The following is a 137456-nucleotide window of genomic DNA, read 5'->3' as shown; positions in this document are numbered from 1 at the left end:
GAAGCGGATCACTTAAAGTGTCTTCAGTCTGGATCCGTCCCCAGTTTCTACATGTAGCGTTTGTGCATTTATCCGCAACAACTCAACGTAACACACACACACACATATATATATATATATATTTATTTATATATATTTAACCTGAGGTTATGATCCAATAGGTTAAAACAAGGGACAGAGATCCCAGCCAGATCTTACCCCACCAAATCCCAAGGATCCGGAGATCCGGACCATTGAAATTTGATCCAATGGCTATTAACAAGGGACCTTCTAAAAGTAATAATAATTGTAGCCGTTAGATCAAATTTCAAGGGATCTCCGGATCCTTAGGACTTGGTGGAGGAGATCCGGCTGGGATCCCTGTCCTAAAACAAGGGCAACGAGACCTATTAATCAGTTGATCAAAACAAAAATGATTTACAAGGCAAAGAATCACCAAGCTTTGCAAATAATGAAATTTCATAATTCCTTAATCTCAATTAACAATACAATGACCTGGTTGGAACCCCTCCTGTCATATATCGAAACCTATGCCGAGAGGCATCATTGAAGAAACGAGCTAGAATCAAACCAAATGATGGCACTTGAAGGTGTTGATGACGTTACCCTTCAATTTGCTAAGTTTGTTTCACTGTTTGTGGTTTCTGCTGCATCCTTGGGAATAGCAGATCATTGAGTTGTCTCTCAGCGCTGTACTCAGAAGTTGCCTGAAACCACACGGTAGACGAGGTAACCAAACCAAAGGCAACGCTACTTTTCAGCACAAGCATATTGTATTTCATGGTTCCGAAAGAGTAACAGAGGAATGTGCAACTACATTTTATTGTGCTTCAGAGTTCAGAGATGGTTCAATAATATTTGGAAGATAGATGGAAAGTTAAACGCCATGGATTAAAGATACTTGGCTCACCCGTGTGTTAAGTGCGAATCTCAATGTCTGGACTTGTGTTCCTGAGCAAACCCTTAAGTCAAATCCAAGGGAATCTACACCAATAAGTACTGCCTCCTGCAATATAATTAACAAAGATTAATCATCTATAAGACTACATTGAATTGCAACAACATCATCAAAGACGGATTTCACAAGATTGGGATAGAATATGTAAAATAGACTTTCTCATTCTAAGAAATCACATTCTAGCCTTTATGGATGTTGAAGACGACCTCATATATCACAGAAGTTGGGTATACAATCTAAAAAATCAACCTTTCCGGAGAACATAAGTTTTGAAGTTCAAAATTGTAAAAAAAAAAAAAAAAAAAAAGGAGTGCAAAACCTACAGCCACGTCTTGGAAACAGATTTGGAAACTTGTTTAACAAGTTTGAATATGTCGGCAAAAAAAAAAGAAGTGGTACCTCCACTTGAAGACCCTTTAGTCTCCAACATAAGGACTTCAGAGCTTGCGTGGTCTTTTCTCCATCAGCTTTCAGACGAGATATAATTTTAGCTGCTGAGTGTGCAATGGCATCAGGTTGAGCTTTTACAAAGTCTTCTACTTCAACAACAGTCTGTGGAGAATTAGAACAAAAGATTAACCGTTAAAAAAGAGCTAGCATCAACTTGGATGACAAAATAAGAGTAAATCCTTCCTTACACGAACCTGACTTCCATGGGATGAAAACAGCTGAATCTTAACCATCCCCAGTTTGTAAAATGTAGTCCTGTTTCCCGGTGTTTCATCTTTCTTATTCTCCAATTCCTCTTCCGAGGCTGGACTATCCTTTGAAATTCCTGATTTATGGCCATTAATCCTAACAGGATCTTCTAAATCATCTTCTACAGTCCTCCCAACTTCATCTACGCCATCATTACAAGACTGGTGATCAGACATATGCTTTTGGATAACAGAATGTTCTTCTATAAGTGCAGGCCTTATAAGGCCCTGAATAGCCAAACTAGCTGGAGCCTGCTCTGCCCAATCTATAGGATCATCAGAAGCAACCTGAAAAGTAAAAACAAAAGCGGAAATATGAGAAACGGAAATGACAGCTTCATGAAAAACCATGAAATCGGATACAATTGCAGCTAGACGCTTCAAATGAAAAAGAGGTACTACAAGTAAGCAAATAAAACTCAAGAATTCCCCACTGTTACAAACAAAACACATGAGTTAATTTTTTCAATTACCTCTACATCACTCCATGGTAGGGTAAGAAAATTACAATGGGCAATTACCTCACTTAGCTTCTTGGCAAAATTCATTGGGTGAGAGTAACGCATAGTCTGCAATTTTGCCCAGTTGTCAGAATCATCCAGATCATCTTCATCTTCATCTTCAAGAACAGCAGCCCAATCCTAAACATGAACCTATTAGATAATTAGAAACGTCTAACAACATCCATTCATCGACATCTAAACAAATGAAAACACAAAACAGACCGAATCATAGTCACCGTCTTCTTCATCATCGTCCTCCTCGTCATCGTCATCGTCATCATCATCGTCGTCGTCATCATCGTCTTCAATCTCACTACCTTCATCTTCAATCCCATCCATTTCAAAATCAATTTCTGGTAACTCCATCTCATTGATCATTTCCATAGTATCTAACCCAATAATAACTTGCTGCATCATTATAATAACCCACAAATGCGTAAGGAAAGTCCAGAACATAGAATTGCTGATAGAATGCAATCATCTCTACCAATGGCCATCGATTTATTTGTCCATGAAAATTGCATACCACAAAGTTATTCTCTGAAGTTAGGGAACGAAAAGTGTCTTCACTATCCTTCACTTGAAAGTAGATATCTGCAACATACTAGAGCGGGTTAAAATCTTTACTTTGAAAGGAAAAGAAAAATTGCCAAGTCCAATGTACGATGTGAAAGTCACACACTTTGACTTACTTCCATGTTCATCAGTTACATAAGGCAAATCCGGACATAAAATATTTTCGTGAACCTCGTCATTGATCAAACTCGAAAACAAGAGTGTTGCTTTGCTGTTAACCTGAAATGGCATACTATGGGCAACATTAGCATCGCAGAACCTCGATATGAAAATGGGGAGCATCAACAAGTGAGCAAGTCCAATTTAGTACTCAAAGATTCGAACTTTCGCCTACTTATCAACAATCGAATACAATGTACTACCTCAATGAGGGTTCTAGCAGATTCTGCAGCTGTAAGTCTATCAGTTCCACTAGCCTCTAATGTGGACTCGGCAATATCCTCAAATGGGTGGTATTCCGGCCTCTCATTCGGCTTCACAGGCTCCGAACCGGGCCCTAACTGCCGGGCAGATGCCTGAATCCCATTCTTTACCAAATTTCTCCTTTTTGCAACCGAACCATTCTTTGACAGTGGAATTCGAGTCCTGTATCACATTCTTATCCGATTTACGCATTTTCGAAACCTAGAAATTCAAATTGGTTTATTCAGCTAGAAAAAGCTCAGCTGCTGGATAATAAAAAATAAACTAATTTGCGTACCACGGCGCGGCGAACCCGCCGGGGCAAGAAAGGCGGCGGCGTACGGCTCCGGTCAGCTCGTCTGAGCTCCACGTCGGACGATAGGCTGCAATAAACAAAAGAAATTAAATTAGAAGTGTCGTGCTTGGGAACAGAGAACGCAGGGAAGAGATGTGAAGAGAAAGTTGAGCTGTTAAGTAGGCGGCAGAGAGAGGAGGGAGTTACAGGGCATGGAGGTGCAGGAGCAGAGGTTTGTGGCGGCGGAGTTGAATTGTACGGCCATGGCTGACTCGATCATCATCATCGTTTTCGAGTTGGTTGTAGTTAATGCAACTGCAAGTGTGAGATCCACAAAATATATCTCTCTCTGAAGAATCTGAAAAGGATGAGGTTTGCTTTTTCCTTAGAGTTTGGGCTAAGATTCTCTGTACGCACGATTGGTACAACCGTAATTCTAAATTTTTAAGAGTTTAAAATGATTGAAAGTGTTTTTGGTAGAAATATTTTTAGAATTAATTTTTAGTAAAAATGCAAGTAAATTTAAGAAAAGTACTTATCGGTTGTTTTGCCAAATGTATTTTTAAAAGTTTTAGAGCCTGTAAATACAAGATATGATTATACAACTCAAGAAATACAAAAAATTCATTTATTATTTGATGTCAAATTCCCTACAATTGTTCACTAATGCTTGTTGAATTGAGGTTTCCTTCATTGGAAATAGCTTTTGATACCACTGCAAAATCCAACGTAGTTTTAAGTCAAGTTATTACAGGCGAGGAACAGAAACCAAATGAGAAAGAGTTGTTGATTGGTTTGTTGACCCAAAAAATTAGACGGATTAAACCGAGGAAATCTATGAGTTACCTACGTTTTTTTGTTGATGATGGTGTGTCAATTTGCAACCGAGCTCGGTTGGGTGAATGAGGTTGGGTGGTGACGATACATGCTGCTGACTTCTACACCAAGTTTCAAAAAACCCCTATAAAAAACAAATTATGTTGAAACGATATGTAATATTTCTCTACATTTTGGTTGTTTGATTCACCAAGTTGTTTTTTATGAATATTGTTGGTTTCACCGGTTTGATATTAAACATATGAACTGACATTAAGTGTGGACAGTGTGAGGTCAAATAAGACCAAAATACACAGAATTTCATGTTTTTAGGTGCAATATCAATGATTGTGTCACCCCTTCACAATTTAGGGGTTTTTGAACATTAATCCTTGCAAAAGATTAAAGTTTAAAAAAAACTGGTGCTAGATTAAATATTCAATTTAATCCCTTGAGTGTACTTTTATGAAAATTTACATTCAATTTTTGTGTGTATTTTTATTTAATCTCTCCATATTAAAATTTAATTTTATTAATATGCACATATTTAGTTTTTTTAATTAGAAATGAACGTAAATGAGAAAATATTAAAAGAAATTTGTGATGCAAAAATATATAAATACATAAGTGTACAGGAATGATTGTGCCAAAATATATAAAATTGACTTTTTTGTACCGAAATATTTGTACCTACATGATTGTACCGAAATATATTATAATGAACCTAAATGTATGTACCAAAATGTACGTACCTAAAAGTCAATACCAAAATGTACGTACCGAAATGTATGTACCTAAATGTCAATACCTAAAATGTATGTAGCTAAATATCAATAACAAAATGTATGTAACTAAATGTATTTACTGAAATATAATATATTGAATTAATGTACCTAAAAGTCAATACTCAAATGTGTGTACCAAAGTGTAAGTAATGAAATGCATTATATTGAATCAATGTAACTACATGTTTGTACCGATGGATATACCAAAATTGTGTCATCCCACATCGCCCAGGGGAGTGATCCTTAAATGTATATTCTCATCCTTACCTAGCACGAGGTCTTTTGGGAGCTCACTGGCTTCAGGTTCCGTAGGAACTCAGAAGTTAAGCGAGAAGGGGGCTAGAGCAATCCCATGATGGGTGACCCACTGGGAAGTTGCTCGTGAGTTCCCAAAAACAAAACCGTGAGGGAATGGTAAGCCCAAAGCGGACAATATCGTGCTACGGTAGTGGAGCGAGCTCGGGAAGTGATTCGTCCCGGGCCGGGATGTGACAATATGGTATCAGAGCCTAACTCTGACCGTGGTGTACCGATGAGGACGTCGGGCTCCTAAGGGGGGTGGATTGTGTCATCCCACATTGCCCAGGGGAGTGATCCTTAAATGTATATTCCTATCCTTACCTAGCACGAGGCATTTTGGGAGCTCACTGGCTTCGGGTTTCGTAGGAACTCCGAAGTTAAGCGAGAAGAGGGCTAGAGCAATCTCATGATGGGTGACCCACTGGGAAGTTGCTCTTGAGTTCCCAAAAACAAAAACGTGAGGGAATGGTAAGCCCAAAGTGGACAATATCGTGCTACGGTGGTGGAGCGGGCCCGGAAAGTGATCCGTCTCGGGCCGGGATGTGACAAAAATATTTAAATGTATTAATGTACCTAAATGAAGAACATACAAAATTGTTATCAGAATATATATTATAAAAAAATTAGTTGCCTAAATGTAGACATTAAAATATATTATGATGAATGAAATAAAAACTAAATTTAAATGTAATTAATACATTAAAATAAAAATAAAAAGATAAATAAAACAACAAAATATAACTAATAAATGATATGATTAAATGTGCTAGGGACTAAAATTAGATTTTAATCATACACATGGTTATAATCTAAAACTTATCTTTTTTAAGAATTAAAATGAAGTTTTCTATTTTTTTTTTCCATCAAGTAGTCGAATTTTTGCCTTTGGTGCTCAACAAATAGAACCAAAAGGAGTTTCTTTTGGCGATTGGATGTATATGTATTGAAGTTGGTACAAGATAAGAGCTTCCTCAGTTAATTTACGTATGTTCATTCCATATATGCATGCTTTAGTTGGCTTTCCACATTGTCACAATCCAATGAGGCTCTGTTTGTTGGGTTGGATGGACATGATGTGATCAATCAAAACGGATTTGAGTTCAGTATGTTGTTTGTTGTGTCAAAATGTGAGATAAACATGACCGGACACGATGGGTTACAAATCCACAATATTGTGGTTAACTAACTTATTCTTATACATGAGTTACAAGTCTTGTCTTACAAGTCCCAATCAATCCAATTCTATCTTTAAAACCCAATCTCATCCAACCCACCAAACATGCAAGTTTTGATGACTTAGGTTCCGTTTTTTACTCTTTGTATTTTGGTTTTGTTTTCAATTAAAATTCGGTATTGATCTCCGTCTTTTTTGTTTTGTTTTTACTTACCAGATTAATTATCCTATTTTTGTTGAATCTATAGATTTAGAGGTGTTCGGCAGTAGGGACTTGGATTTGGACAGAAGACTGTACCTGTATATATTTCACATCTCCTACGTGTTCTGATTATCTTTGTCCAAAATTCACAAAACTTGACACTATTTGTTTCGTGGTTTTGTTCTTCATGCTGCAGTAACTCGTACAATCGATAAAAAGGATAGTCCTTCGCGTGTTCGTTCAATCAAAAGTGTATAAAGCCAACCCTTCTGTTTGATAAATACATTGTAGTTCACTGTTGGAGTATTAGTACTTGCTATACTACCATGAGAGACGATGACGTATTATGTTGTCAGACCGATTTCTGGGTGTTTATGGTCATATCTTTGGTCCTTGTGGCATTTGCCGGTATTGCATCAGGCCTTGCCTTAGGACTTCTCTCCTTCAGCCAAGTCGATCTTGAAGTCCTCATTAAGTCCGGTCAGCCTCAAGAACAGAAGAATGCAGGTTGCTAGCTACGGTGAGTTTCGTTACATTATTGTGAAAATTAATTACTAGCTTAATCAGCTCGCTAAATTTGCAGCGAAGATTCTGCCGCTTGTTAAGAACGAACATCTACTTTTATGTACTCTCCTCATAGGCAAATCACTGGCAATGGAGGTACGCCGCTATGACATGCATCATTTGTGCTGTTTTTATATTCTGAAGTACTAAATTACTTGACCTGTTAACTAATGTATTGTTCTACAAGGCGCTTCCCATTTTCCTGGACTCGATTCTTCCCGTTTGGGCTGCGATTCTTGTGTCAGGCACCCTTGTTCTCGTGTTTACGGAGGTAAAAATTTTGTTTTAAGCCATTCACTTGGTTTTTGTCTTGGCCTAATGCACTTTAAATGTTGACAATACGTTATCGTTGTCTTAAGATCGTTTATCGTTCACCTTTTCTCTTAGATCTTTCCTCAAGCTGTATGTTCTCGATATGGATTAAGTCTCGGCGCGAAAATGTCTCACTTGGTCCGATTGCTTCTTGTGGTTTTCCTCCCCCTATCGTACCCTTTCAGTAAGGTAAAATACACGTTCATGACATAACTCAGATCAACGTTCAGTTCCGCTGGCTTCACGTAACTCAACTCTTTCGTGGTAAGCATAATCTGCGCAAATTAAGACTTTTTCGTGTTTGGAAATTTGACCGTGGCAGCTGCTGGATTGCCTCCTTGGCAAAGGGCATTCGGCGCTCTTAAAACGAGCGGAGCTAAAAACATTGGTGGATCTGCATGCCAATGAGGTAAATTTGCTAGAGATTCTTGTTAAATATTAACGGTCTATGCAGACAGTGACAAAAGTCTAAATAATGTGATCATGTTCATCACTAGGCTGGGAAAGGTGGAGAGTTATCGCATCATGAAACAACGATTATTGCTGGTGCTCTGGATTTGACTTCCAAGACTGCTAAAGATGCAATGACTCCCATATCTCAAACTTTCTCCCTTGACATCAATTCAAAACTCGACATGTAAGTTACGATGGTCAGTTGAATCTGTTCATACCAAAATTAAATCATGTTTAATTACGTTCGAGTACTATGTCATTTTGATGTGTTTTGTCCATGGATCTTTAGCCATACCCTTGGTTTAATAACTAGCAAAGGTCACAGTCGTATACCTATCTACTCTGGAACCCCGACAAACATTATCGGCATCATTCTGGTAAGCACTTAGCACTTAGCAGGCCTCACCGTTTACTATTTCCTTAAAGCTACCTTTCATCCACGTGTAACTAATGTCACATTTTTCGGAATGTACTAGTTGAAGAATTTGATCTTCAGCCGCCCTGAGGACGAAACGCCAATTAAATACTTGACAATCAGAAGGATTCCAAGGTAGGCTATGACTGTTCCCTTATGGAATCTAGCAATTGACTTCATGCTAACACAAGTTTTGGGCAAAAACAACTACTGTTTCCACGAAACTAATTTGCCGAAAAGCGCATATGTTTAATGTAAATTGTAATGCTGTACATAATCTGTAACAGGGTCTATGATAATTCGCCTTTGTACGATGTACTGCAGCAGTTCCATAAAGGTCATAGTCATATGGTTGCTGTGGTGATGAGTAACAAGGATACTAATTCAAGATCACATTCAACACTAGCTGAGGGTAGAGGTAATTTAAACTATACTGAAAATAAGGTTTTTGGACAAAAAAAATGTTTTTAGACTAGTAGAATTCATGATTGTTAAGTGCGATTCTACAGGATTAAATTTATTGCATGAAGAAAAAGAGCGTCTGAGCATTTCTGCGGACATACCATCACCTCTATATTCAACTGAAACCGTAAATACGAAACATAGGCAAGGATTGCGCACGCAAAATGTATCATCTGAGAGTTTAGAATCTCTTCAAAGGGACGAGGAGGTAATCGGCATCATAACAATGGAAGATGTCATGGAGGAACTGTTGCAGGTAACCAAGTTAGTAAATAAATTGATGAACTGTTTTTTTTATTTTTTATGGCAATATACATTTGAAATTAAACTAACCAGTCTATTTATTCTGTCTTCCAGGCAGATATACAGGATGAAACAGATGAATACGTCGATGTTCACAACAAGTGAGTGATGACATTTTTCTTGTTTTCTACGCAAACTCCACGTCTGTTCCAAAAATTAGAGCGAAACACTTAACCCGAATGACTCTTAATACTTTAATTAGTATTAATTATATTTGATCTTGACTACTTGCTTTGGTTTTTCTTTTTTGTACCACAGAATCAAAATCGACCTCCAACCATATTCAAGACGATCATCAGCCTCAAAAACTCTAAGCAAATCTGCGTCTCAGATTTATTGGAGAAATCCAGAGCCGTCTCTACTGTCTTCATACAGCACTTCTGCACCCGGGTCTCCCATTCATCCATACACTCAACAACCTATCATAAGACCTTCCCTGCATGCATCTGCAGGCCTGATTCGCAGCTGACCATCCTCGCATATAGTGAGTTAATATATCCAATCTAATTTTAGGCACTAAATGTGACGTAATATGACTATAATTTTGTAACATAAATAGGTTCGTTTTGTTTATATGAAATTTTTTTATCTTGGCAGGCTTCAAGAAAATCGAATGATGAGAAGCTGCAAAATCCTAGTGACCACAAAGTTTAAAAGGTAATAATTAATTAAAATAAATTAGTTATGGAACCGAACGTAACTAAACTTTCTTTTAAGTAATTTTGCTTAACCTGTAATAACATGCAACAGTACGAAAAAGTACCTCATACATTTACATTTTCACAATTAATCAAGCTTTATTGTTTGCAATTTTTTTTTTGTTAAACGATAAACTTTGTTAAATTATTGTTTGCATTTGTTTATGCTTCCTTTTGCATGCTTTTGAAGACCATCTTAATTTTAATTGATTAAACCAAATTAATTAAGTTATTACGTACATGATAAAATATAAGAAACAACGTGCACTTACTAACACAACAGTTGCTTAATACCTAAAATTAAAATTAATTCAACGCAATTAACGACAGATCTTACCAAACAAATTTGATCCTGTCCTCGGCTGCGTGCAAAATTGTAAATCACTCTCAGTTTGAACTTTGAAACATAAATGCGAAGAAGAAATTATCTTTTTAATTTGTTGACGGCCCAAAAATGAACTTCGAACTATTCCAGAAGATATGCACGAAGGCAAAACATTCGTAAATTACCTGTCTGATTTCGATCACATATTAGGCCTGATTTAGACTTTGTTCAGGTTGTCTTTGTTTTGGTTACGTTAGTGAGAAAGCAATGTCTTGCATGTAATTCAATATCCTAGTGGATAGAATATTAGGATTATATCCATGCTGCGTCCCGATATGAAATTCACCTCTATCTAAATTATGGTGATAGTTTTGAACTCTCCTCCTCCTCTTAATATTATTAAAAATTTATAAAAAAAATTGCTTTGCAAGTTATTGCTTGACCAATTTCTCTACAGAATGAGAAGAGGTGCAACAACTTCAAAATTGGATATGATCAACGAGAAATTGATCTTAATGAATAACGTTGTTCATACCATTTTATTTAATACACATTTTATAGGAGTAACAGCCACTTCTATATATTGTTGAAGTTCAAATACACACCTTATGATTAAAAGAAAATACTTTCATATTCTGGTTTCACGTGAGGAGAGAAATAAGAACAAGGTAATGACACTTGGGTATGGAAGCTTCTCTCCCTTTGGTTGAATGATAAAGCTAGTGATGACGTGGATCAGGACCTCCAGGAGAAAACCGCTTTGACTCGATTTGAGTTTTGCTTATACGTTCGCGCTTTGGCTTGCGTACATGGATTCTGTTTGCCTCTTCATTTCTGAATCCGATATCATATATTTCTTCCTTGGTTGTTTTGACCAATAATTTTCGAATCGAGTTGGCCTCAGGATTGAGAGAATGAGAATCAAACCTAAAATAAAAAAGCAGAAACAACATTAATACTGCATATATCACAAAACATCTCAAGGTAGACATTTCCTTCCTGTAGTACTACAAGATATGAAGACAAACTAGGAAGCTTGCTATATATAAGCATCAAAAAGTACTTTTTTCATTGTTTTATTCAAAGTGGGAATAGTAGACACTGAATGGGGCAGCATAAACTCGCCTTTCTCTTAATAGTGCATGTATTCTATTTCAATGTAAGTAAAACCTCTTTTAAGTTAGGGTAATGCTAGGAAAATTAAATTTTGTAAACTAAATAAATTAGAAGTTGATAATTCGATTATTACTTGAGCATTGATAAACGTGTTCATTCCTATTGATGAAACAAAATTTAGCTTATAAATTTTGTTTACAAATTAATCTTCCTAACATTATTCTTAAAGTTATAATCTCTCCGAAGTTATGTAGTTGGAATCAAATTAATTTTATAACTTTAGGAGGTTATTACTAATAGAGGCGTAGTTAAAAAAATATTATTTATTGACTTATTTATCCTTAATGAATAGTGTATTTCCTAATTAAAATTCCTTAGCCCTGATTGTTTTATTTCTTGAATATTTTTGTACTCATGTGAAGGTGTTTTCTTAAGATTGGACCAAGAAAAATTATAACTGATTATATTGTAGAGTTTATTCCATTACATATAACTGGTCCCAAGTTGGAACTGAAATTTTTTTGACTTATTCTAATATAAAGTATTGCTTTAGAGAGATAATTCACGTATATATCAAAACACGTACACTACTATTAGGAACAAATCACTCAGCGTGCGTACTTCCATAAAACTTTCGAATATTGAGCTCCATAGACATGCTGTACATTTTTTAGGGATCCCCAATCAGAGATTAATTAACCGCTAAAATATGTAATTACCTACTAATTTGATACTTGGCGCGCTAAACCTAATATTTGAGTAGGTCAACCTGAATATTTTTTTTCCTTTGATGTTCACCATTTAGAGGCTAGCTACGTGCCCTACAGCGTATTAAGATTGTCGCATCTTCAAAGGTTCATCCATCCTTAGCTCCATCTTCCCTTCGAGTTTTGACAATGCTTAATTTGGATTTATCTAATCAAGCATTGTTATGGATTGACATCGTAATTTAAGTAGGTTGATCAGTTTCTTTTTGTAATGTTGAAAGAAAAGTACAACGGGACAAACAGGTATGATACATATAGAATAATAATTTGGACATACATGAGGATACTTACAAGACCAACTAGAAACGTCTGGAAAAGATGATGAAGAACGGTGGAGGAATGGCGGGGGAATGCAGAAGAAATGTATATAAAATGATATACAAAATGAAACTATAAACTAATAAAGGTTTTGTAGCCAAAATAATTAATCATTGAGATTAGTATAACTTATACTTTGGCTTAAAATTGAAAACGATAGAAGTGATCTTTGAGTTTGTCTAACGTGATGACCTTTTAAAGGGTATTTTTGTCAAACCAACCCCTTTTTAGCTAAAAATGGTATCTGAGATTGTCATAATTTCTTACTCTGGTCCTTGACAATGAAAAATTGATAAAAGTGGTCCCTGAGTTTGTCTATCGTAAATCATTTTGGTCATTCCATGAAAATTTTGTCAATATCCTTGTTAAATTGTCACTTGAGCGACAACAGTCGACTTTTTTAAGGGTGTGTTTGAGAAACCAACCCCTCCACTTAACGAGGATAGTGACAAATTTTGTTAATAAAACTATTTAATTCATTTTGTGAAATTTTTTTTAATATTCTCATTAAGTGGAGAGGGTGGTTAGACAAAAATATCCTTAAAAAGGTGGTCACGCGATCGCTCACGTGACAATTTAACGAGGATATTGATAGATTTTTCACAAAATGACCAAAATTATTTACGATGTTATTTACGATGGACAAACTCAAGAATCACTTCTATCTATTTTTCATTGTCAATGACAAAGTGAGGAGTTATGTCAATCTCAGGAACCATTTTGGCTAAAAACAGTTGGTTTGACAAAAATATACTTAAAAATGTGCTCGTACATGGTCTCTCACGTGACAATTTAATGATGGTGTTGACAAATTTTTCAAGAATGACCAAAATAATTTACAGCGGACAAACTCAAGGACCACCTCTATTGATTTTCAATTTTAGGGATAAAAGTGTGAAGTTATGCCAATGTCAGAGATCATGTTGGCTAAAAAGAAAACAAAAATCATTTTAAGTGGTTTCATTTTTGAGAAATTTTCACATTCTTCCCCTCCCTCACATCATTTGTCTTCATCCATCATTTCCCTTTACATTTTTGTCATATATCTCAAGTATAAAAAATAAACTGAACCCTAAAAACGAAATAGTTATAAAATGATACTTAGTGTGCGTCGTTAATTTGCAAAGAGCACAATAAGTAGGTCAAGTTCTAATTTACCAAGTTGGTTCCTTTCTCACTTTATTATTGGATTTAGAGAGTTTTGCTTGTTCAGTGCAGAACAAATTACCCTAGCTAGGTTAATTTGGTGATAGGAAAGATAAATCACAATGAGATAAAGGTACAAAATATCTCTAGAGATCATGTCACCACCATCCATTTGGGATAAGGTTTTTAGCAATAAGACCATACAACTTGACTTGGCGTTATAATGAAGTAACCTAGCATAAGCCATGAAAACTCTGATTTTTTCCTCCCAACCATCTCTCTATCTTCCAAACTCTTTGCCATGGAAGCCCAAAACCCTAACCTTCCACCCCACAACCTTGCAGAACCTAGGCCACCTTAAAAGAAGTACGTACAAAACACATGCAAATGCAAAAGGCTTTGGCAGTGCGCCACCAGCCACGACAAAGGAAACGCCTACAAGCAAAAACTCAGGCAAAAATGATAACAACGACAGCGATGAGGAAGTTCCACAGGTCGTTTTCGAGAGGATGCTAGTGAGAATTATCGCCGCTGTGGGTCTCCCTTTAGCCACTGGCTTTGCGTTTTTGAAAGTTTTTGATGCGGTTAAGGATAAGCACTTGTGGGATGTGCCACTTTGGCTACCATTCTTGACGACCTTGTTGACTTTTGGGGCTTCGGCTCTTGGGATTGCGTATGGGGCATTGTCTACAAGTTGGGATGCAGAGAAAAAGGGTTCAGTTCTTGGATTGGAAGAAGCCCAAAGCAATTGGGTTGAGATGTGGAGGGAGGAAGATAAGAGTAATAATAGTAATAAATGATGGGTTAATTTTGGCCTATGTAAATTGATAGTTTCACGGTAACTTAAAGCACCATTAGTTAGTTTTTGTTCTCCCCTTAATCCGGTTGTGTAAAATTTTAAGTGAATAAATGATATGATTAATATCATAAATAAATGTACATTATTATTAAATAAACTTATGCGTACGATAATATAAATGAATTAATAATACATGTAGATACGATCACTACTTTAAAATCTACCCGTGTATGTTACCTTGAGTATGTGATGAATTACGCAGTTATTTATTGTTATTTCTATACATTTATTTAACTTCAAATCAACCGAGGACTATCGTTAACTTGCACATTAATCATGAAAAATATTAAACCATTGGATTAAGGAAAATGTTAGTAAATCATGTTTTTAGATTATATTTTGTAGATCACATGAAGTAGCGGTTGATTGTTGAATACATTCTTTAATGATTTAAACGATTAATTCAACCACTGCCGCATCATGTGGTCTACAAAATAGATTCAAGTAGATAGTCTCTAGCATCACCCTTGGATAAGTTTAAAACCTAATTAAGTTGAAAAATACCAGGAATACTATCTTTTTAAATCATATTTTGGTTCTTTATTTAAAAATTTAATAATGTGGTGGTTGATGGTTATATTTATTTTTTAAATCTAAATATGATTTAAGTAAATGATCTATCTAGCATTAAGTTCGTAGATGTATTAACTTACGCTACTATGCTATTAAAATATGAGTTGATGACACTGCAAGTTGTAATACAAGTAGGTGTTTAAGATATGAGGTCTAACAGTACATATGGATAATTGTCGTCTCTTGAGCATATATTATAAAGTTATAAAATGCTTCTAAATTCTCTAACTAATCAGCAATCATATTATATGCTCTAATTAAGTATTATGTTTTCTATTTTCTTATTCCGTGGTTCAATCTGCTAGCTAGAAGAAGTAAAACAAAATACACAACTTAATTAGACAAAACAAACTCAGAAAACAGTAACCAAGCTGTATTAGAAAACTTGGTAACAATACATACCACACAAATAATGCTTAATTAGTGCCGACTATCACATGATGGAAGCATTTTACCAACCGACGACGACGTTTTATGTTCTATGTTGATGTGGTAGAGATCATTAGATTAATCAACGAATATGGTATTAGCAGTTTAATTAATCAACAGGAAGCCTAATGTGATACGTCTACATATTATACCAATCCATCGTAGAATCCTAATTTCTCTGCTGATTGAGACATTTTTTTTATTGTATGTGTTTGCACATATGGAATTCTTCATCGCATTTTATATAATTAATCAATAAGAGTAATGTTATCTCATTTAAAAATATGTGGCTATTGGTACATTAACTCATCAAAACATGCAACTACGGTCATTTTCGTTAATTCCAAAATTTCAGCCGAACTGAATCACGAGCCACACACGTGAGGCTAAATCAAGAGGCAAATACTGTAAACCAAATGAAAAAATTGTAGCAATGGTCCCTCAACTTTCATCCAATTAGAGCAAAGATCCGTCAACTCTAACTCAAGTGCAATAATGGTCCTTCCACCATAACTTTCTTGACGAAAATATGATGGAGTTAATGAAAATGACCATAGCTAAACGTTTTGATGAATTAAGCGACCAATGCTCAAGAATTTTAGTTGAAAGACCGTTGCTATAATTGAATTGAGTTAAAGCTGTGATCTATAGCTACAATTTTCTCTTAATTGTAGCTATAGATCCCAACTTGAGTAGCAGATCGGCCTTGTTAGTTAAAGGCTAAAAGCCACTCCTTCCTTGTCGTTTTATTTGAATTAATTCAGAGCAAGCTCAATTTATATTTCAAGTGAGTCATGGAAATTATATATTAATTGTAAACTATTAAGTTTAATATATAGTTGAGATAGACATCGGGTTGCACTTCTCTTCCCAATCCTTTCTACAATTAATTATCTTACTCACTCGTTGTCAAATCATTCATGTCAAAAAATCATTCAATTTAAAATTTTTGTTTCTCAATCATAATACTCGACTTTTATTTTGATACGTTCATTGAGATCTATTAAAAATGACATGAAAGTTTTCAAGTTCACAATCAAATATAACGAGTGATTAAAACAAAAATAGTGCACTAAAAAAGAGTGCATCGAAATCACTTTATGCTCAAATATTAATGAAGCTGCTAATATAGTTGATTTTTATTCACTGATTATCCGAGTAAATACTATATGAAAATAAAAAGACAAAATAGCACATCAAAAATAGCACAAAGACTTCTAGATCATATAAAATTCAAGACCAACCACATTTTTCTTTTTTTTTTTTTTCTTTTTTTGGAAGACCAACCACATTTTTTTAACCAAAGTTTATCCCAATTTTACGCACTGTACATTTGATTTCTCTTCTTGATAAACACATCAACTAAATTTTGCCAACCATTTAGCAAATGACACATGCATTGGGATCCTCTTCTGAACTTTTTACGTAATAATATGCAGGCATTGGTGGATAATGAGCTTGGTAGGCCTTGATAAGCTCAGCCATTTCGTCCTTTGGATCTTTCTTCTTCGTTTCCTCCTTCTTTGGCTCCTCTTTCTTCTTCTCCTCCTTTGCCGGTCCGACCGAGACTATCTCCGTCCGGCAAAGCTTCTTCAATCTTCCCACCAAATCCACTGGATCTATGTCCCCTGTGACCGTCAGTTTCTTGTCCTTCATATCTATAGAAATTGAATCAAGCCCTGCAAACAGAAAATTCCGGTCACAAAATTAAATTAGTTCGTCACTCAAACAGACATGGATTCGAACTTGAGTGCAGACCAGCAAATTGCTTTAACTAACTTGGCTACGCCTAAGTCTTCTAATTCGAAACTATTGAAATGGGAGTGAAAAAGAGAGTAATATGGCCATGGAATTTATACCTTCAAGCCCCGAGACGGCCCTCATGGCTTTCTTCTTACCCTTCTCGTCGTATAATTCCAATTTCAACACTACTTTCTGTAATGAAACAAGATATTAGAATTTAGACTCACAAAAAATTATAGTCACAAAAAAAATAAGCAAGGTCAAAATTCAGAACCAAGTGACAAATTAGTGTAAAAAAAAGTATGGGTATCCAAGATTTTCGAAAAATTAAGTTTTGGGTTTACCCAAAAGTAGCATCATCAGTCATGAAAGCATATCTTTTATGTAAAAAAATCACATAAAAAGTTGTCTGCAGAAAGTGAACCCTAATTACCTTCATTTTTCTGTGGAGCTCGACGGATCTGACAGCAAGAAGTTGAATCCAAAACTTTAAATATTTCAGCAGAATCCAAAAGATTAAGAAAATAAAAGGAGATTATATTATGGTAGAAGTAATTAAGAGGGAGAAAGACGTTGAAAGTGTCTTGGTGAAGTGAGGAGTCCTTGGGGGATTGCAATTTATACTGAATAATTGAAGGTAGGAAAGAGAGGAGGAACTTACGAAGGAAGGAGCTGAGTCAACGCAACTAGTCAATAGTCTAAACGCTAGAAGTTCAGTCTACGGTCAACAAAATCATGTGCTAATTTCGGCTGCAAGAGAAAAGTAAATCAATTTTAATATTATCGGCATCATCGTCATCATGTAATCAAATACTATAAGCTTTAAGAGCTCATTTGTGAGTGATTTTAAAATAAGGGGCACTTTGATTCAGGTCCAAAAAATTCAGCTGTTTTTGAATTGGGTCCAATTTTATTTCATTTTCTATTACACCTGTTTTGCCCCTGGAATTTTTTTTTTTAATTCTTTAAATTTGAATTTTTAAAATTTTAATCTTCAAATACCTTTATCTACCTGTTTTTTTTAATTAAAAAGACATTATTACAAATCTTATAAGTTTATCAAAAATTAAAAGAAACATTGCTAGAGGTAGATAAAAAAATTTGTGATGTAGGTAGAATCTATGATAGAGGTAGCCTATGAACAAAAACCTATTGTATAGATAGGTAATACAAAATAATCTATGATACAGATAGACTATGAACAAAAACTTATTGTATAGGTAGATAACACAGTTAATTTGTGATATATAGGTAGATAAACACAATTAATCTTATATAGATTATCAACAAAATATGTAATATATAGGTAGATAAATACAATTATTCATGATACAGGCACAGTATAATATAAAAAGATAAATAAATAAATAAATGACAAGTGATATAGGTAGATAAAAACCAAAAAAAAATCGTGAAGAAAAATGATATTGAGGGAGGAAACACTAGAGAAAATGCTAATTCGATAGAACTTAAAAGTTAAAAAAAAAAACATATATATATAAAAAGGAGAATGAAGCCCAAAATATATATAGATATATATGAGACGAAGAACCCAAAACACAAGATTGACTAATACAAAAAAAAAAAATTTAAAAAAAAAAAAAAAAAAACCAATCAAATGTATATTGATCATCCTTATGAAAGGAGGAGCAAAAGAATAATATTATCATAGAAGACTACTGGGAAAAATAACAGAGGAAGAGAAAGATATTGTGAGGGAGAAACAAGAAAAGAGAAATGAACGATTTGGGGAAGGAGAAGAAAAAAAAAGGAGATTTAAATCCCTAATCCTATAATTAAGGATAAGATTAACATTAATCACAAACTTAAAAAAAACAGTAATTACTTAATTGGTCAATTTAAGGGTAAATTTGGCAAGAGAATACAAATAAGCTTATGTGGACAATGAATCACTAGACCTAACCTAAAAATTAAATATAATTGGACTATAACAAATAATGGCTCATAAAATTGGACTCATATTAAGTTTCCCCTTAAAATAATTAAAGTTGTTTATTGTGAAATTAATTTTAGAAGTATTTTAAGTGTTTTTTTGGAAGAAACATCAGATATGTGATTCTTATTGAAAGCATTTAAAATGTTTTTATAGGATTCTGTTGATCCTAAAAACTATCAAACCTACGTGGCACGTAGACTAAGTAATTAATAAGCTAACTACGTCATTCTGTTATGTGCGGAGCGTGCCAACTCGTCGGCCGGGGAGTAAAATATGTTGATGTGGCATTGAGCGCGCTGCTGACTTCTTGATCTCATGACTGCGACCCAGGAAGTAACACATATCGGCATTCGGGTTCCAGAGCCTGAAGACAAGGCTGCTAGTTTTGCGAAGTTCAAATATCAAATTCAGCTTTCAATGTGCCGAATGTAGTACCCTATAACACCTCACTTCGCCGAGAAGGCTGATGAGATGATGTCACGCCCCAATCCCGACATACGTCCAGAATTGACACGTGACGACACCAAAAATCCGTATCTATCATATTTCACCTCCGAGATATGGGCAAGCACAACTCAATAATCGAATCACATAGTTATTTTTAGTATGCTTTATGGCTACATCTAACCTCCCCGTTAGACTGCCTACGTACCCTAAACAGGGATCAAGCCATTCGTAGTTCGTCATACACAATAATTGACATATAACACAGTCCGATTAAGTCGAAAGGTATAACATTTCTCATTCAATCAATAGAACTTGACAAGCATGAAAATGCTAGACACAAGGTTACATAACAACCCATCTGAAAATCATGATTTCCCCTCCATCACTATATAGGCCATTATGTCACAACATGACACCGCAATTCACAACCTATATCATTTCAAGAACCAACGATGTACAATACCATTCTCTTGCCACATTTATCAACAAGTCTAGTCATAACCATAACCATGGCATCCAACATATCAATCCCACATGACGATTTACTTTTCCACTCCAACCATCACATAATTCATCACGTTTTCCACATAAAATTGCATTTCATAGTGTGTAACATAGTTAAGAATTAACAAAGTACACATTAATCTCTAGAAGTATTAATCAACTAAAATACTCATGATAACCCCACTCATATTCAACGTCATTCCATAATCACATCAATCAATAATGTCAACCATCACATCATCAACAACACATACAACAAGTCGAAGCGCAAATCTAGAGCAACACAATTCAGTTGAAGACTACATCTTTGGAAAAAGGGAAATTTTGGACCACCCAACGGAACCAAGGCATCAAAGGGGATTCCGGACCATCACTCAACGGAATCCAAACAGAACTCAGCTCCAGACCACCCAACCGAATTGAACGGAAGTCCAAGAAACATAACAACGGCTCGAAGGAACAAGACATGATTCAAGCTACTCAATTCCCAAAAACTCAACGAAACGAAACAATATCGAGCGACAAATCCACATCACAATGGGTTATCGGCCAATTACTTGACCTCACATCTCCCAAGCAATTCAATATGCATTTCAATCACATGTCACAACTATTTCCAATACACTAGTCACATCACATTTCACTTCATCTTACCAATCACTATACTTCCAACATTATATCTCAATACAAAGCTTGTAACATATCAAGGAATCACAAAGCATAATATTAATATTTAATTACGTTAATCAATCAGTGAGATAACATATCATTTCACGAATTTAGTTAATGAACTCTACATAATTCCCAATTTGGGTTAAGAATAATAACATGATAATTCTAATTTATTTTCACAATATCGATTGTGGGTAATTCCCATCTACTCGAATTTAGGATTCTAAATCACCTTACGGAATGAACTAGAGCAAGGATTCTGGACCACTCAACGGAATCCAACGACATTGGGTTCCGGACCACTCAACGGAACCAAAATATCAAGCGGTTTCCCATAATCTACCCAAACCTGTCATATGTAAAGTCAATGCCAATATTATGGAATTGGTGCACTGGAAATTCAGGCACTCAGATAAGCTGAGAGGCTCGGGTGAGGGACAATAAAATAAGCATGTGATACGATAATAAAACTAGCCGTCAATCATAATTTATAAACCTTGAATATAAATCTTTCATAAGAAATCAATACCAAACTTTTGAAAACTCCGAGGGAGTCACCCAAACATCCAAAAGTTCATTTCAAACAACCATAACATCTCACATCCATATTCACATACACACAATGAAAGTAGAAGTAGGGCGACACAGTTCATCCAAAGCCTATACCTTTGCAACCATCTCAAACTAAACTCAATGAACTAAGGTGGATACAATCCCGGACCATCACTCAACGGGATCGCGGAGTAAGAGGGATTCCGGACCATCACTCAACAGAACCCAAACCAAGATACGATTCCGGACCATCACTCAACGGAATCCAAACCATGATACGATTCCGGACCACTACTCAACGGAATCGCGGAGTATATTGCATAACCACCAATCAATGAAACAACACATGAATCAAGTTACTCAAGTTATAAAGGCTCAACGAAACAAGAGATGAAATAATGAAACGAGCATTGACACATGTTTCAAAACAACAAACCCATGACAATGGGTTAATGGTCCACCACTAGCCCTCACCTCATCAAATCAAGCCAATCATACAAACAAACCATATTTCTAATATGCACGTCAAATCCCACTTCATATAACTATAACATTGGCTAAATATGAAAATTAACAATTTATAGGAAAAATGATTATAAAACCATTTCATATTCACATATATTAAAGTCACTCACATTTCATCATAACATACCACCTATGTACATCAAACACCTTTCGAATATGCACGCCAATTCACATACCACGATCATCATCAATACACAAACCAAATCATGTTTGATAAACATAGGTCTATGGCTAAATATATACAAATATATATATATATATATATAATCACATTTCAATAGAATCACATTATAAGACCAAGTCAAATTCACCGATGATACCAATATAAGAAATCAAGGTAATGACCATATCACATATGTGCAAGTCACTCTCTAACCAATGTAGGCCCATTAGACTTCACTTAAGTCTCCCCTAGTACTAATTTTATTATTTAGAACGTTCCGAGACATGTTGACCACCATTCAACTCTCGGTCAACGAGGGGGTCCACAACAATCCGCAAATCAGATTTATGATTCATAACTTCCCAAAGTCCACATTATGCTTCGAGGATAACATACTAAAGTTTCATTATGATCCAATGGTCGAATTGTTGTCAATCACACAAACAAGTGGCGGTACAAATTGATCACCACACCCAACAATTGAATCTTTGGCAACCAAGCTAGACATAGGTTCACATGATCACTAGAAGGTATTTGAAACCTAGACAACACTCGTGAACGATTCCACGCACCGCCACACGCAGTGGAAGTCAAGATGGAGGGTTTACAAACCCCGAATTTCAACATTAACTAGATGAGCTCAAATTTACATGGTAGCTAGAGCTCAACAAGGGAAACACTTTTCACAACTAGACCGATGATAAATTCTAACCGGAAACCGTCCAATTTCACCGGAGAAAACCGGATTTCTAGGTGTTCTAAACACCCAACTCTAAAATGAATACGAAAGTACAAACTAAGCATACCCACTTGAAGATTATGAAGAGTAGATGAAGTTTCATACCTCACTCGAAGGAAATCGTTCCCGGAATCGCCGGAAAAATGATAAAACCGCCGGAAAAGTCGTGGACTTTGCGACCTCGACCTGCAAAAATGGAAAAGAAATGGGGAAATCTAAAATCACAAAAATGTAGGGCTCGTCAAGAGCTTTCCATGGACACCAAGATCATCCAAAACGAAGCTCGGATGAAAAAGATACAAGCGGGTCAAGTTTGGTGGGTTTATGGGTCAATTTTCCCCCTAAAACGGGTTAGTGCAGTTTCCATTTCCCATTTTCAGAAAACTTTCCTTTTCTGGAGGTCCCCCCCATTTATAGCATTTTGGTAATATTACCAAAATGCCACCAACTTCAAACGACTCTAACTTCTCCGTTCAGACTCGGAAATAAGATCTGTTTACGCCTACGCGCTCATGGAATCAAACTCTACCTAACCAATTCAAGAGTTGACCGAAACGGTCGAGAAAATTGGAAATGACTAAAGTACCCCTCACTTCGTTTTCTTAAATTTGGAGAAATAAAGAACTAGTTCCAATCAAACCTTCGAAATACGTCAAGAATAAAATAAAATAAAAATTTTGGGGACGGGATATCACAGATGACCTCTACCAGCAAGGACTCGAAAATCTTTGTCCGAGACTTGAAAAAAAATAACCAAAGCAGTGCTATTTATCCAAATTGAAAATATGTTGGCAGAAAAAGAAAATAAAAATCTCAAGATGATTGAGAGGTTTGCACAGGATAATTTGTGTGTTGAATTAAAGGTGCCTAAATGTTGGCTGCGACTCTCTATTAATAGCATCCATATCTTCCAGATGACTGACTTTTCTAACAAAATAAAAGCCTAACTAAGCTTATCACATCACATCAGAAGCCTAGCCCACCTAAGCTTCTTACCTCATCATCAAAACTCTTGCAGTACCCTTTATCCCATGCATACATAATAAAATGGAATATAATCCTATCGTTGATGTTTTATCCATGGCACATTTATCAAATCCATCCAATATAATCTCCAACTGATGCATTTCATGTGGCCAACATCAAAAAGCATATACCATTTATACGTATATGATAAATATTAGGTTTAAATAATTTAATATAGGTTCAAATATTAGGTTTAAATAATTTAATATATTACTAATAGATAATGCCATGATTAAAATCACAATATTATTTCTCAATAATAACTAAAGATCATTTCAACCATTTTATCATTCGACGGTCTAAATGTCGATGGTGTAATTTTGGGTCCAAACAGATTCACTTGGATTTTTACAAGAAGTTGGTTTCAAAAACATTTCTACCTAAAGCGCTTTCAGTTATTTTAAAATCACTTCTAAATGAGACCTAAGAAACGGTGTTATTAGTAATCTCTCATTGCCAAACGACACCGTAATGGCTTCAAACACTTTTTGAAAAGTTTAATGGTCTTTGAAAAGTATGTGCAATCATAGTGTTTGTTTCCTAATTCGGGAAGCAGCCAATGTTAATTCTGAGTCGTTAGATTTGCATGAACAATTTTTTGGAACGGTTCTAATTTCTCGCGGGTCATCGTTGTTGTTAGGTCTTCCGCATCCCCCCAGACACCTTTTCTTTATCTCTACGATCTCCAAGCGTTATTTCAGATTATGTCAAGTGAGAAACTGTAGAGGGAGACTTGAGTTGGGACTTTGGTTTGGTACAATATTGTCATTATATATGACTCCAAGCATGGAGGAATTCAACAATGGAGAAATTCTTGGATACGAATAATTGAACCGTAGCGCAACTTTTCACAATTAGAGTTGATTGTGTGATATGTAGTTTGACCTTTATTGTGAGTCGTTGTTGCCCATACTCAAGAGTCTCTCTTTGTGACAAGACAAATTTTAGTTTCTTTTGGAATTTATCTGTCGGATCGCGTGACCATGCAATTACACACTTAAAAAAAAGTCCACACGCAAGACTCAAGAGTCTCTCTTTGTCCTCTCACAATCAGAACCAAGTGAAAATTAATTAAATTTAACATTATTTATATCATCATGTAACCAAATATTAGAAGCTTAAGAGCTCGTTTGGAGGTGTTTTTGAAATGATTGAACTCGCTTTTCTGTGAAATTAATTTTTAGTTTCCAAAACTTAAGGTGTTTTTCAAGGATCTACTTGGATTTTTACAAGAAATTGGTTTCAAAAACACTTTCATCTAAAACATTTTTAATCATTTTAAAATCACTTCCAAACCAAACCTAAGAACTGTGTTATCAGGAATCTCCCGTTGCCAAACGACACCGTAATGGCTTCGAACACTTTTGGAAAAGTTCAATGGTTTTTGAAAAGTATCTGCAATCATACTGTTTGTTGGAACCAACATTAATTCCGAGTCGTCGGCTTGATGAACAGTTTTTTGGCACGTTTCTAGTTTCTTGTGGGTCGTCGTCGTTGGCAAGTCTCCATATCCCCCACAGCCACCCTTTCTTTATTTCTACGATCTCCACGCGTTATTTCAGACCATGTCAAGTGAGACACTCTAGAAAAGGGCTTGGGTTGGAACTTTGGTTTGGTACAATATATGACTCCAACTATGGAGAAATTCTTGGATACGAAAACTGACTTGTAGGGTAGCTTTTCACAATGAGAGTCGACCTTGTGATATGTAGTTCCACACTGACTATTAGCGATTGTTGCCTGTTCTCAAGAATCTCTTTTTGCGACAAGGTAGATTCTAACTTTTTTAGAATCTACCCATCAGATCACGTGTCCATGCAGTTACATACACGTAAAAAGAGTCTGTATTCAAGAAATTAAGAAAATAAAAGGAGATTATATTATGGTAGAAGAAATTAAGAGGAAGAGAGACGTTGAAAGTGTCTTGGTGAAGTGAAAAGTCCATGGGGGCCGGGACTGCAATTTATACTGAATAATTGAAGGTAGGAAAGAGAAGAAGAACTTACAAAGAAGGAACTGAGTCAACGCAACTAGTCAAGAGTCAAGACGCAAGAAGTTCAGTCTACGGTCAACAAAATCATGTGCTAATTTTGGCTGCAAGAGAAAATTAATTAAATTTTAATATTCTTTACATCATCATATAATCAAATACTGGAAGTTTAAGAATTCGTTTGAAAATACTTTTGAAATGAGTGAAATAGCTTTTTGCGAAATTCATTTTGAGTTTTAAAAGCACTTTAAGTAATTTTTGGAAGAAATATTAGACATGTGCTTCTTACAGAAAGTAATTAAATTATTTTTTTAGGATCTACTTTAATTTTTACAAGAGATTTGTTTCAAAAATATTTTCACATAAAACATTTTCAATAATTTTAAAAGCATTTCTAAATAAGGTCCAAAAAACATTGTTATCATCTCCCACTGCCAAACGACACCGTAATGGCTTTGAACACTATATGAAAAATTCAATGGTTTTTAGGTTTTTGAAAAGTATTTGCAATCGTAGTGTTTGTTTCCTCCTTCCGGGAAAAAGCCAGTGTTAATTTTGAGTCGTTGGCATTTTGCTGAACAGTTCTTTGGAACGATTCTAATTTCTCGTGGGTCATCGTTCTTGGTAGGCCTTTAGCCCAATTAAAAGTTAAAACAAAGGTTACTCAAGCCTAACCCAAGTGCAGTAATGATCATTTCATCACAATTCTTTTTTATGAAAATTTGATGAAGTTAACGAAAATGATTATAACTGCATGTTTGATGAGTTAAAGCGATCAATGCTCAAAAAATTTTAGTTGAGAAATTATTGTTCTGATTGAATTGATTTAAAGTTTAGATTTATAGCTGAGATAGACATCGGATTGCATTTCTTTCTCTTCCTCGTCCTTTCCACAATTAATTGTTGCGGTGTAAAACATCATTCAATTTAAAATTTTTGTTTACCGATCGTGATACTCAACTCTTATGTATTCATTGAGATCTATCAAAAAGGACATGAAAATTTCCAAGTTTACAATCAAGTATAACGAGGGATTAAAATGAGAATAGTGCACTAAAAAATGATAGCATCGAAATCATTTTATTCTCAAATATTAAATATTAATGAAATTGCTAAGACAACTGATTATTATTCACTGATTATCCGAGTAAATACTATATAAAAGATATACAGAGTAGCACATCAAAAATACCACAAACACTTCCAGATCATAGAAAATTCAAGACCAACCACACTATTTTAACCAAAGTTTTATCCCAATTCACCCACTGTACATATGATTTATCTTCTTGAAAAAACACCGTATCAACTAAATTTTGCCAACCATTTAGCAAATGACACAAGCATTGGGATCCTCTTCTGAACTTCTTACGAAATAATATGCAGGCATTGGAGGATAAAGTCCTGGGTAGGCCTTCATAAGCTCAATCATTTGGTCCTTTGGATCTTTCTTCTTCTCCTCCTCTTTCTTCTTCTCCTCCCTTTGCCGGTCCGACTGAGACTATCTCAGTCCGGCAAAGCTTCCTCAATCTCTCCACCAAATCCACTGGATCTATGTCCCCTGTGGCCGTCAACTTCTTGTCCTTCATATCCAGAGAAATTGAATCAAGCCCTGCGAACAGAAAATTCCGGTAACAAAATTAAATTAGTTCGTTACTCAATAGATGCGGATTCGAACTTGAGTGCTCTTACTAACTTGACTACGCCTACGTCTGCTAATTCAAAACTGCTGAAATGGGAGTGAAAAAGAGAGTAATATGGCCATGGAATTTATACCTTCAAGCCCCGAGACGGCCTTCATGGCTCTCTTCTTACACTTGTCGCCGTATAATTCCAATTTCAACACTACTTTCTGTCAGAAAAAATAAGCAACGATCAAAATCAGAACCAAGTGACAAATTAGTATAAAATAAAAAAAAAAATAAAAAAAAGTGAAGGTTAGACAAGATTTTCCAAAAGTAAGTTTTGGGTTTACCCAAGAGTAGCATCATCACTCATGCATGCACATCTTTTATGTAAAAATCACATTAAAAAGTTGTCTGCAGAAAGAGAAACCCTAATTACCTTCATTTTTCTGTGGAGCTTGAGTGATCTGAGAGCAAGAAGTTGAATCAAACACTTCAAATATCTCAGCAGAATCCAAGAAATTAAGAAAATAAAACGAGATTATATTAGTAATTAAGAGAAAGAGAGACGTTGAAAGTGTCTTGCTGAAGTGAAGAGCCCTTGGGGGACTGCAATTTATACTGAATAATTGAAGGTTGGAAAGAGAAGAAGAACTTACAAAGAAGGAACTGAGTCAACGGGCAACTAGTCAAGAGTCAAGTTGCAAAAAGTACACTCTACGGTTATCAAAATCACGTGCTAATTTCGGCTGCAAGCGAAAATTAATTAAATTTTGATATTCTTTACAACATCATCATGTAACCAAATACTAGAAGCGTAAGAGTTTGTTTAGAAGTATTTTTGAAATGACTGAATTTACTTTTTGTGAAATTAACTTTTGGTTTACAAAATTTAAAATGTTTTTCTAAAATTTACTTGAATTTTTACAAGGGATTAGTTTTAAAAATATTTTCATCTAAAACGGTTTAAGTTATTTTAAAACCAAACGAGGCCTAAGAACTATGTTATCAGTAATCTCCGGCTGCCAAACGACACCGTAATGGCTTCGAACACATTTTGAAAAGTTCAATGGTTTTTGATAAGTATCTGCAATCATAAGTGTTTGCTGGTTCCTTCCGTGAAGTAACCAACGTTAATTCTGAGTCGTTGGTTTAATGAACAAATTTTTGGAACGACTCTAGTTTCTTGTGGGTCGTCGTCGATGGTAGGTCTCCATATCCCCACGGCCACCTTTCAAGCCTTGAAAGTGTAAAATATATATAGTTAGTCCTTTAAAATTACTTTTCCTCCCACACGTCTTTTTTATTTTTTTAATATTTATGTGCTCTTCTTAAGGGCACCTCTAACAAAGAAATCAAACTATAAATAAATATCAAAAAATTAAAACGAGAAGTAAAATAGAGTTAAAAATACTAAACAAACACACAATACGTGCATTAATTGGAAAGTCAAGACCAACAGATAGTACTTTTTCTTGGGTCGGACCAGATGCACGAGTCACCGTTCAAACAGAATCGTCATAATGAGAGTCGACCCTGTGATACGAAGTTCCACACTCATTGTGAGGGGTTGTTGCCCGTACTTAAGAGTCTTTATTTGCGACAAGGCAAATTTTAACTTTTAAAGTGTCTACTCTTCGATTCATGTGGCCATGCAGTTACATACACATAAAAAGAGTCCGTACCCAAGAGTCTCTTTTTGCGACAAGGCAAATTCTAACTTTTTTTTGTCTACCCATCAAATCATGTGGCCATGCAATTACACACACATTAAAAAAAAAAACCCCATACACAATGGTCTTTCTTTACGACAAAGCAAATTCTACTTTTTTAAGAGTTCCTTTCGGACCACGTGCTCATGTGCTCAAAAGTCTCTACTTACAACAAGGTAAATTGTAACTTTTTTAGGATCTCACACACACAAACAAGGCCCCTGCATTGCATTTTCTTCCGTCCTTGTATGTGATCCCGTCAGCTATTAGACAAATAAAAACTCTCTTTCTGGTAGGGATGCATCACGGTCATAGTGTGAACGGTATTTTTAATGTTTCTTTTATTTCTTAAATAATTTGATTAAGGGTTAGTGTCACACGGGTGGAAGGTATAGTGTCCGCTAGATAGCCTATGTCTTTTGCAGGGTTACTACTTCTGCATCTCTGCATCTGGTATATATACCATATCCTCTAGTTTTAAGATTCTCACTGCATTAATCGAAGCTAGTAACATGCTTAATTTGAGCAGGATATAAAAAGTTATTATTTGATATACGACAGGCTTAAATTCGGAGTCCGAGGATCCGTATGCGTATACAAGTAGTTGCACGTAAGAATTTTGAAAAATTATGTTTACACCTAACTTCTGTTTTTCAACACCCATATAATTTGGACACTCAAATTTTTCTTCACCTTTCTTTGGACACCTAAAATAATTTTTAAAATATTTCAAAATTGCCCTTTTACTTAATCAATTTTTTTTTCTTTCTCTGTACACTCATCTCCTCTATTTTTTATATTTCATCTCTTTCTAATATAATTCATGGCATCTTTGTGTTCATCAAGCATACTCCACTTCTTGATAAAACCTATCAAACTTCTCCCTGGACTCAAACATTTCTCACACACCCCTGTGATTATCCTTATATTTATGTTTTCTTTCCATTTAATTTTCGTTTACGAAGATTTTCAACGTGCTAATAGTCAAGTTACGTTTAAAAATCTCTTTAAGTAAAAAATAATAGCCGATTCGTGCGCTTGAGATTTTGCCTTCTTTTCTTTTAGATATCTACACCAACCTTGGAGTTTTTGAAAAATACAACGTAGTCGGCAAAGACACTCAATAGAAAAATAAAAAAATACTTCATTTGATAAAAGAGATATAAGGACACTTAATAATGTAAACATCATGCTTCATTTCGTATGCCAATTCCAACAAAAAAATGAAGAGGTATAAGTTATATGCAAGATCTAATCTATAACATCCCACATCGTCCAGGGGAGTGAATCATGTAAGCCTTATATGTATATTCTTATCTCTACCTAGCACGAGGCTTTTTGAGAGCTCACTGGCTTCAGGTTCCATGAGAACTCTGAAGTTAAGCGAGTAACGCGCGAGAGCACTCCCATGATAGGTGACCCACTGGGAAGTTCTTGTCTGAGTTCCCAGAAACAAAACCGTGAGGGCGTAGTCGGGGTCCAAAGCGAACAATATCATGCTACGATAGTGGAGCGGGCCTAGGATGTGGTGGACCCCGGGTCGGGATGTGACATAATTATTGTAAAATTTTATTTTATGAAAACTAATGAAAATGGTTTAAAAACTTTGAGTTTTAACGATAAGAACAAAATAAAGGGTAAAGTGAATTGTACCAGGATTGACTTTTTAGTGTAAACATATGGATTTTCGTTAAAGTGAACAATACCAAGAGTTTTTCATTAAAATTCTTTTTTATTTTTATTTCTAAATACAAAATCAAACCGTTGATTCTTCAAACTATTAAAACAAAAATTCTAAAAATTAAGAAACAAAATGGCGTGGAAAGCAAGATGTGGTGGGGTTGGCTGTCTAAAATATATGGAAAAATCTAGAGAATCTTAACGAAAAGTTTTCGGTATTGTTCACTTTAACGAAAAATTATATTTTTATACTAAAAAGTCAATCCTGGTACTATTCATATTACTCTTTATTTTATTTTTAACGTTAAAACTCAGAAATTTCAATTCATTTTCATTAGTTTTCCTAAAAATCTATGGTCCATTTGCTCTCTATGTATTAACTTGAATGAGTGGCCACAAACTCGGCCACATGATATTTCACGCAAAACCCTGAGCTCCCAGTCCAAAGACCATGTGTCTGCTTCATTGGAGTCCCTATTTTGCAAACCCAAATTAAATCAAATCTTTTTCTCGACAATCCACAATCTTCTGTTAACCTTTTAAGGTTTGGTTGGTAAAAATTGAGAGGTGATGCACTGGTTCCTGGTTCACACAAGTCCACTGTTACCACAAACAACCAAAATTAAATTAACTTTTGTGGATGGGAACAAAGTTTTATGAACATCCCGATTACGATGACATGATGGACTCCGAAATTAATGTGTGTCGGTCAATTTTAAAGATGACAAAATCATAATGTGAAAGTGATGTGATGTGTAAAAATTATGAATAAATTAAAAAATAGTATAAAATATAGTAGAGTGCTCAATGTCCAATGAGTGTGATGAACCCTTAGTAAATGTATGTACGAGAAATTAGAGCAACTAAATATCTACAGTGAAAGTACACAATGTACCACAACAAAAAGTGCTAATTACAAAATTACGAATCACCCCTATACTAATGAGGGAATATTATGCCTTTACGTCTCGACATCAAGGATTCTAAAGCCTATTAAACTCGAGTCGAGATGTGTCATTGTAGCTCTTCCCAAGAGTGATTTATGTACATCATTCTTCATCTTATGCACGTCGTTTTATTTGATTTGTTTAATTAAAAAAAAAAAAGGGGAGAGCATTGGGTGAGAAAAATTGTGTATAAAGCAATCAAATCATGATCATCCAAGTTCAACATGGTTTCCTTCTCCTTTTGGTGAGGAAGTCTACTCATCTCATGTTCTCGTAGTTGGTCACTAATTCGGTATGTACCTTAATTGGGTCACTCAACTTAAACATTTTGTTCACGTGTTAATTTGCTAAATCATATCATCTTTCCCTACTTGGAACATCCGTTGCACTTAATTTGTTGGTCGCTTTTGATAAATAGGCAAAGTTGTTCATGTTTAAGACTTTTAATCCTATTTTTACTCTTAAAATTTTAATGATTGAAGGGGAGTTTGAATATGTATTTTGTCCAAATGTTGTCTCAAGAAAATTTTAAACGGAATTTTAGCTTTCAGCATTCCTCGAGATGTCTCAAGAGGGATCACAGGCAACAACTCCTTGCTCCAGCTTGGAGTTGGTGGAGCAAGGAGTTGGTGGCAGCCCATTTCCTCCTTCCTTCTAGCCTCCCGCCCGTCTTCCCCTTGCCCTCCTCCTTTCCCTTCACCACTCTGTTTCTTCTCTTTCACATTATTAATAATAATTTTTTTTTTTAATCTTATTTCCCAAATTTTCCTAAAAATGGAAAGAACCAATCCGTCAATCTCATGACCGTAAACGTGGCGAGCTACTATTGGATACCTGCACACCCACCTAAATCTCCGCCGCATCCAACAATCCCCGAGTCCTTATATAAAATTTCCGCCGCCTCCAGAAGAGCCGCGGCTTCCTTCATCAAAAAAACCCGAATCCGACCATTCCGCAATTTATGGTATCCAAAAACCCGAACCTGCCAGAGGGCTTGTACTTGGATCCGGACGTAAACGGCATGGCGTTGCCCGGACTCGGGCCGTTCGCCCCGGTCACTGCGACGGCGTCAACGACCTCGTCTTCGGCGGAGGATCTCAGCAAGAAGATTCGGAAGCCCTACACTATTACCAAGTCCAGAGAGAGCTGGAGCGAACCGGAGCACGACAAGTTCCTCGAAGCCCTCCAGCTGTAAATTTAAATTCTCTTAATTTCATAATTTCTTTAATTATTTTTTTGTTTAATTAGCTTCACAATTCTCTTAATTCTTCAATTCTGTATATGTTACATATGAATTTAGGGGGATAGAGTTTTACGAATTGGGTGTTGAAATGTGGGGAAAAAAATGGTGTAGATTTTGTGTGTTGAAATTTGTAAGATTTGTTTGGTTGATGAGAAAATTTAGGAAAGGAAGAAAAAAGGAGAAGTTTCAGGAATGTGGAAAAAGAGTAGGAATTTAGTTTTGAATTGGGTTTAAAATGTGGGAAAGAAATGGTATAAATTTTGTTTGTGTTTTTGAGGTTTGTAAGGACTTGTTTGGTTGTTGAGAAAGTGTAGGACTTTAGTGGAAAAAGAGTAGGATTTGTTTGGTTGTTGAGAAAGAGTAGGATTTAGTAGGAAAAAAAGAAGATAGAAGTTTTGGGAATGTGGAAAAAGAGTAGGATTTTAGTGGCAATTGATTTTCTCAACAATAAATTGTATTATTATTTGTTATGATGCTCAGCCCATTTGAGTTTAAGCTCAATTTGGTATAAATTTTTGGGTTATTCCCTAATTTTGTTAATGTTCCCTCTGTTGTACTCAGCTTCGATCGCGATTGGAAAAAGATTGAAGCTTTCATTGGGTCAAAGACAGTCATACAGGTTACTTTTCTTGATTCGTTCTATAGTTTCCTATGCAAGAGGAAGACTGCTTGAGTTTCGATTATCACCAACTTATGCTTTTGATTTAGTCTTATGTCTACAAATTCATCAATTAGGAAAGAATGAACTCCCTTACTCATAAGAAGGATTCTTTTTGCAGATACGTAGTCATGCACAGAAGTATTTTCTGAAGGTTCAAAAGAATGGGACAAGCGAGCATCTACCTCCCCCTAGGCCAAAAAGGAAAGCTGCTCATCCGTATCCTCAAAAAGCTTCAAAAAATGGTGTGAATAGTTTCTGTTTTGTGTATCCTGTTTTTCATATGACAAAGTCTGTACAACCCTTGCTCATATGTGCTATGTTTTCCAGCTTTGGCACTTCCGCGGGTATCCGGGTCATGTCTATCTTCATCTGCTTTACTTGAATCTGGGTTTAATCAAAGGCCAGATTCATCATCAATGCTTATGAGTCCCATCCCTGGCCCTGTAGCCCCTTCTTGGACTAATGGTTCTGTGCAATCAGCCAATCCATCTCATGAGTCCAAAGGTGCAACTATTAAATAAGTTAATTCGTCACAATGACTTGATCTCAGTGTACATTAATGTTGTCGTTCACAAATTGATGATTTCTTTTTCATGTGGTAGGTGTGTCGGGGCCAGCAACTGTGCAGAACAACAGTTGCAGCACCACAGAAAGCACCCCTAAAGCTCAACCAGTTGGTGGAACAACTGATCAAGTGAACCATAGCCATGCATTGAGAGGTGAGGCTTCAGTCTTCCTGTTTGCAGTTTTTTCTCAGCCGACAACTTTAGTCACGTAATGATTCTAATTCTTTGATATTGAATTTGAACTCTGTCACCTTGAAGTGGGATATATTCTGGCAAGAACATGGAATTTCATTCTTGTATGTGCGCACAGATTTTCTGTTTCAACATATAATTGGGTACTCAGTATATCAAACTTTTAGGAGATAAACACAGCTATGCGTATGTTTCCTTCATTTGTTCTGTTAAACACCGGAAAAGTTCACATCATTGTTGTCATGGCCTTGGTCTGCATTTTTGTATGTGTCATAGACAAGGAATTGCACTATTTATGTACTCTCTTCTCTGGATAAGTCTACATGTCTAACGGCTTGTCACAGTTGGAACCAGTAATGAATCTGGATTTTCATTAGCAATGCACAGTTGCAACTTTTGAATTTGTATGTCACCCGTTTTGTTTGCTGTGTGCTGTGTGCTGTGGCCTGAGATAGATTACAAATTTATAGCTAGAAAAAAGTGTTTTTCCATGAATATGACACTTATTTGTTTTATGCAGTTCTTCCCGACTTTACTCAAGTATACGGATTCATTGGCAGTGTCTTTGACCCCAATGTTACAGGTCATATGCAGAATCTGAAGAAGATGGATCCGATAGATGTTGAAACGGTACTTCCTTTCTCCTTTCTGACCTCGTGTGCAATCACTTTTAAGTTTTGACTGTAGTCTATATGTTTGTATGTTGTGTTCGGTTACTGCCTTGTATAGATTTACAATTTTCTTTTGTAATTGTAATTGGCTTGTGATCTTATTGTTTTTCTTTGGCTCCTCTTCAGGTATTACTGTTGATGCGAAACCTGTCCATGAATTTGACCAATCCTGATTTCGAGGATCATGTAAATTTCCGTTCCACTAACCTCTGATTTATTCTTAGCTTTGCTTTTACTTTTGGAGGAAGATTGATCATAACAAGCTATAGTTTATTTAGTTGATGATCTCAGCAAGTATATTGATGAACTTTTAAATTGGATCCAGAGACAGTTGCTTTCATCCTACAAGATGGATGCAGATACAGGGAATCTCAGTGATGCAACTAAAGGCCGTTGTGACAATCAACATGAGAAAGTTGCTTAAGTGGTAGTTCTGGAACTTGGAAGCTTTCTTCTCATCCCGTTGGCAGTGCTTGAATTTCAAATCTGATCTTTGCCCAACTGGTTTTGGCATCCAGCAGATGAAACGGCAACTATTAGAAAGTGTCAGGATTTCATCTAGGTACTGACTCGTCGTGATACTGCGTTGTAAGTGTTGTGAGCTCGTCGACCACATAACATGTCACTTGATATGGCATTTTGCTGTGGTTGTATACATCAAGATACAAGTAATGGGTTTCGGTAGTTAGTTCAAGTTAGGTGAATGGTATTTTGTACATCCTGTTGTATTCAAGTTTTCGTTGTAGATTATGCGATGTTGGCGCAGTATTTGCACGCCTGTTTGAATTCCTCTTGAAATTGGATACGTCCGAATTGCTGTATGCTATAATCTCGGTTTTTTGTGTACAATAATCGCACCAGAAGCCCTTGTGGCTTGGGCGCGATTCCTAGTCATTCATCTGGCATCTCAAACCATTCTCCGGCGGTTTTCGGTTCAACTTGAAATAGTTTTCACAACAGAATACAAGTACTAAATTTTAACGAACAAAATCGAGCCAGAATCGTAAAGATAACTTTTCTCCCCCTTTTCTTTAAGCTTCTTAAGCTGCTGTTCTATTTTCGCCTTTTACGTGTCGTTGCTTTCCTTGTACAGAGTCATATTTCAGTAGAAACTAATAGTCAAACTTAAAGTGGACACCGAATATTTACAGTCGCATCATCTACAGATTGGTAGAATCAACGTATAAGCTGATGCCGTAAAGATGTTCGTTAACTGCTTTGTTTCTCATAGGTTGTCCGAGTATGGCCGGCCAAGGTAGAAGCCTGTCCCCGCCTTGCGCTGAGTTTCATCCAGAGGGGTATTGAAAGTCAGATCATCGGTGCTCCCATGGACACGAAACCCTGAAAGCACCAAAAGCAACGGAAACAAATATTACTACTAGATCATACTTTTCCGAATTATGACAGCGGGTAGAAAGCTCGAAAGAGATTCGATGCTAAAATATCAGATTAACTAACTTCCCACATCGTACCTAGATCTGGCATTTCGAAAGTTCCGTGACTTGGTGACTGGTAGTTCAAAGGAAAATCTTGAGTAGGGCCAAACTCCTGCAAGTAACGAGATTGATCACAAGGAAAATGAGCCATTGCACCTCTGGGACACCCGCTAAGTTGGTGTTGTGGAATCCTTCCTGGAACGTGCATCTGCTGCAGTTGCTGGTGTTGTTTTGCAAGGGAGTGATGGACAGTACTGGGGAGTATATTAGTAGAGAAAGGATGGTGGGATGGGACGGAGGCCTTGCGAGCTTGAGCTGGTTGAGAATCTAATGGACAAAAAGATGTTTGTTTCGTCTGTCTTGATTGTATGGTTCGTACCCAAGGAAATGTTGCAGGACTTCTGCATGCCTGCAGTTCTTGACTGTGACAGTAAGTACCCCACGCCAGTGACAACATTATACGAATTACAGAAGGAAGTGGAATCTTCAGAACTCAGTTGAGTAGATTTTTCATCTTTGAAAATATTCAAGCCTGTTAGATTCGTAGAAATAGCAAACGGTGAACTTGAGTTTACCCCATCAGCTTTGACTGGACTTCCTTCACTTGTGTTATTGTCCTTTTCGGGTGTAAACTTGAAGTCATCCGCTGTAATTAGGCTGTCCTCATCAGGCAAAAGAAGCTCAATGGGAAAACTTTCCTGTATCATCAATGCAGCTTGACAGGATTGTGTATCAACCCTGGGTCAAATGGAACACCGGATCTCATGTTTTCGAGCAAATCATTAGAGACCAACTGATTTTCCCTGCTCTTACTTTGCTCACCAGAGCTTGAAAACAGCATGTTTTCACAATCCAGCCAAATGAGTGCATATTCGTCAATAGGAAGTGGGGACTTGCATGGTTCTGAAACATCATTCCTTGCTGACCTTTCTAAAGAGCTTTGCTGAATTAAAGAAGTTGCATCAGTTGATTGCAATCCCTTCCCAGAAACTATACCATATGATGGTTCTCGGGTCAAGTCCTTTGACACTCCATGAGCTATAGATTCTGATCCAGGGGCAAATTGAACACCCAATCTGAGTTTTTCTACAAAATCATCAGAAACTAACTGAGTTTCCCTGCTCTTACTTTGTTCACCAGAGCTTGAGGACAAGCTGTCTTCCCCATTCATGGAAATGAGTCCATATTCTTCAGTGGTTGAAGGAAAGACATAGTTATCTGCAATTGGAAGTGGCAAATTGCACTGGTTCTAAAATGCCATTCTTTCCTGACCTTTCAACAGAACCTTGTTGAATGAAAGAAGATGCATCAGTTGATTGCAACCCCTCTCCGGAACCTGTACCATATGATGGTTCTTGAGTCAGGTCCTCTGAAACTTCATGAGCTATAAATTCAGACCGTTCAAAGCAAGAGATGCCACAGCTAGGCGTTCTCTCTGGAGAAATGCAAAAAATTTAATGCACAGAGGTCAAAATGTTCAGTTGAAACCATAAGTTCCACAAATATTAAGCCTACTAAAGAACAATCAACATTTGCAACTCTACCTGTAACATGAAACCGGTGAACAAATTTAGAACAGATTTCAGGGTCCTCGGGGTGAATTGTGGTCAGATCAGAATGCTGCGGGCATGACATTTACAAAGGGGTGAGACACAAAAATGATGTTCAAATTTAGACTAATAAGTTAGTTAATCATCATGCGTACCCCTGGTATGATCGAATCAATTAAGAATTTTGTTTCAGTATCCTCGTCAACGGATATGGCCAGGAGACCTGGGGATAATTCTTGTCCAGATACAGGAGTTTGTTGAGATGCACTGCTGGAAGAATTGACAGCTGAAGCAGGGGATACTACATGTTCCTCTGATGTTTCACATTTGTTTCTCGTACTATTAGCAGAATCCTCAAGAGGCAAGCCAAATTTGGAAGTTTCGTCATGCTCGTTTGAATTTTGAGTTTGCTTCTCCTGGACGGCTTTTTCCTGTGCTTCTGCCACCAAACAAAACTGATAGTCAGTAGTTTACATTTGCATTGAGAAACTTCTTCATTTACATTTGCATTAGGAAACTTCTTCATAATCTATTGAAGAAGCAAACTAAAAAGGCAAGAAAGCGCTACATAACTACAACCCAAAACTTCGGTATTTTTGAATGCAATAGCACAAGATCGTCGCACCTCTTGTAATGTTTCCCTCCTCCTCTTCCTTCTGACTTAGACACTCAGAAGAACCAAAAGTCTCATCATTGTAAGAATTCCAAGGGTTTGTCTTCGAACGATTCACTGCCTGAAAGGTTATAAATTAAAACTGTTAAGTAGATGTCTTTAGCAACACCTAAATCCATGCAAATATATAAGGACCAAAAAAGGCTAATGAGAACTACTTAAAGACATCATACAGGCTTGGCTAATGCCGTAGTTTGAAATAGAACAAGAAAATTATCAATCGGACCTGATAGAGTTGGCGAGGACGATATGGTTCTTTGCTTTTATGGAGTAGATGAGGACTGTTTTGCAACATGGAAACAGAATCCCCAGGAAAGCGTCCATACAGCCCCAGTTCGTGCCCGTCTCCAAGAAGTCCACGATATTCTGAGTCTTGCAACAAACATGTCATTTATGTACGTTGTCATGCCATCTTTCACATGGACGCTCATAATAAACAGAATCAAAATGCAAGAGCACTCTCCAAATGCAGAGGAATAGTTCGCAAAATGCGGAAGGTTAAAGACAGCATAAACTACACACCTGAATCACGAGAAGGTTGTGACGAACGAGGACACACAGAATAAAGTTCACTGTTCCAGGACAATCATCAAAGTAAAAGCATAAGAGCAAGAACCAATAGCTATATACACAGAATAATTTCGAAAAATATGTAAACAACCAAGCATTAAGTATTGTACCTTAAAATCGAAGATTCGATCCCACTCGGAAGTTTTATGCTTGCATCCACATTTGCCAGAGAGAACAAAATATCCCTACTATATGTAATCCTTGAATGTCTGAATAAAATTCAGAAAATAATAAACAAGTTGTCAGCTAATTAGGCTAATATTACAGCATTTAAGCAGGTTTAGTGACTTCAGTAAAAGTAAAATCACAAAAACAACACTAGTCTCGGAGAATATTTTCTCGGTAACCAAACAGAAATTTGAGCAGGTTTAATTCACTTCATTTTCTCGGTATCCAAACAGTAAATAATATTATAACAGTAAAAGTAGCATATCGAATATTTTATTAGGAAGATCAGCTCAACAGATTATAATAATGCAAAGAATACTTGAAAAGCGAGATTTGATTACTTGGCGAGGTCTTGTGCGTCCGATTCTGAGTGCGGAAGTCGACCTTGGTCGTCAGTTTCCGAGCTCATTTTCCCGGAAAATCCGGCATTTTAACCAGTCGCTTCAAATCAACTGCAGATTTTCTCCCTCCTCCACAAACCTTCAAAGATCAAGATGCAAAAATATGCAAAATCTTCAATACTCTGTGTTTCTCTGTACGGACAGAGAAATAAGAAGCAAAAAATTACTAGAAAATTAAGGAAATGATTATAAATAAATAAAAGAAAAAGAAAAGAAAGCAAAACTTTGACAATGCTGACGAAATCAGAGCTTCCAGTGAAGATTGAAACTCTTCGTGTGCAAAATTTTCCGGGAAAATATCTTAGGGTTTGGCGAAATGCGTGTTTGGAGGACGAGAAAGTGTGAGAAAATTCTTGAGAGAGAATGATGAGCACTACCTGGTTTGTGTTGCCTCTATGCAGAGCTATCGCCAATAGGGGAAATATGCATACAAGTTTTCCGGGAGAATAATCCGCTGCGGAGCGGGTGAGGGCGTACGATAGTGTAGCTTTGACGCGGGTTTGCCACGTGGGACAGAAACGCCGAACTTGCCCGAGTTAAATCTGTTTGACCTATATGGGTATTTGACTTTTGGTGACATGGCAAGACCCCATTAGTTGGCCCCTTGAGGAGCATTGCAGCGCCCAAACATGTCCTTGTCCGAAAGTCCGATTTGGCCGGCTCCATCGAAAAATAAACAAAAAAATATTGGCCAAGTTTAGTGGGAGAAAATCATAACTACGTTATCTGTACGACATTTTTCACAAAACGTAAAATTTTCATGGGTGATGATTCAACCTGACTACAAGTGATACTTAATTTATGTGAGAGCTCGTCTAATCAGACAACCATCAAATATTTTCTTGATCAACCCGAAAACATAATAATTTCATTTATCGATGGTTTCATTTTTTAGAAACAATTTTCTTTAGGAAAAATTGAATGCAATAAGAAATTTACATGAAATTGTATGCTCACTCGTACTCTCTTTTTATTCCGGAACTACTTGTTACCGATTGTTTCCTTTTCGAGTTGCCTTTCCTTCACTCTTGCAACTTTGCAAGCAAACTACATAATTTTGGCCATACGGAAGACGGAAGTTATAAAATAAAATATTAAAAAAAAAAAGAAAAAAAAAAGAACTTAACGAATATTTTTGTTTAACCAATACTAACCATAGAGTTTTTACCTTAATTGGAGTGGTAGAAAGTATGAGGCATTTGCCACTTTCGGGAAGGTTGATGGGGACCTGCAACTTATTGTTCCCCGGTCAAATAAATAAGACGAAACGTGGTTGCACAGGGGAGATTGAGGATCGAGATTGAGGATCGTTTTTGGATTCTCTTTGTGAAGATTCTGGATATTCTTCAATTACATTTATTTATCGTACAATATAAACAATATAAATCTTTTTATTGAAAATTAAATATAAACAATACCTAACGAAAACTGATCGTACAATATATGATGAACGAATATGATTAGAGGATCTCACAAAGAAGCCGGAGTGGCTCCGTTGCGCAGGGGAAACCATCACTGCATAATTGAAAATTGTACACTGAAGAGGAAGCCGGAAAGTGACAGGTTGTACCAAAAAGGACTGTAAAAGTTCAAATCGAGTTAATTGACTGGGAGAAGATGACGTTTCATGGAAATTACATCCCCACCCTCCACCCCCGAGCAGAGACAACGTGTGCCCCAAGCAAGCGTTCCCTGGGCCTCGCCTATTCTGTCCAAAGTTTAAGCCTACTATCAAACTCATGTGGGCTTGTAATATCAGTCCAAGGCATAAACAAACGACAACATGATAATTGGACACTTGCTTGGGCCCAAAATTAGAGTACGACATGTCGCATATTACATAAGATTACGCCGGTTAAATGCACATTCCGGGGTGTGGAACTCAATCCAATTTTAAACCGTTTGTTTGAAAAGATTTTTAAAATGAATGAAGTCGTGAAATTATTATTAGATGTTAAAAACATTTTAAGTATTTTTTACAATAAATGTGCTTTTTATGGAAAATTTTTAAATATTTTTTTAAAATTCACTTTCATTTTTATTAAAAATTAATTCTACAACTTTCTCAACCCCTGAGTTCCTAAAACCTAAAAACCTATTTTAGTTTTATTAAGCTGGTCAAAATGATATAAAAACTCGTCCAAACCTAACTTTGCCAACTCAGGTCACTCTTGTAACAAGTTGAAATACGAACTTAACCCAAACCCAACCCAAGTCGATATTTATCCTAAAGTTAAAGGCTAATAGATAACAATACAAGTGAAAAAGAAAAGAACACACAAAGCATGAGGAACTCAAAATTATATTAACATCATTGAGTTCCAAAATTAACCACTACCATGTTTTGACACGGACTGAAAACTGAACACAAAATTAAAAGACACTACAACATTGACACACCACGGGGACAACTTCCTCCAATAAGACCGCGACACCTATCAACAATTACTTGAACCAAAATACCCGAAATATCCACAAACTCAAATCCCATCCCAATTGACTCCAAAACGCAGACACTGGCTTAGTCCACCTCCTCCATCTTGCTCTCCTCGGCACCGTCCTCCTCCAGAGCAGGCATGTCAGCATCCTCGCCGCCGGTCTCTCCTCCTCAATGCTCAGCCCCAGCTTCAACATCCGGTGAATTCTCGCCGCGAAAGTGTTGGGGTCATCCAGGCTGAAGCCGGAGGTCAGCAGAGCAGTCTCGAACAGCAGCAGCACGAGGTCCTTCACAGACTTGTCATTCTTGTCAGCCTCCGCCCTCTTCCTCAGCTCCTCCATGATTCCGTTGTCCGGGTTGATCTCCATCGTCTTCTTGCTCGACATGTAGGAGCTCATGCTGCTGTCCCGCAGCGCCTGCGCCTTCATGATCCTCTCCATGTTGGCCGTCCACCCGTATTCTCCGGTCACCAAGCAGCAGGGCGAATCGACAATCCTGTCAGAAACCACCACCTTCTCGACCCTGTCTCCCAGAATGTCCTTCATTGTCTTGCAGAGGTTCTCAAATGACTTCCTCTTCTCCTCTTTCGCCTTCTTCTCTTCCTCTGTCTCATCATCGAGTTTGAGACCCTCCTTGGTGGCGGACACCAGCTTCTTGCCGTCGTATTCCTTCAATTGCCCGACGGCGTATTCATCAATGGCATCCACCATGAAAAGAACTTCGTAGCCCTTCTTCTTCAAGCGCTCCAAGAACGGAGAGTTCTCCACCGCCTTCTTCGATTCACCGGTGATGTAGTAAATGTCCTTCTGACCCTCCTTCATTCTGGTCACATAGTCCTTCAGGCTTGTCAGCTCGTCACCGCTCTTGGTCGAGTGGTAGCGGAGGAGATCGGCCAATTTGGCTCTGTTCTGGCTGTCCTCGTGGATGCCCAATTTCAAATTCTTGGAGAAGGCTTCGTAGAACTTGGCGTAATCCTCTTTGTTCTCAGCAATCTCATTGAACATCTCAATGCATTTCTTCACAAGGTTCTTCCTGATCACCTTCAAAATCTTGTTCTGTTGCAGCATTTCACGAGAGATGTTGAGAGGCAAGTCATCCGAATCGACGACACCCTTCACGAATCCGAGGTACTCGGGAATCAGCTCCTCGCAATTGTCCATGATGAACACCCTCCTGACATAGAGCTTGATGTTGTTCATCTTCTTCCTAGTGTCGAAAAGATCGAAAGGAGCCCTCTTCGGAACAAAGAGGATCGCCTTGAATTCAAGCTGGCCTTCGACTGAGAAATGCTTGACAGCTAGGTGTTCCTCCCAGTCATTGGTCAAGCTCTTGTAGAAGGCAGCGTACTCCTCCTTGGTGATTTCTTCGGGCTTTCGGAGCCAGATAGGTTTCTGCTTGTTGATGAGCTCCCACTCGTGAGAAACCTCCTTGATCTTCTTCTTCTTTGATGTCTTCTCCTTGTCCTCATCAACCTCCTCAACATCTCCTTCCTCTTCCTTCTTGGTCTCTTCGTCTTCATCGTCACTGATCTCCTTCTCGGTAGTCTTCTCGGTCCAGAGATAGATTGGATAGCTGATGAACTCAGAGTGCTTCTTCACAAGATCCTTGATCCTCCTCTCTTCCAAATACTCCAACTGATCACAATCACAGCAACGAATTAATACCCAGTTCTTCTTCTTAATCATATAATTAAAGATTTATACATTGGCTCGATTCTTTACCTGATCCTCCTTGAGGAAGAGGGTGATCTTGGTGCCCCTGCCGAGCGGTTCGCCATTGACATCCCTTGTGACAGTGAAGGAACCACCAGCCTGTGACTCCCAGATGTACTGCTCGTCGTCATTGTGCTTCGTGGTCACAATGACCTTCTCGGCAACGAGATAGGCCGAGTAGAAACCGACACCAAACTGCCCAATCATGCTCACATCGGCTCCGGCTTGCAATGCCTCCATGAATTCTTTGGTTCCTGACCTTGCAATTGTACCCAAGTTGTTCACCAAATCTACAGAAACCAATTGCAATCAGATTCACAGCTTATTAACATAATCATAAACGATGACTACGTAATTAACAAAACATCACGTATAAGTTAAGCTTTCCATAACCAAAGTTTTGATTTTTGAACAATTGTAAGCGTCTACAGATAATACAGGGGAGCCAGCTTAAATACAGAATGCACAATTTTACTAATCAAGGGGTACATGCTAATGGATTTTCTCGGAAGCCAAACAGATCGATAAGAGGAGTAAAGAAGTGCAATTTACAGAAATACATACCTGCTTTGGTCATGCCAATACCACTGTCGATGATTGAGAGGGTCTTGTTAGCCTTGTCAGGAACCAGCCTGATAAACAGCTCCGGCTGAGCATCGAGCTTGCTTTTGTCTGTGAGGCTCTCGAAACGAATTTTGTCCAAAGCCTAAGAGAAAAACAAAAATCAATCAATCTCAAAATCCTACATATTCTAGATCATAATTTATCGCGGAAACAAATTTTAATCCAGAAACAAGATTATTGACCACAAAACATAGTGATTAATCACTAACTTGTGGGAAGAACAAAAAAAAAAAAGGATCCAAATCACCATTAGTTGTAAATTAAAGAGCAAAATCCAATACTACATATCACCAGAACATATTATACTTCAAAAATCTGGGTTTTAAACGCAAACACAGCGATTTATCGGAAAATTGGGGAACAAAATCGTACAAATTTATACAGAGAATCGAAACGAAAACATGCAAGAAACGGAAAGGAGAGACTCACATCAGATGAATTGCTGATGATCTCACGAAGGAAGATCTCCTTGTTGCTGTAGAAAGTGTTGATGATCAAGCTCAGAAGCTGGTTGATCTCGGCCTGGAAGGCGAAGGTCTCAGCGTCGTGCATCTGAACGTCCGCCATTGATCGAGTTTTCTGAGAAATAGCAAGAAAGCGAGAGAAAATTCGAGCTTGTTTGGGAGAAAATTCGAAACGTCGCGATTGAAAGAGAGCACTAGAGAGATCGAGGATTGCGATTATCTGATGGTTGTGGGAGGGACTGAGGAGGCTCTTATAACGAATAGGGCTCTGGTTCTGGATGCTTCTACTCTTTTCTCGACTTGTATAATCTCCCGCGTATGTTGGGGTCCAAAACGCTGCCGTTTCAGGGTGAATTTTGGGATTTGATGGTTTTACGGCGTCGTTTGGGGTTGGTTTTATTTGGGGGTATGTGAATCGAGAATGTTCTGCTTCGTTAGCTCAGGAACGTTCCTACCCAAGAAAAACCGCTTTTATATGACGTCATCGCGGGCTCTCCCGCTCCTCCAAGGGCTAAACGGGCCAACCCTACTTGTAAAATCTGTAGTTGGCCTTAAACCTGACATTTTCGACCCGACTTCTTAATCCGATTTTATTCATTCATTAAAATTAGTATTCCAAACTACCAAAAATAATAGATATGTTGAATTGGGTATTTGGATGTTGTGGCAGAGGGTTTCAGAAGACAGTGCTTGTGGGAAGAGAATTAAGATTGAAACTTTTGTGATAACGTCTGTTCGTTAATAAAATTTAAAATTTCCGTTAATAGCATGCATGTGAGCCTTAAGTATGAGATTAATTTTCTCATCTCATGATTTTTTTTCAATTGTTGAACCCTCGTTGATGTAAACAAATAAGGGGCATTAGGTTTTGAGTTTCATTGGGAGGGAAAAGGGATGATAATTTGATTGAACTGTTCTCAGCTCATAGTTAATCAAAATTTACAATAAAGAAACAGGAAAGGACCGTTTTCACGATATAAAACGATACTTAAATTACAAAGTTAATCTCACGCATAAGGCTTACGAACATAATATTGATTGAGATTTAACAAAATTTGAACGAAACATTTTAATTTTGACCATAATTTTCAACGGACTTGATAAATGTTTTAATCTTAATTTTTTACCACGAGAGCTATTTTTCGATGGGTAATAAGGTTCTAGAAGATGCTAAGTGCTAATTGGGCGGCAAGTTGGGGCCTAGCGCTTATGCAGTTAGGTAGGCGCCTAGGCGGATTTAAGTAAATATTTTATATTTCATGTAAATAAGTGTCTGTTTATACTTAAAATATATAATTTCATCATAAATTACAAAATAGAATGATATATATATTATGAAGTATTGAAACATACTGAAAATATAGGGAACAAGCGTATAATGTGTGTTCATTTAAGTATTCAACAAGTCTCTTATAATTTATTGAAAAAATAAAATGCAAAATGAAAGTTATTTATTTTTTATCTAAGTGGTTGCAACTTAGGCAGGTCCTTAGGCGGGTCTGGGAGGGCGCCTCAACAAGTCTAGGTGGTCGCCTCAACAGGTCTAGGCGCTCTTTCTTAATTTTCAAACGCTTAGACATTAATCGGGGCGGTGGCCAGCCATCTAGCCTAGGCAGGGATTTTTAAAACAATGCTAGGGAGACTGTATTTGTAAATTAAGTGATGTGTCACCAATTAGAATGAACATGTCTATCAACACTTAACTTATAATTCAATCATCAACTTTTATATCGTTTATTTTGAAAAGTTAGTCTATAAATTTTGTCTCTCTAACATTACTTTTTTTTCTCATTAGTCTACAAATTTGGCCTAATAAATATTTCGGCGCATGTAAGCTCAACGGTCAAGACAATGACACCAACCTTGGCGCGTGTTACCGCAAGCATGCCGTTTCCACCTGCAAACCACTCGAGCGCAGCCTTTTACCTCAAACCCCCTTTCTGATCCACCGGTTCATGGCCACCGGTTCGCTTAGGAAGAAGCTGAATAACAATAAGCGGTCGGACCGCAGGCCATACAATAACGCTCCCATGGCGGCCTCTCGGCCCAGGTCGCTTCCAAACTACAGGAAAACCTCTCTGATCCTCGCCGCTTTTCTCATGCTCGGCGTTCTTATTCTCCTTGGCATTTCGTCGAACATGTGGACCACCGTCAGCTATGCCAACGTCTCCCCTGGAATTTACTCGATCGAGGTCGTCCATGAGTTCCCTCACGATCCCGACGCCTTCACCCAGGTAATCGTCGATGCTTAATTTTTAGATTTTGGATTTGGAAATTGGTTTTCTATTTTTGGAATTTTAGGGTTTTTGTTGGATTGCTTGTTCTTCAGGGGCTACTTTATGCTGGAAATGATAGCTTGTTCGAGTCGACTGGGCTTTACGGGAAGGTGAGTTTGCGCCCTGTTTGGTTGATGGTGTTAAATTTGACTTGCATTTTGCTTATGTGATTTAGATTCATCTTTTCTTTCAATTGTTTCAGTCATCAGTGCGCAAGGTTGCGATTCGAACCGGAAAGGTAAAGACTTTCAATTGATCTTCTTGATTTGTAGTTAAGTGGGTAGGAAATTTTGTTGGAAGTGACGGATGAAAATTTCTAGTCAGGTTATCTGTAATTGCTGGGAAATCGATTTAATTCGAAGCTTGGTTGTGACATTGCTTAAATCGAGATTATTTGTGTGTAAATCCAGTTTTGTTTTTGATACATACAGGTTGAAGAACTTCAGAAGATGGACCCTTCTTACTTTGGGGAGGGATTAACTCTCCTTGGTGAAAGGTCTGACAAGAAAATCATGTTACTTACGTTTTTCCGTTGATTTATTTACTAGTGAAGTGAAAGGGGATTTTGTGTTTTAATCGTTCGATCTGTATTTTTATGATATGATTGACCTCAAAGGAGTCCAAGAGTGCTGATCTAGTCATTTATATGTTCTTTTGTAGGCTATTCCAAGTAACTTGGTTGAGGAAATTGGTTTCATATATGACCAAAAAAATTTAACCAAAGTTTGTGCTTTTCCTTTATTCCTTTTGAAAGTACTTTTATCGTTGTATAGTTTCATTATACGATTCTGCATCTGCAGTATTTGAAGTTTTAGGTTCAGTGCTTACGTATTCAATTTGTCGGATGCTAAATTGATCAGCATCAATCAATTCTAGTAATTCTGACCTTCAATTGAGAATTGATATTCCAGTGAAATGTAGGTCTTAATCCTTAATAGCTTGCTTGACGTTTTGCTCGACGCAGTTTGAGAAGTTCACGCATCAGATGAAAGATGGCTGGGGACTGGCTACTGATGGAAAAGTGTTGTTTGGAAGTGATGGCAGTTCAGTGTTGTACAAGATTGACCCTCAAACATTAAAAGGTTTCTTTGATTTTTTCCTGTATAAATAATTGTTTCATTGTTAGCCCGTATCTGATGTTTTTATCTCCACCAAATTAGCGGTAGGACAATTTTCTTGATGATTGTGTTTTTTAATTTATAATAATAGTTGTGTCATATCTCATGCAGTTACGGACAGACATATGGTCAAATATAAAGATCAAGAAGTGCACAACCTCAACGAGTTAGAGTTTGTAAACGGCGAAGTTTGGGCAAATGTATATCAGGTCAGTCTTTTCATCAGCACATATAAATCCATGTCAATGGAGCATTGGCATATGACATGACGTGACTTCCTTAGAGCGGTTAGCGGTATCTCTCTACATGTGGACAATAGAAATGATCAGTTCTGATGCGCAGATGGAAATAAAAAATGCATATTAGAATGCTTTATTCTGCCTTGGATTGGCTTCTTAAAGTTTTGTGATCTCACTTATGTAGACAGATTGCATAGCTAGAATCTGGCCTGAAGATGGTAGGGTGCTTGGATGGATCGTCCTTCCAAAATTAAGGTTTTTCTGTTCATTGTTTTTCCTTTATTTAATCATTAGTTTTTAGTCTAATTACGAGACATATCATGTTCTGTTCCCTTTTCTTGGGAATCTCATTTAATGGCTTATATGTTATATTATCACTTACAGGGATGGCTTACTAGCTTCTGGGAATCATGTAAGCCCTTGAACCAAAAACAATAAGTTCTCCGTTTATGTTTTCACGGTTTTCTTTTTTTTTAAATGTCGATTGGTATACAATGTATGTTCTGTATGGCTTCCTTGAAAGTGAGGCAGCATCATAGTTCTCGAGGAGAGGCTTGGATATGCACAGCTCGTTCTTTTTCAGAACAATACATCTCAAACTAATAATTTACTCATTAGCAATTTGACATCCTTATACAGGGTATAGATGTTCTAAACGGCATTGCATGGGACAGTGACAAAAACCGTATATTTGGTATGTCGAACTGGAAGCGATCGCCATTGTTAGGGAGAATTGATATTTACTCTTTTAGTAGGATAGAATTGTGTTGTATGGTCACTTCTATTGATACTTGTTGTGTGTTGGCAGTGACCGGAAAACTATGGCCAAAGCTTTACGAGATCAAGCTACATCCGATGAAGAAACAGTTCAAAGACGGGGCCATTGAGCGGCTTTGCATGCGGAGGCCATTCAATTTTTGAAGATACTCGGCTACTGTTGTCCAATTTGTGGTATTGGAATTCTAATTCTAACAGTTTTGTGATTGTAAAAACGCTTAATCATATCATGAATTTGGTCACAAATAAACGTGAAAGTAGAGAAAGAAGCAAAATTTGGACAAAAAGAAAAGTATCCGTGTCGATTTATTGGTGTGGCGGGGAAGTGTCAAACTATCAATGAGGGGAGTTCTTTGTTCTGGACGCCGGATCACATGGTTGTCCGTCCAAGGACTCATCGGATAGAACTAAAACGGGGTGGGTGGTGCCGGAATACAGATTGATTTGGAGAAATTTCGAGAAGAGCGAAATTCAGAAAAAGAAAAAAAACCATCGATTTGGTTCAGTGTTTTCAATTTGGCTAAATTGTTCTTTGTGTTTACTGTTAGTCAATCTGTTGAAAGATCATTATAATTGAGACAAAAATATAATTTGATTGTAGATCCATTAAATGCAAGCGAAATCAGATAATCGACGACGATGCCTCAAAATATTTTCATGCCTATAGTATTGCAGACATCTATGTGTTGGACTGCAAATTAGTTGCACGATAGCTTTTAGGATTACAATTCTCTTGGAAAATAAACAAAGGATTTGAAAGACTACCCAAGACGGAGTTGACGGGGTTCATGGCATTACATTTTTGTCCTTGCAATGATGGGGTTATGGCTTTACATTTTTGTCCCCTCAAATGCAAGACACACGTATCAATTTTAACGGTCCTTTAATAGATTGTTTAAGATTGATTAACAAAGACAAACATGAGGATCGATTTGGCTAAGTTAAAAACACGTGAACTAAATCGACCGATTGGGATGAAAGACAAACACCAGTATGACATTTAAGCCAAATAGAAATGGGCATTGTTGTCACTTAGTATTATGGTCTAGTGATACTTATTTTTACTTGTAAGTAAGAGGTCTTAAGTTCGATTCTCGTCAAAGGTGAATTTGATGAACTACATTATTGCTAGTTCATTGTGAGGCTAAGCTTACCCCTCTCCCTTAGTGTAGCTAATATCGTTTTGTTCAAAAAAAAAAAAAAGAAAAAAAAAAGGGCACCGTTGAAGTGGCCGAAGACGATTGGTTGATTTGTTGGGAAGAAAATCTGGTCTTCCACACCAAATCCTTACAGATTTTTCTCGCTGCTCCCGCTGGTTAGTTGGTACCTGAAAATATTTGAATTTTACCCAAGTGATTTGGATGAACCCAACTTCCTGTGTCAAATCTCTCTTTACTGCTTTTTACTAAGCTCCATCTCCATTTGCTTTCTCTCTCTCTCTCTCTCTCTCTCTCTCTCTCTCTGAACATGTCCTCCAGTGCCTTGTCTCTCAAGAAAAGGCTCATGAAGCCGACTTCATTTTTCGGTGTCAAATCATGGGTTTTGCTTGTAATCTTCATAGCTCTATTCACAGTTGTCACCCTCATCATCTCTCTGCTCTGTGTCATCCATTACCGTCGACGAAAATCCTCCAAATCCAACTTCCGTCTACCGAATCCCATTGTTTCCAAAACTACACACGATGGTTATTGTAATTCATCCCTGGACCGGAGGCTGCTTTCGCGTAACATGTCTGATATTGAGATGAACAGCGGGAAGCTGCAGCAGCACGGGCGTGTGTTTTCCGATCAGTTGGCATCTCCTCAGGCTAGTGGGAGAATCCGAAATGGTAGTGCGATGGAGTTGGGACCCGTTTCTATGTATTCACAAATGGTTAAGGATGTGTGGAGGGGCAAAAAGTTTAGTCTCAAGGAGCTTGAGGTTGCAACGAATGGATTTTCGAAACAAAATCTGATTGGCAATGGGGACTATGGAATTGTTTATCATGGCATTCTGTTCGATAATACGCGCGTGGCAGTGAAAAGGCTAGTGAGTGACAGGTACTCAAGTCTATCGAATCCATATATTTTCGGCAATTATAGTGAATGCTAAAATTTTATGCATAAATGAACAGATTTCAAGTCGAGGACTTCATAGCAGAAATGGAGGCAATTGGGTTCGTGAGGCACAAAAATCTTGTCAAGTTGCTTGGATACCACATCGAAAGAGCCTACAGGTATGCAAATTTTTCGTCATTGCACAATTTTAGATGTTCGAAGGGCAGCCAATGATTTGATTTTTCTTATACCAGGTTGCTTGTGCATGAGTATGTAGATAATAAAAGTCTGCACCACTGGCTTCACGAATGCTCGAAACTAGTCAGCCCTCTAACGTGGAGCATTCGGTTGAAAATAATCCAAGGAATCGCAAAAGGGTGAGATCCTGCGTATCTAATTTTATCTGATTAGACAAATTTGTGGTTATATAATTTGAAGTGACTGTGTTTCTGCAGATTGGCCTACCTGCACGAGGATATAGAACCGAAAATCCTACACAGAAGCCTAATATCTAGCAACGTGCTGCTTGATCACCAATGGGATCCTAAGGTCTCGGATTTTGGCCTAGCTAAGCTCTACAATCCCGAGTGGGGAATCAATATAATGGAATCATTAGGGTTAGTTTCTTTGCTCGCGGAAAAATCTGTATGCATATATGCCTGCTGATGTTCGCTATTGGAACATTATCAATATCAGTTGTTAATGATTTTATTGTCGTTCTTGAATTGCATGGAAGTTCAGTTACATTGCTCCGGAATATGCTTCTACCGGTGATTTCACTGAGAAGTCCGATATTTATAGCTTTGGAGTACTCGTAATGGAGATCATAACGGGGAGGAGTCCTATAGATCACAGTCAACCCCAAGTATGTTTAAGTTCTTAATTTCGAAACATGTAAGGGTTTGTTTTTTCGGTTCAATATGGTACACTTAAATAATGACTGTTCGCTTGCAGCCATATGTGGTTGACTGGTTAAAGTCCATGGTTGCGGGACAGAAAGTTGCTTGCGTGGTTGACCCTAAAATGCCGGAGAAGCCATCTTTGAAGGAACTCAAAAGGGTGCTTTTGGTTGTTCTTCGTTGTGTTGATCCCGATTCAGAACATAGGCCTCAAATGGGAGAAGTTATTCACATGCTTGAGCTGCGTGACTTGATGTTCTGCGATTCAAGAACAGGTATTTCCTTTCAATTAGTCGAAATTCGTAGATTCGGAATTTAATTTCTGCCTAACTTCTGAATATAATGTGTTTATGTTTTTTTTTCTTTCTCTGCAATGAAAAGGATCAATGGCTTAAGGGACAAACTTCTCCTCGTTCTATTTGCCGAGAAAAAAGCTTCTGCAAGAACAAAGCATCTGCAAAACCGGCACAAGAAAATCCGTTGAAGTTAAACGAATAATCCTGAAACTCTCATGAGATTCCTCACCATACATAACATTCATCGATCAGGGACGTTCATCCATAAGGTAAATGGAATAATCGAAAATCATCATAGAACGAAGATTTCTTGTACATTTATTTTATGCAGTTGAGATTGTTAATTTACTTAGTTTTCCACCAATTAAGACTGCTTGCGGTGATTAATTAGTGAAACGATGGAGCATACATAGCCTACGGAAATAGAAATAACGAATTTTTTTTACATTTATTAAAATTCATACTGCAATGTTCTTAAACATGTAACAATTCCCATCTAACACGCTCAGAAGAAGGGGGTGCTTGCAGAGCAAGTCACCAACTCAACATCCTCGATCGCGAGCCTATCCTCAGGGAAAGCACAATCAACCGCTTCTTTCTGCTCGGGCAACAAATCACACGCCTTTGGGGTCACATTGCTTGTGATTCCCTCGACATCAGTGCAGTTCCATTGCAATTTCTTCGCCTTCTCAGCCAGTGTGATGGTCACGTTCGAAATACAAATTCCCTTGAAAGGATCATCATGGATTCCGTCCAGCCTTGCGGAAATAGTAACATTTTCTGCCACAACCTGCTTGTAGTTGATGTTTGTAATCTCCGGCAACGCTTTTGGATCAAAGCCGGGGTCAGGGTGCGATCCATAAGAGCCGGTCATCCAGAAAACGTACTTCATCGTCTTCAAGGTCATTCTTCTCACATAAATATCTTTGACATAACCTCCCCTTCCGACGGCAGTTTTGATCCTCACACTTGATTCAGCATCAATGGCTGTGATGTCCTCACCTCTAACGTCGCGGATTCCACCGGACATTTCACTGCCGAGGGCAATGGTGGCACTGGAAGGTGAAATGCAAGTGAGCCTTCTGATCACAAGGTGCTCCGTCGGGATTCCGACTTTGATTCCGTATTCATCAAATCCACTCTTTACTGCAATGCAGTCATCTCCAGAGACTATATAGCAGTCTTCAATTCTAATTTGTGAACAAGAATCTGAAGGAAGCATAGAGATTTATACTTGCTTAACCGAAAGCTCATGCGTTCAAGTTGTGAAAACAGTCTCTTTGCAAACCAAGATAAGGCTGCGTACAATAAACGTTTCTCCTAACCCTTGCAAAACAGTGAGCCTTGTTAGCTTGGGATCACCCTTTAATCATGTTCATTTCCCAATTAAGCACTAATGAGCAACAACAAGAACAAATTAACTGGCAGCCAAAATAACAAACCTGGATTAATCCCATCGGTGTTGGGAACCTCAATTGGTGCAAGGATTGTGAGCCCTTGGATTGTTATATTGCTGCAAAATTAGAACAAGATTAAGGGAGTTCTTAACCAAATACTCCTTGGTAAAACTGATAAATATATCTAATGAGAACAGGTTTGTGACATCACTTTTTTCATACAACTTTTGACACAAATTTTTGAGAGTCTACTCTGTAATATATTTTAACCATCCGAACCATGTCTCTCTTTTAAACATAATTCATAAATCATCTATGCGCAAAATTAGACAAATCTAAAACGATTAACACATTCATGTATGGCAAAAAGAAGTGGACGCATACAATTCTACAAAGAAACTCTTAACCCTTAATACATCAGTGATATATTTTCAGATTTCGGTGATTTTATGTAGACGGTAGATATAATCTTTAATAGAAGACGATTTAGATTGTTGAAATACATTACAAAGTGACCTCACAAAAACTTATGTCAAAACAATAATGCCACAGATCCACATACAACATATATATATATATATATGTATGTGTGTGTGTGTGTATAGTGCAAGAAATTTTTGAGAGCAGCCAACATTGTGACGTGAGTAACACTACTACATGTTGATGGGCTGTCGTGTGTTACTTAAAAAAAAATAAAAAATAAAAAAAAGTCAAATTACCTGCTGTATATGGGATGGACAAACCACGAAGGAGAGTTGACCAAAGTGAGATTAGAAATTTGGATCTGATCAGAGTACATGAGCTCGATCACGTATGGTCGGGTGCTGTTCAAAAGACCTTGTTTGAACTTTACCCACCAGTAAGCACCTTGGCCGTCGATGGTGCCGTTGTGACCGGTAATTACGACGTCGGTGAGGTTTGTTCCGAAGATGAGACTGCTAAACCTTTCACCGGGGCCATCTCTGCCTTTCCCGTATGAAGGCAGTGCCGGAAGATGAGGCCACTCTGACTCATCCTGTGTTTAATATGAGAAATATATAATCAATATCTACCGGTCACGCGACTAGCGTCAAACTCTTTTTAAAACCTAGGTGCAAAACTCTATCTATCTTCCGACTAGCGCCGTTTAGAGCCTTACTTATGTCAAACAAACCCAATATATATATACCGAAAGAAAAACAACTGGAGAAATATCATACAAAACAAAGACAAGACATTCAAACCTGAGTTGCAAGAATAACGGCATCCTTATGGAGGAAGAGAGTGAAGTGGCTGGTAAGGTTGAAGCTCCCGGTAAGCCACCTCCCCGGCGGCACAATAAGCTGCGCTCCGCCGTCATATGCCAACTGGCTTAGATGACCAACGGCCTCCTTGAAGGCCTTTGTGTTGGAAGTTTCTCCGTCGCCAACGGCTCCAAAGTCAGTCAAAAGAGCACTGTGCTTTCTACAGTTAATGGCTGAGTACTTGACCGTGTTCGAAATCGGTTTTCGACATTCTGCTGCTGTTAGGAAGAGTAATCCCAACACAACAATAATCGCAGAAGCAACCTGTAATTGTTAAAAACAACATAAATTTGTCAATAAAATATGTAGCAAAATTGGCCTTCTAAACAAAGTATGTAACAAACTAAACCGGTGGCAAGAGCGTCCTCATCCCAGTAATTTAGATTAGACTGAAATATAATATTGAACTTAAAAAATCGGAATGATTTCGAAAATTTCGAAAATTCCTTATTGGGAAAATTGATAAAAACAAATTACAATATATCATACATGATTTCATTCCTAATTACACAGTAGTTTTTTAGAATAGTTTAGGTTGGGCTAGCAAGTGGATAGGTTGGGAGTAATATTGGTGTTGAAACATTGAGACGTCACTTTCAAATTTGACAAATGAAAATGACACTGCTAAAATTGAAGTTTTAACCCCATAAAACAAGCAAATTAATACACCAACGAAAAAAGATTGAAATAATTTGTGGAAAAGAAGAGAACTTACATGAAATTTTGAGGACACCATTGTCCAAGATTGAGGAATTGTAGAGTAATGTTGTAGAGCTTAGGAAGGAGGATAGGGAAGTTTATTTATAGGGATGCAGTGGACTCCTATACATGGTAGGATATCTAAACCTCTATATATAAAAGGAGAAGGAAAAAATGGTGAAACTTTCATAATATTCAACTCACCCTTCTTTTATTAAGATTTTAAATATAAAAATAAAAAATCACAAAAAAACCTACATAATAAGACTATGCATGGTTACGTTCATTATTTTTCAAAATTTAGTTTAATAAAAAATTAACATCTAAAATAAGTTAAAAAAAGAGAAAAATAATAAAAAAGAGCCAATTGCTAGACATGTAAGCATGTAGCAAGAGGCTAATAAAGAATAAAGAGCTGATACGAATTAATTACCACCTGGAATTAGAGGTAATTACCTCCAATTATGTAAACAAATTAAACGATTACGTGCAAGGAAAGTTCAGCTTTCCTTATGAGTATGGTCTAATTCCTAATCTGTTAGGAAGACAAATCCAATTGACATACAAAACTTACCGCATAAAGCAAAGCAACCAAGCACATGCGCACGACGGGTGTTCGATCCGTGAGACGGTTTGGCTTCGTACTTCAAAGAAGCGGGTAGCCACAAGTTGGGCATCCCTTTGCACCCAGTAACGTATCCAAGAATATTATCTGGACAATGTGGCATGTAAATCGGTATGTCATTGAGTTTTTGTGGGCCTGGTAGCATTTGCGAAGTTATATTGCATGCTTGTCAACAGATGCCAATAACTTTCAAGTGAGTATGTCGATTTATGTCAATAGTTTTTGAGTGAGCATGTCGACAAACAACAACGATAACATATGCCTAGTGAGCATATTGACATATGCCCGTAGAAACGCATACAAAGGTATGAGGTTAGCAGCTATCCTACCCCGTATTCATAGAGTGAATTCGTCGAGCATCTAGATGACAACTTTCAAGGACATCTTATATTTTCAAAGGGCAAGACCCAACTCTTCCATGAAGGATTTACTAAGCTGAGCTGGGTTAGCTGACACACCTTGTCCTAAGGTGGATCTATCTCTGTTTGTTCCCCTTTCGTTTTCAGTGCGAGTTCAAGCGTCAAGACAAGAACCCACATCTTCGCATTCTCCTTTTTTCCTTATGAATTCTTTTCCACCATTGAATTAGAGAAGTGTTATTGGCACTTAAAAACTCTTATTCTATACTCCTCACAAATGTATTTTTATTTCCTAATATAGAAAGTTTGGAGTGTAGAATGAGATTTTTGGAGTGCTAATAATAATTCTCTTGAATTAAACAAATCATTAATAATTAATGAACAAAAACAAGTAAAAATGTACATAATAAAAAACGAGAATGTGAATATCACTGTTTACCAACTGAAATACTTGAAAGCCAATTCTCTTTGGGCTTTTTGGGCTCAACTCGTTGGGATTAATTCTTTGGTTAGGGCTTCATAAACAAAGTATCTTTTGCAACCAAAAATATCATGCACTGTTCCTCGTAACATTATGGACAAAACAAATTAAAGACCGTTGACTACCATTATTAACTGTCCATTACTAAACCCCGGTTGAAACCGGAATGACCCACAGATTGTACTACGTTTCGGTCTTCTGGAGTTGGATTCTCGTTGAATCCTCTTTGTAAGGATTTCGGAGATTCGTAAATCGTATCCGTTTATCGTACATTATACGGTCAGAAATCATTTTAAATATTTTTATTTAAAAATAAATATAAACAATAATTAACAAAAACTGATCGCACAATATACGATGAACAAACACGATTTACGAATCTTTATAATTCTCGAATCGGAAGAGGATCCTAGGTCGGTCTTCGGGATCAAGAATTTGCCACGACACCTACCTACCTGTGGAGCCGTTCCCGCCAACTAAACATCCCAAAAAGTTTTGGACTCGTTAGTGAGTGAATACGTAAACTGCTACGTGGCGATATATGACAGCTAGTAAACTGCTACCCGAAAAAAGCCAAGTCCAGGTGTCGTTTGTTGCAACATGTTGTGATTCGCTGTCGTCTCCTTCGCAATCCTTCGATGAAATTATTGTCACGTATTGTTTTTTATGGGTTAATTAATATAGGCTCGTTTAAAAAGTAATTTTAAATAATTGAAAATGTTTTAAAATTAATTTTTAGTAAAAATGAAAGTTAATCTTAAAAAGATCCTGAGAAGTATTTTTTTTACAAAGCACATAATTGGTATTTTATTAAGGAAATATTTTACGTGCTTTTAGAATTTAAAAATATTTTCTCTAAAAGATTTTTCAGTTATCAAAATGCACTTCTCAAATGATCTTGTATTGTGCCGTTTCTATCAATATCTAACAAAGGTTTTTTTTATATTTAAAATGATCTATGAGATTAGTATAACTCCTCATTTTAGTCTCTGAAATTTAAAATCGATTGAAATAGTCCATGAGATTGTTCATTGTCAATCATTTCAATTCTTCTATGATTATCAATCATTTCAATTCTTCTATGAGAAATCTCCATTAAATTGAGAGCATTTTGTCAACCTTGAACCGATAGTTTCTTCAATTTAACGAAAATTTTTCATAAAATGACTAAAATAATTGACGGTGGATAATAACCATTATTATGAATTCTAAATCTGAGGAATCGATTTGAAAAGTTGTGACAATTTGCTAGACTAGTTTACCTCAAAAGCCATCTAACGAAATATTTAAATAAGAAAATGGATCCTCTTCGTATTCCTTCTACCAAGTTCTTGTCATCAACTAATCTGGATTCTTGAAATTTGATCTAATAGTTACAAACAGAGGTTCACTTTAAAAGTTATAATAATTTTAGCCATTGAATTAAATTTTAAAGATTCGAATTGTTTGATAGAGAAGACTTGATAGAAGAGATCTGTGGAGGATCCCTTTCTTTAAATAAGAGGAGAGGACGGGTCCAGATTGTGTGAATGGCTTTGCTGTAATTTTGTTGACAAATCAATGGCATCAATTTTTTACGTTTTTGTGCGTTTGTCCATACGAGTAGTATTAAAGGAGTTTTGGTCTGCCTCTCATGAGATTTTGAGGGACAGAAAGGTGTGGTCTTCGTTCACTCCAACTCCACCCACCTTCAACTCACTCAACCTCTTTCTCTATCTGAACTTTCAACCTCACCAACAAGTATACTTCCATGGCGGTCGGACTCTTCGCCGCCACAACCCCCACCCCCTTCCGCCTAATCCAGTCCTCCTACCTCCTCCCAAAACCCAAACCCGCCACCGTCTTCTTCCCAAATCTCCGCCACCAGAAGTCAGCACTCCACAGGACTCGCCGGAAACTCTGTTTCACCGTCTATGTAGTGATGGAGGACCAAAAACAGATAACCCACCTCGACAATTCCGCCGGAAAAGCCCCGGAAGCCGATGATTCTCAGATCCCAATCGTAATTCCGTCGGTTCGCGTGGCGGAGAGGCTGTCGAGGAAGAAATCGGAGAGGTTCACTTACCTTGTCGCTGCCGTGATGTCCAGCTTTGGGATTACTTCCATGGCTGTCATGGCCGTTTACTACAGATTTTACTGGCAAATGGAGGTAAATTTTTATATTTCCAAGCTTTTCTCAGCTCTCAAAAACCCACAAAAAAATCACAGATTATTATTATTTATTTGATTGAGCTTTTGAGTTGGGTGTTTTTGTTTGTAGGGTGGGAATGTGCCTATGTCTGAAATGCTGGGTACATTTGCTCTATCTGTTGGTGCTGCTGTAAGTTCACTCACCACTTCTTTTTTAGCAAAAGCAATATTCCATACTATTTTTGTGCTTGTTCGGGACTGCTTCTGTTAGAATCGAAAGCGTTTTCTGACAATCAAAAGCTTCACATGTGAAAGCATTTAGATTTCCGATGAAAATCACTTGCATCAAAAGTACTTTTAATCAAAAAGCAGAAGTGCTTCGTACAAAAGCAAGTCCCAAATTGTGTATGAAAGAGGAATTGGGTTTTTTTTATGTTTGTAGGTGGGTATGGAGTTTTGGGCAAGATGGGCACATAAAGCTCTCTGGCACGCTTCCTTATGGCATATGCACGAGGTTTGTTCTCTCTTCGATGCCAACAAAATCTTGAGTTTTGATTTTTTGCTGCTTTTCATTCGTTAGAAACCCAGCAATTAATGAGAGGAACATGCCAAGATTGGATTTTTACTTAATACGAGCGATATTTTACTTTAAACTAATTTAACTCGCGGGATGAACGTTAACTGCAGTCGCACCACCGGCCTAGAGAAGGTCCGTTCGAGCTCAACGATGTGTTTGCGATAATCAACGCGGTTCCGGCAATCGCCCTCCTTAATTACGGTTTCTTCCACAAGGGCCTTGTTCCTGGTCTTTGTTTTGGTGCTGTAAGTCCCTTTCACTTTCAGTATCTTTATGAACATCTGTGTTTACTGTTTAATTAACGACTTTAATCATAATTAATTAATTAATTAATCTAATTTTTGTTGTTGATATATTGACTTGGAATAATAGGGCCTTGGAATTACGGTGTTTGGCATGGCGTATATGTTTGTCCACGATGGTCTTGTGCATAAAAGATTCCCAGTGGGGCCCATAGCCAACGTGCCGTATTTGAGAAAGGTTGCTGCAGCTCATCAGGTAAACTATCACCACATAATTTGAATCTTCTCCGGAGCTTAAGAATGACAAAATTTGATCTTTTGGTTTGTGTTAAAAAGAGATTAGAACTCTTGATTTGTGTTAGGTGAGTTAGCGGAATGACTAAATGAGTTAATGAGTACCATCGGATTCAATTTAAGCAGTCTGGATTGCCTGGTCTTTGGAATCCGACAATAAAATCTGGAGAGGATCTCATTCCATTACCAAACAAACAGACACTATAAAATAATACTTATCATATTAATTAGCTCCATAATTATTGATTAAAAACAAGATTAGGCATTTAAGTATGAATTTCTGTTCAACTGAATCTAACTGTCAAAGATTTGGTTTTGATTTGGATGTTTTGGCCTCAGCTCCACCACTCAGAGAAATTCGACGGTGTCCCATATGGGTTGTTTCTTGGACCAAAGGTTAGTCATCAATTTTTTCTGCCTTGAAAATATTGTTTTAATTGTAGGATTTGTTTTTTTCGAGCAAGCGATATTTTAATCTCGAACTTGAGTGCAGAGGGAGAAACAAAATGATGTATCTGGCTAATTTCTAAGTTTGCTTTTTACATATCGTGTGATTTGCGGTCGCAGGAACTCGAAGAAGTGGGAGGACTAGAAGAGTTGGACAAGGAGATCAATAGAAGAATCAAAGCATACAAAGGCTTGTAACTAGATCAAAATTTTCAGTGTAGAAAAAGCGATAGAGATAAATTAAATTAAGGGGCTTTTAGATCCAGGTTCAAAAAACGTAAAGTAATTTTAAGAATGAGTCCAGTTATCTAATTATATGTTTTTATTTCTTTTATACTCATTTTATATTTTCTAAAAATATTAAAAATTAATTAAAATCTTTTAATATTAGGCATTTTCCAATTCCACAAAAATATATTTAATATCTTATAACTAAAAAACTAATATACTAACATAAATTTATCTGGAAAATATTCTACCCTAACTTAAGTAACAAATATATGAATGTATATAATACCTATACGTGAGATATGAAACCTAATTAAAAGATAGAAAAAACATAACATACCTACAAGTAAGACACATTAATATTTGACAGGTTGATTATAAAAAAAGAATTTGTCATATAGGTAGATAAATATAATTAACTTATGATATAGGTTGATTATAAAAGTTAAAAATAAAATCTATAAATGGGTTTTAAAGAAGAACGAGAAATAACAAAAAAAGAAATAAAAAGAAATAAGCAAAGAGATAATTGGGAAGCAATTTGATTTTTATAATAAATATTATCATTGAATAGATAATTATTGATAATTAAATAATTAAATATAACAAATTGAACTTATTTTAATAAACTGAACTATTCTTACTATTGGCTCAAAAAATTGGACTTATATCAAGTTTTCCCTTAAATGGGGTTTTTTGTGATCAATTTTGTGTTACATGCATATGTATGGATGTTTTTGCCAATTTTCTGGGCAGCCAGAGAGTCTTTGCAATGAAGAAAGAGGAGGTATTTTGTATGGGGATTTATATTTTGTTCCACTTACAAACCATGACGAGCGATCACCATTTTGTCATTGAATTTAAACCTTAAAACCTAAATTGAGTTGGAAAGGATCCTCTTACGACCAATTAACTCCGGATCCTCGGGTAAGGATCTTTCCACTCGCAATCAGTGCAGACCTTGTAAGGTCATCTCCAACCGACCCGGCTAAAGGGTTATGGGCTAAAAATAGCTTGGAATGACACGAAAATTGTCTTCAATTGAGGGTTAGGCTGAATGGTTTGTGGGCCCTACTAGGCCAAAAACCCCAAATCAAGCCGACAAGCTAGCCATTTGCAGCCAGCCAGCCTTCCAGCGTCAGAATGTCGAGCTTGACTTTGTGGCAAGTGCAACAATACCATGCTTTATTTGTTATTGTGGCAAGTGGCACTCAAAATATGTTCGAAAATTTTATTTTAATATGGTAGTTTAATTTAATTAACCATAGTAATTCAATTAAAATAATAAATTATTGAGAGGGTTATGTTTGGCCTATGATCTTTTGCCCTCCTCGGTTAGAGATAGGTTTTTTTTTTCAAAAGGCTATGTTTGAGCCCTTTTGGCCCCATCAATTAGAGATGGTATAAAATATGATTGATATTATTCATTAAAATATAATTTCTTGCAAGGCTATAGGGCTAAACATGATCCTTTGGTCCTCATTCGATTGGAGATGGCCTAACCCTCGCTGTTGCAACCAACATGCCTGTCTTTCTCTTGCTACCACAGATGATGACAGTTCAACATGCCCATTTTTATCCGTTTGTTCAGAATCGCTTGGTTTTTCTTAGAATCGGCGTCAGAGGAGTCGATGAATTCCCAATATGTATGACCCAAGGGTTCATCTCTGTCGAAGAGGAAGAGAAAGGGAAATCAACACTTGAGAAGAGGAAGGGAAAGAAAGAGGAAATGAAAGAAAGATCTCCAACTGCAAGATTTGAATATGACGGTCAAGATAACTTGGTCGGCAGGTCCGGAGGACATATATCTTAAGAGGATTGTTACCCAAATTAAATGAGTAGTGAGGATGGTAACTATCCTTTTTCGTTAGGTCAAGATAAAGGTTGTTCATGGATTATAGCACCCATGGCCTAATGCTATCACTTTCACCGACTTTATTTTAAAATGTTACTTTTGACGGTGCATGGAACACGATGAAGCCTGAGGAGGACCAAAATTAGGGAGGACTTGATAAAACTTACATTTGTAAGGGCAATTAAGAGAGAATGTTTGGTAGGACTTTTTTAAATTTAATTTATACATTTTATGCATGAAACGTGATGGGTGGCGCTTAACCGTACATCAATGAACGTTCACATATTGGTTGACGATAACACGTCCATATAGAACTTATAAGAAAAAAATCTTCGAATCTAAGTTTATTTCTAATTTTTCAAAACATTTCGTCATTTAGTATGCCGTCGCTTCACAGTAAACGTAAGTGATTACATTTTTACTAATGAGGGGTTGATTGGTGGAGCTTGTGTTTGGTAGTTCGAAAATTTGCCACGCAGTCTACGCGTCAAAAGTTTGTATACAATACTCCACCACAATATAATCTCAGATAAAAAAATTTGAAAAGGTCGCGTTCATAGTATTTTTCTTTAATCACATTGTGCCCTGGATTGAACTGTTTCTCTCAACTTAGTCTAGTTGAATTCAGTGGCGGATTCAGTATTCGAACATTGGTTAGTCTTATTGTTAAATCTTTAAGCTTTTTTAATAGAAACAAAGTGAGAAGTGCGCAGTTTTTTTCTTCAGTTTATTCATTGTAAAAAAACTTATACCAAACATTCAAATGATCATCAAAAAATCTTCACATGTATATTTCTTAGAGTTCAAATGATCCTGAGACCGATTTGGTTCCGAAATACATTCTTCACTGGTCGAGTAAGCAATAGCGTCCGCAACAAATAGATAAAGGGTCCCATAGATAAATAACAAGTGTGATTATATACATGACTCCTTGAATCTGAAGAGTTTTGAATTTTGATCACCGTCCACTTCGAACGAATAGGGTTTATGTGTGATTCAATTATTCAAAAGTTTGTGATATGAAATAAAGTATAGCTATTCAGATTCACATCCAATATTCTGAAGCCACGTATTGTATAGAGGTCATACCCCAAACTGTGTGTATCGTGGTGCTGACTCAACCCAACCATGCATATAATTTGACCTAATTTCCATATCGTGTCGTGTGTGTGCGCTGTTGCCTCATGAAGCTACCGCGTTTCGCCCATTTTGTTTCGTCATGCCATTGCTCGACGTGTGGAGGGTCGTGCCATCGTCCCAAATGCCCCATCTTTGAGAAGAAACTTCCACGAAACTATCACATATCTCTCTCTTGTTACCTGTTACGTGATGAGAGATGTAGAAAAGAATTATATGTATAACAACAATAACTAGGGTTTGGTCCTTAGCTCAACGACTATGTGATCGTTGACAACTTTGTTTTTGTTTTTTTCAATCATCAAGTGACGAGAAAGATATAAAAAACAAGAATATGCAACATGCATTGAAACCCTAGACCCCAATATTAAAACGCAACCTTAGTGGCTCATGCACTTACCTTTACAATTAACACGTATGATCTTTTCCAATTTCCAATCCAATTTTCATTTCCAAGAGATTAAGAGCTCCACTTTCCTTGTTGGTTTGGCCGTCAATGGGAGTGTTTAAATTGAAGTGTACCAATACCTGTCAAATTTGACAGAAAAAAGCAAAAGTGGGGACCTACTTTCTACTTAACCCAACTTCTCGACAGAGGTCGGAAATAAGATAAAAGAAACTTTTATCTGTCGAGCATATTGTATATTGCTTCCGACATCACCATTGCTTTTCTTAATAGCCCGTGATTTTGCGTTTAAATCTTTTGTACTTATTTTGTATGTTTTTTTAGTGGTTTTATTATGATAAGAACTCAGGATATACTATATAAAATATAGTTTTGAAATTTGTCATAATCACTAGGACATAACAGGGTGATTGTGGCTTGATTATTGATTGATATGTGCCTATAAACTTAATCCTCATTAACTATGTTTTCATAAATGTAAAATATGTCTATGAATAATAGGAGTCACAGAAAGGCCATGCACAAAACAGGTGCAGAAGATTTGAACTCCATTATCTTTATGGGCATGTTTGGTGGCTGGTTGGATAGGTCGTGATCAATTAAAATGGACTTGAGTCAAGTCCCTTGTTTTTTGTGTCAAAAATATGAGATAGTTAAGACTTGACATGATATGTTATAAATTCACAATAAAATGGGCTATCTAATATATCTTTATGCATGGATTACAAATTTTGTCTTACATATCTCTACCGATCCAATTCTATTTCATCCAACCCACCAAATAGGTCCTATTTGATATTGACCCTAATCCCTTAAAAAAGGAAAAAGTATAATAATATGGGATAAGAATGTATCACAATGATGATGTAAGACCCCAATAATTTGAATATTGGATTAATATATAGTTGACTTCCAATTGAGGGAGAAACTATTTGTTGCTCAAAAAAACGTGTTCATACCAATGATGTAGTGTTAGTCATACAACTGGTTGAGACGTGAATCTAAAATCCAATCTAATATATTTCATCTTTTTGCGACATTTGATTAACTTGATAGTAAGTTGAAGTAAACTCAATTTATGTTTAACATGATAAACACGAATTTAGCCAAATTAATTATAATATTGTGCTCCACTTTTGCATTCAAGTTTGAATAAATTCTATTTGCAATTGATTCGAGTTGAATTTGGATTATCCAAACTATTAGTTAAGTGTTATGAACTTATGAATGTGTTGTTTGAAATACCAGATCTTTTGAGTATCATTAATAGCCCATAATATCGCTCAAACCAAGTAAGAAGGGCAGTCCGCCTCATGGATCGATTTTGGAGTCATAAGTGAACTCCTTTTTCCATTTTCAAATAAAAAAGAAGATGCTCGGGGTTCGATAGCATTTCAATTTATACAATAAAGACCACCAAAAGATAGTCTAGAAGCGCGATTATACGTGTACTAAAACAAGAGTCTGCTACTCGCTTTAGGCAAAAGTCGGCTTTAACCTCATTCTCCTATCTTAAATAACCCCTGACCAACGGACATAAAAGCCTTGGAATGGTAGCCACGCCTGATTTGGATCGATGACTTGCTTGTCCAGTACTGCCAAAACCATACAAAGAGTATGTCGTCCCCTCGAAATGACCAGTAATTTTAATTGTAACATCTCCGTTTGATGTAAGTCCTCCTCCTCCTTTGACTGGTAGGAAACAACAGCTATCAATGACTCAGTTGATCTCATATGATTGGTGCTTCTTTGAAAAGTTGTAATTCTTTTTAGTATTCTTTATCTTATCTTTGTATTCATAATTTCATATATTGGTTTCATGTGGCCAAGGGCGGCGGATTTTCTCAACCGTATAACTAAATTTAATTGACAAGCCAAGGTAGGCGGTGCTTATTGGGTACATTGGTCAGTTGGTCACCCACTGCCTTCAGTTATCTTTCTCTTGAAAAGGTTCAGGTGGGAGTTTCGTTGCGACAGTTTATTTTTTCGAAAGTTAGAAAAATTTATAAGATATTTTAGTCTTTTTATTTTATCACCATTGTATAATTCACTAATGCTGCGAATCAAACCGAAACGTGCCATATTGCATAATTGCATTCTAGGCATGCCACGTGTGGTTACAAGTATGGGTGGACGAGGAAACAAATTGAATTATTCTTCATTTTATGGTGTTATTGATCAATAACATTGACATTATACTAAAGTGGGGAATATCATTATAAAGTTGAATCACAATAGTAGTCATGGGAGATTAAAATGCTTCTGTGATGATTTCCGGCCTCAAACGGTAGACTGTCGTAGCAAAGCCACCAACTAGTCACTTTTTAAAACAAAATTAAAAAAAAAAAAACTAGAAAGTACAAGGTATGCAGTTATGCAAAAATTTAAAATCATAGAAAATAAAAACATTATTTGAAATTAAAGAAACAAAATAGAAAAACATGAATTGGGCCTTTTGGATATCAACTCAAGTGATTAAAAGGTATTGGGCGTTAATGGGTCAATATGATGGGCCTAACAAAGCCCATTTTGTAATTTAAAACTATCCGTTTCCATTTCTTCACGATCCAACTTCAAAGCCGTCACTTTCCCGGGAAAAGCACTGTATCACAGTGCTATCACACGAATGGAATTCCCGGCAATGTCAACGTCCAAACGCCTCCATTTTCCGGCAAATATCATCGGAAAACCGAAGATCGACTTCCAGATATTTGTGAGTGAGAGCTCGGCCCAGTGCAAACGCAATCGCATTGCGAAATCCGTGCAAGCATCGAGTAAAAACAACAGCGGCAGCATCTCAATCTCGCCGGCGTTCACGGACGAGAGCGATCGAGAATCCGATGGTTTGAGAAACGAAAAGGGTTGGATTCACTTTGTGGGGATTGGAGGTTGCGGGTTGTCTGCGCTGGCCATGCTTGCACTCAAACAGGTGATGCTTGATTGAAACCCTAGTTCTCTGTTTGGTTGGCGAGAAAATGCTGGAAATTTTGTGGAAGTATTAGAATGTCATTAGATTTCTGAAAACTGGACCATTTTTGGGTTTCTTGAATTTTGAGAGTTGTTTTTGTTTTCGTAGGGTTATGAGGTTAGTGGCTCGGATATTGTGTGGAGTAGCTTCATGGATGGGCTGCAGGAAGCAGGGGCATTTTTATATATAGGCCATTCGGTGACCAATTTGCAAAGGAACGGGGCCTCGAGATTACCTGATGCCATTGTTGTTTCAAGTGCTATTCCCCAAAACAATGCTGAGATTTTGTATGCAAAGTCCGTCGGAGTACCCGTGTGAGTATATCTTTGTTCACCTTAGCATTTGAAGCAATTGGAACTTCTTTTGGTGTGTAATGTTATAAACACTGAAATATTCTTACCAAGTTAGCAGTAGTAGGAATTACAAATTGTTAGCAGTTACTATAGGCTAGGTTGTAGATTGTGCGCAACTGTCTATTCCGTTCCTAGTCTTCCTATGTTGACGGATAACCAAGTAGGCTATTATGTATGTAACTTTAATGGTTTAGGGCTTGTTTGAAAGTGCTTTAGAATGACTGAAGCGCTTTTTGTGAAATAGATTTTGGGTTCCAAAAGCACTTTAAGTGCTATTTTAGAAGAAGCACCAGATATATGCTTCTTGCAGGAAGCACTTAAAGTGGTTCTACGCAGATCCACTTAGTTTTTTACTAAGGATTGGTTTAAAAAACATTTCACCAAATGCACTTTTAGTCATTTTATAAGCACTTCCAAACGAGCCCTTAGTGTTTGCTTATCTAAGTATGCTGCATTCACTGTTTTGCTTGATTTCATATCTTAACCTCTTTCTTCTACAGGTACAGGCGAGACCAGTGGTTAGGAAAGCTGACAGAGGGCTATAATCTCATTGCTGTAAGCGGTAGCCATGGTAAGAATATTTCTGTGCTATTATCTTCACGAATCATTGTTATGCTATCTGCACATTATTTACAAAATCAGTTTACAGAATGTCTTCTTAAATGTGGAGAAATCTAAGATACTATTGGCTTGTCTTCATTTCTTTTATTGCATAATAATGATAAGTATTAATACTTACAGGAAAGAGTACAACTGCAAGTATGCTTGCTTATGTTCTAGACGCCATGGGTGATAGTCTTACCGCAGTAGTTGGAGCACATGTGCCGCAGGTATCATTTTCAATTCTTTTACTTCTCTATACAGCTTTGGAGAAAATACGAGCTTAGCAGTTGCAATATGTTAAATCATAGTTTTTTACTTTCTTTTGAATTAGCTTTTACAATAAAGAGTTTGATTGTCGTTTCATTTATAATTGGAATTGGCTTTCTTAAATTATATGTTGGAAATTATTCAAACTGTCTTTTGCAGTTCTCAGGAGGAAACATTATCTTCGGTGATGGTCGTAATTTTGTCCTGGAGGTATACTTTTCCTGTTGAGGTTGAAAATTTTGATTTGAAATCTAGGATTAAAGGTTGATATGCTATAAAATTTTAATGGAATACGTTATTCTGTTTAGGCCAAACAAGGGAGGTAGTAAATGGTAAAGCATGCATGAACAAAAGACTGAAGATATCTAATATTTAAATTTCCGTTCATGGTTCTGTAACAATGAATAGGAACCTATTATTGATAGGAATAAATGATGTTTAGATAACCTGTACTACTTAATACTTAATCGACTGGAATAGATCGATTTCATGTTCAATTGCTCATAAAGATTACTTACATATTTCATGTTTGTAGTAGGCTGATGAATACGATCACTGTTTCCTGGGATTATCACCTTCTATAGCCGTTGTAACAAATTTGGATTGGGAGCATGTTGATATATTTCCAAACAAGGAGGCGGTTAAATCTACTTTCAGGAAATTCCTGAACCGTATCAGGGTGGGCGGACATCTCATTTTATGTGGGGATAGGTACATTGCTCGACTGTTTTGACAGCATATTGCATTTCTGGTGCAGCAGAAAGTTCAAGTGGCAGGCATTATAGAAGCTTTAGTCCACATACCATTTCCCATATACCATGAAAGAAATGACAGTTTCCTTTGTATGCAATTCGATTTAAAACTTTATGGTTCATTGTGTGTAGATTTTTGGTTTGGTCCTTTGGTGGTGGTTGCATGCATTAGTTATTCAACATACATGTCTATTGTACTTTTTGCTCACCATTCTTACAGATGTAAATTTATTTGGTAGTATACTCTTTGTAAATGTTTCCCGTTTGCAACAGTCAAGGTGCATGTTCATTGCTGACTGATGGAAAGCGAGCAATTGGATCCGATAGCTGGAAATGTTCTGATAGCTACAACATAACAACTTATGGAACCGCAAGTTCTAATGAATGGCATGCATCATCAATCGGGCCAAATTTAAGGGGTGGTAGTGATTATACACTGGTATGTAAATATGGTTTCTTATCATGCCGGGATGCTCCCCTGTTGCCCTACATTATTCAGCTTCTTTTGGAAAAAAAATGGTGTATGAAACTTAACTGAATTTCTTTTCCCTGGTTAATCACTCTTTCCCCTGCAGTGTCATTGCGGGCACCCTGTGGCAGACATCAGTCTACAGATTCCAGGAGTTCATAACGTCCTTAATTCGTTGGCAGTGAGTGACATACTGTTCTGAGTATAATTTTCCTCATCACATTTCTGTTCTGTGTTGTATTATAATTTATAACCATCATTTGCATCTCGATATTTTTAAAGGCGGGTTTTCGTCTATTGATATAAATGACTGTTCTAAAAATCCCTACCTAGCACTGTCTAGACCCCGCCTAGGCGCTAGGCGGCTGGCCACCGCCCCTATTAATGCCTAGGCATTTGAAAATTAAGAAAGGGTGCCTTGATTTGCTGAGGCGCCCGCCTAGGCCACCCAGGCACCCACCTAACCCGCCCAGACCCGCTTAGGCACCTACCTAGGTTGCGACTGACTTAGATAGAAAGTAGATAACTTTCATTTTGCATTTTATTTTTTTCAATAAATTGTAAGAGACTTGGTGAATACTTAAATGAACATACATTATATGCTTGTTCCCCATGTTTTCATTACGTTCCAATACTTCATAATATATATGTCATTCTTGTTTAGTTTATGATGAAATTATATATGATTTAAGTATAAACAAACAATTATTTACACAAAAGATAATAGATTTACTTAAATCCGCCTAGTCTGCCTAGGCGCCCGACTAAGCCCCGCTTAGGCGCTAGGCCTCAACATGCTGACCAAACTAGCGCCTAGCGTCTTTTAGAACCTTGAACTACATGTCCTGTAATGTTTTAACTTATTGTCGCTTTTAATTGTGCTGTATTGTGCAGGTTGTTGCCAGTGTGATAGCATTATTCAGTGACCAATGTCAAATCAACAATACAATCAATCTTGTGAGGTTGCACTTAAACAATTTCATAGGCATTTCAAGACGTTTTGAGATGATTGGCACTGTGTGCGGATGCCACATATATGACGATTATGCTCATCATCCAACAGAAGTTAGTGCAGTTATTCAAGCTGCACGCCAGAGGTTCCCTGTCAAGTCTCTTTTGGTCGTGTTCCAGCCTCATACTTACAGGTATTCACTCAAGACGAAAACAATGTGCAGAGTCTTTTATCGCTAGCATGATTCGTATGATTTGTGCTTAGACTGACTGATGATACATTTGCAGCCGTTTAACAGCACTGAAGGATGACTTCACCAATGCTCTCCGCGATGCAGATCAAGTCGTAGTCACAGAGGTAAGTTGTCTTAGCACAAAGTCTTTGGATTACCTTATAGCTTATAGCCAAGGGGCTAATTGGTTGGAAGTATGATGTCAGGTGTATGCCGCTAGAGAGAAAGATGTCGAGAATGTTGGCGGAAGGGAGTTAGCTGCTACGATAATTGGCCCGCCATCTGAATACATCCCTTCTCTGGTAATACTCAAGTTTTAAGTTCTTTTAGATACAATTATGTCTGAAATCGCATGCGAAACATGACTGTAAACGATAAAAAATCGCATACCAGGATCGAATAAAAACCCATTAGTGCTTCAAATGGTTCTCTAGGAAGGATTCGGGTAACTGGATGATTTCAAGATTGTTAAACATGCAGGACGATGTTGTAGAGAAGTTAGCATCTCAAATATGCAAGAACCCTCATGGGGAAATCGTAGTTTTTACACTTGGAGCAGGTACTCAAATCTTGATGAAACTAATCTCACTAATTTCAGATCATTCTGGTTCATATAAAAAGGGACAAAGCAAATAATTATCCGATTTTTTCAGGTAATATAACTACCGTCGGCCCAAAGCTGCTCTATGAATTGAGAAGGAGATTACAAGTGAATTCGTCGCTTCATCATCAAGTAGTTTCAAGTGTTTGATGCTTCAGTGACAGTCGCTGAGCCGAACTTCCCCAAACCGGAGGTGGAAGGTGTATTAACCCCGTTAACTACGTCAAGGAAAGCCATTTGACAAAAGTGACCGGTTTGCAAGCTAAGCATTCGTTTCCGAGCAAACTGCAATGCGTATTTAGCAAAGGATGGAAAGGAAAAGAGTTCTTCAATGCACAATTCATCAAAAGATAAAGATCAAACACGAACTTCTCAAACCGGAAAATTCGAAAGACAGGTACCAATTTTCCTTGTTTCTCAATCAAGTAAATACATCACATTAATCCTTAGCATCCCTAAAAACATGGAAAGACTAGAAATCTAAACTTTAAGCTATCACTAACAAAAACACAATCAGAGAATTGAACTGACTTACCCTGTACACAGCTTCACTCACTTTTCCCTCTACTACTGAACAATCATCCGCAGATAAAAGCACAAGCATAACAATGCTTGCAAGCTTCGAAATTGGCGCACTTCCTACCCTCCGAAAAACGAGAAAAACCCGCGCTTTTTGGGCTCTTCCTCCACCATGACAGCCTGCATACTGTCCTGCTCAACGAGCCTCCAGGCCGCCTGCTCGAAAGCCAGCCCTGCCAATGTGGGCGGCCTGTTCAAAACCAGAGGGTACCCTCTGTTGGTGCTTCTGATGACCTCCGTATCCTCCGGAATCATCCCCAACAATGCCAGTCCCAACATCTCCTGCACATCCAGCACCGACATCATGTCTTCCCCTTTGATCATGTCCGTCCGAACCCGGTTCACCATCATCTTAATATCCCTTATTCCGTCACACTCCAGCAGCCCAATGACCCTGTCAGCGTCTCTCAAGCTCGTGATGTCCGGCGTGGTCACCAGAACGGCCTCATTGGCCGGCGTAATGGCTGTGATGAATCCGGCATCGATCCCTGCTGGGCAATCGATGAGAATGAAGTCCGGGCAGCCCTCTTGCCTGGCTTTCAAGGCGTCCACTACCCAGACCAGGGCCTTGCCGCCGAACCCCATCGGCAATTTGGACCGGGGCTTCGAGATACAGAGCAATTCGAAGTTGGACCAGCGCTTGTCCCTGACAAGGGCCTGGTCGAGGCGGCAGTCGCCGTTGAGGACCTCGACGACGGTGTAGTTGACGCGGTTCTCGAGGCCGAGGAGGAGGTCGAGGTTGCGGAGGCCGACGTCGGCATCGATGGCGACAACAGAGAAGCCGAGGCGGGCGAGGGAGAGGCCGACATTGGCGGTGGTGGTGGTCTTGCCGACGCCTCCTTTTCCGGAGGTGATGACGACGACGCGGGGCGTGTCGCCGGACAACTGGGGCTTCCTGTTGTATTGGAGGACGGCGCGGACTGTGAAGGGAGAAGAAAGATTGGGTTTTTGGGTTTTGGGTTTAAAGGCGTTTAGTGGGTTTGCGGCGGTGAGGAAGGAGGAGGTGGAGGAGGAGGGCTTGGGGTGGAGGATGGTGGGGAGGAGTTGAAGAGAGACCATTGCGGCTTTTGTGACCCTTGGATTAGATCAGGTGGGATCATCAAAACAAGAGGAAGGAGGAGTTGTGACTGTTAGTGAACGCTTCAACAGGGAAATAGGAGGTTGGCGGAATCGAAAATCGAAATCGTATTGGAGTAAACCGGACTGAACGGTTTGGTTTTTACGGCCTTGAAATGTTTCTGGTTTAAGACCGAATCACATGCTAAAAAATGGGTTTTAAATCAAACAGTATAAATTGTAACAATTAATGTGATTTATATTATTTATGATTTTGTTGTTTATAGTTGAGAAAATTGTAACAATAGTTTCTTAACTTCAACTTAATTGGTGCAATGATTTCGTTACTAAAAATTCATGATCATTGGTTCTTTACCCATCAAAACGTGCAGTTATGATCATTTTTGTTGACTCCATTAAAATTATGTCAAAATGACTCATGTTGAAAGGATTATTGTTACAAATGGATTAAAGTTGAGTGATCATTGTTCCAATTGAGTTAAAGTTGATGAATCATTTCTCTTATTGGGTTAAAGTTATGGACCATTGCTATAATTTTTTTGATTTGGTTTTCTATAGTTGCTTCTTAATTTAACCTTATGTGAGTGGCACATGATTCATTTTGACGGAAGTTTTAACGAAGTTGACGAAAAGGACCATAGCTACATGTTTAGATAAATTAAGAGATCAAAGATCATAAATTTTTAGTTGATGGACTATTGCTTCAATTGGATTAAAGTTGATGAACCATTACTAAAATTTCATCAACAATAAACAACAATAGTCCCAACCACTCAACATCACAGACCCACCTTATTCCGAGGAACATGCCCAATGTAGAGGCCCAGGTCGGCCCATTACCCACCCTACAGTCTACATCACACTCCCACCTTCTTATTACTGTACTTAATCTAAACCGTCCGATCCAAAAACAAGTGTCTTCAGATCTACAATCCTGACCGTCTAATAAACAAACCAATAGAAACACTTTGACGGAAAGCAAGAGACACCATGGATTGCCTCCGAACCTAGGGAGAGGATCCTCGTGGATTTTCTTTACGAAAATTCCGAGAATTTTCTAATCACATCCGTTCATCGTATATTATGAGGTTAATTTTTATTAAATACTGTTTATATTCAATTTTAAATAAAAAAATTTACAATAATTTCTGACCATTCAATGTACAATGAACAGAAATACGATTGAATCATCAGAAAAAGTATCCAACGGGCCCAACGTAATCCCGAAAGGCCAAAGAAAAGTCATAGATTCTAGATATTGTTTACCCTTTCAGATCAGCTTCCCCCCCTCCCGTCTTCCCGCCACGTGTCCCCGGCCCATCTGTAAATTACACGATTACCCTTTTCACTCTCTCTCTCTCTCTCTCTCTCTGGTCGGTTGGTTGTCAAATTTTCACTTCCGTTTTTCTTACAAAACAACCACCGACTCCCGGTTTCTTCCTCCTCCGTTTTTCTCTCCGTATCCGATTTCGTCCGAGTTTTTCCCGATTTCTTCACTCCGCGGATGAGATTCCGAGCTCGAGGCCCTTTCCTCCACCTGTGATTTCAATCTGGTCTGCTCTCTCGCTCTCTCTCCTCTCCCTCTGTTCGTCTTTGATTTCGCGTGTTTGAATTTGGACTTAATTATTGGTTTTTGTTTCGATTTATCTGTTTAGATTAGTCTGTGATTGGATCTGGATTGATTGGTGATTGAATTTGATGCTACTGTATTCGAACTGATTAGATCACGCTGTTATATGTACGGATTTGTGATGAGCTGTTGGAGCTGTGTTTATTTTTTGTACGGATCTGTTTGGTTAAGATTGGATTTGAACGAATTGGATACTAGAATCTGTTTGGCTGATGGGAAAATTGAGTTGAAGTTGAATTTCTGGTTATTGAATTGAGTGAGAGGGTTTGTTCGTCGGTTTTTGTGTTATTTCATCATCTCACCTATACGATTAAGATTGGATTAATTGGATTGGTGTTGTTTTGTAATTCATAATCGAAGCAGGTTTCGTGAGTTGACTCAATTGTATCTCTTGATTTTGTGAGCTTTTTATCTACTCTTGGTCCAGAGTTTTGTAACTAACAAGTATCGGATGGATATATTTACCATTAATTGAAATAATTGGAGCTTTATCATTAACTCAGTGTTTCTTGGGATTTTTGATCTAGCTTGCGAGGTTTATGACGACGTTATTTGGATCCAATTTTCAGTTATTTGGGAAGCTTGACTTCACTTTTAATTATGATGATAGTTGGGGTTAGGCATAGTAGGGGATGCGTCCATGATTTATGTTGCTTGCGTTTAGTAGCATGTGTGTTCTGCCTTCGAGCGTCCATTCTATTCCTTTCAAATGGCGCACCACGCTGTTAATGTTCATGATTCAGAGGTGTTTTCTTGTTTATTGTTTCTTTGAATAATGACTTGGGAAGCAGTGGTTTTCTGATTCCCAACTAGGCTGAGGATAGGTTACTGAAATTTGAGATGAACTCCTTTCTGAAGTCTCTTCAATTGGGCTCTTGGCGGATTGCAGTGTTACTTGTGTTGTCTTATAGTTGCTGTTAAGTGTGTCTTATATGCTTATTTATTTCGTTACTTTAAGTTTTGGTTTAACTTGTAACTCTCTTTGCTATTTTTCAGCAGAGAAAGGCCATGTGAGCTATTTGGAACAGATTTTTGTTATTGCTTCCACAGTTGGTATTGGATGATCAGTTTTTCTGTATGCTCAAGATGGGTAAATGCAAGGGTTGTGGGAAACTAGGAAGAATGATGCCGAGGGGTGGCTCTGTGAGTGCATATCAGTTTTCCCTTCTGTTGTCTCCTGTTGTTTCCGTATGGGATTGCATCGTTCGCAAAATGAGGTACTCCTATAGACCTGAGTGGGTGTAGTTATTAGGATTATAGTAATTATATTAGTTTTCAGCAAGAAAAGTAATTAATTTTCTTTAGTAATATAGAAAAGTAAGGGAACACAATTATAGGGAAATGTATACACTTTAGAGGAATTCTCAAAACAAGTTAAACAAAGGCAACTTTTTGGAGGTTGTTGGTTGAATGGATAGCATGGAGTGTAATAAATTGCAACCGGTTGTGAGAAAAGTTAAGAAAAAGCAGGTGAAGGACGAGTTGGATCGTCAAAAACAGGCTGAGAAAAAGAAGAGGCGTTTGGAGAAAGCCCTTGCTACTTCGGCAGCCATCATTTCTGAACTAGAAAAGAAAAAACAGAAGAAGAAAGAAGAGCAACAGAGGCTTGATGAAGAAGGTGCTGCAATTGCGGAGGCTGTTGCGTTGCGTGTCCTTCTTGGTGAAGAAGACTCAGATGAAACATGTGAGATTGTTCTGAACAAAGATCAAGTGTTCAATCATTGGGATTGTCCTGGCGACATCAGCGTATTTGTGGGTGGAAGGAGGACATGCTTTCCTTATCAAGACTCTGCAAAGTGTTCACTCGAAAGGATTGGGTGGGTGTCTGGTGCTTACAGATCGGGATACAACTTGGGTGGCTTAGGGAACAGTGAATGGTCGCTCTCATCTGGACCTTATGAAAGAGATTACGCAAAATTATTTTGTGATGATGGACGTTGGGGTACCAGCGGATTTGCTGCTGGGCTCATTGCAGCGCAGGCTGTTTCATCTCTACGGATTGCAGAGGATGCACATGAAGGCACAATTGTGCTCGACGGAATGCTAAGACGTTAGATGGACGTTTCAGTCAAGCTGTTATGTTACTGGAAGGGCCCTCGGCTGTATTTCGATGACAATGTTCTGTATATAATTTCGCGTTGAAGAATGTTGCAGTCTCATGCTCTTGCGTTTTCTTCTTCTTTTTCTCTTCGAGGGGCTGCTATGTATTTTACGTGCAGTAACATTTCATGACCTGAGGCATCAGCTGACTCATCTTTCTGTTCTTTTTTTGTGGATTGTATCAAACTAATGTGGTTTCAATAATGTTTGCATCTTCTGTGGTATGGAATGATTTAGTTAAACCGTATCCCAACTTTACTGCGAGAGAGGATTCTTGTGGGGTTCTCCAATTACATGTGTTCATCGTACATCGTGTGATCAATTTTTATTAGGTACTGTTTATATTCAATTTTAAATAAAAAATTTACAATGATTTCTAACCGTACGATATACAATAAACAGATTTGATTGGAAAATGATCATAAAGAGGATCCGGAGAGGATTCTTCTGATTTTACCACATTCAAAAGTTATCTTGATTTTCGCACTTGGGCCTGTTTGGTGGGTAATTTGAATAGGATATGTGACCGATTAAATGGACTTGAATCCAGTTTATTGATTGTTGTGTCAAAATTTAAAATGAACATAGCTGAACGAGATGAGTTAGGTAATACACAATAGAATAAGTTATCTAACCTATTTATATACACAGGTTACAAGTCCCGCCTAACCAATCTCCTCCAAATTCAATACCACCCGGCTCACCAAACAGGCCATTAAACCTTGTGATCAAGTTTGGCGCTCATTTAGTGTTCAAGATTAGATTGAATTGAAAAACTCGAATAGTTCAGAGTGGTACTTCTGAATTTTACTATTTTCTGAAGACGGAAAGGGATGCATTTTCTGAATGATAAATTCATCTTCTACCGTCAAGTTGGACAAGTTTCTTCTTTGCTAAGACGTACCTTGAATAACATAACAAATCGCGTAACGTAATGAAACCAACTACAAGCTGGGCAATCTATTGAATGTAATCCAGTTCTTTGGGGGCATGAATGGGGCATACTTCTGTTCAACAAACAAAAGAATTTTCTTCATTGGTACACGACGCAGGACTCATCGACCTTTGCTTGGATTTGAGTAGTACACATTGGCAAAGTGTGCTCGGAAATTACGTACTTTGCCATGTTCGAGAATTATGCTGCAGCGGCAGCTCTGTATCCGATTGCTGGTTCTGCCGAAGTACATCCTCTTCCTTATTCTCGAAATCTGAACTACTAGAAGGCTTTGCTCCCGTTGTGATTAGATTCTTAAACCATGCGGCCTGAAATCTAGGAGTACCTCTGTCTGAATTTTCAGGAGACGCGGGAGAAGCTATAGCATTGCTTGTAACACCCACAAGGAAACGATATGCTACTTTGCTAGCCGAAACAATCTGTGTCTTCGCTTCTCTAAACTGCAACGACCCAAGAAAATTATTAGATTTGTATGCACCGAAGCAACCAAAAGCAACATTTCATGCAATAATGCAAAATAACTTTAAAGGAAACCAACAATGAGTGGAAGGTCAAACACGAAGAAGTATAGAGGCCAAACTAGATTCCAGGAAAATTCAATCCGAACATGTACGGTTAGCCACATCTCCGGGCAACGAATCATCAAAGCAAGTCCAAGGCAAAGAAGAAAACAAAGAAACAGGCAGGTAGCTTCAAAGTGGATATGTGTAAGATTAATTATATGCATTTTCCCTTTCCCATTAAAGATGAAATGTCCATGTAATTATGTAAATGTGAAACTTGCTGTAATTTTCCCTTTCTAGTTTCTATGCACGTTCTGCATAAAATAACTCACCCGTTCTGCCGTGTTTCCTGCGACTTCCATAGCAGCATCACCAGCATGGGCAAAACGATTAACCCAACCTGTAAAAGAAGCTATAAGAATACATGCCATATATCTATTTACAAGACTACATTTTCAAATTCAGAGGCACAGTACAGAACACGGAAGATCATAAATGCACAACTTAAACACGAAGATCATAAATGCACAACCATATATCAGGGAACTGACCGAAACAAGAACAAATCACTGGCCATTGTACTTATGGTTGGTCAAGTAAACGCCCAGTTGCATAGAAAATAAATCTTTAGCATAGCCGGTAAACCCTACGATCTCACAAAGTTACCTGGAAGCTTTGGCACCCCAAGCCTTTCAGATAACTCATCACAAAAGTGATTGCAATTTTTTGATAACAGGTCATACGAATACCCTGGCCACTCTCTACTGAGTTCCCTCAAGATTTGGTTAACCTTGAAGATCGAACAATGAGTTGTCCCAAGAACGATGCTTTCACGATATGTGTACATTGGATTTTTCCCAGAAGGGCAACTAAACACACCAGATCCTTGTTCACAGAACCCAAATGACCATTCATCATCTCCATAAACCTGTCCAATAGAGCATAAACAATTACGAACAGAAATACAAGCCGTTACATTGCAACTTTTAACCGTCTTTACGTAATAAAACAGAGAGCCAAACTCTAGTCATTCTCCATATAAGAATCATCAGAGTTTCTTGACTGGCAACGAAAATTCAACATAAAGGCATCGTATCGTGAAACATCTATTGAGGCAACATAAAGCAGTTTACTGAAAATTATAAACCGCAAACGCAAATCATAAAGGTAAACTCAACAACCCATCGGCACTTCAATGCCGAAAATCCAAACTAACATAGCGAAAATTGAAACATTTTCAGTATTCAGATCAAACTCAAATCGAAGGTTTACAATCAATCAAGAAAATTATTAACTTCAACCAGCAATTACATGTCTACTTTCAGATTAAGCCCTAAATCTCCCCCAATTCACAGCACTCCAACTACCAATTACACGTCCACTTTCAGATTACATACATATACATGCAACCGCGAGTACACAAGAGGAAGACACAGAGAGAGAGACGAGGAGGAGGAGGGAGGAACCTGAACGGCGCTGTGGAAGATGCCGCCGAGGCCGATACCATCCTTGAAGATCTTGTTGATCTGCAGAATGGTGCTATTCGTCTTGTCCGATCCACTATTCGTCACATCGTATATATGCAGCACCACCTCCGCCATCTTCCCCCAAATTCTTCACCAAAAACCCAAAATCCCAAATCGAAAATCGCCCCTCCCTCCTCCTCCCAATTCAAACCACAAACCCTAATCCTAATCCAAATCCTCTCAGAAATGAAACAATACGCTTCAATTCGAACAAAAAGCCAACCACTTTTCGCTGCCTCGGCGATTACAATATGAATACTTTCTCGTCACGAATTGTTCGATTGCTTTTCTCTTCCTCTTTCTTTTCTCTTCCTTTCTCGCTCTAAACTGGTTCAATTTCTTCAAAATTTAGAGAGAGAAAGTGTTTAGAGAGAGAAAGTCAGCGTCTGTGTCTGTGTGGGTACGTTTAACAAAATCTCAGAAATCGGGTTCGTAATGTAATTTTCGCGGGCCGAGGGGTAAAATTCCGACACGGAACAAACCCCGGAAGTCTAGCGAAATTACGGAACTGACATCCCATTAGCACAGCTGTCCGCCACTGCGGTTACGATTAGCGCGATGTGGATAAGTGGGCCCACGTGCCACGCCACGCAATTATTAAAGGTTATGACACCGACCGCTTTTTGTCAAATGACCGACCTGCCCTTGTCTTGTTGGAACGAGTGTTCGCGTGCCGCAAGAAAAGCCCGCCACACGTCCGTGATCTGAGATCTTTTCGGCTTCGCGACACAATTGGGCATCCGACGTCGTTTCGTAAGAATTCCTCATCTTGTCTTTTATTGTTCTTTGTTTGGTGGATCTTATTCTTGTATTTTAGGGACTTTGTCACTAGCTAGTTAGGATTTGAGTTTGATTAATTCAGTGATGATATCTCGATTCCATCATCGTGCTCGTTTGAAAGTGTTTTTAAAATGAATGAAACAGTTTTTGGTGAAATTGATTTTGGGATCTAAAAGCATTTTAACTGCTTTTTTTAAAAAGCATCAGATATGTGCTTCTTTTCTAGAATCCATTTGGATTTTTATTAATAATTGGTTTAAAAAATATTTTTACTAAAAATGTTTTTAATCATTTCAAATGCACTTCTAAACGAGCTTGATTATTTTATCAAAAAATTATAATCATTTTAGACAATCGTGATTGGACCGTAAATAAAAATAATTATATGATCAAACTATTTTTATTTACGAAATAGTTGCACGACTTCGACCTATCAACTTCAAAGTCCAATTTGAAATCTATTTCATGGCTCGAACGCCCAGCTCGCCCATCCCAATTTAGTTGGGGTCATCAATATTCTCATGGACCATCCATATCCTTGTGTTTTTTGTCCAAATGCCTCGTGTACAGAATTAGAATCTGATAGCAATGCTAATACTGATCAAACTCTCTACACGACCAATTCTTCCCGAAGTATTTTAAGTGTTTTTTTAGGATTTATTTGTATTTTTATTAAGAATTGGTTTTCAAAATATTTTCAACAAAAACGTTTTCAGTCATTTTAAAAGCGCATCCAAATGAACCCTATAACTTTTAGTAATTGTATATGCTTTGTTGAATGAGATATCATATCCAATTCATGCGAATGTTACAAAATGATAATCAAGTTCAATACTTAGTTGAGTGATTCGTTTGACGTTTATTGTCACAAGAGCTTACATACGCAACATGAATGATGCCAACCCGATAACTAAGTTCGATACTTGGTTGAGTATGACCTGATTTTCCCGCAATAAAATGTACAATAAAATGATGAGGGTGAATCTTTGTGCAACAGAAAGGTTGCTTCTTTGTAACCAAGAGGTCACGGGTTTAAGTCGTAGAACCAGTCTCTTTGTAAAGGTAAGGTAATACAATAGACGTGTCTCCTGACCTTCGCAAAGCAAAGAGCCTCCTGAACTTCGCAAAGCGAAGAGCCTTGTTGACTTGAGGTCGGTGACTAAAATAATGATTTAGGTAGGATAACTTTGAGTGGAGAGACAACCTCCTCCCACTATCACACTGGCAATTGGTACTTGCTTAAGCAAATCTATGCATGCATCATTGAAGTCATTGTAGTGCATAACAGCTAGATAGCCAACTAGAAATTTTATTTTTTGGAAGATATGCAATTAGCCACCTATGATTTGATCTGTATTTTGGGTGTAAATATTAGATTCAATCAACAAAACTTCGAAGATTTGTGAGGTAAATTTAATCCCCGACCCGTTAACTAACACGAAATACGAAAATAATATGTTTTGAGTCAACCCGTTAGCAATTTAGGTCGTTATGAAATCACCTATTTAAGAACATGTTTATGAGTTGGGTTGTTATCGGGTGACCCTTTAAGAACCCTATAAGATATGATTTAGATATTAGACATAACAATTTTTTGCATAACTTGTTAACCAGAAATGAAACAACACAACTTGTTAATGAATTAGGTCGTTATCGGATCACCTGATAAAACCCTGTTAAGGTAACGAGTTTCACATGACACAACTCGCTAATATAACAGGTATGACATGAACACGACCTATTTGCCATGCATAGGTTTGGTACTTGGAAAAAACACCAAAAAAGCAAACAAATACAATATTTCTTAAATTTCATACACCAAACATGAGCAGCTTCTATAATTCCTTCACTTACAAACATGATACAACAATAACATGGAAACAAAAATAGTGGATTTACGGTTTAGGGTTTAGGGTTTAGGAAAATGAGTGGCATATATAATCGTGGTAAGAAAATAGAGAAAAAAATAGAGTGGAAGCACCTAAAACCTTAAAAACATACCTGTGTGATTTGTCACATTGGTAGTTGTGAGGTGGAGATCTTTAAAATTCTTGTATGGTATATTGATCGTATATTGGCACAAGCTCGAAAGCTATCTGCCATCGTTGGTCATCAATTGAGAGAAAACTAAGCTTGTGTTAATCTCCGAACTGCCATTACCGCCATTTTCCTCTGTTCTTACATTGGTAGAGGGATCTCCAGGAACAACGTTATTTGTCGGAGGCTCATTGATGTCGCAGTCTTGAGGCTGTTCTCCACGCGGTCGAGATTCCTGAAGCTGAAGCGCGTATTCTAAATTCCACAATACATCACCAATGGTTGGCCTATCGGCACCATAATCAGCCAAACATTTCTCTGCCGTTTCTCCAAACTTTTTCAAAGAGCTTGGTTTGATCTTCCCAACAAGGTGGCGGTCAATAATTTTCTCAAGCATGCCCTTCTTCTGCCATTCCAATGCCCATTCACCTAGATTCACCTGCTCCCTGTCAACCGAGGGATCCACAGCAGGTCTAGCGCAAAGAACCTCAAAGAGCACAACCCCAAATGAATACACATCTGACTTATCAGTAAGCTGCTGCCTCCGGAAATACTCAGGATCAAGATAACCAAAACTACCTTTAACAGCGGTACTTACATGAGTTTCACTGAGACACGGACCTGATCTTGAGAGACCAAAATCGGCCACCTTAGGCACATAATTCTCGTCAAGCAAAATGTTAGTTGATTTAATGTCACGGTGGATGATTCCATGAGCAAAACCTGTATGAAGGTAGTGAAGACCTCTTGCTGATCCAATGCAAATTTCAAGTCGTTGCTTCCAGGACAAAGGTGGGATCCCCGAACCATACAAATGTTTCTTTAACGGCCCCTTTTCCATGTATTCATAAACTAGTATCATTTCAGATTGTTCTTCACAATACCCGACAAGTGATACAAGATGGTGGTGGCGAATTTGGGACAAAACCGTTATTTCAGTCTGGAATTCTGGAAGGCCCTGCCTAGATCCAGGCACACCTCTCTTCACGGCAACCTTTGTGTTGTCCTTCAGGACCCCTTTATAAACCATGCCAAAACCACCAGAGCCTACAATTAGACTTTTATCGAAATTGTTTGTCGCCAATTGTAATTCAGCAAAAGGAATTTTCAAGCAATGATATCCATTTGCGCCTGGAGACGCAAGTGCAGTCCTTTCAGACATTCTACTGTGTGAACTACCTCCATATATGCGTAAAGGTGTCCAAACCGCACTTTCTGCAGGGCGGGGTTTCAGTTTCCTCTTTCTGCGTTTCAAAGCAAGCAGAAATGCACCAATTGCAAAACAAAGAATAACAAAGCCTCCAACAACTGTGCCCACCAAAATCCATATACTCCTCTTCTTACGCCCAGTTCCAGCCCATAAATTGGAAACATTCACCATTCTCATGATCTCTGCCCCATTCAATATAGCATTAATCCTAATGGAACTACTCAGATCAGAAGGACCAACGCTGATTTCCATAATCCCAGAACCATCCGAATCCACAACAAAATCAATATAGACAGGAGATGCAAGCACATTGGCTGCCATCACTGACAGATCAACATCTCTGTACGCAGCATACCCGTTGATATACACATTAAAGTACAACAAGTTAAGTGCAGGACTAACAATGTCACAGAAGTGCAACCTAACCAAATGCCCTGAATTCGTATCCACTGGAAATTTCCATGTAAGATTAAACCTTGCACCCGTAATTGCCTTATCCGTATTCATCTCCTGGGCAGTCATATATACATTATCCGGCGCAATCTCTCGAGTTGCACCGCCTCTCTGATAATTCGGAGTATCCATGGTGGAAGCATGCTTCGCAGCGGATTCTAGAACAATATAATCGACATCAGGGACCCAATCCCTCCACAAAGTATCATTAAAAGGTGTCAATTTCGAACCTCCAACATTAATCCTATAAAGGGTCTCTAAAACTTGCGAAGACAGATTCTTGTATTCGACAACATTCGCACCAACCAATTTAACACCGTAATCAACAACAAGATCCTCAGGAGCTGTAAAAACTTCAATGGCATTTACATAGCAAAACCCAGAATTACCCACAGGCGCAAACACAATTTCAACAACATTTGCATCAATTTTTATAACAAATTCTCTAATCACAGATTCCCTAACATGTAATTCTCTCAACAGAGAAAACCCATTAACGGAAACGCTAAAGTTTGCAGCTTTCAAATCAAAACCCTGAGCTACAAACGGCGAGAAGTGAAAACGTACCAAGTGGATCCCTGATTTCTTGATGCTGAAGGTGTAGCTCGAAGCCCTGGTGAAAACTCTGGCTGTGCGGTAGAGAACGCGTGAATTGGGAGGTGGGTTTTGGTCGGCGAGCGAAATGGAGCCCGGTCCGGGTTTGTACGGGTCCGCTGAGAAGACCCGGTTGAAGACGGAGGCGTTGGTAGAGGAGCCGCAGTTGAGAAGGTAGTTGTCTAAGGGAGTGAAGGAGGCTGAGAAGTGGAGGAGAGAGAAGATGGTTAGAGGGAGAAAATGGAAGTTCATGGTGTCCATGGAAGGAGGTTGGAGCTCATGAGAGAGTGAGGAGGAGTTGGAGGAACAGAGGCACAGTGCATTCTGACTAAGTGGAAGTGTGAAATTAATGGAGGGTGTTCTGTCTGAATTTTTTTATATTATTCAAGATTTTATTGGACCCTCTTTATGAGTGGGGATCTCGCCGAATCCTCTTTGTAAGGATCTTAGGAATTTTCAAATTACATTCATTTATTGTATATTGTACGATAAAAAATTATTGTAATTTTTTTATTTAAAATTGAAAATGAAGAGTACCTGATGAAAATTAATCGCACGATATATGATGAATGAATGTGCTTGAAAGATTCCCGGAATCCTCACAAAGAAGATCCGGCGAGGATCCTCTCTCCCTTTTTTATTTGGTGGACACAAAGGGAAAGAGATCATCTCCTGATCTTTCCCTCCAAAACCCAGAGATCAAGTGATTTGGACCTTTAAAATTTGATCCAACGGCTAAAAACAGAGAATTTAGTAAAAACTTTTAAAATATAATGATTTTTGATCATTTGATCAAATTTTAAAGGTCTGGATCTTTTAATCCCTAGCCTTTGAAGGAAAAGATTCAGAGAATATCTCTTTCTGACACAAAGATATGTTTTTTTCTTTTGACTGGCCAAAGGAGGTACATGAATTATATAGACTTCCAGAATCCAGGGGGAATCCTGATGGGACCTGGCTTCTCTACCCTTCCAGTTCTCATATACTCTCATCTCCTTCTATTTGTGCAGTTAAGGTTATGACACGTCAACATTTTATGTCATTATTGTTTTTTGTCTTATTATCTCTATAAAAAAAATCAATATAAAATGTTAACGTGACTTAATCGTAACCGCACAAAATATGAGAGGATGAGAGTGTATAGGAACTAAGAGGGTAGAGAAGTCGGGTCCATCCTGATGAGCTGCATTTCACGGTGTAATGCAGCAATTCCCACAACGAATTCTCATATTATGCTTGAATTTTCTGTTTTGAATCTTGATGCAAACTTATGCTTGCGAGATTCCGTCTTTTAATCGGGAGTGTATCTCATTCTCTCCTTGTTATCATGTGATATGCATATATTTGTATGTTATCGATAGAGAGTTCGATGTGTTCTGGTCACGCTCAAGATTTTGCACAATCCAAGAATTCCTTCTAGTAATGTGATATTAACATAAAAGACAGCCTGCCCCTCACATTTATCTTATTTATTTAATTATCCAACTTCCCTCCAAAAAAAAAAAAAAAAAATTTATCCAACCTCCAACCCCCAACCCCCAATTCACATGACAGTACCAAGTACCTATTAACTGTTTGGCATCCAAAGGCATTCAATGAATCTTTACTTTCTTCAAATATATGTTTTTTGCTTTAAAAAAAAATGAGATTAGCTTATTGTTTCGAAAGTCAGGAAGACTCATTAAAACATTTCAGTACCATCATCAGGAATTGAACTGCAGTGTGAAATATGAGGCTGAAATTTATCTCAACTACCAGGGCATCCCGTGGTTGTTTTAAAATTATTTTCAATGTACAAGCTATTTTTAAGGACAAAATTGGCTTGCAACGCAATTTACAATGTTTCCACACTCATCTTCCTGTGTCATTCATCAAGTGAATCATAAAGTTAACAAATATGCATTATAAGAAGAAATGTGTATACACTCGGCCACACCGTAGATTTTGTCGCTTTTCAGTGCTAATAAGAACGTTGAATTAAAGCGGCAAGCACCGAAAAGCATTGATGCATGCCAGCTCAATGGTGGTGAATGGAGGTGGTACGTGTGGGTGGATGTCGTTTTCTTAAGGACATTGCAATTCATAAACTGACACTTCTCTCAAATATAACATTAAAATTTGGCCTTGCTTTACAAACTGTCACTAATTTATAGAGAAAGAAACTTACTTAATATTGTTAATTATTATATATCATCACAACAATACAATTATTGCTCCTTAGATGATGTCAGTCATCAGTAGAGATTGTTTTAATAGAGTTTCACATCATCTAACTCGTTTTTCTTGTTACATTAGAAATATACTTGTCAACTTTGACTCTTGTTATTTTGAGATTATATATAGTATTTAGAGTTAGTTTCAATTTAGTATGGCTCTCGCAGCTAGCACCAAATTACCTCTAAAGGTCCAGTCAACTGTTGCGCCTCAATGCATTTCGAGGAGAACCAACTAGCTCTGAGTTCGAGCGGCATTTCACCTCTAACCACAACTCATCCACTGATTACTCAACATCAGTCGATTTGAACATTCACTTAGTTTCACTCAAACTTCATCTTGATCATGGATAAATCACCTCCATAAGCAGTAACAATTGCCCTATAAAAACTCGCTTTTGCTACGGCCTGGTGAGTTCCCTTAACCAAGCCACTGCCAATTCTTATTCTCTTCTAATAAAAAATGTGTTAAAAGAACTTGCAAAAAGAAGGAAAACAAAAAGAAACAAAAGGGAGCAAAATGAAAAACAACCATAAACGATGTCGTTTAATATATTTTGCCTTTGCTATTAGCCGGAGCATCAAAGTTTCCCTGCTGGCTGCTGCGCATCCTATCTCGCTAACTTTCGACTCTCTCTGTGACGGGCGGCTTGATTGCTTTGGATAATTCACGCAGGTACCAATTTCTCTCTAAGAGTTTCAATCTTTTCAATTTCCAGATGCTGTAATTAGGGTTTCGTCTCAGATCAATGCATAATTTAGCTTCCCTTATTTAGGGTTTCGCCTCAGGTCAGTGCATCTAACTAAAGGGGGCTCTTACTGTTTTTGAAATTTATTTACTTGCGGCCTTGCAGGTGCACAAAGAGTTGCTCTTGTTAATTTCGGAAGGTTCTTATATGCTTGTTGTGTGCTGGAAGCCTGGAACTTGAAGTTGGACTTTCATCATATCCCCTTTCACTGTAATGGTAAATTTATTTTCCAATCTTTTTATGTTAAGATATGCACCATATGATTGCTTTTCTGCCGTTCGGTTTTCGCATTGCCGGGTTCTTTAGTATAGGTAGGTGTTAGAGTTGGAAATCGAACGTTGAGAGGGATGGAGGGAGGGAAAGAGAAGGGGGTAATTTGATGAATTGAAAAAGACTGTTTCTTTAAACTCTTGCAAGCATGATCAAATGCAATCTGACGCTTTTATTTTCGTGCGGTACATGCTATTTGATGTGTCTTGCTGATTGTGTATGTTTATGTGGGTTGGTGGGGGAGACATGTTTCTGTGTGGTCCTTGTTTGGGGCTGCTTATGGTGATTGGTAACTTCGAAAATGGCCCTTGATTTGGTTGTCTTCTGTATGAACATTGGACCTGAATTATAGGCCATTAGACCTTATAGTCGCATCCGCATCCAAGGTGATAGGATTTCTATATCTGCGTAACGAAGGTTCTCACTTTGGCACTTTTGTATGGCCCCAACAAAGCTTTTTCACTGGAGTCTCCTTGAACATGATTCCTTTCCAAAGTAATAAGAGAAAAAAGTGATTACTTATTGTTCCACTATTGAAAACCGTTAGTATAAAGATGCTATACAATCTGATCTACCCGCTGGATTAAATTGGTGACCTGTTTCATATTTGATGTTAGATAGCGTTACGGAATACTGAATTGGGTGGTGATAACTAATGCAGGATCCTAATGGTTCTTCCGATGAAAAGAGTGAAAGTAGAATCTACATTGGTAACCTTGATCTGAGAATAACGGAGTAAGTAAACCTTTGGAGTTGAATCTTCGTTGCTCTAGCCTAGTATCTGTGAGGCTGTGAGACTTACTATTTATCCCACTCTTGCATTTTCCAGGGCTGCTCTAATTAAGATGTTTTCTCCGTTTGGGAAGATTATAACTGAGGACTTTCTGTGGCACACTCGTGGCCGAAAGCGCGGAGAGCCACGGGGTTTTGCTTTCATTCAGTATAGCAACAAAGAGGTAAGTCAGTCGCTTGTTTCTCTCTGTTATGTTTTCAAGCAATTCCTGATCTCCACCGTTAAAGTGAGCATGCAGGAAGCAAGATTGGCCAAGGAGAAGATGCATGGGAGACTAGCATGTGGACGTCCACTGGTTGTCCGTGTTTCCAGTGACAAGTACTTGGTAGAACCAGCAGACAATTCTTCCAAAGGAGTGGGCGAGGCAACCAAAACAAGCGTTTCTGGCACTAGCTCAGGACAGACGAGCAGGAGCTCCAAAATAGCAGCAATCAAGAACAAATTGAAGGCTCTGGAGGAGGAGGGCTACAGCGCCAAGAAGCAGAAGCAAGAAGCCGACACTTCCATCGACAGAAGGTAACAAACTAGGACGCTAAAATCTGCTCGATTTCAAGTTGTAATCTTCCTAAACTTGGTCCAGTTGAACACAATAGTGATAACATGGTTGATTCTGTTTCGGGATTTATGAAACATGAGATGTAATAATACAATATTAACAGGTACAAAACTATCCAGCTTCTGGAATTATTTTGTTGATTCAGCAGTGCTTTTTGTTGAGGCCGTTTTATTAAGGCTATCGATCTGTGGTGTTTTTAGGGTACATACACGTTAATAAGTATGGACACCTACAAATGCCTTGTTACATGTGTATGGACACCTGAATAAGTCACGATGATTGTACTATCACAGCTTTCAACGATCATCGGCTTATCATGTGGCTTTTCATGTGTGTATTGAGTACGTGTGTGGAAAAGGGTTTTCGTTGGATTCTTTTCTTTCGCAATCGTATTCGTTTATCGTACATCATGTGATCAATTTTCGTTAGGTACTATTTATATTTGAATTTTAAAATTTAAATGATTTTTGATTGCACGATGTACGATGAACGGATACGATTGCAGGATTTTTAGGAAAAGGATCCGACGAGGATCCTTTTCCTATATATAAAGAGGAGGTCATTAAGAGAAGAGATTTTCATTTTTTTTTTATAAATAAAAGTAAGGATTAGTTGTGGAGCACACATCATATCGAACTTTAACAATTTGAGTGTCTATTTTTTCAAGTTGCACCTCTTAGATCATCCTTGCAAAATATTAGTCAAATAAGAAATATTTGAGACATTTAATTGAGTTCAAAGAAATTGACAAACACATTATTCTATAAGAATCAATGAATTCCATTGTGATAATTAAATATGCAAATGGTTTAAGATTGAATTGAATTTTTACAAGAATAATCTGTGAATTGGAACTTACAAAATATGCTGCTCGTATCTTTCGATGTAGAGTGACTTCTACATCAAATTCTTATTTAAAAAAAAAATAGAAATTCTTTCCTAAATAAATATGTTTTCTTTTTCTTTTCCGAAAAAGGTAATTACTACTTAATATTATTAAATTTAGATGATCATGCTAGTTAACTCAGTGACTCGCTCCCCAGAGTCCACTCCCAATGTCGACACTTTTTGAATCTCAACCACAAGAACGAATCTCTCTCGGCTGAGAGAGAGAGAGAGAGAGAGAGAGAGAGAGAGAGAGAGAGACGATGTCCATGGCATTGAAACTCACCGTTTCACCCGCTTCTCGTCCGCCGTTGCCGACGCTCCAACTGTCACATTTCCCTTCCCGCCAAAACTTGAGCCTGAGTGTGCGTGCCTCCTCCCCGGGCGCCACCGTCATCGGCACAAATCAGAGCTTTCTCTCCCCTCCTAATCCTCCCAATTGGGACCGATCTGTGACTGCCAAGGCCGGTTTCCAGCTCAATGTGAACGCCCCTCTCATCTCTGCTCATGACCAATGGGGCATCTGGACGGTTCTCTTCGCCACCGGCGCTTTCGGTATCTGGTAATCCCCACAACACCCTCTCTCTCTCGTCCTTCCCAAGCAAGGGAAATTTCAGCTCAGTTGAGCTCGAAAATTTGAGTCCTTTTATGTAATTTTTGTTGTTAAAGGTCAGAGAAGAACACGAAGATTGGGAGCGCATTGAGTGGGGCGTTGATGAGCATATTGATCGGACTTGCAGCCAGCAGTTTGGGAATCATTTCTTCGAATTCGCCCGCGTATTCGATTGTGTTGGAGTTCCTGCTCCCGCTGGCTGTTCCGTTGCTTCTGTACAGGGCGGATTTGCGCCGCGTGGTCAAATCAACCGGCGCACTTCTCTTGGCCTTCTTGGTTGGATCAGGTACTTGGAAAGTCATGGCCTTTCTAATACTTGTGTACTTGTTTAATTATTTGGTTCTTCCTTTTTAAATTTTGATGCTTTGCATTGTGGAAATTGTAAATTGAACTAATTAGTTAAGAAAGGAAGTTACTTATATTCTAAAGAAACAATGCTTGGCTACTTGACAAAAATGAATTAAAACTAAGATCTTTTAGTCATTCTATTGTAGCAAATACATAGACAGTTCATAATGTGTTTACCAATTTCGTTCATCTGTTTCTATGCAGTTATGACTAAGGAGTCTTAGTTTTAAACTTTTAGTTGACTTTTTCCGGTGAGGATCTTTACAGAGTGATTGATAATAAGAACGATTCTACAATTATTTCATGACATAGAAGTTGTTAGTACACAAATATATGCAGGCATGAGAATATGTGCTCAACTTGATGTGGGTTTTTGGTTTTGGTCTTCGCTTCCTCTTGGTTTTGATTTCTTGCCCCTTTGTGTGTACCATAGTTGCAACAACAGTTGGAACAGTGGTGGCGTATCTATTGGTGCCAATGCGATCGCTTGGTTCAAACAGTTGGAAAATAGCAGCTGCACTCATGGGCAGACATATCGGTGGAGGTGATGTACTTACAACGTTATAGATTTACGCCCTCACACGAACAAATTGGAGCCTATTTGGTTGTGCTGACTAAGTATTTGCAATTTTTTTTTATGTAGCTGTCAATTATGTTGCCATATCTGATGCTCTTGGGGTCTCTCCGTCAATTTTAGCGGCTGGCCTAGCCGCAGATAATGTCATTTGTGCTGTATATTTTTCAACATTGTTTGCGTTGGCTTCTAGAGTACCTCCTGAGCCTCCTGTATCTGGTGATGGTATGTAAATTTCTACCTTGTTATGGCATAATTGTGGATATCAAGGTGGATTTGTTGTTGGTTAAGCTTTCTTATTTTGAATGGATGCATTTGAACTTGTGGCCAGTAACAGATACTCGAAATCTAATTGGCAGGCATTGCAAAGGGTGCAGACTCTGAGCCTGCAAACAAGCTTCCTCTGATACAAACTGCTACGTCCCTTGCCGTGTCCTTAGCCATCTGCAAGGCTGGACATTACGTCACGAAATATTATGGAATTCAAGGAGGTATCCTTCCAGCTGTGACAGCCATTGTTGTTATTCTGGCGACTGTGTTTCCTAGACAGTTTGCGTATCTTGCACCAACTGGTGAGGCTATGGCTATGATCCTAATGCAGGCAAGGAACATTCTCGTCTTCTCTAATGTAGGTCTAGTGGGTGGATGTCTTACACGAACTGACTTTTTTTTGGCAAACAGGTATTTTTTACAGTCGTGGGAGCAAGCGGGAATATATGGAGTGTGATTAACACCGCTCCTAGTATCTTCTTATTCGCTTTAATCCAGGTCGCTGTTCATCTTGCTGTGATCCTCGGAATGGGAAAGCTATTTGGGTTTGAACTAAAGCAGTTGCTTATAGCATCGAATGCCAATGTTGGAGGCCCTACAACAGCATGCGGAATGGCCACGGCCAAAGAGTGGCCGTCTATGATTGTTCCTGGTATTCTTGTCGGCATTTTTGGCATTGCGATCGCAACTTTCATCGGCATTGGATTTGGGGTTGCGGTTCTAAAATACATGTAATGTGAAACTTTCCATTGATGATTAGCAGAAATGTTTCAAATCTGTAACAATGTGAACAAGGCAGACAATAGGGGTAAGCTGGAAGATATGCAGATAACTCACCACCATGTCTGGTATTGCAATATATATGTATGTAATAAACCAACGGAATCCTAGTCGCTGTATATATGGTGTGTTGAGGGATCGTAGTCTGCCACTAAAGCTCAATGGACATTTTTATAGGATGACAATAAGACCAACAATACTTTGTGGCACAGAATGTTGGGCGGTCAAAAAGTAACACGTGTAAAAAATAAGTATAGTGGAGATGAGAATGTTTCGTTGGAAGTGCGGGTTCATGAGAAATGATAGGATTAAAAATAAGGATGTTTGAGGTAAAGTAGGAGTTGTCTTAATTGAAGATAAGATAACAGAAAGTTGGTTAGGATGATTTGGAGATGTGAACAGAAGACATACAAATGTTCCAGTTAGAAGATGTGAATATAAGATAGAGGCAAGGATAAAGGGTATAGCAGAAGACTTAGAAAAACTTAGAAGGAAACTTAAAAAAAGAAATAAAAAACTGAGAATTAACGGAAGAATTAACATAAAACCGAGTGCATGTTTGACGGGAAAACTTAAAGCGTCTGCAAATTTATTTTTAGTAGATGTATTTAAGGAAGCAAAAGCACTTGCATTTAAAGAAGCGGTCTTGAATATTCACTGGGCAACCAATAATGATTAGAAGTGATCCACACGTGCATAGGTCATCAGCTCACAATCTGCCACGTCATCATTAACTGCAAAAAGTACCAAATAGACCGGAGGCTCAGAAGAGCTCCCGCACTGAAACCTCCGTCCCGAAACGTTAATGGCTTCTCTCCCCGTCACATGGCCATTACTCCACCTTCCCGCCACTCCCACTCCATCACTCTCACCAGTCAAACGAGTCAAACCCAACCCCTTTCCGTCTCACGCTGTTAATGGAACGCTTCTCTTGCCGTTGACTCGTCCTCGGAGCCGCAAATGCGTCCACGCGACAAGGGTAATTACGTCACAGCTCAGGCAGCCTATCGTCGCTACCGATGACCATTGGGGCTTATGGACCGCCCTGTTCGCCACCGGTGCTTTTGGCCTCTGGTAATGCTAATACCCCTTCCAGTCTTTTTCTCTCATTTTAATTACTGTTTGGTTGCCGAGAAAAGAATGTCATCGATCGAAAAGAAAAAGATTTGAGCTTTTGGTAATTCACTGCATGGAAATCATACTTCTAATCAATCCAAACATGCCCATGTTCTTATTTGACACCAGAGAATATACATTATAATTTATTTTGATGCCTATTCACACTTGCTAGTTACTTATGTCCGTTTGGTTGGGGCAAAATTTCATCGATCGAAAGAAAAATATTTGAGCTTTGCTAATTCACTGTCTGGAAATCATAATTGCAATCAAACCAAACATGCCCATGTTCTTATTGGACACCCAAGATTCGAGAAGAGAAATTTGTATTCTGTGTTGATGCTAGGAAATGAGATTTTTGCTAATAATGAATGACTTGATTTGAGCTTACATTGAGTGAGTGTGTATTTGTGGATTGAATTTCAAGGTCCGAGAAGACAAAGATTGGTGGAATGGTGAGTGCTGCCCTTGTGAGCACTTTGGTTGGGCTTGCAGCAAGTAATTTTGGCATAATTCCCTTTGAAGCGCCTGCATATTCCATTGTCTTGGAGTTCCTTCTACCATTATCTATTCCATTGCTATTATATAGAGCTGACTTGCGCAGTGTGATGCGGTCCACGGGGACTTTGCTCTTAGCTTTCGTGCTTGGATCAGGTAATATTTTCTTGCTTGTGATTCTAAACGGGATCAATATGTTTGATAGGCTTTATTTTGAGTTTTGACCGGTTTTTTTGTCTGAGCTAGTGGCATTGAAGCTTCATACTGATTATTTGTAACTTCATGTATGTAACAGTTGCGACTATGGTTGGAACTCTCGTGGCATTTCAATTGGTGCCCATGCGATCACTTGGTCCAGATAATTGGAAAATAGCTTCTGCTCTCATGGGTAGCTATATTGGTGGATGTAAGTGTCTTTGGAGATGTCAGCTTATGTTTATGGATATTCAGTAAACAGATCATGTGATTGTAATACGTTTCTTGATCTCTAAGTAGCAATCTCATCATCGTCAGTTTGGCCTGTTATAATTTGAACACTCAAGCTGCATATGTTCTCTTACGGGCATTTTAAGGGAAAGGAAATCAAGGGTTCTTGGATCTTGGTATACTTGGAGCTAACATTGTTGCCATGTTGCTATAACTTTTATATAACCAATACACAAGAAAAAGTCCTTTCTGTCCATGTTATCATGTCCATTAAACGAACATGTTATGCATCCTACAACTGAACACATGATTCTACGTTTGTCTTTTGAAGCTTTAGTTTTGGTGCTTCTGAATCGGTGTGTTTAACCGTATGAGTTTATATAGTTATGACTAAAACGTTTTCTTTCTCTTCTTTTCTTTTTGGTTTATTGCTGTAGCTGTTAATTATGTTGCGATTTCAGAGGCTCTCGGTGTTTCTCCATCGGTCGTGGCTGCAGGAGTAGCAGCAGACAATGTTATTTGTGCTCTGTATTTCATGGTGCTGTTTGCTTTGGCCTCTAAAATACCTCCCGAGGCCTCAACATCAACTGATGGTATGAATTTCTCATCCTGCAAATTATCTAGTCGAACTTCCTTGGCTGATGATAATTTTTCGTTCCCAGTTATTATCTAAAGGCATGCCAGCTTTAAATAATCTTTGCAGATATTTCTAATTGGCAGATGTTTCAATGCAAACGGAATCCAATTACGACAGAAAGCTGCCTGTTGTAGAAACTGCCACTGCTCTTGCTACATCGTTTGTGATATGCAAGGCTTCCACATATCTCACAGGATTGTGTGGAATTCCAGGAGGCAGCTTGCCAATGATAACAGCCACTGTTGTCATATTAGCAACTCTTCTCCCGACACATTTCGCTTACCTTGCACCTGCTGGGGATACCGTTGCTTTTCTTTTGATGCAGGTAACTGCAAATCATTCTTTCTATCTTTCTATCAAACTACCTATCTAAATCATTTCTCTGTTGGTCTACATTCAGTTCTGATATGCGTTTTGATACGATATGCTTTTACATGGGGCGTGCTTCACAACAGGTATTCTTCGCAGTGTTGGGGGCTAGCGGGAGCATATGGAATGTCATTAACACCGCGCCTAGTATCTTTTTCTTTGCTCTAGTGCAAGTCACCGTCCATCTTGTCGTGGTGCTTGGATTGGGAAAACTATTTCGCTTAGATTTAAAACTGTTACTTTTGGCGTCCAACGCCAATATCGGAGGGCCAACGACAGCAGGCGGAATGGCCGGGACCAAAGGATGGGATTCTTTGGTTGTTCCTGCAATCCTTGCAGGCATTTTTGGAGTTGCCATTGCAACATTTCTTGGCATTGGTTTTGGAATGATAGTCCTCAGACACTTGTAGAAAATGAAGATAATATATTCCAACCGAGCACAATGACATTCTAAGATTCATACAGCCGACCTCACTTAGTAGGATAAGGCTTGGTAGTTGTATCCAAACGGAAATCTTTGAGCTTAGGAATAATTAATTAATTAATAATGAATGTTGACCATCAAATATGATGTAGTTTTTGCAATAAGCACGGAGAACATGGATAAAGAATTCTGACCATTAATTAAACATGGATTAAAACAATAATTATTCGATGCAACAATCACATTTCTGCTTAGTATTACCAATCTAGTGACGTTATTATACGTGTATCTGTTTATAATATCACATACAAAACATGATTAATGTACTGATCTTCTGTTTATGTCAACTATTACTACACTGCTCGAATTCAGCCATTGGTCAACTGTACTTTCATTACGCCCTAAAATGTCTACTCTTCTTGCTAATCTAGCCACATTCCATATGGTCATGCAACTACAGAAACCAAGATATAATTGAAATTTTAATATGCGAATCAATTTATCAAATCGATTTTGAGTATCCCGAAGTTAGAACTAAGACTTCTCACTTATAAGTGAAGAGGAATAAATTAGTTGCCAAAAATTAAATAATTATGTTCACGACAGACCTTTCCGAGGCTAGAGTCTAAAATCATTTCGTATGGAGAAGTTATTGAATTATTGGATTCGAGTGGGAACTGCTATTCACTTTAAAAGTTGTTGTGAGTTCTTCATAAGACACTTGAAGTTAACTGATGCTCTCGTGTAATAAAATTTCATTACGCCATTATGCACTCTTCACGATTCACTTGAATTTATCTGATAATTTTTCTCATATTAATACCAATGTGCATTCCTAATATACTTACATATCACTTGAATTAATTTATAAGTATTTCATAGTCCATTCACTAGTTCATTGTACATTGAATTGGCAAATTAAAAGTAGCGTATGATGACTTTTTTGGAGTGTGAATAACGCTACCTGATATCGTCATGTAAGATGTTTACTAAGGAGTTGTAAATGGGAGTGAAAATGCCTCTCTCCTCAACCTTATGTACGACTTTCGCCTATAAATTGCTTTAATTGCACAGCAGAAGGTTGTATTTTTCCGAACAGCTCAGCTTCTCATGACACTCCTCTCAAACGGAAGGATGAGCAGTCAGATAGTAGTGTTGATTTTAAGGTTGATTTTCCTTGTGGTGTTTCTTGGATGGCTTATGATTTGGATTGTGCTGCCTACAAATACCTACAAAAATGACTGGAAACCCAACTTACAAAGCAAGCTCAATTCTACATATTTTGGAGAGCAAGGTTTTTTTTTCTTCCTTAATTACATTTGCTTGCTTAATCAATTTAATTAAGGTTGATATTATGCTTATAAGTTTATAACATAACCTTGTGTTGTGTCATGTAATAATTTACAGGGGTTAATCTTCTGCTCTTCTCATTCCCAATGATGTTAATAGCAGCTTTGAGCTGTGTTTATATCCATCTCCAAAAGAAATCAACTAGGTCGTCATCCTCCACAAGGTTTAATACTATAATACAACTTCTATACAATTTATAACCACTGATAATTTCGTTAATATGCTCATCGATCATCCTTGATATGCTCATCGATCTTGACTGGTGCAGTACTACCACTACCGGCGTCATTACAAAACGATTAGCCTTTTGGAGACGTCCGGTAATTGTGAAGGCTCCTCTGGGAATTGTCACTGCAATGGATCTTGCTTTTGGACTCATGTTTGTTGCACTCTTGGTCTGGTCTCTTGCCAATTACTTATATGTCAGCTTCGGCCACCTCCATATGCATTTTCCTGGCGAGAAAGTGTAAGCATATACATATATATCCTTTCTTACATGATTTTTAAAAGAATGATGATGATCAATTAAATTTTTTCTCTCTTGATTTTAGTCAATTAAATTCATGTTAATTAAGATTAATTATATGACAGGTGGGAAACGAAGTTTCGAAGTGTGTCGTTGAGATTAGGTTACATTGGGAACATTTGCTGGGCACTTCTCTTCTTCCCTGTAACTCGAGGATCTTCGATTTTACCTCTCTTCGGGCTCACATCTGAGTCAAGTATTAAGTATCATATTTGGCTCGGCCATCTCTCGATGATCCTCTTTGCTGCACATACCCTAGGGTTCGTCATCTACTGGGCCATGACTAATCAGATGGTTCTGGTGATTAACTAATTCAATCATCTTTTTTTATCTTTAATTAATTCATTGTCTTAATTGATCTTGTATATAGCTAATATCTTTTAGCTTAATTTGGTTGTATTACGCATGCGATTCATGAAAACGATTGTCTTGTTTTCTAGTTGTGAGAAGAGAATGTGTAGAATTATGTTGCTTTATGTATTTCTTCTTGTTTTGTAGTATACAGTGGAATATCTAGAGCTTGAAAAATCCTTGTATATTTATTGTTTTCTATCTTAATTTCAAAAAGGAAGAAATTGAAAGAATTGAGTGGTTCAACTTAAATTCGACATCATGTCGATATCTAGGTATTGTAGGCTGGTTGGCAGGAATCATCATATGGACATATATAGATAACAAGGACATGAATTAGGGAAGATATATATCTTTTTGGCATTTTTCTCATGCGAGATTTCTACAACCTTATTCAGTCCATGGTGATGATATATTCCTAACCAAATGACTTCATGCATCATGATTTATTTTTTATTATGTATATATTTTCCTTTAAGTAGTATTGCATAGAGGTGGCAAATTAATTCATTGTGTTGTTAATGAGTATCCGTTAAGACCTGTTTAATTTGATACACCATAATATATGAGTGAGATTGCTAGTGATGATGATGGTGTAAGGTGAAATCAAACTAAATAGGGTTTAATGGATACTCATTAACAACCCAATATGTTAATTAGCCATTGCTTTTGACTTGTGTACCAACATTAAGGAATGCATACATCTCACTTCTTTCGATTAACATATATTCATCATATAAATTTTATGAATACTGCTATATATTCACCTAATCAATCGGATATACATGCAACTTCATCTAGATTGATTCAATAACATGATTAACTTCATATACAAATGGCTGTAATACTAAAATTAGTTTTCATCATCAATAAACATGACAATAATGTGGATAGCACCACCCTAAACAGGTAGTACTATTTACACACTCATTTTTTTTCTTCCACACACCCTTATTAATTTAATTGATCCCATCTTAACAAGGAAGAGAAATATTACCAAATGCGGGTTGATCAATCCGCATGGTATCGAAATGATTAGAAAATGGAAGGGTTGCTATGTAATATACAGGCAAGCATACATATATTGCAGCCACTCACATACGTTTGTATAGTACAAGAACTACCAGTACTAGCACTCTCTGTCCAACTAATTTACTACAAAATTACCTAATTAAGCTGTTGTGGTCAACCCTTTATAAAGTGTGTTGGACATTAATTAATTGCAGCTGCTTGAGTGGAGCAAAACCTACGTATCAAATGTAGCTGGGGAGATTGCAATTGTGTTGGCAATGGCCATGTGGATCACAAGCGTTCCTCGCGTTAGGCGTAAAATGTTTGAACTTTTTTTCTACACCCACCATCTCTACGCACTCTACATCTTCTTCTACGTACTGCATGTCGGTGCTTCCTACTTCTGCATGCTCCTCCCCGGCATCTTCCTCTTCATCGTGGATCGATACTTGAGATTTTTACAGTCGTACCAACGAGCTGGGTTAGTCTCAGCTCGCATTTTACCATGTGGTACCATTGAGCTCAACTTCGCCAAGACCCAAGGTAACTAATTTTGCTCTAGTCATCATTATTAAATACGTTGAGCTCATGGCACATGTTGGAAAATATCAACTTTGTTGTTAACCCATATTATAACTCATGGATCAATAACGTGATTAGCTTTAAGCACCATTAAATATATATGTCGCATTTATACTTCTCACATATTGTGTATATATCTATCTGATTATATTATACGCTAGGTTTAGAAAATATCAGCTATTATACCCCAGCTAGGTTTGGAAAATATTAACTATACAACTTACTCATATTATAATGGATGATATAATAATGCATTTATCTCTAACCACCATCAAATATGTTGCACTGGTACGTGCCACTGTCATGTGTTAGGTATTGGTTTATTAATACTATATCCTAATGTTTGAAAATATGAATGTCTATCCACTTATATTATAAAACGTGAATTAGTAACCTTGTTTTTATTTTTTATTTTGTTGTTCAGGATTGGATTATAATCCCACTAGCATCTTGTTTATAAACGTGCCAAGCATATCCAAGCTGCAATGGCACCCATTTACAGTGACTTCAAACCCTAATATGGAGCCACACAATCTCAGCGTTGTCATTAAGATTGAAGGAAGTTGGTCTCAAAAACTCTACAAGCAACTGTCTTCAAATGTGGATCATATCCAAGCTGCTGTCGAAGGACCTTATGGCCCCATTTCATCTCATTTTCTAAGGCACGAGGCTTTGGTGATGCTCAGTGGAGGCAGTGGAATCACTCCTCTCATTTCCATAATCCGTGAAATTATTTTCCAGACCACCAAACCCGATTCCCATTTGCCACGTGTACGGCTCATATGTGCCTTCAAGAACACAGATGATCTCTCCATGCTACAACTCTTGCTTCCTATTTCTTCAACCCCTTTTGATTTTTCCCACGTAGATTTGAAAATTGAAGCCTATGTCACCGGAGAGACAGAACAGCTGCCGGGATTGGCTTGGAAGCCCATCCAAACTGTGTCATTTAAGACTGACCCGTTGGACTCACCCATTTCTAGGGTTTTAGATCCAAGTAGTTGGCTGTGGCTTGGTGCAATAGTCTCGTCCTCATTCGTCGTGTTTCTCGTTACTTTGGGACTTACCACTCGTTTCTACATTTACCCAATTGACCACAACACTGGTGAAAGTTATCACTACTCTTTTACCTGTCTCTGGTACATGTTTTTAGTGTGTTCTTGTATTCTCCTGGTATCTAGTGTAACTTTTCTTTGGTGCAAGAGACAACAGAATGCCTTGGAAGGGAAGCAAATCCAAAATATGGAAGTGCCAACTCATGACGTAGAACTTGAAGGCTTTCCACATCATCCTGAAACTCTAATTGCTCAAGCCACACAGGTGCATTACGGAGCAAGGCCTGATCTTAAGAGTAAGTTAATTAAGTAATTACCTCTCTAGTATTAACGACCATTTTCATGTTTATTTTCTTGTAGTAAAACATTTTTGGACAAGTGATTAATTATTGTTTTTGTTTGCAACCCAGAAATTCTGTTGGAGGCCGAGGGATCTGATATTGGAGTGTTCGTGTGTGGGCCAAGGAAGATGAGACATGATGTTGCCAAAATCTGTTCATCTAGTTTGGTAGATAATTTGCACTTTGAGTCCATTAGCTTCAACTGGTGATGATGCATGCATGAATTTGCACTTCGAGTCCATTAGCTTCAACTGGTGATGATGCATGCATGCTTGTTTTAGCATGAACCACCGTTGTGTACGTAATATAATTCAGCCTGCAGTATTATAACGCTCAATGATGGTCGTTCGTGAGATTTACTTTCAGCACCTCTCATGTCATCTTTAAAGATGTGTAAATGTAAAATGTTTATAATTAGTTTTTTTTTTTTTTTTTTTTTTTAATTTTTTAGGTGGGTGGAAATAAATTAGTAATTGATGTATCATAATATATATATATATATATATATATATATATATATATATGCTCGAATCGTATAATTAATGTTAATTACTATGTAGCCGTCAGCCATAGCACTTGATCATTTGCAGAAAAACAATGAGCTATATAATAATGGAATATTCATATATTTGCATGCACCTACCTAGCTACTCTCGCACACACAACAGAATCCCTCAAAACCTTGTAACTATTATTTATGCACTGATTTATGGCCGGTGGGAAACAAAGTTGGGAAGTGTTGCACTAACACTAGGGATAGTTGGGAACATTGATGTCCTCCGGGAATCAGACTTCTGTTCCAAAATTGCCCTCAATTCGTCTTCTCCAAATCCATCAATTTGGGAGGCGGTGGGAGGGAAGTTGTTGGGGTTGGGGAAGAAGATGATGATATGGAGGAAAGGGGGAGGCGTGGAGGACCTGTGAAATGGGAGCTGATGGGAAGAGCTGGGAAAGAAAAGAGGGAAGGCGTGGTAGGGCTGTGAAAAAAAAAGGGGGAGGCGTGGGAGGGCTGTGCAGGTTGGGGAAAGAAAAGATTAAAGGGGATGAGTAGCTGGAAGGAGATCTGGAAGAAGAGATAATTGATGAATTTTATCTGGATACTGTTATTATATGGATAAATATAAAAATTTCTTTTGAACAAATATGGATAAATATGTTTATACAAATAAATTATATATATATATATATAAATTTAAGTTTATATATATATTTATCTATATAAACCTAAATTTTATTAATTAATACAAGAATCATTTATTTTAACAAGGACAGTTTAGTAATCTAGCTAGTTTTAATTCCGATTCATGTGAACTAGTAAACAAGTTATATGAAACCAATATCATTTTTACTCCGATTCCAGCTAGTTTAGTAAATAATTTTAACATGAATCTAATTATTTTGTTTCCCCTCAATTCAATTCCCTAAATCTGATTACGGATTAGTAAACGAGCTATTACTATCTACATTGGTTCCCTCACATTCATAAAAAAAAAAAAACTGATTCCACATATTTTGGCCAAGAAGGATTGTTTGGTTTTAGAATAAAAAAACAAAAAAAAAAAAAACAACAACACAACTTTTTCTTAAGTTCAAAATCCCCAGTTTCTATAAATTACAACAGTTTAGAATATCGTCTTATAAAAAAATGAAACATTTTAGTCTTACCGCATTTTTCTGGTTTTGTAGGTCCGCACCATACTTATTTACACATTCCCTATCCTATTTACAGCAACCATGGGCTGCTTATTGCTCCACATGGGAAACAAAAATGTTTACAATAACAACACAAGGTGAGCGAAACTTACCTACACCTAGTGTATGATGACTTTTTTGGGATGTGAGTAATGTCATCTAATATCGTTAGGTAACGTTTATTAAGGAGTTGTAAATGGGCATGACAAATGCCTCTCTCCTCAACCCCTATGTACGACTCTCGCCTATAAATTGCTTTAGTTGCACAGCAGAAGGTTGTATTTTTCCAAATAGCTAAGCTTCTCACTGACACTCCTCTCAAACGGAAGGATGAGCAGTCAGATAGTAGTGTTAATTTTAAGGTTGATTTTTCTTGTGGTGTTTCTTGGATGGCTTATGATGTGGATTGTGCTGCCAACAAAAACCTACGAAAATGGCTGGACACCCAACTTACAAAGCAAGCTCAAATCTACATATTTTGGAGAGCAAGGTTTTGTTAATTTCTTCCTTAATTACACTTGCTTGCTTAATCAATTTAATTAAGGTTGATATTATGCTTATAATATAACCTTGTGTTGTGTCATACTAATTTACAGGGGTTAATCTTCTGCTTTTCTCATTCCCAATGATGTTAATAGCAGCTTTGAGCTGTGTTTATCTCCATCTCGAAAAGAAATCAACTAGTTCATCATCCTCCACAAGGTTTAATACTAGCTATAATACAACTTCTATAAAAATTAACATTTTATAATTTCGTTAATATGCTCATCGATCATCGTTGGCTGGTGCAGTACTACCACTACCGGCATCATTACAAATCGATTAGCCTTTTGGAGACGTCCGCTGGTTGTGCAGGCTCCTCTGGGAATTGTCACTGCAATGGAGCTTGCTTTTGGACTCATGTTTGTTGCTCTCTTGGTCTGGTCTCTTGCCAATTACTTGTATGTCAGCTTCGGCTACCTCCATATGCATGTGCCAGCAGGCGAGAAAGTGTAAGCATATATATATATATCCTTTCTTACATGCTTTTTAAAAGAATGACGATCAATTGATTTTTTTTTTCTTGATTTTAGTCAATTAAATTCATGTTAATTAAGATTAATTTCACGACAGGTGGGAAGCGAAGTTTGGAAGTGTGTCATGGAGATTGGGTTACATTGGGAACATTTGCTGGGCACTTCTCTTCTTCCCTGTAACTCGAGGATCTTCGATTTTACCTCTCTTCGGGCTCACATCTGAGTCAAGTATTAAGTATCATATTTGGCTCGGCCATCTCTCGATGATCCTCTTTGCTGCACATGCCCTAGGGTTCGTCACCTACTGGGCCATGACTAATAAGATGGTTCTGGTAATTAAATAACTTAATCATCTTTTTTTTTCTTTTTTTTTTATATATATTTAATCAATTCATTCAGTCCTAATATTACCTCTTGTATATAGCTAATAGCTCTTAGCGTAATTTGGTTGTATTATCCATGCGATTCATGAAAATGATGTCTTGTTTTCTAGTTGTGAGATGAGAATTTTTAACGTCTTATTTCTTCTTCTTTTATATCTTAATTTCAAAAGGGAAGAAAAAGAAGTGTGTGGTTCAAACTAAACTCGATTCGATACATGTCTACAGCTTGGTGTCGTAGGCTGATTGGCAGGAATCATCATATGAAAACATATATATAAACGTAGACAAGGGGGACAGGAATTAGGGAAGATATATATCTGTTTGAATTTTTTTCATACGTGATTTCTACACCCCTTATTCAGTTCATGATGATTATATATATATATATATATATATATATATATATATATATATATATATATATATATATCCTAACCAAATGACTTCATGCATGATGATTTATTTTTTAGTTATGTATATAATTTCTTAAATTAGTAGAACTGCATATGACTTGTGTTCCCTATGAAAAAAAAATGCACTTATATATCTTGCTTCTTTCGAATATAATATTTATATATGTATAAATTCACCATATAAATTTTATGATCACAGCTATATATATATATATATATATTCAAGTAGTCAAAACTTCAAATAATCATCAGCATGATTAACTTCTCATATACTGGAAAGTGTACGTTGCAGCCACTCACTTAAGTTTGTATAGTACAACAACTACCAGTACAAGGAAATTTTTTTCGTAATGTCATAATACAATTGGTTGGAAATTTATTTTTTTATGTTTATAACTATTTGTATTATTACATTTAGTGTTGTTTAAGTACACTGAAAAATTTCTCCAATACTAGCACTCCCTATCCAACTAATTTACTACAAAATTACCTAATTATGAGGATGTGGTCAACCCTTTAATATGTGCTGGACATTAATTAATTGCAGCTTCTTGAGTGGAGCAAAATCTACGTAGCAAATGTAGCCGGGGAGATTGCAATTGTGTTTGCAATGGCCATGTGGATCACAAGCATTCCTTGCGTTAGGCGTAAAATGTTTGAACTTTTTTTCTACACACACCATCTCTACGCTCTCTACATCTTCTTCTACGTACTGCATGTTGGTGCTTCCTGCTTCTGCACAATCCTCCCCGGCATCTTCCTCTTCATCGTCGATCGATACTTGAGATTTTTACAGTCGTACCAACGAGCCGGGGTAGTCTCAGCTCGCATTTTACCATGTGATACCATTGAGCTAAACTTTGCCAAGACCCAAGGTAACTAATTCTGCTCTAGTCGTCATTAAATACGTTGCGCTCATGCACGTGTTGGAAAGTATCAACTTTGTTGCTATCCATATTCTAATGCGTGGATTAGTAATGTGGTTCACTTTACGCACCCATTAAATATGTCGCATTTAGACTTCTGATGTATTTTTATTTATTTATTCATTTACGGTAGGTTTAGAAAATATCAACTCTTATACCCCTAGCTAGGTTTAGAAAATATTAACTATATCGCTCACTCATATTATACCATATGAATTAGTTATGCATTTATCTTTAGCCACCATTAAATATGTCGCACTCGTACTTATCAGTGTCGTGTTAGGTATTGGTTTATTAATACTATATCCTAACATTTGAAAATATGAATGTCCATCCACACTTATATTATAAAACATGAATTAGTAACCTTGTTTTTATTTTATTTTTTTGTTTGTTTCAGGATTGGATTATAATCCCACTAGCATCTTGTTTATAAACGTGCCAAGCATATCCAAGTTGCAATGGCACCCATTTACAGTGACTTCAAACCCTAACATGGAGCCACACAATCTCAGTGTTGTCATCAAGAGTGAAGGAAGTTGGTCTCAAAAACTCTACAAGCAACTGTCTTCAAATGTGGATCATGTCCAAGCTTCTGTCGAGGGACCTTATGGCCCCATTTCATCTCATTTTCTAAGGCACGAGGCTCTGGTGATGTTCAGTGGAGGCAGTGGAATCACTTCTCTCATTTCCATAATCCGTGAAATTATTTTCCAAACCACCAAACCCGATTCCCATTTGCCACGTGTACGGCTCATATGTGCCTTCAAGAACACAGATGATCTGTCCATGCTACAACTCTTGCTTCCTATTTCTTCAACCCCTTTCGATTTTTCCCGTGTAGATTTGAAAATTGAAGCCTATGTCACCAGAGAGACAGAACAGCAGCCGGCATTGGCTTGGAAGCCCATCCAAACAGTGTCGTTTAAGGCCGACCCGTTGGACTCACCCATTTCTAGGGTTTTAGGTCCAAGCAGTTGGCTGTGGCTTGGTGCAACAATCTCGTCCTCATTCGTCTTGTTTCTCGTTACTTTGGGACTTATCACTCGTTTCTACATTTACCCGATTGACCACAACACTGGTGAAATTTATCACCAGTCTTTTATCTGTCTCTGGTACATGTTTTTGGCCTGTTCTTGTATTTTGCTGGTATCTAGTGTAACTGTTCTTTGGTGCAAGAGACAACTAAATGCCCTGGAAGGGAAGCAAATCCAAAATGGGGAAGCGCCAACTCATGAAATAGAACTTGAAGGCCTTCCATATCATCCTGAAACCCTAATTTCTCAAGCCACACAGGTGCATTATGGAACAAGGCCTGATCTCAAGAGTACGTTAATTAATTATCTCTCTAGTATTAACGACCATTGTCACGTTTCTTTCTTGTAGTAACACATTTTTGGATAAGTGATTAATTACTGTTTCTGCTTGCAACCCAGAAATTCTGTTGGCGTCCGAGGGATCTGATATTGGAGTGTTGGTGTGTGGGCCAAGGAAGATGAGACATGATGTTGCCAAAATCTGTTCGTCTCGTTCGGCAGATAATTTGCACTTCGAGTCCATTAGCTTCAATTGGTGATGCATGCCCGAGCTACCGTAGTGTAATATAATTCAGCTTGTATTATAACGCTCAAATAATTGTTCGTTCAAGAGATTTGCTTTCAGCACCTCTCATGTCTTTAAAGATGTGTAAATGTAAAATGTTTATGGATTTGTATTTTTTTTTTTTGTTTTGGTGGGTGGAAATAAATTAGTACTAGATTTATCATAATATGGAATCTACATATGCTCTAATTGTACAATTAATGTTAATTACTATGTAGCCATCAGCCATGGCACTTGATCATTTGCAGAAAAACAATGAGGTATATAATAATGGAGTATTCATATATTTACATGCACCTACCTAGCTACTCACTCACATATCAGAGAACCCCTCAAACCTTGTAACTGTTATATTTGGCCTGTGGGAATCAAAGTTGGGAAGTGTCGCATTAACACTAGGGATAGTTGGGAGCATTTGTCTAGCCTTTCTCTTTTTCCCTGTGAGCAGAGGATCTTCCATTGTGCGGATCATTGGCCTCGCATCAGAGGCAAGCTTCAAGTACCATATCTGTCTAGGGCATCTTGCCATGATGCTCTTTACGGCGCACAGTTTATGTTTCTATTGGGGGAGCACAAACCAAATCTCAGAGGTAATTAAATTTCCGAAGCTTCAAAACACTATTTAGAAATGAGCCATTCTCACTATGAAGCAATTGCTGGTGTAGATGTTGAATGGAACAAGGAAGGCGTTTTGCAAGATCTTTGAACTCTTCTTATACACACATCATCTCTACATTGTCTTCCTTGTCTTCATCGTGTTTCACGTGGGTTTCTCCTACGCTTGCATAATGCTGCCGGGCTTTTACCTCTTCCTGATTGATAGGTTCTTGCGTTTCTTGCAATGTCAGCATAGAATTCGCGTGGTTTCAGCCCGTGTGAGGCTGTTGAGTTGAACTTCTCCAAGAGTCCAGGTGAGAAAACAAAGATGATCAATCCCAGGCGCCAAATGAGCTCTAAATAAATACTACATCGAGCTTTCCCACAGAACTCAATTATTCTCCAACAATCATGGTGTTTGTAAATGTGCCCGGCATTTCAAAGCTGCAATAGCATCCTTTTAGTGTTACTTCTAGTACCAAATTTGATCCCAACAAGCTGAGTGTTGTGATCAAAAGAGAAGGAAATTGGTCTGAGAAATTGTATCAGGAATTGTCATCCTCTCTGCCCGCCACCCGCCTAGAGGTCTCAGTCGAAGGACCGTTGGGACCCGCCTCAAGCAACATGCTAAAGTGCTCACATTGTAAACCATTTCCCCAATATTTAGTATGCCAAATGTGTGTGCTAACTTTACTAACATGGTGAAAATGACATGCCAGTGCAGGCACGACATGATAGTTGCATAAACCCAATTGACCACGACTCCAAACATGATATTTTCCGACTCAGCTAGATCTGCCTTGAACATGCTATTTTTATGCCTTTTCTATGGCATCTGCAACAGTAGTTTTCTTATGGAACAAGAAACATAGCCTCAAGGAGATGGGGCAGATTCAACTCCTGGACACACCAACTCCGACGACTGCTTCTCCAAGTGGGCGGTTTTCCGTTGCTGAGCAAGAACTCGAAAGCCTTCCTCACCGTAGAAAGATTAGGGATTTAACATTTGATTATTTTTGTAGGGATACGATTTGAGCGTGAAGGTTCAAGTATTGGGGTTCTTGTTAGTGGCCCAAGAAATATGAGGCAAGAAGTGGCTGCAATCTGTTCATCTGGCCTGGCCTACAACCAACATTACCATTCCATGAGCTTTCACGAGGTAAACCTCAAATCCAAGAAAAGGAAAATGTTGTGATGGGTGATTGAGGACTTGACCTACCCGCGTATGTCATTGCATCCAAACATTAATTTGAGATACCCCTACAGCAATATAAGTGACACTAATTTGAAATACCGTCACAGTAATATTAATGCATGTATATGAAAATTAATTGGTTCGAAAAAGGCAAAGGAAAATTATTATTGAAGAGAAAGTAAAGAGAGAAAAGCAAACAGCAATAGGAAACGAGAGAAGCCTTGAAACAAAAAAGCTTGAGATTCTTCACTAGTCATTTAAAAATGCCTAAAAGAAAAATAAAGGAAAATAAATTCAAGGTGAAGGAAAGTAACATTAGGCCCTAACCTAAAAAGAATTTTGTCTAGGCGCAATCAGAACGGTAAGAGTAGCTTCCACAAGCAGCGCCAGCTGCCGCCGGGAAGAGCACGAATATTTCGACTTAACTATCACCGGACAAAAAAAAAATCGGAAGAACTCTATCCGCCAGAGAGTAACACGTCGATTTGATGAAATACCGGCAAGGGTGATGGAAGATTTCTCCTCGCGAATGACGCATGTTTCGGGTTAAATGAGTTGAGCTGCACCAGAAGCCGGAGTTCTAATACTGAGTCAGCATTGGAACCTTAATTTACTCTCCTCTTCGCTGCTACTCCTACGTAAGCTTCTCGAGGCCGCCTCTCGGCTGCCCTATTGTCAGATTCATCGTAGTTCTGCGTGTTGTGAGATGCAAAACGATCTTCTTCATCATAACGGTACTGACGCACACCACCATCTGAATCAAAACGCCTCACACGATGAACGATCTCATATCTTCCATCAGGTTTCCTTCTATCATCATCACTACCTTCGTATCTACACTCCCTACCACCACTGGACAACTCAGAGTATCTTGCAGGACGCATCACGGGCTCAGAGTAACCATCTGGATTCAATCTCCGAGATGTACGCTCTGAGTCAAACCTCTGTCCTGGCTGGAACCGTCTTCCAGCAAATCTCCCGCCCCTGATATTATGATCTACACTTCTATGTGAATCATCAAACCATCTGGAATTCTGTTGTGGGGAAAACCGACGCTTTGGTGGGGACACGAACCCTACATCATACTTGCCTCCGAAATTTTGCCTTTGGAAAGGCACCCTCAGCTCCATATTAGAATCAAACCTATAATCAGGAGACCTGCTACCACGATGTCTTGAAATATCATTCCGTTCTCTCGGTAAACCCCATCCAAGAGGAGAGCGACTTCTGCATCGAGACTGGGGCTTCTGATAGGGTCTACTATAATATATAGGTCCTCTGCCAGGGGGTGAAGTGCTTTGTTCTCTCCTGGGCATTCGTCGTGGCACATTATAAGAGCATTCGTTGGGATCATCGGGCATGGGCCTGTGGTACTCCTCCCTGATGCCTCTGTTAACCCCTTGTGGATATCGTCTAAACCTTCGTCTATCAGGACTTGTATCTCTCATAGGTATCATTCCCCTATGCATATTGTGTGCATTATTCCTTTCAGATGGTGATGATCTTCTAAACACGGGATGATACGAACGATTTGATGAAAAAGTTATAGCTTGCCTGCGAACACGGTTGTGAACTCCTGCTGCTTCTGAAAATGTGTCGTCTGATTCCATCTCATAACCATGGTTCTCAACAACAATTCTTGGTCTAGAGCGTCCAGAACCAAAGGAACCACGATAAGTGGGTGATTCGCGGCCCTTGGAATCCCAATAACTCCCTGAAGATTTAACCACATCTCCGAAACTTTTACCCTGCATACGTGAATCAGACTTTTCCCTTCCCATGGATTGATTGGAACCAGCTTCCTCGGAGCGAAAAGAATCAAAGTTGCCCAACCTGAAGCAAACGAATAATTAGTAACCAAGATAGAAAAACCAAAGTTGCATTCAAGAGAATAAAAAATCAATAGTGTTTACCTCCTCCTTCTTGCACATTCAGTACCCATCTTATTTGAGGAGTCAGATGCCATTGATCCAACCACGTTGGCAGGAGAATGTTTAGCATCATGACAATCGAAGCTATTAACAGCATGTCTCCTTACTGTGCACCCCTCAATTGCTTCCGCAGTTCTGTTTGAAGAAGCTTCAGAATCACCAGGCAATTGATCAGATCCAGAAGTTTTCGTCTTCGAGCCAATGGAACATTGTCTCAAAGCATGTTCGTTTTTCTCACACGTATTATCAGATCCTGGACTCAATCCTCTCACAAGCTTCATGTTACTGTTAATTTTCCTCGACTCCCCAAATAATTCAGTTTCTCTGCATTCAAGTCCCATTCCAACTTTCCCTGATACAGAGTCATCATCAGCTTCACTGTCACATGTATCAGAACCGTAGTCAACACATTCAACTTCTACGTCATCAATTTCATTCTCCTCCCAATATGGTACATATGACTCCCTCAGCTCCCCATCTTCATACTGAGAGTCGTAACCAGCTGCAGGTTCCACAGTGTTTCCCTCACCAACCATGTGATCATTATCATCTTGACGAGTATTCAAGTCATAATCATCACTGGAAGGATCGTTAGTGGCTCTACCCAAGCTACGTGAGGTACCTTCACCATAGTGGCATTGCTCAAGAAAGGACCCAGCAGCAGCTGCTGGATTCATCATGGGATCCCCCGAAGGTTTATGCACTACTTCCGCAGAACCATCATTTGGCAGAGAATCAACAGTATGAGTGTCAGAGGCTGCTTCTACTGGCTCCTTTGCAATTACAGTCACCAGAGATTGGCCTTCTCCAACAGATGCACCTGATGCAGCTTCTACTGGCTCCTTTGCAATTACAGCCACCAGAGATCGGCCTTCTCCAACAGATGCAGATTTATCATTAGAATCATGTTTGGAATGGTGAGTAGCCACATCCTCTGTTTTAGCTACAGGCTTGACATCAAGTTTGGAATGGTGAACAGCCACATCCTCTGTTTTAGCCACAGGCTTGACATCAAGTTTGGAATGGTGAATAGCCACATCTTCTGCTTTAGCCACAGGCTTGACATCAAGGAGAACGGGTGAGAGTGAGTGACAGCTTTCTCCACCCTTCGTCTCTTCCGGAGATTCTGGATCATCATGGGCGCTAGATGTTGCACCAGAGCACTTGCCATCTTCATCCAGAACAGTGCTTTCAATCTCACAAGGTGCCCCCTCTGGCACACAAGCTAAAGCAGGGTTTTCAACCTTAACACTCTCCGAACAGACAGTTTCACCCAGTAGTTCACCAGAAGCAGTATCTCCTGTCATATGCTTAACAGGAAAGCTGGAAATCAGTGTTTTGTCGGTCTCCTCAGACACAGGGCATGTGGCTGCTATGTCACAAGGAGAACAATCAATGCATGCATCCACACTGACATCCTCAGAGGAAGCTTTTGCACCGCTACCAGAATCTTTTGAAGATCCCAAAGCATTATCAGTAGAAACACATTTACCATAACTCAACTCAAACTCAGGGCAAGGAGAAGGATCAATGCATGCATCCACACTGGCATCCTGAGGGGAAGCTTTTGCACCGCTACCAGAATCTTTTGAAGATCCCAAAGCATTATCAGTAGAAACACATTTACCATAACTCAACTCAAATTCAGGGCACGCTTTCAATCCCTGTTCCTCATTGTCAGACATGGGCTTCTTCACTGTGCTTGCAATGTCATTCTTTGCATCTTCCTCCTTTGGTATCTCATTACCTTCTGAAGCCTGGAAATTTGCACCCTGCTTATTATCCATGGAGATATCATCTGCAGCAGTTGTTTGAGGATCAGCAATCACCATATCAGAAGGTTCCTCCCAAGCATCCATACCAACATTTAGGTCCCAGTGGAACCTAACATCTTTTGAGGAACTGGATCTTGCTCCTGCTTCGTCGTGTGCTTTGGTGGTATTAATCCCCTCAGCCTCGAAAGAGGAGCTCCCTACTTTATCTTCTCGTCGTACATCTTTAGGGAGTGAATGTACCGTTTCCAATGACGCACTACTTTCTTCCAAGATTGCAGAGACTGATGCATCTCTTGCTTCTGAAAATTCTGAAGCAGTTCTCATGACTGTTGAAGAAGTTGACGCAATGGTGGTTTGCTCCAAGGGCCTTGCAGAAGTTGATGCATCTTTTGCATCCCGAGATGAATCTTCACCCACTTGATTCTTTACAACATGATTGATATCATCATTTATGCTGTTGTTGCAGGCAGCAGCTGCCAATATCTCAATACCAGAGAAGTCATCCACGTCACCAGGCTTTTGATTTGTCATCGCATTCAAATTCTCAATAACACCGCTACCGGCTATATTATGGCTGACCCTAGTCAGGGTAGACGTATCACTCCTTGTGGGATGCTTTTTGCCAACTGATTTTGCACAAGACTTATGACCTGAAGAATGACGGCCATCCAATAGTGGTTTGTTGTCTTCAAGGTGTGGAGGGGGTGATGGAGACCGGACCATAAGTCTCCGTTTCTTAATTGGTACATGCTCAATTTTGTCACCCAATCGTCTTCCACATACAGCCACACCCTGCAAAACAGACAATTATATCAGCAACATGAAGACTTCTCAGATAAGCACTCTTAATAGAAAGATTGGTACAAACAAAAGTAAAAATCATGAAGTATTAATCAGATATGCACTCTTATTAGAAAGAATGGGACATACAAATAACAAAGGAAAAATCACAAAGTATTAACCTTCTCTGATTCAGAAACTGTTGCTTCTGATGCACTTCTAGCACTTTTCTCTGCTAGCTCTGCACCCAATTTTTGGTTTTTGTCAACAGGTTTCCTTGACCGCCTTGATGAACTCCGATAACCCTTTGAAACCTTCCAGTTCAAGTCAGGACTAATAGATTTTGTAAGTTCCACACGTACTGTATTCATCATGCTTTGACAGAGAGATGTACTCCCATCAACTGTTTGTCTGCCACCACAAGTTCTGCAAGATGCAGTCCTTACTTTCTTTCCACTTTGCACCAAAGAGGTGGGTATACCCCCAGTGCAAGCACAGAAATTAGTCTGCAAACCAGAAAAGGACATAAATATAAGTGCCAAAAAGCTTCGCCATACATGGTAAGAAGTTGCAGGATGTAATAACTGAGATGTTTCAATAAATTACCGTGCCAATCAAAATCAAATATTAGCTTAGATTATGAGAATATAAATACAAACTAAACTGTAGAAACTATAAAGTAAAAACCATCAGAAATCTTAGATTCTTACAATGATTTGGTTTCTGATGAGGACTCTGTAAGATTTTTTCTTAGAACCCTCCAAAGGAAATACGTTTTTGAAGAGTTTTCTGCCTAACAAGCCTGAAATCAGCAAAGACGAAGATCAGCATGGAAAATAGACCATAAACAAAAAACAACGATAATCATTGAAACAAAAGCAGATAAACAAATCAAGTCTCAAAATCTATAACAATGTTATTGAGCCAAAAGCTGATAACTAGACTGCCAACACAACCTCCAGAGGCCATTACCTTGAGGCAGATCGTGTTAACTAGTTTTGGAGGACTGCAAAAACTCCGTTGGTTCAGAATGTCGAATTGAACATTAGCAAGTCGCTAATACTCGAAATCAGGCTTCTTTTTGTAACCATAAAGTACTAGGACAACAAAAATATGTCTTCTAACATCAATCATTCAAACTAGTAGACTGAGTTTAATGTGCCCAAAAAAGAGATTCAGCACAAAAGTTTTTTTTCCTAACAAGAAATTCAAATTGTCTTGCTCATTATCACCAGCAACAAGAGCAGGCAGTCTCTGGGCCTCGAAAGAACTAAGATTTACGACAGACCCACAAAACTTTTGCACAGTAGAAACAAAGTTCTTCCATATCCTGTGAAGGTTTCTTCGATCGATACCGATGGGCACAGAAAAGATGAATCAGTAATGGAATGGTGAAGTTCTAAGGACGGGGATTCTGCTACAGAGCAGATCACCCATAACCCATCACAGATCCAGCCATATAAAACTAAAAGCTATACTTTTGTTCAGATTCCCTATCAACAATTTTATCAACCACAGCAAAAGCATGGCTCCCGGGGAAAAGCCCAACTAGTTTATTCCTCTACTGCTGACGGCGAAAACTTTCAATCCAAATACCAAGATTTGGCAGCCACAGTCGATCGAAATCGACATCAGAAGACTCAGAGATCTCGGCCCTATGCCTCTACCTATGGTTATACAATCCTAAGAGCCCATCAGGACCAAGCTCCATGACATCCAGTCCAGTCCAGCAGGACAACTTAGAGAAAAATCTGCAGTCCTTCAAGATCTGTAAGCGGACTAGTTCCTTATCAAAGACAGTGACTACAGAGCCCAATAAATCGGCGATTTTCACAAATCCAGAGCCGATCAGAAGCCTCCTCATCGTTTCGCTTCGCAGTCCTTGAAGATGATGATTGATGATTGATGATTGATTGATGATAAAGATAAAATTTAACCATAAAAAATGGCGAAACGCAAATTATCAAAAGCTTTTAGGGTTTTCAATACCTGATTCCTTCAAACTCTCAACAAATCCGCCGCCGCCTCCGCCGCCGCGGTGGTCTCAAAACGAATCCAATCGACCAACAACGAAGAGATTCCGTCACTTCACAACATCCAAATCCTTCATAACCTCGCCGAAGGAAAGCGATTCAAAAAACGGTTTTCGAATCCGATTTCTTCTTCTTCTAGATTTCAATCAGAGAAGACCAGTTTCAGTCCCGATCTTGATCGTTAAATACGGGCCGCCGATTATCGGTCCCTCGGAGAACAGTCGCTGCACCTCGCCGCCGCCGATTAATTCCCCTTTTTTTTTTTTTTATCAATCTTCGCCCTACTTCTTCTTTCTTGTTTGGATGGGAGAACACAGATGGGAGAGCACTCTCACACCACGTATTTATGGTGGTTCTTATGCCGAGCCTGCCCTCCGTCTTACCTTTTGTTTCCCAAAATACCCTTGAATTTCTTGAAATTTCAAAAGAAAATGGGAATAAAGAAAAATCAAAATCGAAACACAAATCCCGAAGTCAATAGTCAAATAATGGGGCCAATTTCTCTAGGAATCGAAGGCAATTTTGACTTTTGGATATTTGTGAATTTTGATTTATGAGCAGGGATCCGAATTCTCTCATCTCTCATTTTTTTCTGCTCTTTAGTTTTTTTTTTGTTTAAACACTTGTACGTCAACATTTTTATAAAAAAAAAAAAAAAATTCATCGGATTCTTTTTGTCATATTCGTTCATTGTATATTATGCGGTCATAAATTATTATAAATTTTTTAATTTAAAATTAAATATAAATGGTACCTGATAAAAACTTGTCGTACAATGTACGATGAACAGATGTGACACAAAGAGGATCCTCTCTCCAATTTCATTAGGAATGAAAGGCAATTTTGACTTTTGGATATTTGTGAATTTTGATTTTTGAGTAGGGATCCGAATTATCTTGTCTCTCATTTTTTTTTCTTCTATTTTTTAGTATTTTTTATTTGAACACCCGCAATTAAAGTATGTTAACTTTTTTATAGAAAGAAAAAAATAAAAAGTAAAGTGAAAGAAAAACGATACTTTAATGAGCACAGGACCACCCATAATTTATATTAATTTTTCATCTTGGAAAAAATAAAGTTTGTTTTTACTTTTGACCAAAGAATATTTGGCTTTTTATACGTAAAAACGAGCAATTCTTTCTTAATGCTGTATCACATATTTAAAATGTGTACAAATCTTTTTGTGTAAGGAGCCGATGAATGTCATTTTCTACAATGATTTTCGTACTTCTTCTCTTATTTGATGACTCTCACCAACAAGTTAGGAATCTTAATCCCGTTTTAAGAATTAATCGATGGCATATTTGTTAAAAAATTAGGAAAATCATATAGCACAAATATTGCAATTTTTTAACTTAATTGACGTGACAATCGAGATGTTTGAATTAAAATTAAACTAATAAGACCTATTCCCTATATGTAATCCCAACATCATTTAAGATATAAGAAAGTTTGTCACATCATTTTAGTTATTGTATCATGAAATTGTCTTACAAAAAAGGTTAGGTATAAGTGACCTTTTATATTATTATTTCTTTTATAAATTGGAGTAAAAATTGAAGCATCGGTTGAAGGGTTTGAAATTTATAAGTATTCCAAGTAATACTAAACAAATACGATACTCAACTATCACGGAATGACTCAATAGTTGGGAACAAATTTTAGGCTTAAATTTTATACGGCACATTCTGATTCGATTACTATGAATAACATAATAGTGGTAATAAAATGTTGAAATGCTTCTATAAATCTTCTCGATCCCAAAAGGACAAACTACAATGGTAAAACCACAAGTTGATCTTTGAAAAAACGAAAAAACACCATACGCAATACATAATGAATATCGTACGTGGTTTTAGAAAACAAACCTAGTGAGAATCTCATTTAATTAAAATCTGAGGAAATGTGCAAATTCCACAATCCCTTTACAAATGGAAGGATTTCATTGGCTAGTGAAATCCATCTAAATCTCTCCATGTTTTCCACTCCAAATCCCACAATAAAATGTATAATTTGGTAAAAAGAATTAGAATAGAGAAAATAAAAATTAGAAAGAGGAAGGAAATTTCCTAAACATCTCCTACGCATTTTCTAACTTTTATTCCACGGAAAGAACCCCAACAACCGCAAGCACAAGCCCAGTGGGCCCCACTCGCCCCGAAAAGTCTACAAATTATTCTCCTTCCACTATCGTCCAAAGGAAACAGCCAACTGGCATCTTCCAACCGCGGCCCCCACTCAATAAGAGAAATTGTGTCACACTGTTATATGATATTACGATCAAGGACGGGACCAATGAAGGCTCACTGGGGCCATATGCCTCCACTCAAATGATTCATTTGTTAAGTTATAGACTACAATTATATAATACACACGCATTATTTTTTAAGAAAATATATGTACCTAGTATCTAACATACTTTTATACTGCGTATACTCCAAATCAAATATTATATGAGCAAAAGTACTCTTGTTCTATCATTCAAACTAAAAAATCTCACTCTTGCATAATTATGTATTAATATTTTTCTTATCATTTTGCTACTTTCCACTACTACACTAAAATTTTTGTAACATTGGAATTGTGAATTTGTGATACATTATCATTTGAAATTATACCTATTTTCATATTGGTTCTAAGCCATACTATAATAAGATTTTCTTAATTGATTTTCACGTTGCCCACATTAAAAGAAATTTCTAGCTCTGTTTCTGATTACGATACTTGAATCTATCAACTTCATCATTCGAAGAGTTCCTTTTTTTCTTCTATTCTTTGAACAAACGATAGTATGGGGAGGGATGTGCTTAGTCTCACAATATACTAGCAATAATGTGATTCAAATTCGTCGTTAGTAAGAATCGAACATACGATCTCTCACTTGCAAGTGAAAAGAAATATCACTAGACCGTAGTACTAAATGACCCATCCGAAGAGTCCTTTGTTTTAAACACTCATCACGTGATTGTTTGGCCAAGGCTCATCGGATGGCACCAAAAGACAATGGTATGATCGGAATGCATGATGGCCCTAAGTAAGATGTTCTTATGACTGTTCACAAGAGTAAGTTACACTCTACAACTTTACCATATCGTCCGATCATATAACAATATCACATGACGATTTCGCTATCTCGCTACGAATTCTTCCACCAAGACGGACTCCACAATCAACAAACCAAACTCCACAATATGCAACCCCATTGGTGAAGCGTCACATCGTTTCCACCAAGACGGACTCCACGGTCAACAAACCAAACTCCACAATATGCAACCCCATTGGTGAAGCATCAAATCGCTTTCGGCGTAAGCAACTAGTCCTCCTAAAGATTTGACTTTTGCTGCTGAGCCCCTGAAATTTGGTGCTTTAAAAGTTTGTGCCCATATTTGTATTTGTATTCCACTTTGTGACAAAAAATAAAACGGAATCGGGCAACCTGCTTTGAAAGAACATCTGCAAGTACTTTAAGAAAGGGTGCTGCTATCCCTTTTCACTTTTTACTTATTCTCTGATTGTTTTCAGTCCGATTTACTCGACGGTCGGAAATTAAGAGGGTTGTATGAAATGTAAAAACGAGTGTGTAGATTTTGGTCAATTTACTCAACTGTAACCCTTCCTCGGCAGGGTTACCAGTCATCAAGCATCTTTTAATCCCTTGCGTGCGGCAGCTCAAAAGGAAAGCATCTGATGGTTGCCCCGGTTTTTTCTTTTGCTTTTAACTCTTCTTCGTTGTTGTGCGAATCATTTGCAGCTTTCAAAGTACACATACCTAGCCGACCAAGGATCTCTCGCCCATTTGCCCTGGGAGATTGCAACTTTGAGTTCATATGAATTCACATTCACAATATTGCTGCAAATAAACATTCTTACTGTCAATGCCTCTACTAATTTTCCGATAAACAAACAGATATCTAACCGAGAGCATAGGCAAGGCCCTGTTTAACCCGGCTTTCTTACTAGTTCTTGTAATGAAGGTAACTACAGAGATGTTTAATAAAACTCCGAGGAGGAGACGAGGAATAAACGCCAAAGCAAGAAAACATCGACGTCTACATATTTTTGTACAATGCATAAAGATTTCCAACTTCAGAGCTTCACCTGTATCGGTGCAATTTACTGACAGCCCATGAAGCTTGCCACACGTGTTGCCTCTGTCTACTTTCATTAGTAAACTGCTTGCATAGATTTTGGTCAATTTATGTTCCACTGCCTCAGAAAGAACAGTATAAATGAGGCTTTGATTTGTTGAAGCATCTGGAAGTACCTGTGTTTCGAAGGCACAAGAAAATTTCTGCCCAAGATTATGGCTGGTTCCGGCCTGTAGGCTGTAATGCCTTCCGGTCATTCATCATATCCTTTTCGTATAGGTCCTAACAGCACCAGCAAATGTTTCGATTATGTGATGTCCCTCCTGCCATAGAAACCCAAGAGTCCTCACGAAAGGTTTCGTTCGCAACTCCCATCCCGTGACATTTGCGCTGAAGAAGATTAGACTACACTTCATCGAGACCAAAGCTTATACAAAAAATTCCTCCAAAGAAAATTGAAGTACTTCAAATAACGTGACAAAGCAAGTGCGGTACCTGGTTTACCATAAGGGGAAGATCATGGTAACTATGAATCCACAGGGTGAACATGTGACCATGGTTTCACTCGTGGCTCAAACCTGCCGGAGCCTCAAGAAGTGCAACAATCAAAGCTTACACCTTAGATCATATGTACTCAATAACATATACAATCAAATACAAATAATGCGAGAATACAACAACAGTTACTGATGGAAATACATACGACACGTTTCTCTTTGAGCTCCTTCCTTCTCCTATGGTCACAAGTGCTAATTCCAACATGGCTAGCTTCTTTCTCTGTAAACGAGTAAAGGTATAAACTGCAGCATTCCAAATTTATCAAAAAAACTCAGAATTTAAACTTTTAAGGTCCAAGTCCAAGGTGGGATGCGAGAGGATACACTATTGAATTTGTAGTTAGGGTCCAAGTCCAAGGTGTTTGTGTTTAAGGCCGATTGCGCCTTGTTTCTAACTCATCCAACCGAAGCCCCTTAGAAAACTTGGCAGCTTCTGTTTGACAAAATGTTGAAGTCCAATATAAATATGGATCTAGTTCCCATCCAAACAATAAAATAGTTTTAGTCCTATGGCACTGTTCTCAATTTTATGCATAGTTTTCCATTAGATCTAAGTATTCAAAGTTTTTTCTTAGAGTTTATTTTCACGTCTACCTCCATCCCTTTTAGAGCAGCTCCAACGTATGAAGGGTCCATCAGGGCAACTTCCTATTGAATTCCCTCTAATAAACAACAACTTTGCCTTTAATAAACAGTAATTGCTTTTTGCATATCTACCCCTAACTGAATAGCCATGGTAATAGATAATAAAATATTAGTATTTTTTATTTTAGAAAATAATACAAAATAATTTTATTTATAATTTCGGATAAAATTTTTAATTCTTCTCGTTGCGCCATATATCATTATCCGAAAAAATAATTTTTGGTGATAGATTTCGATAAGATTTTTATCAAATGTCGTCGTGCCAAGTGTCCTTACTTTTTCAGAATCGTTGATGATAGATTTCCGATAAGATTTTAAACCAATCAAATTGCACCACGTGTCGCAATCTGTTTACAATCTTTAAGAATAGATTTCAATCAATTTTTTAACGAATGACGGCATGCCACGTGACGTTATCTACAACCTAATCATTTCTTTTTCCTCCATATAACCACTATCCATCCAAAGAAATTACACACCAAAATCAAAATCTCTATCATTATTCATAGTTTTTACTTCATTCTTACAATGTCTTCTTCAAGGATGTTGTGGAAAATCGATGAGTAAGAGAAAGAATTGTTTAAGTAAGGGGAAGAAATGTTCAATTTCTAGTTGGGCAAAAATGAGATGGAAGAGGAAGAGGATGATGAGTGTAGAAGGAGAGATGATGAAGCAAGAAGCCAAAAAGCCTCACATTTCCGTCGAGTCATCCAAGTTGTGGCTCAAATCTTCAAACTCAACTGTTCTGCAAACATTGATAGAAGCAAGCAACAACAAGGTATGGATGGGCTGGAGCAAGGAGCTAGGGGCCCCTCTCACTTAGACCCCCCTCAGTCCAATCACCCGCATGAGCCGGAACAAGGAGGTAGAGCAATTAGATAAAAAAAATCAGCCCGTCCACCGGGCTATCACATACAGTGGACTTGCTCTTAGCCCTTGAGCCTTTTATCTCGTTATCCCACCTTCCTCTACCCCTTGTGTGAGAAAAAAGGTTGATGTCCAATAATTGCCTGAAAAGTATGTTTTGTGGAAAAGAATTTATATTTATAATATGTTTGCCAAACAAAAAAGATATTTTGACTTCAAAGGGAGCTGCTGCTGCTGCTGGGCGCCTTTTTGCAGTGAGATAGCAGTGAATAGGGTCTTAATTCAACCTCACTTTTGGGTGACACAACAAGTGAGCGATAATTCAACCCATCAAATCCAACACTCCTCATATCATTATTACCCTTTTTTTGTGGGCAGGCACATAACCTAATTTCTCTTTTTTATTTTCTTCACTTCCTCATTTTAAAAAAAAAATTTAACGAAAAATTTCTAATATTATTTATTTTAACAAAAAATTATATTTTTATACTAAAATGTTAACTATGATATTATTCAATTTATCCTTTATTTTATCATTATCGTTAAAATTCAAAGTTTTCAAACGCTTTTCATTAATTTTCTTCATTTAAAATGTTAAGTCAATGCTTTCCTCCCCACACCTATATTTATTTCTTTATGAATGCTATTAATTTTCTTCTTCTTTTTTTTCTACTTTTACCCATACAATACAATACCAGAGGCATTTTCATTTTACTTTCTCATGTTCCATTCTTATCTTGCAGTGTTGTATATTATTTGAATTGTTTTATTTCTCGGCTAAATTTGAAATCTTTAGGCAATCCAACTGTCATCAAACAAATTAACAAGCTATGTTGATTACTTGAATGTTGAAATTTTAACAATGTTAATCAAACGGTTAAACGATTTGTGAGAATATGAAGATAGAAGAATCTCACATCGGTGAAAGGAGAAATCTTACAATGGCTTATAAGAGGTTGAGTTATTTTCCAAATTGTCAATTGGTTTTATGATAGAACTTCAACTTTTTTATAATATCAGAGGAGGTTGTCCCCTATGAGAAGCCCAACGGGCACATGTACTTCACTTCACTTGGTTTGTGTTGTCCCCGTGTTAGGCCATCTCCAACCAAAGGGTTCAGAGGGCCAGAGGGTCGAAAATCTTCTCCAACTGAGGGCTAGGCCAGAGGGCTGTGGAATCTGAGAGGGTCCCACGGAATCGAAGAGGGCTAGAGGGCCAAAAAATTCAGTTTTCCTGTCGGTTATAACCGACAGGAATCCTTAAGAAAAAAATTCAAATGCAACAACTAGCTGACGTCAGCTAGCCGTTGCATTTGATTTTTTTTTTTATAGTTTTATTATTATTTTTATTTACAAATTTTTTTTATAGTTTTATTATTATTTTTTAATTCTATTTTTTTTCCTATAACTTTTATTTTACAAAATTTGTTTCTTTTTTTTTTTAAATTCCATTTTTTCCTATAACTTCTATTTCACAAAATTGCTTTATTTTATTTTAAATTCTATTTTTATCCTATAACTTCTATTTCACAAAATTTGTTTCATATTTTTTTTAAATTATATTTTTTTTTCCTATAATGGCTACCAACTTCTATGTTAGCTACTAATGGCTAGCTGACATTACTTAGCCGTTGGATTTGAATTTAAGTTGTAGTTTTTAAATAATAAATTATGTTTGGCCCTATGGTCCTTTCGCCCTCGGTTGGATACGATTTTTTGTGGTAGGGCTAAAACGAGCCCTCTGTCCCTCAGTTGGAGACGGAGGCAAATATGACCATGTACTGTTCATTTAAATATTAATATCTTGGAGAATCTTAGAGGGCCAGAGGGCTAAAACGAGCCATCTGGGCCAGCCCTCAATTAGAGATGGCCTTAGGTCCCGTGTTAGGCTTGAAATGGCGTCACATGTGAGATGGTGGTGTGTGAGGATGTGAATATAAAAGAGTCTCACATCGGTGAAATGAGAAAAATATTCGAGTGAGGAAGTTGCCGACATTCCGAAATTAATTAGGTTAAAATGAGTAATTATCTGTAGCAGCATCAGCATCATCTAGCAAGCAGCCAGCAAATCATGCACTCTCCGTATTTTGCTTGAATGCTTTTATGATTGCTTGCCAAATACATATATGACATCGCCAAGCTTATCAATTCGTCGTCCTTACTATAAATGTGTATTTAATTATCAACATCCCATAATTATAATATTAGCTTACGATAAATGATTGCCAACAACTAAAAAACAAGTGTGTATAGTGAGCACCTAGTGTGAAAAAGACACTTGTTTTGGAGAATTTTTCTCATGCGATGCTAACATGGTTCGACATAATAAGTGTCATAATATAGTTAGTTGAATTTTTTTTTCAAATTTTCAGTCAATTATACTATTACATTTTGTATATCAGACCATATTCTCGATACTGAAAAATATCTCATTGTTTTGGGGCAGAAGAAACATATTGGCAAGTTGCAACAAAATTCTTCAAATATGAAGTAAAAATAAATTAAAGAAAAAGTTTGAGAAAGATAGTCTTGAGGGAATGATGAAATATGACATGACCATAAAAAAGGTGAAGTGGTACTACCCAATCGGCACGAGAGACATATTATTTACTGAATCCATAAACATTTAAAAACGCAATAGATTTGTTATCGGCAGCCAAATCACACATATTAATATATATCGACTTTGAAGAATTTTCAAAAGAACTTTAAATGTATATTTCTCAAATTCCAAGTATCCTGAAACTATCTTTGTTCTAACGTACTTCCGCCACTAGACTCGATTGCATTGTGCTCCACCCATGCATACACACACAAACGAAATACATTTAATCGCACAAATCACAACTTAATTAATCTTAATTTGACATAACCGTTGGAAACCATTCTTTATTTAATGAATTTATTAAAGAGAATTTTAAAGAAAAACTCCTCGTACTATTTAATTTAACGAAAAACCACATTTGTACATTAAAAAGTCAATTTTGGTACTATTCACTTTACCATTTATTTTGTTATTTTCGTTAAAACTCAAAGTTTTCAAACTCTTTTAATTAATTTTCCTTTTATTAAAACAATATACCCTAAAAGTGATTTTTTTTATTTTCTTTAATAACAATAGAAATCATGTGATATTAAAAATCAATTAAACCATTTCGTATTAGACTATAAATAATTATAAATCATGCATGATCTCCTTTTCATGCCATCTTCTAATTTAATACCAAAAGATCCTCAAATCCTCCCCAACCAATTCACGAGCGACATATTTTTGACCAATATATATAGGCTCGTTTGGAAGTGTTGTAAAAATGACTAAAAGCGTATTAAGATGAATGTTTTTTGGTTTCAAAGACACTTAGAAGTGATTTCTGAAAAAAAAAAAAAAAATAGTTAAGAGCTTTTTTGCGATTTACTTACACTTTAATTAAAAATTGGTTCAAAAAATATTTTCATCAAAAAACTTTCAGCCACTTTAAAAGCACATCCAAACGAATTCTTAAACAAATCAAGAATGAAATGTTTGGTAAATAACCATTCACATAGTTCCAATAGATTTTTATAGTATGAACAAAACACACGTAACATTGTTTACAACGTAAGCAATTGCATAGCAAAATCTTAGATTACAAGGTGAATAACGCACATCAAGCACTTCTTTGCCATACCACATTTGTGCTCTCCTAGTATCCAATAGGAAACCGACACGTCCGTGAACAAATAACTAGGTTTTCCTAAAACACATAATATCCAATAAAATAAAAACAAAAGGAAAAATACACCGGTGGAGCCACCATGGTTGGTAGTTGGTAGCAAGGCCAGACTCATTCCTCAATAACTCAGACGCCTCATGTTTTGAGTTTCTTTTTTGAGATTGCATAATTAGTCTGGAATATCATTATCTTGACGTGCTCTCGTTTCGTATAAGTTATTAACTACAATATACCACGCCAGAATTCGAAACTCGCACGTGCCCAAAACCAAAAACCCAAAACCAAACGAGAATCATAAATGTACCACCATATGATGGCTCGGTGATTGGAAACAAATTTCAAATCCGTATTATACACAGCACATCCTAAGTTCGATTTCTAATACAGATGAACCACGTAACAATGATAAAAAAAGGCTGAAATATTTTTGTAAAAATAGGCTGCCTTGACGAGACCATTAGTTTTTTCATTTTTACGAAAAAAATTAAAAAAACGAGAATCATAAATGCAGTGGGCACAAGAATTTTCATGGAATCCAAACACTCCTCAAATTTTTATTTGATTTTCGTTTTGGTGGGGCCTTTTTCTCCTTTTGGCAGCATTTTTCCCCTTTCCATTTTCTCAGGAAAGCCTACATAATAATCAGAAAATAAAGTATTTTTTATAACAATTAGCCAGAAATTAAAATTAAATAAAAACAAAAATAAAAAAATAAAAGAAAAATGAGTGAAGTTAACGCCAAGCGGATGCGACGGTGAGAGTGCGGCTTATCCAACCAAAGCAAACACCTCCATTCTCTTCTTTAACCGTGAACGCCGAGTTGACTCGGTTTCCCGAACCCAGTCGATTCTTCAACGACTCGATCATGTTTGGTCCCATGGGCCTCAACTCGAACCCCGCCATCCCCATGCGGGCCCGCCACTTCCCAAACACTTCACACCTTTCCACGCGATCCCTACCTTCGCAAGCAACCGAGTTCGCTACCTTCCGACTCAGCGCCTCCTCCACCTTGACTCGCTCCGGGTTCTCCCTCGGCACCGTCGCCTCGATCGACTCCAGCAGGGCTCCGTAGTACGCGCAGCACTCGTTTACGCGCGCCATGAAGGGCGCGGTGTTGGTGTTGAGCTCCTGCTCGACCAGCGTCACCACACGCGGCGCCAGTCCCTTCACGCGCCGCAGGAGCTCGTCGCGGGGGTTGTCCATTGACACGCTCTCGTCGGGCATGCTGTACAGTTTGAAAGCGAAATTCACGGCGATCGGCTCGTCCGGTTCGCAACCCAGCGATTCCCGGTTCAGGTCGCCGATTTTCTGGCTCACTACGTTGAATTCCAGACGGACCCCGAGTCGCTGGGCGTCTTGACTCAGTTTCTGATGGACCATTCTCAGCCTCTCCTCCCCGCCATTATCAGCGACGGTGGTGATCTTCACGACAGCGGGCCTGACATTCTGACGCGCGACGAGCGCGTGGAAAAGAAGCACGTACTGACCACCCTGCCCTATGTCGAAGTCAATCACATGAACCTTACTGGTCGCTGATTGGTCCGTCATGGTCGCTTCTAGGATTGCGAGGTTAGCGGCCATAAATCCGAGTCTGAAACACGGAGATAACTCGTAAAGCGACTGAGTCGACCCGGTATGCTCCTGCCTAAAAAGCTCCGCTATCGGAGCCGGGTTATCAATCGGGTTGACCCGAGACTTCAAAGCTAAACCCATGAACTCCAGAAGCCTTTGTTCTGAACTGGGTCTAGGATTCGCGACCTGGGTCGAATTCATCCGGGTGAGGATCTCCATAGCGGCCTCAGATTTCCCATCAGAAATAGCCGTCGCGGCTTCCATGAGTGACTGCTTGGAACACGTGGAGGTAGCAGGAGACGCCACGGAGGACGAGGAAGACGACGACGAAGTAGGCGACGGCGAAACGGGCTTCTGGTTCTGACTCGGAGCTGCCGTACCCATCAGATTCTGTATCGTCTCGGACCACTCGCTGTTGGTTTTGGTAATGACAGAAACAGCGTCGCCTTCGTCGTCCTCGTCGTTATCGTCGAGAAGCTGTTTCTCCAACTCTTGCAGCCTGTTGCTAAACATCTTCTCGGAGTCCACACCTCGGGTCTGAACCGGATTGTTGGGAACCAGATTGTTAACATACGACATCGCCTGTGGTGCTGGCTGGTTAATGGGCTGAGGGCGGAGCTGCTGAAGCATAGGCAACCCGAATCGCTGATGAGGCAAAATCGAGGTGGACGAAAACGAAGACTCGGAGCCTGAAAGTGATGACCCAGATGAGAAGTCTATCGGAGATAACGGCGAAATCGGAGAGGAGTGCTGGAAACTTCTGGCCTTGAGGGAGCGGAGATAGAGATTTTGGCTCGGATTCTGGTGGGGGTTGTAGTGGTTCTGCTGCTGGGCTTGGAACTCCGCGAGCGTCCGCTTTCCAATGAGACCGGCTGCTGGGTTTTGGGTTTGGGGTTGGAATTGTGTTTGGCGAGCGATATGGGATGCGGTGGGGTCGAGGAACAGGCCGGGGAGCTGGGATCGGTGGAAGGGATTGTTCTGAGATGGGTTGTGGCCGTTCATGGCTGCGGCGATGGAGATGGATCGCCCGTTTGGGTAGAAGTCAGGAACGCCGCTGCCTCTTCCGCCGTTGTAACCGCCCGATTGCATTTTTGTTTCCTGTCTGGGTTTCTGAGAGCGAGGAAGGGAAAAAGGCTAAAAGTGGTGGGTTTTGAAGAAACGCATGGAAGGAGAAGAAGAGACAGTTTCGGTTTCTCTCTCTCTCTCTCTCTCTATCGCCTTGAATTCATTTGTAATTGCGATGAAATTGTGATTACAACTCGGGCAGATTCCAACTCTAGAGAGAGAAAGTGAGAGGAGAGAGAAAGTGAGTTGCTTTTCGTCCTGGTTTTTGGTTTTTTAGTTGTCTTCCCTTTTCGTTTTTAAATCTGAAATTCCGAAATGCATCCACGCGAGTATGTACGCCATCCAATTCCGGCCGTTGGATTTTCTTTTGGGGCTCGATCTGTGACGATGGACGGTGTTCATTACGCGTAGATATACTCTTCCACGCGCACCTCATACTTTCCGTTTTGAATTTACAATCAGAGGACCCGCACGAGATTGAAGGGAGCGTGGATGCACGTACCAACATAACATATGAGTATGTAAAATGCCAGATAGCTGTTCGATAATTATTTTATTTTTAATTTTCAGCTTTCATTTTCACTTTCATTTTTTTAAACTGAACGAAAGTTGAAGTTTTGTTTAAAATTGAACAAAAATTGAAATTTTATTTGATAATTATTATTTTTTTTTTTAAATGTGAAGATTGAAAACCAAAAACTCTAAATTACTTTCTTAAGTTTACTTTTTAGCTTTTAGTATATCTATTTCTTTAAATTGAAAACTAAAATGGCTACCAAATAAGATTTCAGTTTTCAAAAATATGAAAACTAAAAATTAAATGGTTATTAAACGATCCATAAACTTACATTTATTTCTGCTCCAACACACTATATTTATGTTCTTATTGTCATTTATTTTATTTTATATTTACTTCCTCTATTTCCTCCACGAATTTGTCATCCACAGTCGATTTCTACCTAATTTCCGTCTTGGCTATTGTAAATGACTAATTTCTCGGATGTCGACATGTTTACTCATATTCTAACCAAATTTTCATTCCATAAAGTCATATTATTGTCATTAAAATTATTTGTTTGTCACCCTTCCTTAATGTTATTTTATACTTTTATACTTGGTCTTTATTGAAATTTAACAATTTTTTAAGAAAAATGCATAAAATTATGAGTAGATATTACAATATTTGAGGGGAAAAAAAAGTTTATTAATGATTACTTAGAATAATTTGATCAAAATAGGAGTTAAATGGCAATCAAAACAGCTCCTGGCAATGATAAATCACACGATAATGGTTAGAGGATGAAATTTCTCTACATTTTTTTCAATCCTTGAAAAAGTAAATTATCGTTACAAAGTCACAAACTGGTCGTTCGATTCATGAAAAATAGACAAAACATTCCAAAATGTAAAGGAGGAATTTGAGGAGCGTGCACTCACACGCTGCCTGGCGAGGTGGGGGTTGTGTATTTCGTTTGAGTGAATAAGATGATCTTTATTCGGCAGTGACCATTTGACACGACAGTTACGAAGTATTCCAAAAGGCCTTCGACCGGAGACCCGAATGCAATCCAGAACACCACGGAAGCGACCCCCCGACCACGTGTGGCGAATGGTGTTGAGCTGTGAGGCTGCGTTATGTGACCGCCCCCGTCACTGGAGAAGTCACGCTGTGCTAGCTCGCGGATTCGAAATTCTGGTTGCTGGTTTGTCGTGACGGACGATTCCCGGTTGACTCTTGGTGGGATTACGGACACGCGTCGGTTTCTGTAGAACAGGGGTTTACGTATGAATGTGGTGATTTAACCTGAATTTTGTCTACGTCGCCAACCCCCAACCATTAGAATTTTTTAGCTCTGACATAATTAGACTTTTTTAATTAATAAAAACAGAACCATATATTGCTAACATAGAGTAAAGATTCTCGTCAGATTCTTTTTATGAGTATTTTAATTAGATTCGTTCATCGTACATACTACAGTAAGAAATCATTGTAAATTTTTAATTTAAAATTGAATATAAACAGTACCTGACAAAAACGGATCTCATGATGCACGATGAACAAATGTAATTAGAGGATCCCGAGATCCTCACAGATAGAATCCGACGAAGATCCTTTCTCGTTAAAATATACAGCTGCTCCAACTTTTTTAAGCTTCAACATAAAATCACAAAGGGTTGTGTAACTAACAAAGTAGATGATTAAGGGCTGGGTTTGATCTTTGCAGTTGAAGTTTTGAGTTTGATTCTTCTTCTCTTATCGCTTATATCTAAATGCTTCAGCATGTCAATTATATGGCTACAATACTTGAATGAGATGAATAATAATTTTAAATAGTAAGAGTCAGTTAAGGTATGCAGAATGTAGTTGGCATTAAGGGTGCAATTTGAGTTCGTTCAACCTGAATTTGTGCATGTTCAATCTGATTTCAAACCTGATTGGGTGAGTTAAAATCAAGTAAAAAAGGGCCCAAATCCAACCCAATTAATTATTGGGTTGATGTTTTACCAGCCAATGTCAATCCAAACTTAACCTGATTTCTAACTCGAATTGTTCATGCACATATTATGTGTCCCACTTCATAATACATAAGCTATATACAAGTTTAAGAGGGCTATACTTGAAATTCATTGTTTGATTTTCATTTGCATATGAATGATTGTTACGTGTAAAATTGAATTTTAAATAATTTTGACGTTATTTGGTTCAAAATTTGAGATTTATCTTACAAAATAATGTCTTACAAGATTGAACTTAATAAAGTTGCGCAAATCCGAATCCAACACGAGTAAGTCCAAGCTCAATTTAAATATGTACTTGAACCCAACTCAAACCGAATTAGTAATGTTGAGTTATGGTTGGGTTGACCATCTAACCCGCCCAAGGTGTACCCCTAGTAAGTATTCAAGACTTATTTTAACATCTTAATGCATAATTGATAGTAGATTTTATGGATTTTCCTGCTCCAAATCACTAAAAAAATTAAAAGTTTAGTAATTTGGTTGTTACATTATAATTGTCACACAACTTGTTACCTGATGAAATGATGGTTTATGTTTATATAAATTTTCCGAATAGATTATAGTGTGCTAAAGAAATGAGGTTTCATGACCCACCATCATGGATGGGTTTGGCCAAGTTCTTGTAGTTCCAACTTTATGATGGTGAACCGAACCTAGAATAATTTAGTTTATATATTAGGTACATGAATATCCATTGCATGTGTGTGGCCACAAATTATGTTCAAATTAAGCGCATAGTAATGTTGTACGTGTAATTAATATTTTTGGGGAGTTACAAACAAATAAATAACCTGTTTGATAAGTCCTAAACTTATGTATTGCTTGTTGAACTTAAAATTAAACTATTTTAGAAAATTGTTTAAAAGTATTTTTAAAATGGCTGAAAGTTTTTTCGATGAAAATATTTTTAAAACAAATATTTAGTAAAAATTCAAGTGAATCATGAAAAAGCATTTTAAGTTCTTTTAGAACCTAACAATATTTTTACTAAAAGCGCTTTCGGTCATTTTAAAATCACTTTCAAATAAGCTCTAATTCTCTAGCCTATTCTCGAACCATAAAGATTCAACCGTTTTCTATGTAAACATAGATGTTAACCACTTCTTTTCAACCCAAGGTATTTGGGTTTTTACTCTCAAATGCAAGTGAATAAGTAGAATATAAAGCTCATGTCAAAATATTTTCTTATTCGTTTTCTGGAACAAGTCATTTTAGGCATTTTTCTCATTTTTTTTTTCTGAGATAATATATGTCGCTTGTTGAATGAGATATCATTTTACCTAATTGATGTAAGAATCAACTCATACTTCATCATTACATCATTCAAAATTTTCTTACATAATCCAACTTTTATTTTGGGTAACACAAGCATATATTACTCAATTATTTATCTGGGACCCCAAAAATGGATATTTGCGTGGGAACAAAATTATAAAGTGAGACATGGTAGATTGGTGATTATTAATGTTATCCCTTCCAATTCTACTATATACACTCTTTGAAGAGGAGCTTTAACTTGAAATCTGCCATATTTAAGAATACATACATACATACATACATACATACATATATATATATATATATATATGTAGGGAATATGATCCTCTCTGGATCCAATCCATTTGGATCGTCAGGATCTCACCCGCCCAGCTGAATTCTTCCCCCAATTCTAGGTAATTCCTTCGCTATTTTCTCTCACCATGGGTTTCGATTCAATGTTTGCTGCGGATTTCAGTTAATCTGTGAGTTTTTTTGCAGTAACAAATGGCACAATTTCAAAACAACGAGTTGAAGTACGGCGTCAACGACTACTACGACGTTGCCGACTTCGAAGACATTGACGCTTTTGCCAATAACCAGCTCCGGCAAAGCCACGACACCGACTTGGATTTTAATGAAGAAGGATTCGAAAGATGTGAATGGATGTGATCTGGAGAGGATCCTATCCCATTATATATATATATATATATATGCGCTACTATACTGCAAATCTAATTTCTTTAACATGAAGATTGCTATCTTCATTTCATGCTTTCCAAAACCCACCCACTCTTTCGCAACATATAAAATATTAAAAAAATAAAAAAACAAATGAAGCATTATATTCTCAAAGGATATGTCTTTGGACAAGGACATCATGCAGTGTTTTATAATATAAGATTATCGCGACACTGATTCAATTTAAGGTTGTGGTCATGATTTAGACTTATGAATTAGGCTTAGAGTTTAGTTGTTTTGAGATGCATGGATTTGGATACATATTATGCAAATTTTGCCAATGTCCATTTTTAATTGTTTGAGTATTTTTTTTTCCTATTAGTTTTGCCTTTTTTGTGTTGTTTATCAATCATGTCGAGATTCGTGTCTTATCAACATTGTTCGTTAGTGTATTATCGAAGTTTTTGAATAAATATCGTTCATTTGAGATGAGTTTGTAACTCAGTTAATTAAAGCATTTACTTTAATAGCCGAAGTCTAATGCGATTATTATTCTAAATTCAATTCATTCTCTTTAATATTATTTAAAGATCATATATGCTAAAAAGTTATTCAATTTGGAGATTTTTTAGTCATTCATATGCATAAAATAAATGGACGGTTCATCATGAGGATGCTATTTGTTATCAAAACTGTTCGTGAGTTTAACACGTATGGATAACTAAACGATCTCTAAAATGAATATTTGTTTGTAAATATAATATTTAGGAAATATTATCTGGAAAAAATGAAGAATAAAAATTTGTAATAGGTTCCATCATATTGTCCATAGACATATTGATTGCATAACTGACAACGTGGATTTTAGTGAATAAAGAGGAGGGAGACGTTCACCATAAATTTGTTGGTACCCAATTTTAATATACGTCCATCAAAGCATCAGTGGTTGCAACATACTCAAGGTCTCACCACATATAGTAAGATCCTACCACAATAACTATTTATGACTATATAAATAACAATTAAAAATGGAAAGTGTTATTAACATTCTAAAAATCTCATTCTACACTCCTCACAATTGTATTTTTCTTTCCTAATATAGAAAGTTTGAAGTGTAGAATGAGATTTTTAGAGTTCTAATAACAATTCCCTTAAAAATATTCTAATTTAATAATTGATTGTTGTCGAAATTACCGAGAGAAAAGATATAAACTTGAATGCAGAACAAAAAACATATTTGCTCCAACAAATGTAAAATTTTTCTTCAATATTCCAAATTACTTAGTAGTCAGCAATACGAAAAAATGAACGATCAATGATTAAATTGAAAAAGAAAAAAAAATATTATGTTTGCTTACTTGTTAATCTAATAGATATTAGCATATGCCTATACACTTTGTGTGTATGAACACATTTTTTTAGAAAATGAGAATGAGAGAGAGAGAGAGAGAGAGAGAGAACGTGGGGGGAGTGTGAGGTTTTTGTTTTTGGTTTTTTTTTTAAATATTAGAGATATTTTAACATCACCTGTAGATAAAGCTTCAATAAAAAATAGTAAAATTTGGACCTATAAAATTAAATTATTGCTCATCATTTTTTTGCGTAATAGAAGACTAAGTTATTTTTTCATTATTTATTAGTTGAAAAATAGAATTTCATTAATTAGTAGAGATAAAACCAAATTACCCAGTAATCTGGAGTTCTGAAGACTCCCCACGTAAAACTTGCTGAACTCGTTTATTTTAAAGATAAATCAATTGACACGTACAACTTTAATTTCTACCAATATGGTATAAAATACTTCTCCTATTGCCTCACATAGGATGCTGATAAATTATCAATAAGGTCCACATTTTTTTTTCCTTTTCTTACATTTGTTTTACAATAATGCTAAAGTCTTCAATTATTCCCCCCACCCAAAAAGGAGAATGAAAAACAAAAAACCAACAAAAATAACGCCTTATCTCATTAAGTGGGAGTCCATTATATGAATCATATATTGCCGTTGTGCTCGGTTTTGTGTCAAACCTTTCGTTACCTCTAGGTACTCTATACATTTTCTTAGAGTATCTTTCCATGTTTTCTTAGGGTTTCCTTTATCCATTTCGCTATGAGTCTCAATCTCATAATCGGAAGACAAAAAAGCAAAGAGAGAAAAAAAAGTTAGAAAAGAATCCCTATCTAAACTTGTTCATTTGGCTTAAATACAAAGCTAATTAAATTTAAATTTTGAGCATCTTTTCATTAAAAATATAATCATACAATTTGATCCGAATTTTAATTAAATATTTTGCTTGATTCTTGTTTTCGTCTGGTCATGTTTAATTCAATTTCTTAATTAGAACGAAAAGTTTTTGACCACTAATCCCAGTCACTACGCCACCACCCTTTCAAGTTTCAACCTCTAATCACCAACTCTCTTGAACACATTGAAAATTACAAAACTGATCCCTCATGCTTGGAAGAGGTAAGATGTTGGTCAACTATGCTTTTTTATGGTGGACTTTTAGTGACCGAGTAATTCTTGTAATCCCGCACTCGAGATTTTTTGAGACCATGAATCTCACATCAAGAAAAAAAAGTATTTTACATTTGTTTATAAGTAATTGAGTTACTTTTCATATTATCAATTGATTATTCTAATGAAATCTAAACTTTTTTTTCAATGAATTTCATTGATATTTTTGCAAATATAATAATAACTACACATGTCATTAATCGAAACATGGAAGTTATTAGAAATTAACTACCTTGTTAGCCGTTTTAGTTCGACTATATCACACAAACTCATGAAGTAGCAACCATCTCTTGGTTTTTTTTTTTTTTGGTTGTGTTAGAAGAGTCTTAAGTTTGGATTTCTTTTCCCATGAATTTTTTGTGTCACGCCCCAATCCCGACATACGTCTAGGATCGACACGTGACGACTTTTATGGTATCAGAGCCTTGGTACCCAGACCTTTGAATTTTCAGCGGACGCTGATGCTTGCCCTGTAGTATCAGTGGTGTCAAATTTAGAGTTTCCTTAGATTTGTGAACCTTGGAGGGTGAGACTAGTACGTCTAGCCTATGGGATATGAATTGAGTAGTTATGTTGACCGTTCGTTCGAATCATTTACATTGGTTGTGGTGATTCAATTCGTATCAGTTTCGTTGTCTTCTTATTCCAAGTGTTTTGTTCAAGAATGTTGTGTTCTTTTGAATCTGGTGGCTAAAGTTTCCTTAGTGAGTTAGTCGTTGAGGTAGAAATTTAGTTTCGTGGTGAAGTGGTTGTCTTGAAATCCTCGTGTTGGATTTGATTGACAAAAGCGTGAGTGGGGGGATACTTCTTGGATTCGTATTTTTGGATTCTTGAAGTATTGAAAGTGAAGTTGGTTAAGTTCTTGGTGTCGAAGAGAAGGGTGAGGTCCTTATTCGATGTTGATGACGTGGTTGTCAATACGAGTTCGAATAGTGGTGTGGTAGTTCCTTGTAGTTGGGCTTATGGAAATTTCGGGGGCGAAATTTCTGTAAGGTGGGGAGGATGTGATATCCCGTCCCCAAAATGATTATTTTATTTTATTCTTGACGTATTTTGAATATTTGATTGGAACTAGTTCTTTACTTCTCCAAATTTGAGAAAAACAAAGTGAGGGGTACTTTAGTTATTTCCAATTTTCTCGACCTTTTCGGTCAACTCTTGAATTGGTTAGGTAGAGTTCGATTTCATGAGCGCGTAGGCGTAAACTGATCTTATTTCCGAATCAGAACGGAGAAGTTAGAGTCGTTTGAAGTTGGTGGCATTTTGGTAATTTTACCAAAATGCTATAATTGGAGTGAAACCTCCAGAAAAAAGGGGGAGGTTTCTGAAAAATGGGAGAAAAGTTGTTGCTAA

General features: G+C 37.7%; 22 protein-coding genes, 1 long non-coding RNA gene and 3 pseudogenes across 32 annotated transcripts; 15 read left to right on the top strand and 11 right to left on the bottom strand.

The window, feature by feature from the left end:
- Positions 1-373: 373 nt before the first annotated feature.
- LOC103966146 (uncharacterized protein At3g49140) lies at positions 374-3842 on the bottom strand. The gene is made up of 11 exons (XM_009379292.3): positions 3640-3842; positions 3436-3520; positions 3098-3320; positions 2852-2954; positions 2686-2753; positions 2382-2567; positions 2178-2297; positions 1603-1944; positions 1358-1510; positions 911-1006; positions 374-707 (listed from the first exon to the last, which is right to left on the bottom strand). The coding sequence occupies exons 1-11, from the start codon at positions 3716-3718 to the stop codon at positions 618-620; spliced, it is 1545 nt and encodes a 514-aa protein (XP_009377567.2). The 5' UTR covers positions 3719-3842; the 3' UTR covers positions 374-617.
- Positions 3843-7035: 3193 nt separating this feature from the next.
- Positions 7036-9872, top strand: LOC103966190 (annotated as a pseudogene).
- A 3919-nt stretch (positions 9873-13791) lies between these two features.
- On the top strand, positions 13792-14509 carry LOC103966145 (uncharacterized protein PAM68-like). Its single transcript, XM_009379291.3, has one exon. The coding sequence runs from the start codon at positions 13834-13836 to the stop codon at positions 14386-14388; it is 555 nt and encodes a 184-aa protein (XP_009377566.2). The 5' UTR covers positions 13792-13833; the 3' UTR covers positions 14389-14509.
- Positions 14510-16564: 2055 nt separating this feature from the next.
- LOC103966167 (heavy metal-associated isoprenylated plant protein 39-like) lies at positions 16565-17794 on the bottom strand. The gene is made up of 3 exons (XM_048571218.1): positions 17626-17794; positions 17309-17384; positions 16565-17128 (listed from the first exon to the last, which is right to left on the bottom strand). Exons 1-3 carry the CDS (start codon positions 17629-17631, stop codon positions 16830-16832), a joined length of 381 nt encoding a protein of 126 aa, XP_048427175.1. The 5' UTR covers positions 17632-17794; the 3' UTR covers positions 16565-16829.
- A 9034-nt stretch (positions 17795-26828) lies between these two features.
- LOC103964330 lies at positions 26829-27993 on the bottom strand (annotated as a pseudogene).
- Positions 27994-32585: 4592 nt separating this feature from the next.
- Positions 32586-35893, top strand: LOC103964332 (protein REVEILLE 6-like). The gene is made up of 8 exons (XM_009377261.3): positions 32586-32922; positions 33536-33593; positions 33754-33877; positions 33963-34139; positions 34238-34354; positions 34914-35023; positions 35191-35250; positions 35390-35893. Exons 1-8 carry the CDS (start codon positions 32693-32695, stop codon positions 35486-35488), a joined length of 975 nt encoding a protein of 324 aa, XP_009375536.2. The 5' UTR covers positions 32586-32692; the 3' UTR covers positions 35489-35893.
- Positions 35894-36068: 175 nt separating this feature from the next.
- On the bottom strand, positions 36069-40240 carry LOC103964391. Of its 5 annotated transcripts, none has more exons than XM_048571170.1 (10): positions 40087-40240; positions 39803-39994; positions 39404-39502; positions 39246-39295; positions 38950-39095; positions 38676-38784; positions 38206-38489; positions 38045-38120; positions 36537-37935; positions 36069-36405 (listed from the first exon to the last, which is right to left on the bottom strand). In XM_048571170.1, exons 2-9 carry the CDS (start codon positions 39868-39870, stop codon positions 37715-37717), a joined length of 1053 nt encoding a protein of 350 aa, XP_048427127.1. In that variant the 5' UTR covers positions 39871-39994; positions 40087-40240; the 3' UTR covers positions 36069-36405; positions 36537-37714. The 5 variants fall into 5 exon arrangements, with proteins under 5 accessions (XP_048427127.1, XP_048427126.1, XP_048427129.1 ...); XM_048571169.1 differs by having other exon boundaries at positions 39803-39941; XM_048571172.1 differs by having other exon boundaries at positions 39803-39941; positions 40102-40229.
- Positions 40241-42148: 1908 nt separating this feature from the next.
- Positions 42149-45240, bottom strand: LOC103966169 (heat shock protein 83-like). Its single transcript, XM_009379324.3, is given in 5 exon segments — positions 42149-42466; positions 42469-43933; positions 44021-44301; positions 44576-44717; positions 45065-45240. Coding segments are annotated over 5 exon segments (2109 nt in total). The 5' UTR covers positions 45203-45240; the 3' UTR covers positions 42149-42383.
- Positions 45241-46955: 1715 nt separating this feature from the next.
- LOC103964326 (glutaminyl-peptide cyclotransferase) lies at positions 46956-49796 on the top strand. Its single transcript, XM_009377253.2, is given in 12 exon segments — positions 46956-47333; positions 47429-47485; positions 47578-47613; positions 47807-47871; positions 48036-48061; positions 48064-48098; positions 48340-48457; positions 48605-48702; positions 48917-48987; positions 49117-49144; positions 49372-49426; positions 49541-49796. Coding segments are annotated over 12 exon segments (981 nt in total). The 5' UTR covers positions 46956-47054; the 3' UTR covers positions 49654-49796.
- A 1441-nt stretch (positions 49797-51237) lies between these two features.
- Positions 51238-52839, top strand: LOC103966203 (probable serine/threonine-protein kinase At1g01540). The gene is made up of 7 exons (XM_018652109.1): positions 51238-51548; positions 51623-51724; positions 51800-51922; positions 52001-52166; positions 52282-52410; positions 52500-52719; positions 52826-52839. Exons 1-7 carry the CDS (start codon positions 51238-51240, stop codon positions 52837-52839), a joined length of 1065 nt encoding a protein of 354 aa, XP_018507625.1.
- Positions 52840-53084: 245 nt separating this feature from the next.
- Positions 53085-56687, bottom strand: LOC103964325 (probable polygalacturonase). The gene is made up of 5 exons (XM_009377252.3): positions 56136-56687; positions 55361-55684; positions 54857-55152; positions 54183-54253; positions 53085-53949 (listed from the first exon to the last, which is right to left on the bottom strand). The coding sequence occupies exons 1-5, from the start codon at positions 56154-56156 to the stop codon at positions 53246-53248; spliced, it is 1416 nt and encodes a 471-aa protein (XP_009375527.2). The 5' UTR covers positions 56157-56687; the 3' UTR covers positions 53085-53245.
- A 2624-nt stretch (positions 56688-59311) lies between these two features.
- On the top strand, positions 59312-62361 carry LOC103964324 (beta-carotene hydroxylase 2, chloroplastic). 2 transcript variants are annotated; one of them, XM_048570969.1, is made up of 8 exons: positions 59312-59733; positions 59845-59904; positions 60157-60228; positions 60402-60536; positions 60664-60789; positions 61167-61223; positions 61395-61519; positions 62185-62361. In XM_048570969.1, exons 1-7 carry the CDS (start codon positions 59335-59337, stop codon positions 61470-61472), a joined length of 927 nt encoding a protein of 308 aa, XP_048426926.1. In that variant the 5' UTR covers positions 59312-59334; the 3' UTR covers positions 61473-61519; positions 62185-62361. The 2 variants fall into 2 exon arrangements, with proteins under 2 accessions (XP_048426926.1, XP_048426925.1); XM_048570968.1 differs by lacking the exon at positions 62185-62361 and having other exon boundaries at positions 61395-61608.
- Positions 62362-67460: 5099 nt separating this feature from the next.
- Positions 67461-72288, top strand: LOC103966175 (UDP-N-acetylmuramate--L-alanine ligase-like). The gene is made up of 13 exons (XM_009379329.3): positions 67461-67829; positions 67977-68182; positions 68722-68792; positions 68963-69051; positions 69251-69301; positions 69630-69802; positions 70117-70282; positions 70419-70493; positions 71207-71457; positions 71552-71621; positions 71703-71798; positions 71977-72055; positions 72150-72288. Exons 1-13 carry the CDS (start codon positions 67527-67529, stop codon positions 72245-72247), a joined length of 1728 nt encoding a protein of 575 aa, XP_009377604.2. The 5' UTR covers positions 67461-67526; the 3' UTR covers positions 72248-72288.
- Positions 72289-72448: 160 nt separating this feature from the next.
- Positions 72449-73806, bottom strand: LOC103966137 (septum site-determining protein minD homolog, chloroplastic-like). Its single transcript, XM_009379278.3, has one exon. It carries the CDS (start codon positions 73733-73735, stop codon positions 72737-72739), a length of 999 nt encoding a protein of 332 aa, XP_009377553.2. The 5' UTR covers positions 73736-73806; the 3' UTR covers positions 72449-72736.
- A 1319-nt stretch (positions 73807-75125) lies between these two features.
- LOC103964321 lies at positions 75126-77730 on the top strand. 2 transcript variants are annotated; one of them, XM_018651649.2, is made up of 2 exons: positions 75126-75306; positions 76380-77730. In XM_018651649.2, the coding sequence occupies exon 2, from the start codon at positions 76794-76796 to the stop codon at positions 77436-77438; it is 645 nt and encodes a 214-aa protein (XP_018507165.2). In that variant the 5' UTR covers positions 75126-75306; positions 76380-76793; the 3' UTR covers positions 77439-77730. The 2 variants fall into 2 exon arrangements, with proteins under 2 accessions (XP_018507165.2, XP_009375520.3); XM_009377245.3 differs by having other exon boundaries at positions 75129-75306; positions 76383-77647.
- A 685-nt stretch (positions 77731-78415) lies between these two features.
- Positions 78416-80890, bottom strand: LOC103966179 (deSI-like protein At4g17486). Its single transcript, XM_009379333.2, has 4 exons — positions 80408-80890; positions 79608-79869; positions 79274-79341; positions 78416-78878 (listed from the first exon to the last, which is right to left on the bottom strand). The coding sequence occupies exons 1-4, from the start codon at positions 80540-80542 to the stop codon at positions 78594-78596; spliced, it is 750 nt and encodes a 249-aa protein (XP_009377608.2). The 5' UTR covers positions 80543-80890; the 3' UTR covers positions 78416-78593.
- A 2140-nt stretch (positions 80891-83030) lies between these two features.
- LOC103964317 (probable receptor-like protein kinase At5g24010) lies at positions 83031-85910 on the bottom strand. The gene has a single exon (XM_009377242.3). It carries the CDS (start codon positions 85800-85802, stop codon positions 83340-83342), a length of 2463 nt encoding a protein of 820 aa, XP_009375517.2. The 5' UTR covers positions 85803-85910; the 3' UTR covers positions 83031-83339.
- Positions 85911-87956: 2046 nt separating this feature from the next.
- On the top strand, positions 87957-90262 carry LOC103964316 (probable RNA-binding protein 18). Of its 2 annotated transcripts, XM_048570998.1 has the most exons (6): positions 87957-88165; positions 88328-88430; positions 88609-88719; positions 89435-89508; positions 89603-89729; positions 89805-90262. In XM_048570998.1, the coding sequence occupies exons 3-6, from the start codon at positions 88717-88719 to the stop codon at positions 90084-90086; spliced, it is 486 nt and encodes a 161-aa protein (XP_048426955.1). In that variant the 5' UTR covers positions 87957-88165; positions 88328-88430; positions 88609-88716; the 3' UTR covers positions 90087-90262. The 2 variants fall into 2 exon arrangements, with proteins under 2 accessions (XP_048426955.1, XP_009375516.1); XM_009377241.3 differs by lacking the exon at positions 87957-88165 and having other exon boundaries at positions 88247-88430.
- Positions 90263-91160: 898 nt separating this feature from the next.
- On the top strand, positions 91161-93711 carry LOC103966182 (uncharacterized membrane protein YjcL). 2 transcript variants are annotated; one of them, XM_009379337.3, is made up of 6 exons: positions 91161-91569; positions 91677-91906; positions 92402-92512; positions 92612-92767; positions 92902-93143; positions 93224-93711. In XM_009379337.3, the coding sequence occupies exons 1-6, from the start codon at positions 91271-91273 to the stop codon at positions 93545-93547; spliced, it is 1362 nt and encodes a 453-aa protein (XP_009377612.2). In that variant the 5' UTR covers positions 91161-91270; the 3' UTR covers positions 93548-93711. The 2 variants fall into 2 exon arrangements, with proteins under 2 accessions (XP_009377612.2, XP_048427085.1); XM_048571128.1 differs by having other exon boundaries at positions 91389-91569; positions 91677-91917.
- Positions 93712-94243: 532 nt separating this feature from the next.
- LOC103964389 (uncharacterized membrane protein YjcL-like) lies at positions 94244-97204 on the top strand. Of its 2 annotated transcripts, XM_009377323.3 has the most exons (6): positions 94245-94666; positions 95136-95362; positions 95502-95612; positions 96070-96225; positions 96353-96594; positions 96725-97204. In XM_009377323.3, exons 1-6 carry the CDS (start codon positions 94398-94400, stop codon positions 97046-97048), a joined length of 1329 nt encoding a protein of 442 aa, XP_009375598.2. In that variant the 5' UTR covers positions 94245-94397; the 3' UTR covers positions 97049-97204. The 2 variants fall into 2 exon arrangements, with proteins under 2 accessions (XP_048427086.1, XP_009375598.2); XM_048571129.1 differs by lacking the exon at positions 96070-96225 and having other exon boundaries at positions 94244-94666.
- Positions 97205-98057: 853 nt separating this feature from the next.
- LOC103964314 (ferric reduction oxidase 4-like) lies at positions 98058-102735 on the top strand. The gene is made up of 7 exons (XM_018651678.2): positions 98058-98356; positions 98470-98575; positions 98681-98878; positions 99004-99238; positions 100516-100843; positions 101307-102233; positions 102348-102735. Exons 1-7 carry the CDS (start codon positions 98173-98175, stop codon positions 102485-102487), a joined length of 2118 nt encoding a protein of 705 aa, XP_018507194.2. The 5' UTR covers positions 98058-98172; the 3' UTR covers positions 102488-102735.
- A 1410-nt stretch (positions 102736-104145) lies between these two features.
- On the top strand, positions 104146-108618 carry LOC103964313 (ferric reduction oxidase 4-like). The gene is made up of 7 exons (XM_009377236.3): positions 104146-104460; positions 104567-104672; positions 104762-104962; positions 105084-105318; positions 106330-106657; positions 107109-108035; positions 108145-108618. Exons 1-7 carry the CDS (start codon positions 104301-104303, stop codon positions 108282-108284), a joined length of 2097 nt encoding a protein of 698 aa, XP_009375511.2. The 5' UTR covers positions 104146-104300; the 3' UTR covers positions 108285-108618.
- On the top strand, positions 108538-109271 carry LOC103964388 (annotated as a pseudogene).
- A 1741-nt stretch (positions 109272-111012) lies between these two features.
- Positions 111013-116943, bottom strand: LOC103966126. Its single transcript, XM_048571019.1, has 6 exons — positions 116578-116943; positions 115299-115390; positions 114771-115094; positions 112016-114600; positions 111193-111935; positions 111013-111086 (listed from the first exon to the last, which is right to left on the bottom strand). The coding sequence occupies exons 3-6, from the start codon at positions 114960-114962 to the stop codon at positions 111013-111015; spliced, it is 3594 nt and encodes a 1197-aa protein (XP_048426976.1). The 5' UTR covers positions 114963-115094; positions 115299-115390; positions 116578-116943.
- Positions 116944-127013: 10070 nt separating this feature from the next.
- Positions 127014-129151, bottom strand: LOC103966125 (scarecrow-like protein 8). Its single transcript, XM_009379265.2, has one exon. The coding sequence runs from the start codon at positions 129149-129151 to the stop codon at positions 127223-127225; it is 1929 nt and encodes a 642-aa protein (XP_009377540.2). The 3' UTR covers positions 127014-127222.
- A 3809-nt stretch (positions 129152-132960) lies between these two features.
- Positions 132961-133759, top strand: LOC103964309. The gene is made up of 2 exons (XR_669853.3): positions 132961-133320; positions 133406-133759. It is a non-coding gene; the product is annotated as an uncharacterized LOC103964309 (long non-coding RNA).
- Positions 133760-137456: the final 3697 nt, after the last annotated feature.

The sequence above is a fragment of a genome, unplaced genomic scaffold, assembly GCF_019419815.1.
Source record: "Pyrus x bretschneideri cultivar Hongxiangsu unplaced genomic scaffold, Pyrus_bretschneideri_v1 Contig57, whole genome shotgun sequence".
Lineage (NCBI taxonomy): Eukaryota > Viridiplantae > Streptophyta > Magnoliopsida > Rosales > Rosaceae > Pyrus > Pyrus x bretschneideri.
This window is presented reverse-complemented; position numbering and strand designations above follow the sequence as displayed.

Bases quoted from the DNA above. Each gene is read 5' to 3' on its own strand.
- LOC103964332 (XM_009377261.3), top strand. From the start codon at position 32,693: ATGGTATCCAAAAACCCGAACCTGCCAGAGGGCTTGTACTTGGATCCG. The intron at 34,140-34,237 runs GTGCAACTATTA...TTCATGTGGTAG, and splicing joins TCCATCTCATGAGTCCAAAG to GTGTGTCGGGGCCAGCAACT. The intron at 35,251-35,389 runs GTAAATTTCCGT...AATTGGATCCAG, and splicing joins ATCCTGATTTCGAGGATCAT to AGACAGTTGCTTTCATCCTA.
- LOC103966146 (XM_009379292.3), bottom strand. From the start codon at position 3,718: ATGATGATGATCGAGTCAGCCATGGCCGTACAATTCAACTCCGCCGCC. The intron at 1,945-2,177 runs GTAATTGCCCAT...TTTACTTTTCAG, and splicing joins TTGCCAAGAAGCTAAGTGAG to GTTGCTTCTGATGATCCTAT. The intron at 1,511-1,602 runs GTTCGTGTAAGG...AATTCTCCACAG, and splicing joins TTTCATCCCATGGAAGTCAG to ACTGTTGTTGAAGTAGAAGA.
- LOC103966126 (XM_048571019.1), bottom strand. From the start codon at position 114,962: ATGATGAATACAGTACGTGTGGAACTTACAAAATCTATTAGTCCTGAC. The intron at 114,601-114,770 runs GTTAATACTTTG...TCTGTTTTGCAG, and splicing joins CAGTTTCTGAATCAGAGAAG to GGTGTGGCTGTATGTGGAAG. The intron at 111,936-112,015 runs GTAAACACTATT...CGTTTGCTTCAG, and splicing joins GAATGTGCAAGAAGGAGGAG to GTTGGGCAACTTTGATTCTT.
- LOC103964321 (XM_018651649.2), top strand. From the start codon at position 76,794: ATGGATAGCATGGAGTGTAATAAATTGCAACCGGTTGTGAGAAAAGTT.
- LOC103964389 (XM_009377323.3), top strand. From the start codon at position 94,398: ATGGCTTCTCTCCCCGTCACATGGCCATTACTCCACCTTCCCGCCACT. The intron at 95,613-96,069 runs GTAAGTGTCTTT...TTATTGCTGTAG, and splicing joins GGGTAGCTATATTGGTGGAT to CTGTTAATTATGTTGCGATT. The intron at 96,595-96,724 runs GTAACTGCAAAT...GCTTCACAACAG, and splicing joins TTGCTTTTCTTTTGATGCAG to GTATTCTTCGCAGTGTTGGG.
- LOC103966179 (XM_009379333.2), bottom strand. From the start codon at position 80,542: ATGGCGGAGGTGGTGCTGCATATATACGATGTGACGAATAGTGGATCG. The intron at 79,342-79,607 runs GTAACTTTGTGA...CTTCTTTTACAG, and splicing joins TGGGGTGCCAAAGCTTCCAG to GTTGGGTTAATCGTTTTGCC. The intron at 78,879-79,273 runs GTGAGTTATTTT...GGGTCGTTGCAG, and splicing joins CAGGAAACACGGCAGAACGG to TTTAGAGAAGCGAAGACACA.
- LOC103964324 (XM_048570969.1), top strand. From the start codon at position 59,335: ATGGCGGTCGGACTCTTCGCCGCCACAACCCCCACCCCCTTCCGCCTA. The intron at 60,537-60,663 runs GTAAGTCCCTTT...TTGGAATAATAG, and splicing joins CTGGTCTTTGTTTTGGTGCT to GGCCTTGGAATTACGGTGTT. The intron at 60,790-61,166 runs GTAAACTATCAC...TTTTGGCCTCAG, and splicing joins AGGTTGCTGCAGCTCATCAG to CTCCACCACTCAGAGAAATT.
- LOC103964316 (XM_048570998.1), top strand. The intron at 89,509-89,602 runs GTAAGTAAACCT...TGCATTTTCCAG, and splicing joins CTTGATCTGAGAATAACGGA to GGCTGCTCTAATTAAGATGT. The intron at 89,730-89,804 runs GTAAGTCAGTCG...GTGAGCATGCAG, and splicing joins TTCAGTATAGCAACAAAGAG to GAAGCAAGATTGGCCAAGGA.
- LOC103964314 (XM_018651678.2), top strand. From the start codon at position 98,173: ATGACACTCCTCTCAAACGGAAGGATGAGCAGTCAGATAGTAGTGTTG. The intron at 98,357-98,469 runs GTTTTTTTTTCT...AATAATTTACAG, and splicing joins TACATATTTTGGAGAGCAAG to GGGTTAATCTTCTGCTCTTC. The intron at 98,879-99,003 runs GTAAGCATATAC...ATTATATGACAG, and splicing joins CATTTTCCTGGCGAGAAAGT to GTGGGAAACGAAGTTTCGAA.
- LOC103964313 (XM_009377236.3), top strand. From the start codon at position 104,301: ATGAGCAGTCAGATAGTAGTGTTAATTTTAAGGTTGATTTTTCTTGTG. The intron at 105,319-106,329 runs GTAATTAAATAA...AATTAATTGCAG, and splicing joins TGACTAATAAGATGGTTCTG to CTTCTTGAGTGGAGCAAAAT. The intron at 108,036-108,144 runs GTACGTTAATTA...CTTGCAACCCAG, and splicing joins AACAAGGCCTGATCTCAAGA to AAATTCTGTTGGCGTCCGAG.
- LOC103966137 (XM_009379278.3), bottom strand. From the start codon at position 73,735: ATGGTCTCTCTTCAACTCCTCCCCACCATCCTCCACCCCAAGCCCTCC.
- LOC103966182 (XM_009379337.3), top strand. From the start codon at position 91,271: ATGTCCATGGCATTGAAACTCACCGTTTCACCCGCTTCTCGTCCGCCG. The intron at 92,768-92,901 runs GTATGTAAATTT...TCTAATTGGCAG, and splicing joins GCCTCCTGTATCTGGTGATG to GCATTGCAAAGGGTGCAGAC. The intron at 93,144-93,223 runs GCAAGGAACATT...TTTGGCAAACAG, and splicing joins TGGCTATGATCCTAATGCAG to GTATTTTTTACAGTCGTGGG.
- LOC103966167 (XM_048571218.1), bottom strand. The intron at 17,129-17,308 runs GTATAAATTCCA...TTCTGTTTGCAG, and splicing joins GGCCGTCTCGGGGCTTGAAG to GGCTTGATTCAATTTCTATA.
- LOC103966145 (XM_009379291.3), top strand. From the start codon at position 13,834: ATGAAAACTCTGATTTTTTCCTCCCAACCATCTCTCTATCTTCCAAAC.
- LOC103966203 (XM_018652109.1), top strand. From the start codon at position 51,238: ATGTCTGATATTGAGATGAACAGCGGGAAGCTGCAGCAGCACGGGCGT. The intron at 51,725-51,799 runs GTATGCAAATTT...TTCTTATACCAG, and splicing joins CACATCGAAAGAGCCTACAG to GTTGCTTGTGCATGAGTATG. The intron at 51,923-52,000 runs GTGAGATCCTGC...GTGTTTCTGCAG, and splicing joins ATCCAAGGAATCGCAAAAGG to ATTGGCCTACCTGCACGAGG.
- LOC103966175 (XM_009379329.3), top strand. From the start codon at position 67,527: ATGGAATTCCCGGCAATGTCAACGTCCAAACGCCTCCATTTTCCGGCA. The intron at 67,830-67,976 runs GTGATGCTTGAT...TTGTTTTCGTAG, and splicing joins CCATGCTTGCACTCAAACAG to GGTTATGAGGTTAGTGGCTC. The intron at 68,793-68,962 runs GTAAGAATATTT...TAATACTTACAG, and splicing joins TGCTGTAAGCGGTAGCCATG to GAAAGAGTACAACTGCAAGT.
- LOC103964391 (XM_048571170.1), bottom strand. From the start codon at position 39,870: ATGAGCTCGGAAACTGACGACCAAGGTCGACTTCCGCACTCAGAATCG. The intron at 39,503-39,802 runs GTAATCAAATCT...AATTTTATTCAG, and splicing joins GACGCACAAGACCTCGCCAA to ACATTCAAGGATTACATATA. The intron at 39,296-39,403 runs GTACAATACTTA...GTCCTGGAACAG, and splicing joins ATCGAATCTTCGATTTTAAG to TGAACTTTATTCTGTGTGTC.
- LOC103966125 (XM_009379265.2), bottom strand. From the start codon at position 129,151: ATGCAATCGGGCGGTTACAACGGCGGAAGAGGCAGCGGCGTTCCTGAC.
- LOC103964317 (XM_009377242.3), bottom strand. From the start codon at position 85,802: ATGGACACCATGAACTTCCATTTTCTCCCTCTAACCATCTTCTCTCTC.
- LOC103964325 (XM_009377252.3), bottom strand. From the start codon at position 56,156: ATGGTGTCCTCAAAATTTCAT. The intron at 55,685-56,135 runs GTAAGTTCTCTT...TAACAATTACAG, and splicing joins TGGTGTCCTCAAAATTTCAT to GTTGCTTCTGCGATTATTGT. The intron at 53,950-54,182 runs GTTTGTTATTTT...TGCTTCCTTCAG, and splicing joins CACCGATGGGATTAATCCAG to ATTCTTGTTCACAAATTAGA.